General features: G+C 38.9%; 9 protein-coding genes across 14 annotated transcripts in view; 2 read left to right on the plus strand and 7 right to left on the minus strand.

Moving 5' to 3' along the window:
• Positions 1-17,399, minus strand: part of LOC134818056 (cyclin-dependent kinase 14-like) — a 46,978-nt gene extending 29,579 nt beyond the window's left edge. The window contains exons 1-3 of one of the 4 annotated variants that reach the window (XM_063827466.1): positions 16,899-17,399; positions 7,282-7,406; positions 6,859-6,953 (exon numbers count right to left, since the gene is read on the minus strand). In XM_063827466.1, coding sequence (XP_063683536.1) covers positions 6,859-6,953; positions 7,282-7,406; positions 16,899-16,998 — 320 coding nt within the window. In that variant the 5' untranslated portion in view covers positions 16,999-17,399. Of the gene's footprint in view, positions 1-6,858; positions 6,954-7,281; positions 7,407-9,373; positions 9,544-10,735; positions 11,296-14,869; positions 14,958-16,898 lie in introns of those variants that run through there. The other 3 variants (XM_063827468.1, XM_063827465.1, XM_063827467.1) reach the window with 3 other exon arrangements.
• LOC134818057 (uncharacterized) overlaps positions 1-32,070 on the plus strand; it is a 48,037-nt gene extending 15,967 nt beyond the window's left edge. The window contains exons 2-5 of one of the 2 annotated variants that reach the window (XM_063827469.1): positions 26,612-26,752; positions 26,883-27,051; positions 27,813-27,982; positions 31,753-32,070. In XM_063827469.1, coding sequence (XP_063683539.1) covers positions 26,615-26,752; positions 26,883-27,051; positions 27,813-27,982; positions 31,753-31,794 — 519 coding nt within the window. In that variant the 5' untranslated portion in view covers positions 26,612-26,614 and the 3' untranslated portion in view covers positions 31,795-32,070. The remainder of the gene's footprint in view (positions 1-26,611; positions 26,753-26,882; positions 27,052-27,812; positions 27,983-31,752) is intronic. The other variant, XM_063827470.1, reaches the window with a different exon arrangement.
• Positions 32,071-36,530: 4,460 nt separating this feature from the next.
• Positions 36,531-58,329, plus strand: LOC134819032 (proline-rich protein 36-like). 2 transcript variants are annotated; one of them, XM_063828792.1, is made up of 18 exons: positions 36,531-36,614; positions 37,213-39,317; positions 39,472-39,667; positions 40,398-40,436; positions 40,626-40,663; positions 41,984-42,049; positions 44,222-44,408; positions 45,363-45,529; positions 45,651-45,772; positions 46,199-46,392; positions 53,458-53,631; positions 53,759-54,001; positions 54,722-54,826; positions 55,095-55,222; positions 55,402-55,591; positions 56,396-56,917; positions 57,215-57,294; positions 57,505-58,329. In XM_063828792.1, exons 1-18 carry the CDS (start codon positions 36,584-36,586, stop codon positions 57,601-57,603), a joined length of 4,686 nt encoding a protein of 1,561 aa, XP_063684862.1. In that variant the 5' UTR covers positions 36,531-36,583; the 3' UTR covers positions 57,604-58,329. The 2 variants fall into 2 exon arrangements, with proteins under 2 accessions (XP_063684862.1, XP_063684863.1); XM_063828793.1 differs by lacking the exon at positions 40,398-40,436.
• A 231-nt stretch (positions 58,330-58,560) lies between these two features.
• On the minus strand, positions 58,561-68,019 carry LOC134819036 (trimeric intracellular cation channel type A-like). The gene is made up of 8 exons (XM_063828798.1): positions 68,008-68,019; positions 60,957-61,067; positions 60,666-60,822; positions 60,475-60,538; positions 60,252-60,372; positions 59,856-59,952; positions 59,555-59,720; positions 58,561-59,382 (listed from the first exon to the last, which is right to left on the minus strand). The coding sequence occupies exons 2-8, from the start codon at positions 61,057-61,059 to the stop codon at positions 59,335-59,337; spliced, it is 756 nt and encodes a 251-aa protein (XP_063684868.1). The 5' UTR covers positions 61,060-61,067; positions 68,008-68,019; the 3' UTR covers positions 58,561-59,334.
• A 5,368-nt stretch (positions 68,020-73,387) lies between these two features.
• On the minus strand, positions 73,388-78,162 carry LOC134819037 (uncharacterized). The gene is made up of 7 exons (XM_063828799.1): positions 78,049-78,162; positions 77,760-77,869; positions 77,468-77,610; positions 77,177-77,264; positions 76,722-76,907; positions 76,448-76,568; positions 73,388-75,860 (listed from the first exon to the last, which is right to left on the minus strand). The coding sequence occupies exons 3-7, from the start codon at positions 77,516-77,518 to the stop codon at positions 75,737-75,739; spliced, it is 570 nt and encodes a 189-aa protein (XP_063684869.1). The 5' UTR covers positions 77,519-77,610; positions 77,760-77,869; positions 78,049-78,162; the 3' UTR covers positions 73,388-75,736.
• A 5,117-nt stretch (positions 78,163-83,279) lies between these two features.
• Positions 83,280-97,694, minus strand: LOC134819033 (ubiquitin-protein ligase E3B-like). The gene is made up of 15 exons (XM_063828795.1): positions 96,953-97,694; positions 96,682-96,831; positions 94,324-94,510; positions 93,882-94,032; positions 90,388-90,612; positions 88,055-88,541; positions 87,728-87,865; positions 87,315-87,406; positions 86,990-87,155; positions 86,413-86,592; positions 86,047-86,238; positions 85,762-85,935; positions 85,407-85,505; positions 84,933-85,160; positions 83,280-84,161 (listed from the first exon to the last, which is right to left on the minus strand). Exons 1-15 carry the CDS (start codon positions 97,395-97,397, stop codon positions 83,971-83,973), a joined length of 3,105 nt encoding a protein of 1,034 aa, XP_063684865.1. The 5' UTR covers positions 97,398-97,694; the 3' UTR covers positions 83,280-83,970.
• A 128-nt stretch (positions 97,695-97,822) lies between these two features.
• Positions 97,823-103,739, minus strand: LOC134819034 (succinate dehydrogenase [ubiquinone] flavoprotein subunit, mitochondrial-like). The gene is given in 13 exon segments (XM_063828796.1): positions 97,823-98,476; positions 98,619-98,827; positions 98,965-99,089; positions 99,218-99,330; positions 100,321-100,418; positions 100,769-100,927; positions 101,075-101,189; positions 101,329-101,419; positions 101,672-101,869; positions 102,539-102,672; positions 103,027-103,276; positions 103,576-103,674; positions 103,677-103,739. Coding segments are annotated over 13 exon segments (1,848 nt in total). The 5' UTR covers positions 103,738-103,739; the 3' UTR covers positions 97,823-98,280.
• A 632-nt stretch (positions 103,740-104,371) lies between these two features.
• Positions 104,372-109,701, minus strand: LOC134819035 (zinc finger protein-like 1). Its single transcript, XM_063828797.1, has 6 exons — positions 109,540-109,701; positions 109,205-109,405; positions 108,677-108,854; positions 108,296-108,496; positions 106,064-106,199; positions 104,372-105,223 (listed from the first exon to the last, which is right to left on the minus strand). Exons 1-6 carry the CDS (start codon positions 109,639-109,641, stop codon positions 105,028-105,030), a joined length of 1,014 nt encoding a protein of 337 aa, XP_063684867.1. The 5' UTR covers positions 109,642-109,701; the 3' UTR covers positions 104,372-105,027.
• A 2,701-nt stretch (positions 109,702-112,402) lies between these two features.
• On the minus strand, positions 112,403-120,878 carry LOC134818801 (uncharacterized). The gene is made up of 5 exons (XM_063828446.1): positions 120,763-120,878; positions 120,570-120,642; positions 120,225-120,350; positions 113,061-113,168; positions 112,403-112,758 (listed from the first exon to the last, which is right to left on the minus strand). The coding sequence occupies exons 1-5, from the start codon at positions 120,836-120,838 to the stop codon at positions 112,689-112,691; spliced, it is 453 nt and encodes a 150-aa protein (XP_063684516.1). The 5' UTR covers positions 120,839-120,878; the 3' UTR covers positions 112,403-112,688.
• Between the last annotated feature and the right edge of the window lie 9,304 nt (positions 120,879-130,182).

Genomic DNA, 130,182 nt, shown 5'->3' on the forward strand with positions numbered 1-130,182 from the left:
GCTGCCTGTCTTACACTGTGTACCTTGAAGGTGGGTGTTATAAAACCACCACATTCCAGTACATCCCACCCAATAGTATAGATCTGTATTAATGGACGCTTACATTGTCATTAGAATGGCTTATTTTACTATTCCTAATATTGCTTATGTAATTCCAGGGGGCAGGATCATACCAAATATTATTCCGAGAAGCTTTTAATCAACTTTCAGGGTCAATATATCATGGCAACGTGTGACTAATAATAGGTATTGTATTCGTGATATTATGGATAGTAAATATATGTCCTTTGTAAGTTCGCATTTTTATTATTATTGCATAACATAAGTAGGTTAACAAAGGCATGACCTCTATTTCTTTTTATAGCTTTTCTTGCTGTCATATTATTATAACGTTAAAAGTATTACATGACAATTGACAAGTATTGAAACAAAGAATTGGTCGATCACAGACCAGAAGGGATCACGAATTTATTTTGTACAATTATTCTGTAAAAGATTTTTGTTCGAAATCTAGAAGAGGTTGGCAATTGACAAACTTACCTGCCTACCTGCCTGGCTTACTATTTTACTATTTACTATAAAATCTTTTAAAGATTGACGTGGCTGAATGTTGAATGGTCTAGGGAAGAGAAGTGTTTTATGTAATTGATATTCCAGCTATTCCATATACCAGATGTTAAGGTTACTCTACTGCTATTCCAGCTAATACAGCTATTTATATACCAGATGTTAAGGTTACTCTACTGCTATTCCAGCTAATACAGCTATTTATATACCAGATGTTAAGGTTACTCTACTGCTATTCCAGCTAATACAGCTATTTATATACCAGATGTTAAGGTTACTCTACTGCTATTCCAGCTAATACAGCTATTTATATACCAGATGTTAAGGTTACTCTACTGCTATTCCAGCTAATACAGCTATTTATATACCAGATGTTAAGGTTACTCTACTGCTATTCCAGCTAATACAGCTATTCATATACCAGATGTTAAGGTTACTCTACTGCTATTCCAGCTAATACAGCTATTTATATACCAGATGTTAAGGTTACTCTACTGCTATTCCAGCTAATACAGCTATTCATATACCAGATGTTAAGGTTACTCTACTGCTATTCCAGCTAATACAGCTATTTATATACCAGATGTTAAGGTTACTCTACTGCTATTCCAGCTAATACAGCTATTCATATACCAGATGTTAAGGTTACTCTACTGCTATTCCAGCTAATACAGCTATTCATATACCAGATGTTAAGGTTACTCTACTGCTATTCCAGCTAATACAGCTATTCATATACCAGATGTTAAGGTTACTCTACTGCTATTCCAGCTAATACAGCTATTCATATACCAGATGTTAAGGTTACTCTACTGCTATTCCAGCTAATACAGCTATTCATATACCAGATGTTAAGGTTACTCTACTGCTATTCCAGCTAATACAGCTATTCATATACCAGATGTTAAGGTTACTCTACTGCTATTCCAGCTAATACAGCTATTCATATACCAGATGTTAAGGTTACTCTACTGCTATTCCAGCTAATACAGCTATTCATATACCAGATGTTAAGGTTACTCTACTGCTATTCCAGCTAATACAGCTATTCATATACCAGATGTTAAGGTTACTCTACTGCTATTCCAGCTAATACAGCTATTCATATACCAGATGTTAAGGTTACTCTACTGCTATTCCAGCTAATACAGCTATTCATATACCAGATGTTAAGGTTACTCTACTGCTATTCCAGCTAATACAGCTATTCATATACCAGATGTTAAGGTTACTCTACTGCTATTCCAGCTAATACAGCTATTCATATACCAGATGTTAAGGTTACTCTACTGCTATTCCAGCTAATACAGCTATTCATATACCAGATGTTAAGGTTACTCTACTGCTATTCCAGCTATTCATATACCAGATGTTAAGGTTACTCTACTGATATTCCAGCTATTCATATACCAGATGTTAAGGTTACTCTACTGCTATTCCAGCTAATACAGCTATTCATATACCAGATGTTAAGGTTACTCTACTGCTATTCCAGCTAATACAGCTATTCATATACCAGATGTTAAGGTTACTCTACTGCTATTCCAGCTAATACAGCTATTCCATATACCAGATGTTAAGGTTACTCTACTGCTATTCCAGCTAATACAGCTATTCATATACCAGATGTTAAGGTTACTCTACTGCTATTCCAGCTAATACAGCTATTCCATATACCAGATGTTAAGGTTACTCTACTGCTATTCCAGCTAATACAGCTATTCATATACCAGATGTTAAGGTTACTCTACTGCTATTCCAGCTAATACAGCTATTCATATACCAGATGTTAAGGTTACTCTACTGCTATTCCAGCTAATACAGCTATTCCATATACCAGATGTTAAGGTTACTCTACTGCTATTCCAGCTAATACAGCTATTCATATACCAGATGTTAAGGTTACTCTACTGCTATTCCAGCTAATACAGCTATTCATATACCAGATGTTAAGGTTACTCTACTGCTATTCCAGCTAATACAGCTATTCATATACCAGATGTTAAGGTTACTCTACTGCTATTCCAGCTAATACAGCTATTCATATACCAGATGTTAAGGTTACTCTACTGCTATTCCAGCTAATACAGCTATTCATATACCAGATGTTAAGGTTACTCTACTGCTATTCCAGCTAATACAGCTATTCATATACCAGATGTTAAGGTTACTCTACTGCTATTCCAGCTATTCCATATACCAGATGTTAAGGTTACTCTACTGCTATTCCAGCTAATACAGCTATTCATATACCAGATGTTAAGGTTACTCTACTGCTATTCCAGCTAATACAGCTATTCATATACCAGATGTTAAGGTTACTCTACTGCTATTCCAGCTAATACAGCTATTCATATACCAGATGTTAAGGTTACTCTACTGCTATTCCAGCTAATACAGCTATTCATATACCAGATGTTAAGGTTACTCTACTGCTATTCCAGCTATTCCAGCTATTCATATACCAGATGTTAAGGTTACTCTACTGCTATTCCAGCTAATACAGCTATTCATATACCAGATGTTAAGGTTACTCTACTGCTATTCCAGCTAATACAGCTATTCATATACCAGATGTTAAGGTTACTCTACTGCTATTCCAGCTAATACAGCTATTTATATACCAGATGTTAAGGTTATTCTACTGCTATTCCAGCTAATACAGCTATTTATATACCAGATGTTAAGGTTACTCTACTGCTATTCCAGCTATTCCAGCTATTCATATACCAGATGTTAAGGTTACTCTACTGCTATTCCAGCTAATACAGCTATTCATATACCAGATGTTAAGGTTACTCTACTGCTATTCCAGCTAATACAGCTATTCATATACCAGATGTTAAGGTTACTCTACTGCTATTCCAGCTAATACAGCTATTCATATACCAGATGTTAAGGTTACTCTACTGCTATTCCAGCTAATACAGCTATTCATATATACCAGATGTTAAGGTTACTCTACTGCTATTCCAGCTAATACAGCTATTCATATACCAGATGTTAAGGTTACTCTACTGCTATTCCAGCTAATACAGCTATTCATATACCAGATGTTAAGGTTACTCTACTGCTATTCCAGCTATTACAGCTATTCATATACCAGATGTTAAGGTTACTCTACTGCTATTCCAGCTAATACAGCTATTCATATACCAGATGTTAAGGTTACTCTACTGCTATTCCAGCTAATACAGCTATTCCATATACCAGATGTTAAGGTTACTCTACTGCTATTCCAGCTAATACAGCTATTCATATACCAGATGTTAAGGTTACTCTACTGCTATTCCAGCTAATACAGCTATTCATATACCAGATGTTAAGGTTACTCTACTGCTATTCCAGCTAATACAGCTATTCATATACCAGATGTTAAGGTTACTCTACTGCTATTCCAGCTATTCCAGCTATTTATATACCAGATGTTAAGGTTACTCTACTGCTATTCCAGCTAATACAGCTATTCATATACCAGATGTTAAGGTTACTCTACTGCTATTCCAGCTAATACAGCTATTCATATACCAGATGTTAAGGTTACTCTACTGCTATTCCAGCTAATACAGCTATTCATATACCAGATGTTAAGGTTACTCTACTGCTATTCCAGCTATTCCAGCTATTTATATACCAGATGTTAAGGTTACTCTACTGCTATTCCAGCTATTACAGCTATTCATATACCAGATGTTAAGGTTACTCTACTGCTATTCCAGCTAATACAGCTATTCATATACCAGATGTTAAGGTTACTCTACTGCTATTCCAGCTAATACAGCTATTCCATATACCAGATGTTAAGGTTACTCTACTGCTATTCCAGCTAATACAGCTATTCATATACCAGATGTTAAGGTTACTCTACTGCTATTCCAGCTAATACAGCTATTCATATACCAGATGTTAAGGTTACTCTACTGCTATTCCAGCTAATACAGCTATTCATATACCAGATGTTAAGGTTACTCTACTGCTATTCCAGCTAATACAGCTATTCATATACCAGATGTTAAGGTTACTCTACTGCTATTCCAGCTAATACAGCTATTCATATACCAGATGTTAAGGTTACTCTACTGCTATTCCAGCTAATACAGCTATTCATATACCAGATGTTAAGGTTACTCTACTGCTATTCCAGCTAATACAGCTATTCATATACCAGATGTTAAGGTTACTCTACTGCTATTCAGGTTTTGTGAATGGCATTTCATTATGTATTTAAATTGGTTGTAATAGTGATCTGTCATTTAAAATACACTTGAACAAGGCACAAGGTACCATATGATAGTCTAATAGTGCTTCTAGCAAAGCTGTAAGTTGTTTCTGCTGGAACACATCTCAAACATAATCATTGTTTTTAGCCAGGTCGTCTATTTCAGCTCCAGGTTAGGTAGGAAAACCTTGACGTCACGTTGTTTTATTGTTCGGGCTGCAGATTGCAGAACTAGGCTGCAGATTGCAGAACTAGGCTGCAGATTGCAGAACTGGGCTGCAAATTGCAGAACAGCCCAGAACTCAAAACAATCTCCCCAACAATTTACGCAACAATTTATTCAGAGTCTGGATCAGACTTAATAATCGTATAATTACTCTGCAATTTAGTTGTTTAATACATACCCTGCAATTAAAGTAAGAGTGAGACAGAACAGTAGGCAGCAGCATTCTGGTCACGTGACAGAACAGTAGGCAGCAGCATTCTGGTCATGTGACAGAACAGTAGGCAGCAGCATTCTGGTCACGTGACAGCTCATGTTTACAACCCATTCTCCAGGTCAGTACAAACAGTGCCAGCCAGTCTAGACACTAAAAACTCTAATTCACTAATTTCCAAGCTCGGGATTATGCCGTGTGAGTTGCTTACTCTGTGCACGTAGGTTGTTCTGTGCACGTGGTTTGCACGTGGTTGTTTATCCCTAAGTGGTTCCTTACCTCGGATTACCTCCCCAATTTTACGACACCATACACTGATTTATGATATTTATTATGATGGGTACAACTACCTGTTTTAAAAGTGTAGAGGACCAGTTGCCCACTGTAAGTAAGACTCGATTGGCACCACCACACTAATGTAGTGTCTTTAAGCAGGAGTTTTAAATGGTTGAGTCACAGGGCTATTTTTAGCGGTTTGAGCTGTCTAAATATGATTAAATGCTATACAGACTAGAGCTGAGCTGCAACAGATGGTTATTCTAATCAAACGCTGCTCAATAAATGGACCGGAGTCTCTTAATTAGAAAATAGTGTTCAATAGGAACAATGAATAGGAAAAATGAATAGGAACAATGCACTGAATTGGAACACTCATTGACTTTGTCAAAGAATATCTACTAGAAAATGTGGTAGCTACCTGCAAGTGGTCATTAAAAGAGTCCTCCGAAGCTATTCGCATAAATTGCAATACCATAACTTAACAAGGAGAGTGCAGGGCTATGTCACGTCATAGGAGTGCAAGTGGTTTTCCGTTTTGTAAGGTCATGAGTTGATGAGTGAGCGTGCAAAGAATTGTAAGTGCTCGTCCACGTTTATTCATCAATGATTTAGAGGGATTGTGAGGTTTCTGTATATTTCAGATAATAATTGAGTAACTGAAATAAGGATTTGCTGACTATCAAGATACTGTAGAAATTTCAGCCTCTCTGAATTTATAAAATTTCAGTTTGCCAAATCTCCGGGACCAAGGATTATTTCCAATAACCGAAAAAGGTTCCTGACGTTAACACTGTTGGAAACACTGATATTTATTGGCCGAGACTCTGAAAATTATACTACTGAAGTCCTGTCAAAACATTCCGGACATTTCTCGCATACTACACCAGGTCCTGAAATATCTGGTTGAGTAGTTATTCTGGACTATAACAGTAGGGTACGATACGGTTATTACTTATTACGCTTATAATTATATAGGTACGTACAAATATGTAAATGACCATAAAATGGATGTACTAGTTACGGAATAAACGGATGAGTGTATTAGCTATAGATGTGGATTTTGGTGGGAGGCCGAGAAGAGGCGAAAGATATTTTTGACGTGATTCTGGGATTTGATTGTTCAATAGTGGATATTCATTGGCTAATTACTGTAATGTGTCAAAAAATGTGCTACACCTTTCCATCAGAAACCACATTATATATGAAGGCACCGAATGTACGGTGTACCCCATGATCGTAAATTCCACAGTAACTGGACAAATCATCGTGGCTGGGATATGAATATTAAAGGCATATATTTAAATGACATGCATGTATGATTTTATGAAGGTCAGGTCACGTTATGACGTCATGTACCTGGATATTCCCTTGTAAACTGTAGCGTAGGAACCTTCACCCAGAGCTTCTAGTTTTTTGTACGACTCCTTAGCCCCAAATCCTCCTCTGAAATTCTGAAAAATAATCAATGTTCAGACCATACTTAAGATAGACCATTTTATCAATCGAAGAGTCAGTGGAAAACGGTTCATTGACTGAGAGACCACTCTTGCAAGTTCCACAATCCACATGGTTTCGCAAATATTCGAATGAATTCACAGTACCTATCATAATCTGACGACAGAGTAATAAATGGGAGAGGATATACTGGAACTATTTTGGCAAGCATTCTTTATAAATACATATTTGAACGTAGGTACTGTCTGTAGCAAGCTAGTTGTGTTATTTCTATTCATTATTCCTATATATTTCTACATAATATTTCTACATATTTCTACGTACCGTTTGTAGCAGGCTGGTTGTGCTGTGTCTTCGTCCCATGGACCTGGGCGGTGGTGCGGGTTCTTCCGATTCTAACATACAATCTTGTGACTTGGTCCGAGAGTGATGTATCTTCTGGAGCGACTCTGAAGTGATGATGGTGAATATCAGCACATGTCTGTTGAATATCTTGATATCATCACGAGGTGAATATCTTGATATTATCACGAGGTGAATATCTTGATATTATCACGAGGTGAATATCTTGATATCATCACGAGGTGAATATCTTGATATTATCACGAGGTGAATATCTTGATATTATCACAAGACTAGGAGATACCATCGTGTTATTACTTTTGCCAATCACTATGATCATGATATTAGCCAGTATTTTCTTATAATATCTAAGAAATTTGATGGTATTTTACAGACGGAGGACAGTTCCAATTTAATCTGCTCCACCAGATTTGAGAAGCTTCTCATGAGATTATTGTATAGTGTTATAATATAATATGGTAGTGTAATGTTCATGTTCGTAGACTAGGTTGTGCTGCAGAAAAACAAGTTTTGCTGATCTATTCATGATTCAGAATCATTGAATTTAAGGTTATAAGATTGTGTGATAAATTGGTCGGTAGACATTCGCCACATATCTCATATCTATATCTCCTTTGAGTGGTGTAGTGATCATAACAAAGGATAGAGATTATTATACATAACTGTGCAATAACCGTCCGATTACCTCGGTCCTCGATATCAGAGCCAACAAATATACTGGACAACAAACGAGTAAAACATGATTAAAAAACGATCTAATAAATGGACTCGACCTAAACACTAAAAAAGGCTTAAACAGATTATCTACCTTATATCTCCAGACGTGATAAATCGTTTTTTGTACTGTGCTGTCGGCTAGAAGCTGACCTCTAGATCTATAAATCTATTAATAACTCCCCATTTATGAGTACTATATTGAGTTATTCTTAAGAGGGAGATTGGAGTGGTCTGAGTCGTGTCTTGGCTGTTTCTAATTAATTCGACTTGTACCATTTTAATAGCGCTAAAAGCAATTTTTCCAAATATAGTCAACCACACAGCTTGGCAAGTAATTAACGTGGCGTAGCTTTGAAATGTGCTATATATTGCTTTTATATTATTATATATCATCATTGTGGTGGTATCAAACTATTATATTCTAGTTTTGATATGGTGGTGGTATCAAACTATTATATTCTAGTTTTGATATGGTGGTGGTATCAAACTACTTTATATTCTAGTTTTGATATGGTGGTGGTATCAAACTATTATATTCTAGTTTTGATATGGTGGTGGTATCAAACTATTATATTCTAGTTTTGATATGGTGGTGGTATCAAACTATTAAATATTCTAGTATTTATATAATATTAAACTATTGCATTATTGTGCGTTACCCGACAAAATGAAATAATTTCACTTGTACGACTAATAGTCTAGTGTTGTAAAACTGCATTTATTATTTTAAATATTATATGGTCTGGTATCGAACCACTATACTAATCTAGAAAAGTGGCTTAAAAACAAAGCATTTCCGAAGAATTTGAGTTAATTGATCAAACCTGGCAACTGTGTAATGTGTATTGGATAGATCAAAGAACTAAAAAGTGCAACTTCGAGTATTGCGAATCCATATTTTATATTTAACATGAATATTTATTAACCCATACAAAGTCAAGCGCTATGAATTTTACTGAACTTTTTTAGGATGTATTTAATCGCTAGTAGACAACTAACTTGATATGAATCCCCGACTGCTAGGAATGAACTGAATTACTTTACTTAACTAGGGGTGGTATAATGTTTCCTGTTTCTGTTTATGAAGTCAAGCTAGAAATCCAATAAAACACTCAACACTCAACACTCAACAGATAGTTATCGTGCAAAGCAATGGTCACCCATCACTGTAATAAAAAACGAGTTGTGCAGCAACTTAAACCTGGCAATGCTTACTATCATATTTCAGGAGGTATTTCACTTTCAGCAGCGGAGAAATATACATATTATGACCTCCATATTAAATATAGATCGTATTACTCGAAGATTTTTACGAAATTCTGACGAAAATACTTACGTCTTCGATCGCGATCCTTAAAGGTCGGTGAGACAGTGGGAGAAAGCGTGCAACAAGCATAAAATAACATGATCAGTATTATTGAATTATATTAATATACTTAATAATATAACGTTCTATAATCTTACAGCAAACTTTGAGACTAACAAATTGTATGACCAATTGTAATCGTGCTTAGATCAAAGGCTTGAACTAAAACTTGATACAACTTCCTGTGATTGGCTAATCAATTATCTTTTTGTTTGATGAAGTGACTTATAACTGGTTATCTAATTTTAGATTATAAAGAATGCCTTAATTCATTATAGTAAGTAGAGAGTTCAGTAATAGTTAGTGGAAATTTAAGTATAGCATTTTATTAAATGATAATATTTAGGAGCATTAATTGCAATGGATATTAACTTATTTTGATTAAAACTTAATGACAAATTAATCAAATTAATTACATACCTAAACTGATAGCTTATCATTTGGATGGTGCTCTTAATTAAGGTCAATTAAGGTTTGTGAATGCTGGGCTTGTCAGGCCACTTAAAATTTTGGTATGACCTGATAAAAGCTAGGCTATAATACGTAATACTTTTGCCAGCAGTTCTAATGTGATTTCTAAGAAATTGACTTTATGATCGACTAAAAGCTTTCAATTTAATCATTTTGATGGCTCAAATTCAAGATAATTCTCTACGATATATGCATACAATTTGGCTGCATTGTAGACCGTGCACTGTGCAGTAATAAGAATGTAATAACGTTATTGCTTTGGAATGGAACACAAATCCTGTCTTTGATCAACCGTGATGCAAGTGGATACAAACATTTACAAGCTGACTTTTGGGTTTAAATTTTCACTGGGGTAGTACTGCTCGTGTTTCTAGCTGAGAATTCTTACTGTTGTGTACTACTGTTCTAGTCGCATTAGTGTTGCTGTGTATTGTACTGTGTTTAACAAATTCCTTGCCATCTCTCTCTCTCTCTCTCTCTCTCTCTCTCTCTCTCTCTCTCTCTCTCTCTCTCTCTCTCTCTCTCTCTCTCTCTCTCTCTCTCTCTCTCTCTCTCTCTCTCTCTCTCTCTCTCTCTCTCTCTCTCTCTCTCTCTCTCTCTCTCTCTCTCTCTCTCTCTCTCTCTCTCTCTCTCTCTCTCTCTCTCTCTCTCTCTCTCTCTCTTTCTCTCTCTCTTTCTCTCTCTCTCTCTCCCTCTCTCTCTCTCTCTCTCTCTCTCTCTCTCTCTCTCTCTCTCTATCTCTCTATCTCTCTCTCTCTTTTAAAAACCAGCTTAAACACAAAATCTGGCATTAAAGACATGATAACGATAGAAGAAAGATAGAGATAAACACGAATAAAAGAAGGAAGAAAGATAAATTACGTGTTTTACGATCGTCGAACACATAAGGAACGCCATCCCTCCCAAACTTATGATAGTTCACAAGGAGCACGTCATCCTCGTATATCCCCGCGCTGACACTCCGCCCCAGCTGAGTGTGGCCGTTATTCTTTGTGTTTGTCTTGAAATGTGAGAGACTGTTAGCTCGCCCTATTTTCTGGAGGCTGTGAGGGTGACTGAGACATTCAGAGGGCAGGGCAGCAATGTGCTCTCGACTCTCGTCTATCGTGTCTGACCTGGGTTTCCGTTCTGGGTTTCCGTCTCTGTCAGTGAGTTTTTGGGTGGAGGAATCCTTGTTTATGTATTCGTCATATTCCTTCTCCAGGTTAAAACATCTTATCAGAAACATGGTAGCGCCAAATTCTGGTGGAGCGGTTGAAAATGAGAGCTCTGTTCTTCTGTTAAATTGAACTTAAACCACTGTAAAATAAAACTGCTCGAGAATCAGACTGAAGTGGGAGATTCAGACTGAAGTAACAATTTTCTGAGGAAAAACGGGTCAAAGTAAGGATTCAACAAACTAGAGCACTCGACTAACGTGAGTACAACTATGCTCACGTAACTGTGTTGAACGTACAGCACATAGCAACTGACGCACTAGCATATATAGAGCTGTCAGGGCTGAGTGTGTGTATTTTTAGCCAATATATTCCTTGATAAGTTAATTCGGCGCTAGTCACGTGGGCTATCAGTACAATTTAGGTTGGTTCAGCCTGCTCCCCGACAGCTATTGGCATTTATATTGCAGACTACGTGAGCCCAGAATAAACCAGGGTCACGTGGTCACACCACGTGATATAATATCTAATATGTCCCACTTTATTCAGTTGGGGCAGGATTATCCGGATCTTCAGTTGGCGGATGAAGGTCTGCCACTTCCGGGCCGCTTCAGCCCAGTTTCAATTAATCAGGAGCATCCTGTCACATAATTGATCCACAGCTTTGCAGTGATTAATTAACCACTTTACATTGCGTGCCCGGCATGACAACTGTCAGTGGTATGTATCACATACGTAGAACGTTTTGGAGCTTGTTAATGTTGGCATAGGTTGTAGCCCTTGCTTAATATAAAGCAATACTTAATTAACGTGTGAACACTGAAAAGTTGGTCTATATTTAAACTGCGCCAATGAGATAGGTATCACATTATTACATAAACAGCTTATTTTGCCAACAAAACACGCCTATATGGCTGGCCTGATGTATAAAACTGACAGGGAATTCAGGTAACAATCGTGCATCAACAAGCTAGAAAAGTAGTAAAACATCCCTTTTTATAACTTTATCGATCGAGTAATTGGAAAAAGAAGTGTCCAGGGTCGAAATGCCAAATCGCTATCGCTAATGCAGTGCCAACACATCTCAGTGCGGTTAAGATATTGTAATTAAATAAATATAAAATCATCAGAACAGTAGTGACGTTGTTGACAAGAGTGACGGTGTCATATCTCGGACTACTTATCGAAACGAAGAAATGAAGACGGAGCACTAAGAGAACTAAGTCAACTAAGAGAACTAAGTCAACTAAGAGAACTAAGTCAACTAAGTCAACTAAGAGTGAAAACTATGAGAACTAAGTGTCAAATGAAGGTAGCTTCAGGTGGCACTGAGAGACCCCCAACAAACAAATCTATCATTAAAATTAAGCCACTATATTTTATAATCCTGATGGTTGAGCCCATGTGCACGAAGTATCGCCGTATAAGGAGGTTATAGTGAGAAGAAAACCGTGAGAAGACCAGGGAAAAATTCCTTAAATGGTGGTTTTGAAGTTGTTTTTCATTACCGTTGACTGGACAAAGTTTAGTTCATGTGAGAGGAATTATTTTATTAAAGAGGAGAATACTGCTGAGAGTTAGGTAACTATACTACTGACTACTACTACATAACTCCTTAAACTATCAAATTACTTCGTGGACCCGGGAAGGGACGACCACTCCTACTTTCGCCCCAAAGTGCAACTGCTTATCCGTTACTAAAGATCTTAAAGACTTCGGGATGGGCTTAAACGAATCCGAACTGTTTCTGCCCTTAGAGCCAAGCCAAATTGCGCGAACTTTTAATAGGAGTATGAAAAATTACATCAACTGAGCATTTGTGCAGGGAATATAAAGAAATCGGTAAAAAACGAAGAATTTCGCCTCCCTATGCATAATATTATGTACTTTGATAGTTAAAACCTTTAGAAGGGTCTGTGCGATCTCAGGATTATCTAATGACTTTCAGGAAGATGACTTTACAAATAACAACAAATTGTTGCTTTAATTAACTTTGATTAAGCTAAATAAAAGTAAGTGTGCACTTCATACCTCGTAAATTACATGATTTCATCATTTTATGACGTATCAGTTAATGCACGGCTGTCACCGCAGCAGTTTACGCTGTCTCTGCACGAGTAAACTAAGCGAAGTGAACTAGGCACTGTTAAACACCCATTCCCTGGGATTCTTGGCAAATTTGAATACTTTGCCGGAAAATCGAAATCCCAGTTTATCGGTAAAATATGGTTACTCAGCAAAGGGTTAAGAAGGCTCCGTCAGTCATCAGCAAGATAAAGTATCAAGATTCAACACCAGCTTGAAACACAATCAATTTACGGGGTAGAAAAAGCAAAATAAATTTGTGTCACAAAATTATCAATAAATGGACAACACCGGACCTTAGAAACGCACTCAACAACGTTTCGAAGGACCAAACAAATGTGATTGACTACATAAGCAGGTTATAGCATTTAACTGTGTTAAGAACCAAGCTAAGGGAGATAGTTGGCTCTCAGAAACTAAAGTTTTACTCTCATTTTACTGGTAAACGCACCATTCAAATCGGACATATTTATATTATTAGCCCAAATTGGGCTTGTTGAAATTGTTATATTCCTTAATAGCTTAATCGTGTGCACCAATGTTGGAATATTGGATGCTGAAGATAAATTCTTGGTAATGGTATTTTACTTATAGTTTGACATTTACGCTTGTACAGGAGCTGCTTTTGCGCTCATAAAGTTTCTTTTCTTGTCCTTTATTTGTGTCTAACCCTAAAGTGGTGTCAAGAGGTAGAGACTGAAATAATTATTACCTATTTAAATCGCGTTTTTGACACCACTTGGGGATCCAAATTTTGGGCACTAAAATTCTTATTTCATGGCTATTTTTTATTTTTTCATGCTGATTTGAAAAGCATTAAAGCATTTGACCAAGTCAAAAAAGTTTCAGTTGTATATCTTTTACGGTTTTTGCGGAAAGTTGAGTTAAAGTTGATGCCGTGGTGTCAGTAAAATGGCACGGATAAACACATCCATCCATCCATCCATATATTATATCGTCTCGCTTTATATATAGTAAGATATCAATGGATATTTTAGTTTTTTAAAGTTTCCGATATTATATGATAGTTCATTATCTACATATTTCGTACGTTGTCGAGTGTTGACTGATTTGAAACATTTCAATGGATATAATCATTAAAATGCACTTTTATAGCCTTAATATAATGATGATATCAACAATCATCAACACAAACTAAATAATAAATATAAAGAAACCACTGTAGCTTGAGGAATGAAATTACTGCAACTGATTACATAATATCAGCATAATATTGTGTCTCCAACTTTTAGAGAATCCTTAAAACTATTTCACTAAAGCAGCTTGTCTGCACATTGCAGCTCGGCACATTCTATTTCTCCAACTTCCCTCTATTCTGCACATTTATCGTTTACTGCTGTTTAGTGTTCATTAAATGCCTTAAGGCTCCGGTTTACTCGTCAAATAATTTTGCGTGGCTCCAGCACCCAAAATAATGTACGATCTTGTAAAATGTCAAATTATCAAGGTTATTGAGCACTTACTTAGGTACTCTATCATAAGAAGACAATATGACGATCATACAAGGCAACTTGTTCAGGTGTGCTTTAATTGCTGTAAACGAAAACTTTACCGTGGTTCAGCTCAAAAAACCCTATTTTTGCCCTTTTTTGGTCACCCGAATCTTGTGACGTCAATAGACACGATGATTATGCATAATAATAATAAGGGAGGGTCCGAGCATTGTGATTGGTTCACGGCACTTTCAATTAGCTTGTGGTTAGCTACCACTGGTTTCCTGTCTCCTACTTACCGTATGTAGGATGTAGGATGTAAGAGGAGGGTTTCCGAGGACGGCAAGCAGGAAATAATGCTCCTTGTCAGCTGTCAGTTAATTTCACGGATAAGTCGGGATAGTTACAAGTAACTGTCAGTGAAAAGCTCGGGTGATATCCGAGGAATATTATATACGACGACGGTATAGGCGAGAGAGAGAGAGAGAGAGAGAGAGAGAGAGAGAGAGAGAGAGAGAGAGAGAGAGAGAGAGAGAGAGAGAGAAAGAGACAACACAGTATCCCTCCGCAGACAATTTAATTAAAGCTCGCACAAGCAGAGGGTTATAAACAGAGCCAGGAGCTCCCGGTCACCATCAACAATATGTCGTCTGTTCACAATTAGGAATATATATCATATCATAATACACAGGCCATGATATATATAATATATTTGATATTGCAACTACCATCTCCTTCCGTTGTGCTTCCTTGGTAATCAATATATATATATATCAATATAAAGGTGACAGGTGTTCAATCTACGTTATCGTGATTATTACCTTGGTGGTATGACACCCTAACTAAGCCCCCCCCCCCCCCCCCCATCCAGTCCTATAGGTATTGACTTTTTTTTTAACGTTGCAAATCAGTCATGCGATTATAGTTGGTCAGCACTGTAAAAACAGAATATAATACGTAAAATACTGACCTGTTCCCACGTGTCTTGCTTCCCATAACAGGTATTATATAATATAGACCTAGAGCTAGGTCACTTGAAATTAAACAACAATTAACATATCTGCCATTGTTCATTATTAAAGTTTGTTTTGGTCCGGGCCTTGCTAGTTGGCCCTGCCATGGCTCTCTAGCTTGGGCAGGTTTGACTTATATTTATATACCGTCCAGAACAACAATGGCGTGTTAGGCTTACAATTAATTGCATTAGTTATTAATGATTATGAAATGTGAGAGACAACAATGTTACTAATATAGCAAGTGTGTTGTTGGAGATCAGGAGGATTTGCCATCCAAATTTCGAGCGTTTAGCGGCCAGATTTTTGCGGCGGTACTACAAATTAATAAATACAATCAGCTGTAATGATACAGTAAAGACACATACATGATACAGTAGAATTGAGTGAGACCATATCAAATTGCAATAAAAAGCTTTTCAATTATCAAACTTAAAATAAATTTATATCCATTTGACTGCTCAGTGTTAAATGATCGAATACCTATAAAGTATAAATCTTACGGTTTCTGAATGAAAATTAATGATTGCAGTCGACGCAACTCGTGATTGAAATTACGACAAATTCTTATAAAAACGCACCTTTAGGTCGAGTTTTGACTAAGCCACTGGAATTACACGCTGTTACACACAACTTGATATAACATCAGTTGCCCCAAGTGTGCCCCAGGAATTTCAATTTTGTGCCCCAGGTGAGCCCCAAGTGTGCTCCAAGTGTGCCTAGCTAGATTACCAAATTCCCTATTTTTATAACATCGAATACCATTGCATCGAGTTGTACCTGATTGCACTAGTATCTTCCACTTACATATCATGTTATGTGCTGAAAATTACCTGAATTACTATGACACTGTTCTGATACACTGCGGGATCTGTTTAATGCTTTTTTTAATACCCTAGCTGGCTCCCAACACATCACGGTCTGTTCAGGACTTGTTTCTGGGCTGTTAAGGTCTGTTCTCTCTCCAGAATTTAATGAGTTTTTATCATTATATGCGGCGTCGTCTTGTCATTGGTAATATATCAGTATATAAGCATTTAAATAACTTTAAATAACATATCTTTTCATGGTCGTTGTATTGTAAAGTATGTGGTCGCTCTTGATAATGTTAAAATATATTTTAATGAAGTATGTTGTACTCAGATTACAAATTTTTTTATTACCTGGTTTTAGTATTATCTGGAGTTAGAAATCTCGTCGGCTAATAACCTGCAGTTCAGGACTGATGCCATACTATACCTGACATACTTTGAGCGTTGGAGACAAACATCAGCCACTGAGGTTATTAAAAACTACTTTTTCATCAATAACTTACGAAGTTGATCAGCAGTAATCGTTCCAAGGGGGCCATTTCCTCCATTTATGCTCATAGATAACCGTCGCTTTATCTTATTCATGTTTGAAATACCTACCATAAACTGATCAAGGATTGGTTAGATTGATTTCATAGTTGAAAGCTACAAAAGTCCACTGCGCCTGTGGCTGTAGCTCACAAAACAAAATAGAAATTTCATACTACCTAGCACAAAAAAATAACTGGAACAAATAAACAACCCCCCGGATTTTATACCTTTTAAGGCATGCTTGTCAGTAGAATCATGCAGCCAGACACATTATAATTATGTTTGACATGTGGGTTAAGATTAAGACGTTTTGGTCGAGTATCCTGAACATAAAGTTATTTTATTCCTTAGAGCAAATTATGAGGAGAGACAATTTTTTAGAAAGACAAAAATGCAGCTAATATAATCATTGAAAAAGTTTCTCACAATACTATGTGCCACAGTGATCTACTTGAGCTCATCAAGTCCCTTTTTAGCTAGTGGCTGACTGGTTTTAGGAGGCTGGCAATCTTAGTACTGTTCTGCTGCTCCCTGTGCTTCACCTCTGTATTTTAATTACATGGTTTGAATTTAAATTTTCAGCATTGAGAATTGGTCTAAAGTGCCGGCATCAATCAATCTCACAAGCACCCAGATTCTTTGAAAACAGCTGATAAACCCAGGTCAATATCAATGAAACAAGAAATTCAATGAAACAGACCATATGGCATGCAAAGATTAGGCCATAAACACTTTGAAAAGGAGCATAAAAACCCATTTTTAATAGACTAAAAATTCTAACGGTCCAAAACTTGTTCAAGTACCACTGCATTTCAGAATTCTCTAAGATTATCAAGTATCACTGCCCATACTCCCTTTATGAGGCCATCAACATTTCAAACCGTACAACGAGTCTAACAGTTATTCTTCTAAATAAATCAAATACCTTTTTGTTCAATGCAGCCAAGCTTTGGAACACTGTTTATAAAAAAATTCTCACTTCAAGCAATTGCCTAGAAACTTCCATTACCTTAGGGCCAATAAATTTGGTTCACAATAAATTTGGTTACCATAATTTTGGTTACCATAACATTTCGTCTACCCCGTCTGAGCATTACAGATTAAACTGCAATGCATTACTCAGGAATTTCAATAACATCAGATCTAGAGTTTGTGACTCTGTAGCACTAGTATCATCAGTTCTCCTGTTCAGTTTCTTTTTCACCCTATTTCGACTTTACCATTTCTGTCGGTACGACGTAGTTTATGTCGATATGATCCTTCAGCTATTTCAACAGAGCATGCATTGGGATGGATCGGATTAAAAATGTAATGTCCAAGAGGAGCTCTAACCCTTTAAGTGCAATAGAACTTTGGTACGGTTTTGTGCAGTAGGTGATGTCATTATATTAATTATAAAGCCCTATAATCAATGTAAGCTTAATAATATTCAATATTCATGTCATATATGTTCTACTGAAATTATGTCTGCTTTAAAATTAGTCGTCGTAAAAATTAAGCCTTGGTTTACAACAATTTTGGTCAAAAGTTTGACAACAATTTTGGTCAAAAGTTTGACTTAATTTATGGTAGACTAAATTTGTCGTTCTTGAGGTAACTTGATAAAATTGAGAACCAAAGCACTATTAATACAATCACAGGCTGCTGATTCAAAAGATACTTCAAGGACTCCAATCAATTTTAAATTGCAGTAATCTATTCTAATTGCAGTGGCATACACTTACTATTACTTTCATGATTGTACTATAGACTGAAAAGCTCTCTGATCTATTTTGGGCGTTTTTAACCTCTTATCTTGATGTAATGTTTTAATGATTAAATATCTTAATTTATAAATTTCTTATCAGGACGAATTAATAATTAGTATTTGATAATTTATTTATTCGATAGTTTAGTCTGATATTGATATTGTTTATATAATTTATAAAGCGTATATTATTGCCCACGTTAAGGGGCCTGTTAATAATTTATTAAATTATTAGCTATTTTAGATTTAATAATAATGATATTGATATTAATATTGATTATATTGATATTGTTATTATTGAATGAAACCAACTGCAGACATAAATAATACTACTTCTTTTAACAAATGGACTTAGAGTATAAACGACCAAGTTTGCATACATTTTTATCCAACCAATAATTCAGGAGGCAAGGGTGGGTGCTTAACTTTACGGTCTGCACTCTCCGATCTTGTATCACCCAGGATTTTTGTAAAAGGTATATATAATTTCTAGTCACTCTCTTGCTACTCCAAGTCCCCTAAGATATCTGGTCAAAGTTTGTGCTAGTTATATATACTATCAGGAACTCGTATAACCCTAAAATGGTGTCAAGACTCAAGAGACTAAAATAATTATTACCTATTTAATTTGCGTTTTTGACACCACTTGGGAATCCACATTTTTGGCTCAAAAACTCCTATTCCTTGGCCTATTTTTTATTTTTTCATTTGACCCAGTCAAAAAAGTTTCAGTTGCATATCTTTTACGGTTTTTGCGGAAAGTCGCGTTAAAGTTGACTCCGTGGTGTCAGTAAAATGGTACGGATAAACACATCCATATATATCGTCTCGCTTTATATATAGTAAGATAAAATATATTTTTGTCCATTGTTTGTAGGTTTATAACCTACCAGGACGCGCGCCGAGTCGGAACAAATATTTTACATGTATCATCCATTAATTTATGGTTTGCTTTAACTGATACTAAATGAAATTGTTGTTTTCTTGAAATTGTTGTTTTTTTCTTGAACTTAAGAGATTTTTATTTTAATAACACGACTTGTTCAATTCAAGCCCATTCAATACCTGAGGTGCAACTCCAGGCTGTAATATTCACAAACATTGAAGATGCGGCATAATGACAATCTTGGATGAGCGCGAGCGTGCTAAATTACTATACAGTCGAGATTGTTCTAAAAGGGCCCCTGACAGTTAAAACCAACTTCAATCGATGTATTTTCGGACGCTGATTCCGAATCACCCCCATGACATTAAAAATTAAATGCTCCCCTGACGAGATATTGGCGAAAAACTGTCTCGATCATGTGTGATGTGATATGACCGTATAAGGAAGTTAGTCTAATTTCTACTTCAGGGTTAGAGTTTCAGCAAATGGTTTTGTTAAGGATTGGGTTAAGGTTAGGGTTGGGATTGACGGATCTTACTCGTCTAAATTTCTTCGAAGTAGCGCGCGCCGCTTTCTTCTCGAAATGGCCCGAGGCAAGTGCTTCGAATTAGCGCATTCGAAAAATCAAATTAAAGGGTTAGGGTTTTGAATAATCGTTCAGGACCAGCAAGAGAACGGGTTGAAAAAGTCACGTGACTAGAGTCAAGTGTAGAGTAATTAATCATCATCCAGATGAGCGCGGCCCAGGAATGCTAGCATCATTGATAGAATCATTCAAATTTGATAGCATCATTCAAATTTCAATTACGTTTTAAAGCAATTTACCTGAGAGTATGATAATTATAACTTACTGGGCCGCGCTCAGCCTGTCATTCCGCCAAATCTTTATTTATGAACATAATAGCCTGGGTCCCCAGGTAAATTATAACTAGTTTAATCTTGTTTAGCATCCTCGAAAACACAGGGTTATAGTTACAAGGTTTTCGCTTTGATTTTCATCATTAAAAAATCATTATATTTTCGTTTCTCTGGGCTTACCTAGCTAGGGACCCCAGGCTATTATGTTCATAAACATATAAAGATTTGGCGGAATGACAGGAGCTGAGCGCGGCCCAGTAACTCAAGTCTTCACAAGAATGTGAATTACACTGCTCACAGTTTCACCCCAAACTTCTAAAATGAATGGTGTGATTAATGTTTGATGGTGAGGATAAATAAAGTTATTTACAGTGAACAATCATTACAGAAACAATTTTTACCTAAGTGGTGAATTATTGTCTACTCACAATTTCTTTATCGAACATTTCTAATACTATAGTTGCTAAAAGAACGGAAAAAGTGTCAAATCTCTTCTATCGACAAAAACAAGCAGAAATACGCTAGGAGCTCGAGTCAACACCACTGGCAAAGTTGATGTTCCAACTAGCAGCTGAGAAAGGGGCAAGTGCTTGGTTAACAGCACTACCTTTAAAAGAGTATGGATATCTGATGAATAAACAACAGTTCTCAGATGCAATAGCTCTCAGATACAACCTGAACTTAAAGGACTGCCCGAAGACATGTACGTGTGGCCAGAAATACTCAGCAAACCATGCGCTCATCTGCAAACTTGGTGGATATGTGTCACTGCGGCACAACTTGCTGAGAGACACCTTTGCAGAACTAATGAGAACTGTGAAATGCAAGGATGTGCAAACTGAGCCAGTTCTTCTTCCAGTTGATGGTCTAAAGTTACCAAAGGGAACAGTCCTAGGAGACCAAGCCAGGCTGGACATTTCTGCAAGATCGATTTGGAATGCTTCAGAGAGGGCATTTTTTGATGTAAGGGTATTTCATGCCCCAGCCCCCTCCAATGCAAACAAATTGATACCAGCAATGTACCTGTCCCATGAAAATGAGAAAAAGCGATGCTACAATGCAAGGGTTCTTGAAGTGGAGAAAGGAAGCTTCACACCTTTAGTGTTCTCGACTTCTGGTGGAATGGGTGGTGAAGCTAAGAGACTGGTCAAGAAGCTGGCCAGTAAGATGGAGTACCACACTGGCCAGAGGTACTCAGACGCTGTAGGATACATTAGAAAGCGCCTTCGCTTTGAAATCCTTAGAACAACAGTGATTTCTCTCCGTGGAGACAGAGGTGCGAGAAAAAACATTGTTGATATAAACAGTCTAGATCTTAACTTGGAGCCACAAGGCCAAGGGTAATTTTTGATTGTTAAGGGAAATTTTTGAATTCTTAAAGGGTTGATTTTATATAGGGTCATTGCTATATTATGTGTATATTGTTTGAATAATTTTACATTAAAAAAAAAAAAAAGTGTCAAACAGTATATATACAATAAAGTAATTCAAGTGTTGCAATTGGCAGAGCACAATACAGAGGTAACGGAAATTTTCCACTGTTACCAATATTAGAATCATCAAAAACCAATACAATAAAACATCTTGATCAATAAATGCCTAGCAGCACCAGACAGCAGCCGTGTACCTTTTTCGACTCCGTGGAGTCCCTGATGGACTTTTGTTTACTTTTGTAATCGAAAAAATTGTTAAAACCTTCCAGGGTGACAAGGCTAGTGACATATCAATAGCTGTTCTTAAGAAATGTTGCACTACAATCTCTAAACACCTAGCTGGTTTCCTAAACTCATTCATGAAGCTGGGTCTATTTCCAAATATTCTAAAAATAGGTAAGGTCACCCCCGTATTTAAGAAAGGAGACCCACAGCTGTTTGATAACTACAGGCCTATATCCATTCTACCTATCTTTGGTAAGATATTTGAAAAAGTAATTTACTGCCGACTATATAGCTTCTTTACTTCACATATGGTCATATACGATAAACAGTTTGGATTCAGATCCAACCACTCAACGGCACATGCCATCAATTACTCCATTGACCACATTCTTAAAAACCTAGAAAGTAAGAATCATGTAATTGGCATATTCATTGACTTAAGCAAAGCGTTTGACACAATCGACCACAGAAAATTACTTGTCAAACTTGAACACTATGGCATAAGAGGGCCCTGTCTTGACCTAATTGAAAGCTATTTGTGTAACCGACAGCAGTATGTTGATTTCCAAAATACACACTCTGATCACTGCAAAATTGAATATGGGGTACCACAGGGATCAGTTCTAGGCCCTCTCCTCTTCTTACTCTACATTAATGACATTACCAACTCTAGCAAACTTGGACACTTCATACTGTTTGCAGATGACACGAACATATTTGTTGCTGGAAAAACTGAACAAGAAGCCTATTTGAATGCTAATAAAGTACTTGAATCTGTAAATGACTATATGGAATCTAACTTGCTGCACATTAACCAAAGCAAATCGGTCTACATGTTATTCAGACCTGGCCGGTACTCGTCCTGTGCACGTGCTCGTGAATATGGCTCTGAGAACTCACTCACGTTATCAGGCAACACGCTTACACGAGTAGATAAAGTGAGATTCCTTGGTGTTATCATAGACCATGAACTATCCTGGGAACCCCAACTAGATAACATAAAAAGTAAACTAACTACAAGTATAGCTATAATTAAACGTATTATGAAGTTTATTCCAGAAACAGAGTACCATAAGCTGTATGACTCCTTATTCAAGTCTCATATGAGCTACTGTATCAGTAGCTGGGGTGGTGTCACACCTTATAGACTATCTAAACTGTTCTCCATCCAAAAAAGATGTGTACAACTTCTATTTGGAAGCAAACCAAGCTTTGACCGGGCAGAGTATTATGAAACATGTGCACGTGCAAGACCATACAGTGAACACATCGCAAAAAGGAGCTTTGCTTTGGAAAACACTAAGCCAATATTCAATACCGAGAAAATCATGTCAATCCACAACCTGTACACCCAACATATATCCACTGAACTGTTTAAAATCTTGAAACTGCATCAACCTATCTCTCTGACAAGATTATTCCAAACAAGTTCCAGAGCATGTAGCCAAACTATGCGGGTCCCCCGACACAAACTTGAAATTTCTAAACACAATTTTGTCTTCAAAGGTACGACTATATGGAACAGTTTGGTTGATAAAATATTCGACAAATGCACTCCTAATGAAAACAATGTCATGGTCCCTGGCTCTAGTAAATTTTCCGACCTTTCCTCCCCCATCTCAATTATCAAGAGCCGTATCAAAAAGCTCTTACTTGAAACCCAGCAATTGACAACACCTGGGCGTGAAATTGAGTGGCTCCCCCTAAATAGCTGGGGCATTGAACCAGCTTAGTCAATCAGCATCCCATCCCTTGCATACAACTAATTACAAAAGCGCTAATTATACCTGTTTCAAAAGCATCCTGTCTGGAAGTTCCCTGACTGCCGTGTGAATCTTTGGATCTATTTTTGGATCTATTTTTATATTGATATGATTTTTATATACCTATATATTCCTCGCATAATTTCCATGTCCGCCTGAACAAACCTGGCACCATCAAATCTTACTCTAGAAACCCCAGAACTCATCAAGCCTAGTCTGAATTCAAAACTAGTTGACCAGCTACGTACAGTTTCCTGGACAGCTGGAACCTTTTGGGCCATGCACAAGCCAATAGCATGCAGGGACAAAAGGATTTCGCGATTATTTTGGCCAAAAATCGCGGTACCGCGAAATTTAACAGGCTATACATTAAACTATACATAAAATTTGTCGCGGAGAATGGGAAATTTCGCGATTTCGTACATGCCGCGAAATCCTTTTGTCCCTGATAGCATGTATGGTCCTGCAGTGGGGTCTCCTTGTCCTTGGATCTGTGTTTTGATCCGTCTTTTCTTAAAATTTTCCATTTGTGTCACTTAGAATCACCTTTTAAAATGTTAATCGACACCACTGGTCCTAGTTAAATTTAGCCATGGCACGACTACTCGAACGTAACAGTTAAATAGGTGTGACATACTATTATATTCTTATAATTATATCATATGAATTGATTGCACTGCTAATAAATAAAATACTTTGTTTTACTAAAAAAATACTTTGTTTTACTTTGTTAATAATCGGACCAACCTTTCTTTCTCGAAACATGTATCCTATTGTATTTCATTATAGTATTAAGATGTGAAGATATACTAGATATTACAACGAAATAGAGGTATACCAAATTGGCCCTTGATATGAACTATAACCGTGTTGATGGTTTTAAATTTTGTATGTTGTAAGCACTTTAGTTTGTGAAGCGTTTACTCCTCCCCCTCAGCAAGACAGCTAGATTATAGATTAATGATAATAATTGTCAAATGTCGTTATATATTATATAACAGTTATAAATGTTCAATAGTTGTAGAGCGACTTCAAGAGTAGTGGTCCACAGGGGTCCGAAAAAGCCGTACAGGCACTTGGGTCCTTATCCTTGTCACTAATCTCAATTGGATTCGGTTTACACAAAGCATGAACATTTAGACGTACACATTGACACGATATTTATTAGAAAGCAAAAAGTATAAAATAATACGTGCGTGCGCGGCTTGAGCCGCGCCGCGTAAGAACGGATGCGTGCAGGGGCTGGAGTACGCTTGTATGTAAATTAATGAAATGTTGCATTGTAAATATTTAGAATTGACGATATATTTTGATCTAAAAGTAAATTTTACAAAGCTGGCTTTGGATTTAGGTAAGATTATAATTTATTAAAAAAAAACAAAAAACACGGCTAATTTTAAATTTATTTCTATTTGTCGTATAATCATAAACAATTTAATCATGTTTTTAAGAATGCGCGGCTTTGGCGGCCAGTTATTGACTTATACATTAAATTGAATTTTAAATAGAAATGTGAATATATTAAAATTTAAAACTTTCAAAACGGAGGCTTATAAATATTATTATATTATGATTGTAAAATAAAGGATAAAATTTTAAATTTGTTTCACTAAAAATTTGTTTCACTAATATTATATAATATTAAATATCAACAATCAGATATATATACACATCTACTCCATCATAGGGGCAGGGATGAGGTTATAAGAGACTTCTGATAGTGGTGTCTCATATTTGCTGTCCATTTTTTTTTTTTCCTCTGTTCCCTCGAAGAGCTATGAGTGTGGTTCTTAACATTCAGTTGCTAAAAGAATGAGAATTTTATTTTGACATTGCAATGCATTGCAATATCAAAATAAAATTGGAATCCAGATTACAGCATTGCATGGAAGTTGGGGGATCATCTTGGAGCTGGAGAGCGTCCAGAGGCGGTTTACCCGTCTGATTGACGAGGTTGGTACTCTTCCATACAGTCGTCGACTGGAAATCCTCAATTTAACAACGCTGGCAGAGCGGCGAATACGTGGGGACCTCATTGAATCTTTTAAAATGATAAGTGGTTTGGCCAATTACGGAGCTGGTTTGTTCAGTATGAGCAGATCTGGTTTTAATGTGGTATCAAACAGTAGATGCAGTAAAAGTAGCAGTAAAATGAAGAAAGTCCACAGTTCTTTTCTTCCGGAGAGGGTGAGACCTTATTGGAACAAACTCCCCTCGGATGTCAAGAATTGTGGGACTGTGTTAAGTTTTAAAATAAGATTAGAAGCTTTCAAAAAAGAGACTATTTTAAACGGATCCGTAAATGATATTCATTTTTGGTATGTTTCGGACGAAGTATTAGGGAAGATTGAGGGATTAAATTATGCTACTAATAAAGAGAAGCACAATGAATATCTTGTGTGTAATCCTCATGTTGCTAAGAAACGCTTTATTAACTTATATAGTAGTGGAAAGTATGTAAATTAGATTCATTTTATCTTGGTTGTTTAGGCCAATAGATTTAAGATATTTTTAAAACTTTAGTAGATATATTTTTGATGATGTGTGATGATGTTTGTGTCATTATATTTTGATTTGATTTATTTATTTCCAAATATCTAAGTCCTGACTTCTGCATTATTGAATTTACATGGATTCGAATATATTATAATGCTGTTATGATAAATTGAATTATATATTTCTGTTTGGATTCATTAATCAAAGTCTGATTGTTACTGTTTATTTTTTCTCAGTTTGTAACTTTAGTAAACCTAAATTTTCGTTTATATCCATTAGGATGACACTAGAAACTGCTGAAGCTTTGGAAGACTTGACAATGTCTACAGATGGCACTGCATATATTGTAACTACCATCGCACTGCTGGGTGGTGTGCTTGCCTTCTATTACTTCTACATCTACAACAATCCAGAGGAGGTATACACTATACTCAATTCTAATAATTATAAGCTTTTTCGCTTCATTTTACAATTCTTTTAAACCTAAACGTGAATTTCATACAGTCTTATATGTCATTTAACAAATTGTCAAAATCATTGTTCTTAAGCAGGAAGAAGAGCAAGAGCCAGAGGAAGAGAAGTACACTCCACTTGAAGCCCAGGACTTCACTTTAGAAGAACTGCGCCCTTATGATGGTACCGATGGGAAACCGGTGTGTATTTCTGTTAACCATATTGTCTATGATGTGACCAAAGGAAAGAACTTCTATGGGCAAGGTGAGGTGTTGATCAACTATGCTTAATAATCATTTTATAACATTTCAGCATCTTTAATCTATAATTGCAGTGAATTTTTCAATCTGTGTAATTAGAATACGTTTACAAAGACATGCAACATGCACATATTTTTTATCAAAATATTTTAAATTGACTGACTATATTGCATTTTATTTGTGAGTCGAGTTCTGTTAATAGGTTTTCAGTATTTTACAGTCAACAGTTTAAACGTTAATTATTATCAGTTATCTACATTTAACAGTTATTAATTACAGGCACGTAGCCAGGATTTTGGGGGGGGGGGGCCCTCGACAAGCCGATGGGTCCAGGGGCGGAGCCCCTTGACGCAGGCCCCCGGAAAATTTTTGAGAAATAGGGTGTTTTAGACGACATTTGGCATTAAAAAAATTTGTGGGACAGCAATAAACTGGGACTGAAAAGAATCAAGTACTCACGTAAATTTGGTAACTTCACAACAGCAATCTGCATTCTCCAATCAGAATTTACGACTTACTCAGGCCTCATCGTCTTTAGATTTTGACATTTCCTATGGTCTAAGCCCCCCTTCGAGACTAGGGGGCTTATTTTTTTTCTGGGGTTCAATTTTTTCCGGCTACGTACCTGATTAATTATAGGATAACCATTAACCAGATATCAAATTTCAACGTGTGTTGTACAATTTCAAGACAATGCATTTGATACAAACATTTGTATTTTGTTCAAAATTAATCTAAAAATTAAACTACTCATCCCATCACCAGGTGGACCATATGCAATGTTAGCTGGTAAAGACGGCTCCAGAGCACTGGCTAAGATGTCGTTAGATGCGTCTGATGTTAAGGATGAGTGGGATGACCTGGAGGACCTGACTCCATTTCAGAGAGATTCTCTACTTGAGTGGGAGATGAAGTTTCAGACTCGATATACTGAGGTTTGTGTGATTATAATGATTTGCTGTGCAGTGCTTCTGAATAGTTCATTAGTTCCCAAATAATTTACTGTATGTTTTATAACAACGTTTAAATAATGGTACTATTCAAGTTAGGGGAACTTCTTTTATTGAGTGAGGTTTTGCTCACTCACTTCCTTTTACAATCTTGTAACCTAATTTCAACAAACAGCGACCCGTTTTACTTAACACACAATATCTTGTTTCAGCTGGGAAAGCTACTTAAGGCCACAGGGGGGGGTCGAGGCCTCAAAAAATGCAAAAAAACATTATGCTTTGAATCAATATATATTTTTGTGGTGGATACTTTGCCACCACTCATTTGTCTGTAGCTATTTTACTTTTTTTTATAAATGAGGTTAACCAATTCTCATTTAACCTCATTTTTTTGATAAATCGATAATGGAGGGCAGAAATATTGATGCCATTACAACTGAAAACTACGATAAGCTTTGTTTTTATTGTTTTTGTGTTATTTCAGCAGTTAAACTTTGAAAAATATACAAATAAAGGCAAAATTCTTAAAAATCACATAACATAAAAAACAGTTTTTTGCCTCTCCTGAAAACCTCGAATTTTTGACTTCAAAATCTATCTTCTCCTAGAGTTTTTATCCATTTCACCTCAAATTTGGAACTTATGTTCCTGACATAAATTTAAAAGTTTGTTATGTAACGATTGTTGTAATTTTGCTCCTAACTCTTTTTATGAGGTTAACCATTTTAAATTTTGTAACCCGCACTCATGGTTAACCTCATATCTCAGCTTTGGAACAAAATATCATAAATCGTTACATAACAAAAACTCAAAATACCTTGAAGAACATTGTTGCCAAGTTACAAGGTTCTAAGTCATAAACTGAAAAAGAAGATAGATTTTGAACACGATTTCATTTAAAGTTTTCATTTACAATAGAATTACAGGTAAACCTCAAAATTCAACGCGCGATATCTTCAAATAGGAAACTTTGTTTTCGGTAAGGACAAAAGCATTTGAAAATTTAGATCGAGCTCTACAACATATCTCAAAATCTCAAAATCGACCTCGGACCCCCCCCTGTGGCCTTAACACACAATATCTTGTTTCAGCTGGGAAAGCTACTTAACACACAATATCTTGTTTCAGCTGGGAAAGCTACTTAACACACAATATCTTGTTTCAGCTGGGAAAGCTACTTAAGGGGAGATACACCAAAACCGTTTTTGCTCCGAACATCGATTTTATTTTATATTATTTTTAAATAGACAAAAAGAATAAGATTGTACACCTTCAAAAAATTTTAAAAATATTCCCTCATCGAGAAAAAAAATATTTTTCTTTTTCGAAAATTTTTAAAATTTGGAGAAGTCTGTCACTGTAATACCGATAGTTCGGCCATTTAAAAAGTTTTTTGGCTGATTTTTTTACTGAACATTACTTACACTCCGTACTAGAAGCCATTGAAAGGATTATATAATTAAACAATAAATGACCAAGTTACAGACCGAACAAGGTGAAAAAAGAAAAATTGGGATTTTTGCCTACCACCAAAGTTGTACATTTCACCACCCGCCTAGGTCATCAGATATCGCTTTAAAAATTCTTGTGAGTGTAGTTGATGATCATGGCAAGCTTTTTGGAACCGGATTTCTCTCAATTTTGAGTTTTAAGCTATGCAATGTGGCCTCAAACGAATTTGTAAAATTCATCGTATAAAAGAGCAAAAAAGGCAGATTTAAGGCTTAAAATGCCTATAACTCAAAAAGTATCAGTTTTTTTGAAATAATTTTTACAGGATCGTAATCAGCTTGGTAAGACGAATCTTTTAGTACCAAATAGGTGCTTTTAGAAGAAAAATTGTCTTAAATAATTTTCTAGCTCGAACACAAGGGTCCCCCCTTGTATAAATTTTGTACAAATTGTACACATTTTTTTACAAATTTTGTGGCTTTGAATATTATAAATGTCGTACTAAAAGATTCGTCTTACCAAGCTGATTACGATCCTGTAAAAATTATTTCAAAAAAACTGATACTTTTTAAGTTATAGGCATTTTAAGCCTTAAATCTGCCTTTTTTGCCCTTTTTTACGATGAATTTTACTTAGTCGTTTGAGGCCACATTGCATAGCTTAAAACTCAAAATTGAGAGAAATCCGGTTCCAAAAAGCTTGCCATGATCATCAACTACACTCACAAGAATTTTTAAGCGATATCTGATGACCTAGGCGGGTGGTGAAATGTACAACTTTGGTGGTAGGCAAAAATCCCAATTTTTCTTTTTTCACCTTGTTCGGTCTGTAACTTGGTCATTTATTGTTTAATTATATAATCCTTTCAATGGCTTCTAGTACGGAGTGTAAGTAATGTTCAGTAAAAAAATCAGCCAAAAAACTTTTTAAATGGCCGAACTATCGGTATTACAGTGACAGACTTCTCCAAATTTTAAAAATTTTCGAAAAAGAAAAATATTTTTTTTCTCGATGAGGGAATATTTTTAAAATTTTTTGAAGGTGTACAATCTTATTCTTTTTGTCTATTTAAAAATAATATAAAATAAAATCGATGTTCGGAGCAAAAACGGTTTTGGTGTATCTCCCCTTAACACACAATATCTTGTTTCAGCTGGGAAAGCTACTTAACACACAATATCTTGTTTCAGCTGGGAAAGATACTTAACACACAATATCTTGTTTCAGCTTGGAAAGCTACTTAACACACAATATCTTGTTTCAGCTGGGAAAGATACTTAACACACAATATCTCTGTTTCAGCTGGGAAAGATACTTAACACACAATATCTTGTTTCAGCTGGGAAAGCTACTTAACACACAATATCTTGTTTCAGCTGGGAAAAGCTACTTAACACACAATATCTTGTTTCAGCTGGGAAAGCTACTTAACACACAATATCTTGTTTCAGCTGGGAAAGCTACTTAACACACAATATCTTGTTTCAGCTGGGAAAGCTACTTAACACACAATATCTTGTTTCAGCTGGGAAAGCTACTTAACACACAATATCTTGTTTCAGCTGGGAAAGCTACTTAACACACAATATCTCTGTTTCAGCTGGGAAAGTTACTTAACACACAATATCTTGTTTCAGCTGGGAAAGCTACTTAACACACAATATCTTGTTTCAGCTGGGAAAGCTACTTAACACACAATATCTTGTTTCAGCTGGGAAAGCTACTTAACACACAATATCTTGTTTCAGCTGGGAAAGTTACTTAACACACAATATCTTGTTTCAGCTGGGAAAGCTACTTAACACACAATATCTTGTTTCAGCTGGGAAAGCTACTTAACACACGATATCTTGTTTCAGCTGGGAAAGCTACTTAACACACAATATCTTGTTTCAGCTGGGAAAGCTACTTAACACACAATATCTTGTTTCAGCTGGGAAAGCTACTTAACACACGATATCTTGTTTCAGCTGGGAAAGCTACTTAACACACAATATCTTGTTTCAGCTGGGAAAGTTACTTAACACACAATATCTTGTTTCAGCTGGGAAAGCTACTTAACACACAATATCTTGTTTCAGCTGGGAAAGCTACTTAACACACGATATCTTGTTTCAGCTGGGAAAGCTACTTAACACACAATATCTTGTTTCAGCTGGGAAAGTTACTTAACACACAATATCTTGTTTCAGCTGGGAAAGCTACTTAACACACGATATCTTGTTTCAGCTGGGAAAGCTACTTAACACACAATATCTTGTTTCAGCTGGGAAAGCTACTTAACACACAATATCTTGTTTCAGCTGGGAAAGCTACTTAAGACCAGAGAAGGTTCAGAAGAGTAGCCATATCAACTTCACCTGTGTCTCGTGTAATTTGCAGTAAGAGTAATTTATGTGTTATTATGTCCTAATGATCATATTTTTGAAACAATATGCAATAATGACTTATAAAGTTTCGTGGTTCTACAAATATACATAATAAAAGTTAAGATCATTTGAATGTATGCACTCTCGGTGATGATTATTTGTGTGATTTTCATTTAGTTATTAGGTTATGTTTTAATGTTTGATAGTTCAACTTATATCTCAAATAGTGTCTTATAAATAGTTTGATTCTTTAAAAACATATTATTAGGGCGGGGGGGGGGGGGGGGGAGCCTAGGGGCCATATTATTCTATTGAAAGCAATTCTGCATTTTAAAGGTAATTATCAACATAATGTCTGGGAGATCATGATCGATATCTAGCAGGGGTGTAGGTAGCGGGGGGGGGGGGGGCTGATATCTAGCAGGGGTGTAGGTAGCGGGGGGGGGCTGATATCTAGTCCATTATGGTAATTAGCGGGGGGGGGGGGGCTAATTGTTTTGGCAAGTTTTATACCCAGATTGCATTGGCGAATTATACCAGATAGAATAGTCGTGCAAATTACGATAAGTTTTTCTGCGAAACCTTAATAGCATTACTGATGTGATAGTTAACGAAGGTTTGGTTGATTTAGTGATTGGCTAAGATCATGCATTAGGTTTTAAATGTTTTGAAAGAATAATTTTGTATGGATTAATATTCTTGGGTTGATTTACAGTTTTTTCTAAAAGAAGACTACTAGCAATTATAGAATTGCCACGATTGCTGGTCCGAATAACCAGTAGTTATTAAGTTAATTTATTGTTGGGCGTTGATTTTAGCAAACTAAGTGTTCTGCGTTCAGCTAAGTTACGGTGTTTGCTCTTACATTTTGTTGAGCTTACATAACAAATATTTGTTGACTTCACAAAGTTTTGATGTCTGAAGATTACCATCTTATAATGTTCTTTTTAATTTAACATTTTACCACGGCTTTTGTTTTATTTAATCTGTAACAGATCTAAAATTTTAGCTGGACAACTCTGTTCTTCTATTTTTCAAAATCTTTTATTTACTACTTCTAAAGTTACCAGCCTTTTTCGGAATTTCAGAAATGAGAAAGTTCAGGAAATAGGTACCAATGCCCAAGCAGTTTCTTGGATGTAATCTTATAAATTTATAAGATTATAATATATCATGATTTCCACACTGTCTCATGGAAGAGGAGACAATGAACCACTTCATTGGTCAGTGCCCGAAGTGGTCTTTCCAAAGAGGAGGATTAGGGACTACGGGTGGAAGATGAATAATTGATATTCCAACAGCATCTTGTTCCCTGCATTGTGCTGATTCCGGGAAGCATTTTGTTTACGCTCTCATCATTCTGTAGGATGAGATATCGTTCATTTAAAATTGGGTAATTGTAGGCCTGTCAAGGATTTCAGCCTAATTAAGAGCTGATCAATTGCAGCTAGTTGTGCCATATAAGGGATAACTGAGGTCACGTGACATTCAGTCCTATCACGTGACCGCTAATCCTATCACGTGACCTTGATTCGTAAAGCCTCGGGCACGTGATCACATTCGTAACGTGTCGTATGCCGACTAGGAGATTTTGTGACGTCACCAGAGCTGAAGCTACTTGATCAGGCCTTATATGGAATAATATCGTGTATCGGGTGTAATTGGACCCAATTAGAGCAGCTGAGCGCTCAATTATAGCAGCATCTGCATCTGGTACCACCTTCTGAAACCCAGCAGACAGCTGGCCCAGAGAATCGAAATTAGAAGGATTTTTTATTGATGGAAATCGAAGCGGAAACCTTGTAACCCTATGTTTTCGATGACGCCGAACAAGATTAAACAGGTTATAATTGTCCTACTCTCGTGTAAATTGCTCTAAAACGTGATTGAAATTGTAATCATGCTATCAATTGTAATACAGTTTTTACATTAAGCTGAGCGGCGTAACGGCTGGCATTCCTGGGCCTGGGCCGCACTCATCCCAGATTGTCATTCCGCCGCAGCTTCAATTTTTCTGAATATTACAGCCTGGGGTCCCAGGTAACGACTGGAACCACTATATCTGCCTAATCTCAGTTATTGTCAATAACAAAGCCTGTGATCCGCACATCAGTCATCGAATGGGCTTGAATTGAACGACGTGTTATTACTATAAAAAATATCATAGTATCGGGTAAATTTTTTCAAAATGCACTTGAATGTCATCAATTTGATTAAGTTATCATAAGTTGAATAGCTGGCGCATTTACAGTGCTACGTTTTCAATTATTCTACGAACACTTGGAATTAAAATCTATTTATATATATATTGCATTGTTTAATACTTATAATCAAGATTGCTAAGTTCAGTGTGTGGACGAAGTATAGCGATGGAATCACTAACATATTTATGACTGTTTGATATTTCTTTGCTGCAGTCTGCATATCATCCAGAGAAAGCTAATTTTAAAGAAGTAGTCTCGAAATTTTCGGGAATAAACTCAATATTGTGAAACATCATACAAAATATTATATAACGAGTGTTCTCTTTTAATAAATCATTTCATTAGTTTTTTGAACTTCCTCTGTTTTCCTGGATTTTGTTGCCTCTCCTCAGAGACAACAATGTGGTGTCCTGCTTTCATGTCTTTGTTAGCACACTTCAGCTTTGATTCTGTCATCAGTGCCACCGCTCTTTCGACTGCTTGCTGGTGGCAGGGATATTTCGTCACCAAAGGTGATTCTATGAACCTGTCGAATTGATCAGGATCAGAGGGATGCACCCTTACTACCGATGGAATAGTGACTGCAGCCCACTTATAAATATACATACAGTACAACTACAGATTGTTCATGAAACATTGGTCATTGGTTTGGTTTCAAACATCTGTAGATTAATTTATGAAAGATCGATCGGCTATATTTCTCTTATTTTCCCCCAGCAGAAAATATATGTTAGAAACCGGACTGATGTATCGTGAACAGCCTGTGCTGTAGGGTAAATACCTAAAAAACACTAGCACTCACTTGACAATATTGCAAGGCTGAAAGAAGTCCGTTTGCCTGTACATTTCGATGGTACTGTAATGACTTAATATCAAACTTGAAACCTCGGCCAGCATTAAATCGACATGAGTCGCATGGTTTTCCTTGTGGCTCAAAAGAAAACGAAGGATGTCCTTGTTTGACGGAGGACTGTGACATGGAAGGCTGTCACACGTTCCATCAATAAAATCGGACAACTTCATTGCAATATTGAGAAAACTATTTGAGAAATGATCACTATTCATATAGCGGTGTTACATTGATTTTAGTTACGTTGCAATTTTACTCGACTCTTATCAGTTCACTTCTTATCAGCGCGATCGCAGTAAGTTTTACTGTGTGCAACAGTTACATAACTGTAACTGTATAATACACATAACATTAACTCTGTAATGCACTTCAAACTGCAGTATAAAGAGTACGCACTTCGCACAAATGACAAGAAGGTAATCTAGTAATACGATTTTTGGTATTAATATCTTTAATATTAATAACACGGCTTGTTCGATTCAAGCCCGTTCAATGTGGTCAATACCTGATGTGCGGATCACAGGCTTCGTTATTTACAATAGCTGAGATTAGGCAGATATAGCGGTTCCAGTCGTTACCTGGGGACCCCAGGCTGTAATATCCAGATAAATTGAAGCTGCGGCGGAATGACAATCTGGGATGAGTGCGGCCCAGGAATGCCAGCCGTTACGCCGCTCAGCTTAATGTAAAAACTGTATTACAATTGATAGCATCATTACAATTTCAATCACGTTTTAGAGCAATTTACACGAGAGTAGGACAATTATAACCTGTTTAATCTTGTTCGGCGTCATCGAAAACATAGGGTTACAAGGTTTCCGCTTCGATTTCCATCAATAAAAAATCCTTCTAATTTCGATTCTCTGGGCCAGCTGTCTGCTGGGTTTCAGAAGGTGGTACCAGATGCTGCTATAATTGAGCGCTCAGCTGCTCTAATTGGGTCCAATTACACCCGATACACGATATTATTCCATATAAGGCCTGATCAAGTAGCTTCAGCTCTGGTGACGTCACAAAATCTCCTAGTCGGCATACGACACGTTACGAATGTGATCACGTGCCCGAGGCTTTACGAATCAAGGTCACGTGATAGGATTAGCGGTCACGTGATAGGACTGAATGTCACGTGACCTCAGTTATCCCTTATATGGCACAACTAGCTGCAATTGATCAGCTCTTAATTAGGCTGAAATCCTTGACAGGCCTATAATTACCCAATTTTAAATGAACGATATCTCATCCTACAGAATGATGAGAGCGTAAACAAAATGCTTCCCGGAATCAGCACAATGCAGGGAACAAGATGCTGTTGGAATATCAATTATTCATCTTCCACCTGTAGTCCCTAGAGGAGGATACTTTGACTCCTTCTACCTTAGTGTGACAGACATAATGGACAAGTTCTCACTACCAAAGATCATCGGCTTCATACAAGCAACAAAACGATTCACTAAATGTGGAAAAACAAAGTGTAACTTTTTTCTCCACAAAGAAATATTTTACCGGGGTAAGCACAGGGCTCCAATGCTCTATCTTTCAGTGGTCATGCTCTATCTTATAATGATAATGACCACAGCCCCCTTCGAAGAAGAAGAATATATTATCATTATAAGATTTAAGAGAATGCAAGTTGTTCAAATGTTTAACATAATTTTGTGATAATTAGTTGATGGCCCGGACGGAGACACTATGGCTGGCTAGATAACTAATAATGAATGGTCAGGGACCAAATACTCAACCAGGTCAGTTTTATATAATATAATATGCAAAAAATGTTTGTCATCAAGATTCAGACGAATAGATTAACTAGTTTTAATATTTAATCTCATGCTTATACGAATTAATTTAAATTAACCTTTAAGTCTTATACACGAGTCAAGTTATCAAACCAGGTCACAATATTGTAGTATTCGATTTTAATTTATAACTGTAGATTACAGTCTGCCTGTTACCATCTCCTCAGCTCAATCCCTGGAATCTTGAAAAGCTCTTCTAAAAACGTACCTTTTTAAACTGTCCCTAGATGAACTTGAAAAACTTTATCGATAACTATTTTGGACATATTTGGTATTCGACTCTGCATAATATATTTAAGTACCATTTTCTGGCTTTAGTATTGACGATATTTTTCAAGCATAAGTTACCTTCTTAACTCAGTATTCATGATATTTTCTGGGATGACTAGTTCAAACACTGCTGAGTATAAGTTTTATCTTAAAAGCGGTGTTATTAAATTTCAATTTATTATTATTATTACATTTCATGTTTTTTAAGAGTTAATACTGTTATTTACATCGTCTAACTTACAAGTTCAAGTTACAACTAAAATATAAATTTCAGGGTTTCCTGATAGGCCCAGACAACAGAGGCCCAAGTTCAACTTCAATAGCAGAGATGTGAAGAGAGAGATAACCCCAGACTTCATGGCCTCTCAGTTGGCCTCCTTTGGGAGCTCAGCCAAATTAAAGTCGTTGCCAGGCCAACCACCATCAAATCCTTCAAAGCAGCAGCAGCAGCAGATGGGACCTGGCTTTGGTCAGGGTTTTGGTCCTGGATTTCCTCAGATGAATCAAGGTTTTAGGCAGCAGGCAATGCCTCAAAATATGGGATTTCAAGGACAAGCATTCATGCAGCCCCAAATGCAATATAATATGCAAAGTATGCCTGGACAATTTAGCACTGGGCCCAATAACGCATCATTTAGTATGACCGGCCCTCAGCCATCATCTTTTGGCATGACTTCTCAGCCACAACCGACACCTTTTGGTATGACCTCCCAGCCACAGCCGACACCTTTTGGCATGCCTGCACAAGCTCAGCCCACACCTTTTGGCATGCCTGCACAAGCTCAGCCCACACCTTTTGGCATGCCTGCACAAGCTCAGCCCACACCTTTTGGCATGCCTGCCCAACCAAAACAAACTTTCAACTCTCCTTCACCACACCAAGGGTCGGGTGATATGTTTAACTCTTTCAACCAGGCTACAGTTTCTACTAAACCATCTACAGCCAGTGGCTTCGACCCTTTTTCCAATCTCCGCTCCACAAAACAAGAAAGTAGCTCCAGCGACCCCTTCAAATCAACCTCCACATTACCGGCCCAACCAGCCGCTAGCCAAGAATTTGATGCATTTGGTGCTAAGCCCTTCGCTGCAAACATTGGACCATCTACTCAAAGTGCTTCTCTTGTCCCCCAACCAGACACGTATTCTGGTTTTGACAGTTTGTCTGGGCTCTCATCTCATAGCTCTTCATCTATCCTTTCCTCTAAAACCCCCAAGCCTCCAGCTGCATCGGTAGCACCAACCGTCGGAGATTTTTCAGTATTTAGTAGCATGTCTACCAGTCAACCCACTCCCGCTTCATTAGCGTCATCAGGGTTTGACAGTATGTTTGGTTCACAGCAAAAACCGTCAGTTCAAAAACCGTCAGGGATTGAAAGTTCTTTTCCAACTTCAGCTCCTGTATCCTCTGCTGTCAAGTCTCTGTCACAGTTTGAAAGTTCATTCAATCCACCCTTGGCTGCTCCGAAATCAGAAATTGCTTTTGACAGCGTCTTTTCACCGACTCACCGACTGCAATTCCTCCAAAGTCTGACATTTCGTTTGACAAGTGCATTTCCGTCTACCAAACCCGCGTTATCTGCTTCAACATCAGCCTTTGGTGATGCCTTCACTTCTCCAGCTCCCTCAAGTCAGAACTTTGGATTTGAGAGTTCATTTGAACCTGCACCTTTATCTGCAGCGTCAATAAGTTCTGTGTTTGCTCCGATAGCTAGCCCAATTAATGCATTCGACGATAATTTTGCTGCCATTTCGAGCAAGGGAGCAAGTGTTAAACCATCAACTGTTCCTGACAGTTTCGGACAGATGCCGTTTAGTGCGGCAGCACCTAGTATGGACATGTTCAGCACATCTAGCAGTTCTGCAGATATCTTTACTGGTGGAATAAAGTTCCCAGAGCCGTCTCAGCCTTCAACTGTAGCCAAGCCACAGCCACCTCCTTCAGTAGATCTGTTCAGTGCAGCCCTAGCAAAGCAACCCATCCCCACTCAGCCTGGTGGAGTTGATTTGTTCAGCAGTAAGCCTTCTGTCAGTTCTGTTAGTTCTGTTGATAAATACAGTGTGTTCAGTGCTCTGAACACTGGTTTTAATGAACCTTCCTCAGACTTCTCCCCATTTCCACCAGAACCTATCTACTCTCAACCTCAACCTCCAGCAAAACCAGAGGCTCCCCTGCAGACTTTCCAGGGAACCGACATGTTTGACGACGCATTTGATCCGTTTGGCGAGAAGAAACCTCAGCCTGCAGCTGCTGTGTCACAACCGAACTTTGATCAGTTTGATGTGTTTTCTCAACTTTCTACTGCTAAACCTCCGGAGGTGATGGCTCAAGAAAATAGTGGTTCTGGTTCTATTGTGAGGCAGAGACCTTCTTCCAAAACGGTAAGTTGGCAGTGGTATGTACTTCTCAGAAAAAATGCGATATTTTCATCGTTTATGACAATCATTATTTGTTACGATATTTCGTAGACATCAAAAAAACATCAGGTTACTGTACCTTTAAAAGTAATTGTATTTAATAACTGCCCCTTCCCAGCCGGCCATGATGGTAGTTCTCCCTCCTCCCGCTAAAGCAGCGGACAGAAAGAAACCTCCAAAACCTGCCCCACCTTCAAAACCTGCCCCACCCTTCATATCAAAACAGCCTGACTTATTCTCACCATCAACTGCTGGAGCCGCTACTGGCTTTCCTGAATCTGCTGCTGTATTCGATCCATTCTTCAACAGCTCAGGTGAGTAACTACATGTTAGTTGTGTAATACTACAGGGGGGGGGGGGGGGTCAAAAGGCCCGTCAAAAGTCAGTACCCATACGTTGGCATTATTAGCTCAGTCACTGAGTGCCCAATTGAAATAATTCTTTCTGGTATGACTTACTACCACCACTGGTTCGGGTTTTCGCATTTATTTGATAATTTAGATAGATAATAGTCGGATTGAGCAAAATTTTATTGAATTGTGTTTGCCCATTTAAATTACTAATCATTGATTACCCAATCAATTTTGCTAACGAGATAAACAAATTGCTTGATAACTTCGTCATTTTAAATCCGTTTCAAACTATCTTTTAGATTATATTCCGGATTAAATGACCTATTGCAATATGTTACAACGGAGTCTCTAAAATGTTCACAAACACGAGTATAAGCAATTCAAAGTTGATTTGGTGTAGCCCCCCCCAAATAGAAATCCTCGAACAAGTAGGTACAGTATACCATCTGCAAAGCAAAACACGGCGGTGGTATAAGAGGGCCTATAAGACCCAACCTATGGGTAGTGACTTTTGCCCCCCCCCCCCTCGCCCCCCCCCCCCCCCCCCCTGTAGTATGAAACATGTTAGTTACTGCATGTTACATACAGGTTAAAGCACAAGGAGCAATAATTAGGGTTTCAAGATGAATTTAAAGCATTTTCTGAGATTTAAATATATTCTTCAATGATTAAAGCTGTATTCTGTTGTTAGGACGGGTTGAGACTGATGGGGCTGCCTTTGGAAAGCCAGGTCCTTTACATGTTGTAATTTCAAGCATTTATTTTATCTTCAGCATACTCATAGTGGATATTTTGTTCATCAAATTTGTTTATCATCCGATCTGCATTTTATTAATTAAATGAATATTTTCGATTGTAAAGTTTAATCTGTAGTAAATAAGTGTCATGAGATGTTTTCGTGAAAGAAATCAAATTTCAGCTCGACTCGTAGCTTCAGTCAATCAACGAACAAGACAGGTATGTAGATGTTATTAGTAGCAGGTATGTAGAGGTATGTAGATGTTATTAGTAGCAGGTATGTAGAGGTATGTAGATGTTATTAGTAGCAGGTATGTAGAGGTATGTAGATGTTATTAGTAGAGGTATGTAGATGTTATTAGTAGCAGGTATGTAGAGGTATGTAGATGTGTGCAGGATATTTTGTTTTGATGTAAAACAATAATGTGGTAGTGAAAGTTTTGTGCGGATTTAAAAGACTAAACTTTAGGAATTTTAATCACGTTTTTTATTAGTAGAATGTAGTTCGTGACCTATGTTTGCAGGTTATCTTATAGAATAGAGGGGAGAGGGGGGTTAAGTTAAACTGTAGATGCGGATTCTGGTGGAGAGGTGTATTTTTGACACGTGACATAAACCAATCAGCTTCCACTAGCAACCAATCAAACCCCAGAATCACTATCACGTTTCAAAAATATGCCTTACCTCCCCACCAGAATCCACATCTATTGTTCCCAGAAAATTAAATGTACTAGAGGGCCGGCCGTTTATGTCATATTTGGTTTTAGGATCAAGCAGGGCCGAGCCAGGTTATTTGTCAATTCCTCAAAATTAATTGTGATTATTATTTAACAACCAGTTTAATACCCAATACCCTACAATAACAACTATTGTAGTTCTACTAGTGTAACTACAGGATGGCCCAGAAGTAACTGCCCACACGCAATCAGTAATCTCATCAGGGGCTATTCGCTAGCGAGCAACAATGAGCCTCATTAGGCGGTAACGAGCATGTTGGTGAATGACGATCTGATCACTTTGAAGAATACTGATAGTGACGTTCCTTAAAACCGTCCTTAAAACCGTTCCTTAAAACCGAAGAAATTCGCGTTATCGCGCTTCGGTTGCTGTCCTATAAGCAGTGTCCAACCAATCATGGCATTGATTGAGTGACGAAATCACTGATTAAGTGCTGGATCACGTATCTGCAAGATCTTAAAAGGGTCATAACTCGGTTAAATTGTGAACAACCAACTTGAAATTTTGGGAAAGCACTTCAATTATCAAACCAAGTGTGTCTAGAAACTTTGAAGTTCCTAGCCGAAAGCGTTCTCACTTTATGGTGACAATAGTGAAAAAGAGGGAGTGGCGTGCCACACCCACTGCAATTAATTAAATTTGACGAAATTTTCAGGAAATCTAAGTTTGACCCATATCCATTATCTCTGAAATTTCTGTGCAATTCTAAGAAGAATTACGTGAGTTATTAAAGGGTTGCGTGTGGGCAGTTACTTCTGGGCCATCCTGTAGACTTATAACTGTATAATTGATACTCTGCAGGTTTCAGCACAGCCAGCCCCCAGAAGAGCTAAACGGAGAGCACCGCCTCCCCCAACCAAACAATCAGTGGGTCCTTTATTTAGTAATTAGTACTTCTTGTACAGTTTTACCTAATAAATAGGGGGGGGTGTCACGTCCGTCTATGTCCGCTTGTCTCATAGAATCCAAAAAGGACAGGACATAGGCGGACATAGGCGGACATAGACGGACATAGGCGGACATAGGCGGACATAGACGGACATAGGCGGACATAGGCGGACATTAATGGACACCTAAATTGCTAAATAAAATGTTCAATTTTTGCTGTTTAAATAGGGGATCATGTTTTTTGTCCGTTCGGTACCCTATATTTTCAAAACGGACAAAAAATAGAGCGGACAAAAACGGACAAAAATGGAAATAACATTTAGATGCTTCCTCCTCCTACTCTTCCTCCTCCTCCCCCTGGGTCTTCCTGATCTTCCTCAGTCCTCTTCCTCCTCCCCTCCTCAGTCCTCCTCCTACTCCTCCTCCTCGTCCTCAGTCCTCCTCATCAGTCCTCAACAGTCCTCCTCCTCCCCAGTCCTCCTCCTCCTCCTGAGTCCTCCTCCTGGGTCCTCCTCCTCCTCTTCATCCTCCTCCTCTTCCTCCTCAGTCCTCAGTTCTCCTCAGTCCTCCTCCTCATCCTTCTCCTCAGTCCTCCATCCTCCTCCTCAGTCCTCCCCCAGTCCCCCGCCCCCTCCTCCTCTTCAGTCCTCCTCCTCCTCCTTCTCAGTCCTCCTCCTCCTCCTCCTCCTCTTCCATCTCAGTCATCCTCCTCAGCCATCCTCCTCAGTCCTCCTCAGTCCTCCTCCTCCGTCCTCCTCCTCCTCCTGGGTCCTCCTCCTCCTTTTCATCCTCCTCCTCTTCCTCCTCGGTCCTCAGTCCTCCTCCTCCTGGGTCCTCCTCCTCATCCTTCTCATCAGTCCTCCTCCTCCCCAGTCCTCTCCCAGTCCCCCTCCTTCTCCTCCTCCTATTCAGTCCTCCTCCTCCTCCTCCTCAGTTCTCCTCAGTCCTCCTTCTCATTTCTCCTAAGTCCTCCTCCTGAGTCCTCCTCCTCTTCCTTCTGAGTCCTCCTCCTGAGTCCTCCTCCTCCTCCCTCTCAGTCATCCTCCTCAGTCATCCTCCTCAGCCATCCTCCTCAGTACTCCTCAGTCCTCCTCCTTCTCAGTCATCGTCAGTCCTCCTCCTCAGTCCTTCTCCTCCTCCTGGGTCCTCCTCCTCCTCCTCCTCTTGGGTCCTCCTGGGTCTTCCTGATCCTCCCCAGTCCTCTTCCTCCTCCCCTCCTCAGTCCTCCTCCTACTCTTCCTCCTCGTCCTCAGTCCTCCTCATCAATCCTCAACAGTTCTCCTCCTTCCCAGTCCTCCTCCTCCTCCTGGGGCCTTTTCCTGGGTCCTCCTCCTGGGTCCTCCTCCTCCTGGGTCCTCCTCCTCCTGGGTCCTCCTTCTCCTCCTCAGTCCTTCTCCTCCTCCTCCTCAGTCCTCTTCCTCCTCTTCCTCCTCCCTCTCAGTCATCCTCCTCAGCCATCCTCCTCAGCCATTCTCCTCAGTCCTCCTCCTTCTCAGTCCTCCTCCTGAGTCCTCCTCCTGAGTCATCATCCTCAGTTCTCCTCCTCCTCCTCCTAGGTCCTCCTTCTGGGTCCTCCTCCTCCTCCTCCTCCTGGGTCTTCCTGATCCTTCTCCTCCCTCTCAGTCATCCTCCTCAGTCATCCTCCTCAGTCATCCTCCTCAGCCATCCTCCTCAGCCATCCTTCTCAGCCATCCTCCTCAGTACTCTTCAGTACTCTTCAGTACTCTTCAGTACTCTTCAGTCCTCAAAATGTTTGTCCGCTAATGTCCACCAATGTCCGCTAATGTCCACCAATGTCCATCCAAGTCCGCCAATGTCCGTCCGGGTCCGCCAATGTCCGTCCGAGTCCGCCAATGTCCGTCCGAGTCCGCCAATGTCCGTCCGTGTCCGCCAATGTCCCAAAAAACACGTCCGTTGTCTCATAGAATCCAAAAAGGACAGGACATAGGCGGACATAGACGGACATGACACCCCCCCTAAATAATTGATAGATATTCTCAAAAGCTGAAAACGTTTTTGTTGTGGTTTATTCCTATCTTTAAATAATTATTTACAAGAGATTAATTCCTAAATTCCACTGAATTTCGTATGTTGTTTTAGTCAAAGTTCTGTTTAGCTATTTATATTTTCACGGTTTATTTATTTTCCCAGAGCGGTGGACCTACGTTTTATGCTGGAGACAAGAACAAAGCAGTTATTTCGTTGTTGGACTTAGACTTCAATGCCCCTGCAGTCGTAAGTTCAGGGGCACCACCCCCACAGCCACTACTCATACTGCCTACTGCTGATATTATGAGTAAGGGGGCGCCACCCTCTCGTCCTCCTCCTCCTAAATCAGGTTTTTATTTTTTAACACTTCTTTCTTTAGTAGCATCTTTTATTGTTTATACCTGCTCTATGCTCTCAATGTTCTGTGGTTTCTTTAGGTGCAAAAATAACAAGAATTTCGCCGCGGTAACACCACGCACGATTAAATTTCCCTACTGCCTACAATGTAATTGTTCTACTTTAGTGTATCCCAGAGTGGTGTTTGGCGCACGTGATAATCATTAATCGTTTATATTATATTAAGCATGCAGAACTTGAAAAATCCTGCGCGCATCTGAGGTGTCGCCGTCGATCTGTATGTGGTTTGGTTGTAGATCATTTCAGTTTTGCGCGGTTTTGTTTCGTGTTAACGATGCGTATCATGTCACGTCATATTATTGCATCATTTGCCAACTTTATTGACTAATAAAATATTCTGTATCATCTTAGTTATTATTTGTATCTAAGTCTAACATAAACTAATACATTTTGATGCTTATTCGACACATCTACAGCACCATCGACTATCGAGCCTTTGATTTGACATAGGATTCTTTAAAAACATAGTATCGCAATCTTGATCTTAGTTGCTTCTTGGATGTAAATGTAAAGTAACATCTGTTCTCAACTATGCATTCGCTTTTTACCATTCAGTGTCGATCAACTGTTAAATAATCAGCCACGAGTTTATCAGCTGATATCATAATTTCTTTTATACACATAATTATAGGGGAGTGGTCTATATTGCGAAGGGGCAGACTTTTGTCATCACCGTAGGACCGTCGGGCCACCTCATATATCCAAACCCGATTACATATTCCCTACGATCTTTTTGCCTGCGGCAAGAGTAGGGAAAAACTGAAAAAGATTCAAAACGCCTGGCCAGTCTATCTAAATAGTAAATCTACCAGATGGTAAAAGGGCTTCACTTTCCAAAACACAATTGATTACAAATTCTACTTCCTCAATTTTCGCTTATCTACAGGCGATGATGTAGTTGCACTGCAGCCCACTTTTGATGGACTAGCACCACCATTACCACCAAGACCTGGTCCTGGACACATACTTTACCATCACGTACTGAAAGCTGGCCCTTATTGTGTTGCCCTGTTTGAGTTTGAGGCTGAGAGCAGTGACGAACTAAACTTCAAGGTTAGCCGGTTATTACATTTGATCTTACACTCTTACTGTTTGATTTAATCCTGTCTTTTTACTGCGACCTGGATTGATTCCTTTTGTGCACTCCTAAGACAAACAGTCGTGGATTTTTCAGGCAGGCGATGGCATAAAATTGGACAGTGACCTCTCTGATGAATGGTTCGCTGGTAGTATCGGTAACAGACGTGGCATTTTCCCGAAGAATTGTGTCGAAGTGAAAATTCCTCTGCCTGCGCGGTGAGTAGAATTTGATTTGATATCACTGTAAATAAATTTGGTAACATCTGTGGATGTGCAGAGATTACAGTCGGAAAATCACGTCCAATCATTGCTATAAACCGATATTATGTGATTACATTAGCGGCAAACGCGATCGCCTTTTTAATTTGTTCTGATTAAAGCCGCGCTTTCAGACCAATTATAACGCGCACTCATCTAGAAGCCAGTGCGCGCTACTCGTATTTTATCCACCCACACAAATAAAATTTGTTACCCGTCCACTTCCTTATATTATTACGAAATGTGTCATTTGCCCGTAATGATCTAACACAATACGTAAATTAACACGCCCGATGGTTGAAAAAATCCTACACAATGTCTCTTGACACTGTTAACGATAACCAATATATATCGTTGCCGCTGAATCACATGATATATTCTCAGATCAGATACACCTGCCGCCATCCCCTCCCCAGCTAGGACCCTTTCCCCAGCCTCCTCTCCGTCTCCAATACCAGATGCTATAGACACTGCTGCTGATGCAGGTCCTAAAGAAGACTCGGCTCCTAAAAAAGATCTGTTCAACGCTTGGGGTGATTCTCGCACACCATCCCCACCTCCTATACCATCTGAACCTGGTAAATCCCCACCTCATATACCATCTGAACCTGGTAAATCCCCACCTCCTATACATCTAAACCTGGTAAATCCCCACCTCCTATACCATCTGAACCTGGTAAATCCCCACCTCATATACCATCTGAACCTGGTAAATCCCCACCTCCTATACCATCTGAACCTGGTAAATCCCCACCTCATATACCATCTGAACCTGGTAAATCCCCACCTCATATACCATCTGAACCTGGTAAATCCCCACCTCATATACCATCTGAACCTGGTAAATCCCCACCTCATATACCATCTGAACCTGGTAAATCCCCACCTCATATACCATCTGAACCTGGTAAATCCCCACCTCATATACCATCTGAACCTGGTAAATCCCCACCTCATATACCATCTGAACCTGGTAAATTCCCACCTCATATACCATCTGAACCTGGTAAATCCCCACCTCATATCACATCTGAACCTGGTAAATCCCCACCTCCTATACCATCTGAACCTGGTAAATCCCCACCTCCTATACCATCTGAACCTGGTAAATCCCCACCTCATATACCATCTAAACCTGGTAAATCCCCACCTCATACCATCTGAACCTGGTAAATCCCCACCTCCTTTACCATCTGAACCTGGTAAATCCCCACCTCATATACTGAAATGACTTGCTCTTACCTTTGTAATAAGAGTGAGCTAAAGCTCCATGCTAAGATAAGTAACATCGTTAGTAACAATCATAACACTCCTCATATCTCAGATTCCACGTTATCTTCCAATGTATGTTACTAGACGTCTTTCCAAATGATACTTATTTGAATCGTTATCTATCTGCGTATCCTTTACATCCTTCCCAATCAATAAGCTGGATATTGACATTGGGGTAAAAGTCCAACGTGATAAAATATTATTATTCATGTAAATAATGTCCCTCATGATAATAATAGTGTCCGTTCATCACGTTATAACAAGATTCTTATCGTCAATAAAATATTATTAATCATGTAAATAACGTCCCTCATGATTATAATAATGTCTGTTCATCACGTTATAACAAGATTCTCATTGTCAATAATATATTATTAATCATGTAAATAATGTCCCTCATGATAATAATAATGTCCGTTCCTCGCGTTATAACAAAATGACGGTCATGAATTGACTGTCATGTATAATATAATATCGTTATGTATCATATTAATCCAATAGTCATGATAAATAGTATAACATATTTGTATCATTTCTATCATGTCCCAAATGTCCTATTACCCTCTGAAATACCCCAAATTCCATCAATCCTCATCTGCGTCTGGTTGTCCGCTGGCCTCTGCATCTTCGTACCGCTTCTTCTTCCCGTCCGCCTGCAGTAACCTCACTGGATTCCTAGTCCTCCCGGATCTCCGAACGGTTAGCGCCGCATCAGGTGGAGCTACCGGGGACTGTTCCATGACCTCCGGAACACCGTCGTTCACTTGAGGGTGTAGTTCATCTCGCTGGGGTTGTGTCATCGTAGGGCTGTCCGGCTCCGGAGCCACCTCACTGCTCACTACTCTCTTGTGCGTTTTCAAGTAGTTGAACCGTCTATCTTTACGCGTGCCTCTACTGTCCTTATCCACTGGCTCCATCGTGTAAGTATATCCGTCACCCTTGATCACTGTTACCCTGTACGGCTCCGAGTAGCGGGGGGATGTCTTCCCGCCTTTATTGCTCCTTGCTTCGTCCGTGAGCCTATAACGCACCAAGTCGCCTACTTCGTACGGGGTTTTGCAGGGTCCTTCTTTCTCTGCTGATTCCACTCTCTCCTCTTGATATTCGACCAGGTTTGTTCGTGCTTGCTCAGTCAACAGTCTGCATTCTTCGTCCCTCTCCTCCAATACAGTTGTTCCAGGCTTCTTCACCTTATCCCTCTCCTGAGCAATCATGTCGTCTGGTCGGTTAAAATCCCTGCCAAACAAAAGCCTAGCTGGAGTAAAACCTGTTGTAGCGTTGATCGAGTTGTTGTGGCTCCCTTGTACCAGGTATAAGGCCTCCGGCCACTTCTCCCCATCGTTCTCGCAAAGGCATCTGATCTGGTTCATTAACTGGTTCTGCCTCTCTACTTGCCCCTGGCTCTGGGGGTGTCCCGGTGAACCCAACTTGTGTCTGATACCCACTCTTTTACACAGTTCCTCGAACACCTCTGCAATAAAATGTGGACCTCTATCCGATCTCATCTTTTCCGGGATCCCGAAAAGACTTATCCATCTTTCGACCACTGCATCTGCTGCCGTTTTTGCTCTTGCATCAATGGTCGGTACAAAGATTATGAATCGACTAAACACATCTTGCATTTGGAGGACGTACCTGTATGGATGCTCCCTCGCTGTCTGGAATGGACCAAGAAAATCAAGCATCATCTCCTCCAGAGGTTTTCCGGGTATACTCGTCTTGGACACTGGCGCCTTGTTCGGGTTGTTGACGTGTTTGTTCAGACCACACTCTTCACATGCCTGAACGTATTGTTCTATGTCTTGCCTCATGTTCGGCCACCAAAAGTTATCTCGTGCCCTCTTCCAGGTGCGTGTGTTCCCCATATGAGCCGCTGTAGCACTCCTATGAACAAGATTCATAATTTTGTCCCTGTACGTCTTAGGAACTATTATCCTGTTCTTTTCCACTGTTCCGAAGGGGTTGCTTTCCCGCTTCTTTCCCCCGTTGAACCGTAATCTTAATATCCCCTCTGAGTCGACGAAAATCCTGTCCCTATGCTTCCACATCGCTTTGACTTCCTCATCGTTGCTCCCGCTGGGCTTCCTCCACGATTCTGATTCGCTATTCCCGGGGTTCAGATCTGTTCCTTTCAAAACCGCCTTACGCATCGTTTGTACTGCTGCGTCATTGCTCTGCTCGCTCAGGATCTGTTCTCGACTGACAGTTATCGCCTCCTCGCCTCCAGCGGTCATCACGACAAACACTTCGCTACGGTCTTTCACAGCTACATTTCCGTCACATTTGACCCGTGAAAGGTAATCAGCTATTCTCATCTCTGGGCTTTTCCCTTTCTTATGAGTGACTTTCATGTCAAACTGCTGAATCAGGTCTAACCAACGTCCCCTTCTCCCCGTCTCATTCTCCGGTTCAAGTGAACGAAGCCAACTCAGTGCTTGGTGGTCCGTAATAAGGTTGAACTGCTTGCCTAGATACACTCTGAACTTCACTACCGCCTTAACCATCGCCAACAACTCCTTCTCGGTAGCTGAGTATCCCTGTTCTGCTTTGGATAACGCGTGGTGGTAGAATGCCACAGGCTTCAGGGTATCCGGTGCTTCCATGCACCTCTGTGCCAGCATGGCTCCCGCTGCCATTTGACTACAGTCTGTTACTAAGGTGAATGGCTTATCCATGTCGGGCAAACTCAACGACACTGCGTCCGCAATCAATTTCTTTATTGTTGAAAATGATTCATTCATTTCCTCCGTCCACTTTAGCCGGGCATACGGCTGGTCCGTGATCGCATTATACAATGGCCTGGCAATCTGTGACAATCCTGGTAGCCACCTTTGCACGTAGCCAAACGCACCTAAAGCCCTTCTAAGCTCTCGTACATTATGAGGGCGCTCTATGCTCCTCAGTTGCTGCACTCTCTGTTCGTTTATCTTCACCATGCCTTCTTTGATGGTGCATCCCAAGTAACTGACTTCCCTGACTCCAAACTGGCACTTCTTCGATGCCAAGGCCAGGCCTGCATCCTTCACCTTTTCCAGCACCTTCTTGAGCCGTTTCATGAATACCTCCCAAGTTTCCCCCCAGACTAGGATGTCGTCCAAATAGCACAGTGCATCGACGAAGTTTGAACTCCCCAAGATCACTGACATCATCCTTTGGAACGAATATCCCGCACCTTTCAAACCAAACGGGGTTCTTCCTGCAAACTCATAATGCCCCCATGGTACTACAAATGCCGTTGTCTCCGAATCTTCCTTTCGTAGTGGTAACTGGTGGTATCCCGACTTTGCATCAAGGACTGCAAAGTACTTAGCCTTCCCCAGCCTGTCCAAAAGATCGTCAATGAGCGGTATTGGATGTAAAGTCGCTGTATTTGACTTCTCATTGGTTATCCGATAATCAATCGCCATCCTCAGGCTCCCGTCTTTCTTGCGTGCACACACTATGGGTGATGCCCATTGGCTGTTAGATTCCCTGACTACTCCTTGTTTGAGTAGCTCATCGACGTGTTCCCGGACTTCATCGGCTAACTCTTTTGACAACCTCCTCGGCTTGCTCACTACTGGTGAGCTGTCCTCTTTCAGCCTTATGGTGTGTTCCACACCCACTCTAACAATAGGCAGCTCTCCTCCCTTATAGAACACACCTTCATATCTGTTTAGAAGTCCTATTAATTGACCCCTCTTGCTCGGCTCCAGCTCACTGCACACCAACTCGCTCAATTCCGTTGCTTTGCCTTTCTTTGTATCCCTGGTGAACGCTTTACCCGCATTGTGGTTTGATACCCATACGGTCCCGAGTTCAACTGTAGCAATGGGATCCCCTTCTGCCAGGGTCACTTCTTCCTCTCCTAGATTTGCTACCCTGATCTGTACCTTACCGCTCTTTGTTCCCTGAACAATCCCGTAAGGTGTGCTTACTAGCTTATCGTCAAACGTTATTGGTTGAACCATATATTCCTTACCCATCTCCATGTTGGGGATGTAACATGTCACTAACGCCTCACTCCTGGTAGGGATCTTACGTTCGGCATCCACTACCACTTCAACTGAGTTCTCCTCCTCAATGGTCCCTGCGACGCTGCTCCTGCCTGCGGCTGGGTGGCATAGCAACTCTATCTCTTCACTGTTACCATTGATAGTCATCACACTCTTGTTGAAGTCAAATGATATGTTGGCTATCCTAGACCAGAAATCTATCCCCAATATCATCGAGCAGATCATCTTCTCAACCACAATGAATCGCTGGTGGGCAAAAGTCAGTCCACCCACAGAGACAGTTCTTCGTATCTCTCCCGTGACAGGTATTCTTTCGCCGGATACTCCTCTCCCACATAACGCCGATTTCTCCATTGTGGCCTTCTCCTGTTCTGTAAGTAAGTCCTCACATATTAATGACCACTGGGCCCCTGTATCGAACAGTGCAGTTTCCTCAACTCCATTCTCCCACTTAATCCTAATATATGGTGTCGAGTTCAGACCCTCTGAAGCGATCCCCTTCATCTGTTGTAACTGCTTCCGCCGTCCTTTACCACCCTTCTCAGGAGTAATGACCCGAAACTGGGCTCTGGCACATGCCCAAGGTTTCACGTCATGCTCCTCCCCTTCTCTGCTGCTAGGTTGCTCTCCAGTATTCTCCCCGCCCCCATCACTCTGCCCGTCTATAGGGGGCTCTACCGAAAATCCGTACCCCTTCCTCTTCCAGCCTTGTCACCTCTTCTTGCCGGTCTCCACGTAGGGTCCTCCTTCTTTCGCACTGCGCAGTGAAACCATCCCCCTCGGTGTTTCTTTTTACAGTAGAAGCATTCAAGGAATTCTAGTGGTAGCCCGTCTGATGATTCACCACTTCCTCTCGAACTGCTGCTCCTGTTTGACCGGCCTGACTCGCCGGACGATTGCTTCCTCCTGTCTCCAGCATGTGACGATGACTTTTGCTCCCACGCGCTAACCGAATATTCTTGTGCTGCGTTGATGCTGCCGGTCTCCTTACCCATGGCTTTTACTGCGTCGTCCGTCTTCTTTGCTATATCCGCTACCTTCAGGAGGTCCTCCAGGGGTTTCGCCTCTTGCCGTGATTTCATCCAGCCACCCTCTAGCAGCTTCCGCTTGATCCTCTCGTCCCCCAATCCACTAACAAACTTCCATGCTACCCTTCTGTCGAGGTCTAATTGGCTATCTCCGTCGTATGCCTCTTTCACCGTCATTTGCAGTCGGGTCATGTAGTCGCTGATTGTCTCCCTGGGCTCCTGGATACTCTTCTCAAACCCAAGAATGTTCAGTTCGATTGCCTGTACATTCGTGAATTTATCCTTCAACTTACTTACAAGTAATTCGTCGTTACTTGTCCACGGATTCAGCATGGAGCTCGCAAAACTCACGTAATCAAATGCTTCCCCTTGCAGACAAAGCGTCAGCTTCCCAGCCCTGTAGGATGGGGAGTCCCACCCTCTCAGTCGTGCCCGCATGTTCAGCTCTTTGACCACTTTATATCTCTCGATGAACCTTCTCATTGAAACTGCAGAGTAGTCCCCGTCGTGTCCGAAAGATAGGTCTATCCTCTCTTCCTTTCCCATCGCGTCGTACGGCGTCCCCAGTACTTCTTCCTCTACTGGCTCCTGTTTCACCTTGGTGCTTCCTTGGGCCATTTCTCCGCCATAACTGCCCGTCAGCATTGTACAGGCTAGTACTGTTTCTGCGCAACTCTTCTGAAAGTACTCCGCCTCGACATTGTCATTCGCCAAGTCCTCTTGGGCCAATGTCATCCGCTGGAGCAACTCTACTGCTTCCTTGTTCATTTCCTCCCACTTCGCTTTATTCTCCTGGATCCGCTCCTGAACATTGCCAGCATTCTTCTTGATCTCCCGGTTCTCTACTTCCAGGGCTGCGATCTTTTCCGACATTTCCTTGTTGTTCTTCATCAACAAAGCCAAGCTGGCCTGGACCTCTTTCATCTGTTCATCCATAGCGTCGTTCGTATTCACTTCAGTCACCAATGAAATGACTTGCTCTTACCTTTGTAATAAGAGTGAGCTAAAGCTCCATGCTAAGATAAGTAACATCGTTAGTAACAATCATAACAATACCATCTGAACCTGGTAAATCCCCACCTCATATACCATCTGAACCTGGTAAATCCCCACCTATACCATCTGAACCTGGTAAATCCCCACCTCCTATACCATCTGAACCTAGTAAATTCCTCGTTGAACAGTTTTGAGGTGACAGGTTTCTGAATTATCGTTCGGAATTGATCAACTATCCAATTAAATAAGTTAATCAGATTACTGTTACTTTTATTAAATTGTATAAATAATTATTAATCATAATAGTACACCGCTACAAGAGATTGAAACACTATAACTCTATAACCTGCAGAACCGACCAGTACTCCCACCCCAGAACCTTCTCCAGCACCAGTTCCAGCACCAGTTCCAGAGCCTACACCTCCAGAGCTAACTCCTATTGGCACCTGCATTGCTATCTACTCCTTCGAGGCTCAGGAATCTGACGAGCTTTCTATCATCGAGGGGGGCACTGTCGAAGTTGTAGGTAAGTCTCATACTTTAGGTACAATTAACAACTGTGTTACGTATCACATACTAGCAGTGTCATCAAAGATGAAAATCCACAATATTAATCTTGAGCCTATTTGAAGATTATTTAGTTTCATCCCCAGAGTTTGTAGACGATGATTGGATCAAGGGAAGAGTTGGTGACCAAGTTGGTATTTTCCCCCGATCATATGCCTCGTTTGGAGACGAAGAAGTAGAAGAAGAAGCGTTGGAAGAGATATTGGAGGAAGATACACATTCAATGGGCGTTTTCTATGACTTTGAAGCAGGAGCTGACGATGAGTTGAGTTTGACGGCGGGTGATATGGTTAAAGTTATTAGTACTGTTGGAGTGGAGTGGATTAAAGGTAGGTTTTGGTAAAATATCAGCTTTTTTAAACATATCAGCTGTGTTTGGGTTGCTGTTGGTCTGTTTGTTTGTTTGTTTGTTTGTTTGTTTGTTTATAGAACCCGTCCCAATCTCGTATCGGAAACTGACGAAACTCAATTTTTAGTGTGAATACCGGTGGTACCTGCAAGAGTGTTCATTAAGCATTTGGAGTTCTGTAAAACCGCATTTACAATCGTGCTAGAGTATTTTTATTATTTACAATCGATATCAGATCGGTATCCTTGCATGCTTCCAAAATTGTCAATCTCCAACTTTCTGCACAATGTACTGGAATGGTTTAAAAGAGGAAAAGAAAAAAAGTATATACATATAGATAAAAAACAATATTAAAAAATAAAAAAATAAAATTCGGGGAAACATAGTATGTAACGTCGATACCAAACCAATTATTGAGCGATGGTGACTGAGTTGTTGATTCCTGGGTTGCAGAGTCCTCCTGTTTCCTCATTCTTTGAATTAGTTTGTGTTCTTCTTCAGTTCTGTCCATATGTTATGATCAAAGTTTTGGAGTGTCATGTTGTCCTCAAATTATTTGGTCTAGAAATAGCGAACTATTTTTGGCGGACAATTTATCTTCTAATAGATATTCCAAGTTTCACTGTCATAGTCAGTGCTCATAAGTCAGTAGTGGATTACAAAGTGAATATTTAATGTTTGTTAACTGTTTTTTCGCCAGGGAGATTTGGAGGCAAAGAAGGAATATTTCCCGCTTGTTTTGTTCCAGCTATTCCTGACCACTGGAATATTCCCGAAGACTCTGAAACTTTCACTGAAAACTTTGGTGAGCCAAACTACACCTTAAGTTTGTTCTCAGAGTTTAAAAACACGAATGACGAAAATTATATCCATTTTAGATTATTTGCTTGTGTTTCACTGTCATGAAGATGTAACTAGGTGAGACCGACCTAATACTTATAGGTGTGACCAGTGCAGGGGTGGGGGGGGGGGTATACTTACCTGTAGTTTGCAAGTAGAGCCGCGCACTGGTAACGACTATTAGCTCGGTCTCACCTAGTCACATCTTCGTGACAGTAACAATTTCATCTCAGAGACTACCGAGGAGAGTAGTAGCAGTAGCAGTAGCAGTAGCAGTGACGATCACAAGGACACAATGTCAGAGATAAGCGATTCAAGAAGTTACTCTGCAGAACCCAGCTCTGATTTGGGCAGAGTCGAGGTAATACTTATAATTTCTTTTTACAGAGCGTGAGCGGTAACTAAGTAACTTTCAAACATTTTCAGCTTTACCAGCGAACAAAACCAAAACGGAGATTTTACAATAATCGATCATGAAACATTCTGGTTTTTAGATATAATATACTGGTTTTTAGATATAATTGTAGTTACTATTCGCAGATTATAGCTGACTTTAAAGCAGAGAATGATTTCGAAATGAGTGTAAACACGGGAGACATAGTGAAAATAACAGCGCGACTAAACGACCTGTGGTTAGAGGGGGAGTGCCACGGTAATAACGGTATTCTACCAGTTAACTTTGTGAAGTGGCTCGATACTACACCTGAGCCTGATATTATCGGAAATCCAGGTTAGTAACAAATATTCTACTGATATTATGAACAAAGAAAATTTTTTCTATTTTTTCATTTCCATCAGAATTAGAAAGTGTTCATCTTTGGCTGAAAGTTGAATGAGTTAAATGATTACTGGAAGGTTGGATACAATTTAACATTTGTTTTATTGTATTTGTATACCTTACAAGACATATTTATGGCGGCCTAATTTGCGACGACCGAAATTTTGGCGGTCCGAAAATATGGCGAAATTGAACAAAAACCGTCAAATTTCGGACGTCACAGAAAATAAGGGTATTTTTCATCATTTTTTGTGACAGTAAGCAGTAAGGAAATTTCTGAAATTCGGTAAAATCTTGTAGGTTTACAACCTACCAGGACGAGTTGGACTCGTCGACGGTCCAATATATGGAACAGATATTTTACGAGTATCACCCGTTAAGTAAAATCATGTTCAAACTTAGTCTGTATTAAGACTGTAAGACTTTCATGTTAGCACATACATGTATTTTAATGCAAATTTAAACTGTATTGCTTGACATTCAATTCGTCATTGGTGTGGTGATAATTTGTCCCAAGATGCCAGAATTTATTTATTTATTTTGCTTGATATTACTTTTTAGAAACAAAATAAAGCAGTGAAGGCACAGTCATTGAAATAAGCTAAAAGATAATGCGACGGATTCTATTACGACGACCGAAATTTTGGCGGTCCGAAAATATGGCGAAATTTTCGGAAAACCGCCACATTTCGTACGTTATAAATATGTCTTATAAGGTATTTAAAAAATATCTCTCAATTCTATTCCCTCCACCAGCTGCGACTGATAGACTGGTTCTAGAGCGTCAGGACACTATAAAACCCATCGAAGAGCCTAAAGAAACAGAAGTTACTCCAGCACCACTTGGTATAGGGTTCAGCGAGTGCAATCCCTTCGCTCAAGAGTTTGGCATCGGAGCTACACCCCCGACTCAAGAGTTTGGCATCGGGGCTCCACCCCCGACTCAAGAGTTTGGCATCAGGGCTACACCCCCGACTCAAGAGTTTGGCATCAGGGCTACACCCCCGACTCAAGAGTTTGGCATCGGGGCTATACCCCTGACTCAAGAGTTTGGCATCAGGGCTACACCCCCGACTCAAGAGTTTGGCATCGGGGCCACACCCCCGACTCAAGAGAGCTTGACTGGCGATCTACCGCCTCCCCCCACTCAAGAGGATTTGGATCAAACTTTAGTCCATGCTGATAACCCTTTTACTGCGGACCTGTTTGGGGATAATGTTGGGGTTGTAGAGACACCTTCCCCTTCTACTCCTACTACTGAACCGTCCGTTAAATCAGGTAACTTACAGTTTAACATTAATTGAACTATTTTTACAGGGTATTAGAATATTCTTTAGAAAATAGGCTATTTTCGTTGCTGCTATACTTCTGAAATTGGTCAAATTACAATATCTTTTTGATCAATGAATGTTATTGATATAAAAGGAATGATTTCTTCATTTTGAGTAAGCGATCGACAGCAGGCTCTCTGTACTTCTTAAATATAACTTTTAAAAGGAGAAGAGGGGATTTCCAAGGGTCTCAACCGCAAAAAATCGTAATTTTGTCAATTTTAAATCATCTCCCCCACCCCAGGCAATAATAGAAGAGCGTTATACGAATTTACCTCTGTCAACGATGATGAATTAGATTTCGAACTAGGAGACATAATAAAAGTAAGTTCACTGTTTATTTAACCTTCTATTTTAAATTTTAACAGACTATCATTTTGAAGCTTAAGTCCAAATGGTGCAGATTTAATAATTTTGCTGCGACAGTCATACCACAGAAATGTTGCATTTTTGAAATGTAGAAAACTATTTTTGAAATGTAGAAAGCTATTTTACTCGCTAGTGAAACATTTCTAAACTTTTTCCTTTTTTTAGGTTACTGAATTCTTGAATGAAGATTGGCTAAGAGGAACGTGCAAAGGAAAAGAGGGACTGTTCCCAACATCATTTACCGAGGAATTTCCTCAATCTTAATGTTGATTTTATGAAAATTCTCTTGACGAGATAATAATTGTCAGTTGACAATGTAAACTTTCTTTGTGTACATCATTTGATGCAGCAGCAGCTGCAGACACCAATATCCATCCAAGCTTTTAATTTCACAATCATCGCAAATTTATAGTTTAAAATTGTTTGATTGATTCATCCCACTACTTCCCTTCTTTTATCTCAATTTCGTATTTTTACTTTAATTAATGTTTTGAGGCATTCTTATCAAGATTTTTAAATCGTTTTAGCCACATAATGACTCCAATATTACAATGCGATGGAAGTTACAGGGAGGGGGGGGGGCCTGAAGTTATAGTGATGACTAAAGGAGTGGCAACATGTTATGTGCGCGTCTTTCATTTCATGTCTTTTTGAATTGTAATTACTTTTATATACAAAGATAGAACGACTTTTAGCAATAACTCAATGCTCAAACTACGTCGATGCTCGAAAGATCTTTTGAATAATTTAATAACAATGTTTTATTTTTGTTATTTTGAAATTCATTCACGGAACTGGATAATAAGTATGGAGAGTTAACTAACCCTAACCAGTTGGTCCACTCATTTTTATATCAATGTGATTCGAGCACAGCAAATGGCTGTAGACTATAGTTTTAGATAGAGTACTGTGTACCAATCTTGTGACTTGAATTTTAAGATAACAGGACTTTGTATTTCTTTAAATGTTTACGATTGATTGGAATGTGAATTCATGGGTTTCATTTGTTGATTTCAATACACAAATTAAGGCAGCCTACAGATATTATTCCATTAAATTGGTGATTAAATTACTATTTGTAGTGACAACATAGTAGTAGTATTACTAGTTGAGATTCATGCACCTGATGTTATGTATTGAATCCCGACATCGAGATTAAAATTACCCACGCTCGATAAAAATGAGGTTTTTTTGGCCCAAAGTTAAAATTTAGAAACAAAATTGACAGGAAAACAAATTAAGTACATACAGCAGTCTTGAATAAAACAGAATCAATAGAACACGTAGATTTTAAGTGATTTAATTTAATAAAAACTATCATAAATATAATCTAGCTCACTAGCCCAACATCAAGCCCATGAATTTGTCATTGTGCTATCGCCTATCACAACATACATAGGCTGGATAGGATGTTGACTAAAATTGAACATAATTCGTAAAATAATAATTTATATAAATGTTAAACTGTAACTTATAATCTTTATATAACAAGTATGTTATTGAAGCAGTTCAGGTATAATTTATAATTACACGGTATTTATATAATTACATACAAAATAATTCTAGATTTAAATTTAATAATCTTTCAAAAAATAAACTTTTACTTCATATCCATCGAAACATAATTCTTCATCATAAACAAAATTCAAGCACAATTGGTACATAATTTGAGAAATTGCATTAAAGTAATGTTGTTTGTTGCCCAAAAAATAATTGTATCTTAATCCTTCAAGTATAGTATACTGTCCACACTTCACATATTACGTAATCAGCCGAGGGGGGGGGTGGGGGTGGGGTTTCCAAATAATTACGATAGTGTAAAACTGATTGCGGAGGGGGTTAAAAATTGTCCATAAAGTGATTACGTAATATGTGAACGATCCCTAGCAGGAATACCAGCCATACCAAGTTATCATGCTGTATAATGTATAATGTATAATGTATATGATTACGATAATAAATATATATTGTCCTCAATCTTCTTAGGCGAGCGCTTTATTCCACCTTTTGATGCTTCGAGCAAACCACTTTCCAAAACGCACCCTGAAAAAGTTGTATTTGTTTTAAAAGACAGTATACTTTCTGAAAAATATCACTGCTTATTCCTTAAACGTAAAGTTGACAATTGTTCATTGCAGCTTTGACAGAAACAACTCACATAAGTACTAAATAACACGGAATAACAAAACAATTATACGCCATCAGTTCAAAATACCTGAATAGGAATGAAGGGGGAAGTTCGGCCGAGGAGAATATCGTTGAGGAGAAGAGCGACCATGAACAGAGCACCAAAGAACACACCCTCAGCAGCTGTGAGAGGAATCTTTCCCGTGAGGATCAAAGCGTTGAAAACTCCCAGCACGAATGAGGCTTTGGTCACTCTGAAAAAGAAAAGTAATAAAGTACTGTGACAATAATATATATACACCAAACCGTAAATACCTTCCAGTCTTCCCGCGTCAGGCAGGATGATTACTCAACAAGTTTACCCAAATATGACTGAAAATAGGACTTACTCTGTGACTTGTTTCAGTTCGTTTTCCCCATCACTTTCACAAGCAGCTTCTCCTCTTATCTTCCTGTCCAAACTCATCATCAGACGAACAGCACTTCCTGCGAGAAGGGCTAAGTGTAAACAAACTGAGTGTAAAGGCTAAATGAAGAGGAATATTCAATAGAAAAGATCGGAATAAATGCAGGTTTGGTCAGAGTCCAGCTATATAGCTAGACAAGATCAGACAAGATGCGCGAACTTTTATATGAAATATTCGTTCGGCGGTCGCGCCCGACGACGTTTCCGTGAATTTTGTAGGGGATTTTTTATTCTCGACGAATACGCTTCAAACAAACTTCTGGAAAAACTCGATTGATCACATTAATGTTCAATCTAGATTGTAGTCTTGATTAATTACCGTCAACAACTCCACAAAGGATTATGATAGTGGTGTGTTGAGGAAAGTATTGGTTTCCTTCCTGACAAGAATGCATGACGAGCCTCGCGTGCCTAGCTTCACAGATGACGGCTATCGCTAACTGAAACGTAATTAAGATAAGGAAATTACTTAACACCGGGGAAGGTTCTCGACGAAAAGTGTTTTACACACGGATGAATAACCGGAAGTTTGATAAACTAACCTGGATTGGTTTAAGCTGAACAGCTTTGTAGAACAAATCTCCAGGGCAGAAGAACACTCCCCACCTGGGATTTGACTCGATAAAAATACATAGCTTGAAATTGAAATTCAGTTTGATGGATTATAAGTTACGACATAAGGTATTTTTCAAATAACGAAAAAAATGTTATTAAAAAATGTAAAGAATCTGACCAACAAAGAGCAGCAGTCAGAGAGTCCCAGGCGTTGTTAAGACACCCAACAAGAGGCAGACCCAGCAGGAGGTGAACACAGATAACATTAGCTTGTACGTAGAGGATGAGGATCACAAGGGATGCAATAGGGTGGTTTACTGCAAACTTTATGCTCCCTGGGATAGATTTAGTTCAGTCTTTAAATTGTTCAGTAAAAAAAGAGATTTTGTATGATGGTATTGCAAGAATGCAGATAATAAAACTCAGAAGAGAAGATTAAAGGATTGTGATTAAAAAGTGTGCTTCAAACCTTTGTGCTCTCGAAGAAACACAGCCATGAGAATACAATATGGAATATCAAGCCATGGCATGTCAGGCACCCACTCAAACCAATCTACCAATACACCAAACATACCTGCCCTGCCCAGTATATGACGTATTATTATTATGAAGCCAGGTTACAAACCAGGTTACAAGTCATTTTAAATGAAATTATAGTACAGTCAAATACGTCCCAAAGTAAGCCTTTGTCGAACATAATTCGCAACAAAGCGATTTCAACGGGAAATGGTCGGGAAAGGTCGCAGGAATCATTCCATAGAGTTCCCAAATTTCTGACGTCAGAAAAATCCACAATTACCAATTTTTACCACCTTTTTACCACATTGGTTTTTCGCAAATAAGTCAACTTCTGAATATCTTAGAAGATTTTAGTTTAAAGCAGTGTGTTTAGAAAACAAAGAAGAACAACTTTCTCTTAAACAACTTCTTAATAGATAAATTATTTAATTAATCAATTAAATAATTAGTAAATTTTCAGAAATTTCAAAAATACAGGGGGGCTGGGGGGGGGGGCAAAAGTCAGTACCCATACGTTGGCCTTAATAGCTCAGTCACTGAGTGCCCAATTTAAATAATTCTTTCTGGTATGATTTATTACCACCACTGGTTCGAGGAATTTGTCAAATCGAAAAATATTCGTGTTCATTTTTTCCCTACTCTTGCCGAAGGCAAAAAGATCGTAGGGAATAAGTAATCGGGTTTGGTTATATGAGGTGGCCGGATGGACCTGCGGTGACGACAAAAGTCTGCTCCTTCGCAATATAGACCACTCCCCTATAATTAAGTGTATAGGAAGTGTCTGTTATGCTGCGCGCGACGCTAGCCATGTGTTAATTAATTACAGTGAAATTCCTCCTTCGCAAAGTTATTTTCCGTAATTTTCTGGATTCATTTATTGTTGATGCGCGGCGCTGCATTGGTCAGATAAATCGTCAATTTTTACCTTGCACGAATCCCACTCATTTATAAAAAACATAGTATGTAATTATGGCCATGGTGCACTTTTTTCCAGTCACACTTTTCACTCAAATGAATTAATGCCTTGACAGATGTTACTCGTCTAAATTTCTTCGAAGTAGCGCGCCGCTTTCTTCTCGAAAGTACTACATAGTAGGGAAAATTGATCGTGCGTGGTTTAACCGCGGCGAAATTCTTGTTCTAAAAGGGCCCCCGACAGTTGAAACCAGCTTGATTCGATGTATTTTCGGACGCTGATTCAGAATCACTCCCCATGACATAGGGTTAAAATGCTCCCCGGCCTGCCGAGAAATTGGCGAAAAAACTGTTTTGAATTTGATCACGTGATATGACCGTATAAGGAAGTTGGTCGAATTTCTCGTTAGGGTTAGTATAGGGTTTTAGCATATGCTTCAGCTCTGATGATAGCAATAACTCTAATCGTCGGCTTCTTAGTTGCATTGGCTGCAATGGATGTTTGATATAATATTGTCGCCGTTGAAGAAGTTGAGTATGAGTATGAAGGTTTCTCCTGGTTGGTTTTCTGGATGAATGTAATGATTAGTTTTGTTGGTCATAATTTAGTAGATTTACTTGCTGTGATGTTCAATGTGGATATTTCGTGGGATGATCAGGTGGAAACTGAAAATTGTCTTGCAGGGTTGCTGTATCGCGATTGTTCTGATTTGCCTTTGTATCACGTTGTGACCCCCACGGTCGTTTCAGTATAGTCCTGAAGATACAGGAGGAGCCGCGATACAGGGGGAGCCACGCACTCGTGCGCGGCAGGTCATACAACGTATGACAAATTTGCCTCGTGATCCAATTTATTGTCACACGGCAGAGTACACGTGCACGTGACCCTGACAACCCTGTGCACGTGACCCCGACCACCCTGTGCACGTGACTGGTGACCCCGACCACCCTGTGCATGTGACCCCGACCACCCTGTGCACGTGACCCCGACCACCCTGTGCACGTGACTGGTGACCCCAACTACCCTGTGCACGTGACCCCGACCACCCTGTGCTTGTTGATTAGTCACATGTAAAATGTAAATACCACAGTTTCGATCCTCACGACTGTCTTCGTAGTTTGTAACTCAGGAATACCACTACTGCAGATCTTCAATCAGCTTCTTGAAAATACGTTTGCCGAGTCGGTTTTCGTGTTGATGATTTGTACATGACATTGTTTCACGATGTCAATCCTTCCCAGCTCGGCGAAGCCCAGTGGTGCATCTCGCCGATCTACGGAAGGTTGCGAGAAGATGCGCGACCCAGTAGTGCATCACGCTACAATACATGACATTACCTCTACTTTACTCACTTCTAACAGTAACACCGCTCTTTATATTACCTTACTCGGGATTATTACGACGGGTTTATTAACAACCGGTTGCGAAATTGCTCAAAACCCACCACATTTTTGCGGTCGCCATTTTACCGGTGTCCAACCTTTCAATTTTAGATTCAAAAATTTTGTCTCAGATGTAAATTTCCTTATTAGAGATAAGCAAGTTTAGAAATTTTCGCATTGCTAAAACTTGTGAAACAAGTCGAATTATCAATAATTGTTGAAAGTAGACAGAAATAATGACTCGTGGTTAATCAAACTAGATGGAAAATAATTTTTAACATTAGAAGCGTAACAACCAGATCGATATTAAGATAAAGGGAGAGCTGTTTAGTCTTCCAATAAGTTGTAATCATCTTCGTTATCTTCATCTGGATCATCCCTTTCATCATCCCCCCTTTTCTGAGCCTGGAACTCGTTATCATATGCCGCTCTTAGGAGTACCTTCATTTTGTCAGCTAAAGGTGCGACAGCTTTGAACGTTGCCTATAACTTGATTTCCAACCCACCACTTGGAATATTTTTGGTAGTCTAGCACTCTAGCAAATTCGTTGTTTTGAATTAGCATTAAATGTTTACGTGTATCAAATAACCATTATGACCCAATTTGTAGAAAATCTTCGAAAGAATGCATCGTTCACATTGTTTAGAATTATGAATAAATGACTGATGAAACTGATTCATGTTATTGACAGTTTTAATTAATTCAAGTTTTAATTTAACTGTAACTTTTACTTCGACTCCTATTTCATTATGTAGAGATAGTCAATACCTAAGAAATTAAAAATTGGCCTATTTAAATCAAATTTGACAATAAGGATATATGACAAGAATTGGGCAAAAAGGCGAATTTTTTGCAATTTTAGCCAAATGAAGTCGAAAAACCTACAGCAAGTGTCCCAATAGTCTTCTTTAGTGAACATAAGACAACGATTAAAATATGAGCACCCATACCCCTTGGGAACCCTAAAAGCTGAGACGGCGGGTTTATTAACGACTAAACGACCGGTGAAAATGTGGTTCGGGAAAAATATGGCGAAATTACCCTAAACCCACCACTTTATCCCGGTCATAATAATCCCGAGTAAGGTAGCTAGAAGTAGAGAGTTGAAGGGAATCAGAGGGACAGACGGATGGTATAAATAAATCTTAAATGGGATGTTCTGATCTGGTGATGTTGCATGTTGGCATTGTCAATCATTCCCAGAAAAACTTACTGGCTGGCGGTGTTACTAGCTAGGTGATTTAATTTAAACAGACAGCTTGAGCTCGTGCGCAACATTAAGCATGATTTGCACGCGTGGCGCATTCTAATGTTCAAGCAGCTAGCACGTGACACTTTTCTGGAGATTTGAAGATAACTCAAAATCTACGTTGTCTTAAATTTTCCCCCTGGAGGGGGGGGGGGACGTTACTTTTACAAAAAGAACATGTTGCAAAAAACCGGAAGTCGCTATCTCTTTTAATTTTGAAGTTAGGCCCTGGCCAGTAAGGTTTCCTGGGTTTAACTTAAACAGTGACAAATTTTAATTTAATTTAAATTTATCTTAGATCATAGTAACAAACTGAAGTGTAGCACAGTTTACCTGCCATACTATAAGTTATATCTTGATGCAAGCTAGTATTAGTAAGGTATCTTGATACAAGCAAACTACAGTGAAATTCTATTTTGGACTGCCTTATTTAACTTGAACAGTGACAAATTTTAATTTAATTTAAATTTATCACAGATCATAGTAACAGACTGAAGTGTAGCACAGTTTCCCTACCATACTATAAGTTATATCTTGATGCAAGCTAGTTTTAGTAAGGTATCTTGATGCAAGCAAACTATAGTGAAATTCTTTATTTGGGTACTGCCTTATTTAACTTGAACAGTGACAAATTTTAATTTAATTTAAATTTATCACAGATCATAGTAACAGACTGAAGTGTAGCACAGTTTACCTACCATACGAGACTACAGATATATCTTGATACAAGTAAGCAGACAAGGAGGAATGTTGAGCCCAAATGAAATGAGCACAGCCGTCCTTATATAGCTGCTCCACTTCCAGTTCACTAACATTCAGTTCTCTTTAAGTTTAAGTTCTTTGTTTAAGGGGGGTGGGGGGGGGGTGGGTTCACCCTGATTTTTTTGTGAAACTTGGTTTCGAGATAGCAGTTGACCAACAAACTAGGACCGTTGACCAAACTTTTGAGGGGGTCCCGGACCCCAACCGCCAAACGGTGCCCGCGGGGCAGCCACGCCCATATTTGGTCCAAATTAGGCCCAATTAAGCCAAATACCCTGAATATGCCCAAAACCCAGATTTTATGTGCTCTACTTGTAGCTAGTGGTCCCTTGAACTCATATATGAATTTTCATTGAGATTGGACAAAAAATGACTGAGTTATGAGCTAAAAAGTATGTGCCCATATTTGGGCATACGCACTAAATTTGATCGATTTTGGCCCATTAATTGGTCAAATATCAATATTTTTGAATGAAACCAACTTTATATGAAGGGTAAGCCTAAACTACACATTCTCTATGATTAATAATCATTGATTATCAGCTCAATATCTAACTGAATGTGGATTCTGTGTTCAAATAATCGCAAAAAATGAACAATATCTCAGTTCGCGATATTTGCAAAACTGACTTCGCTCAAAACAATAGGCTCAAAACAATAGGGTTTCAATATTTTTTCATGAAATTTTCAGAATTAAGGCCTAACTCAAAATTTTAATACAAAACTTAAGGTCATGAGGCGATTCTACGTTGATTCTGAAAAAATGATTATTAATCATAGAGAATGTGCAGTTTAGGCTTACCCTTCATATAAAGTTGGTTTCATTCAAAAATATTGATATTTGACCAATTTATGGACCAAAATCGATCAAATTTAGTGCGTATGCCCAAATATGGGCACATACTTTTTAGCTCATAACTCAGTCATTTTTTGTCCAATCTCAATGAAAATTCATATATGAGTTCAAGGGACCACTAGGTACAAGTAGAGCACATAAAATCTGGTTTTTGGGCATATTCAGGGTATTTGGCTTAATTGGGCCTAATTTGGACCAAATATGGGCGTGGCTGCCCCGCCGGCACCGTTTGGCGGTTGGGGTCCGGGACCCCCTCAAAAGTTCGGTCAACGGTCCTAGTTTGTTGGTCAACTGCTATCTCGAAACCAAGTTCCCCCCCCCCCCCCCCCCCCCCCTTAAGACTCTGGGACGATATTTCAACAAATGATTATATTTTCATGACTCTCAGTCTCACCCACACTGTATCCATTTAAGGCACCCGCTCCCTTCTTTGATTTACGAGAATTATCGTGAACAAAATTAGAGTCTGGTATTTTTCATAAATACTGAGGTCTTCTTCCAAACAATTTTAGATCTCTATTGGTTTTTTAGACACCTAAATATGTCGATTTCCGGGTTTTTTCCTTCTTTCCTTTTCATCTTTAACAATAGAATAGAATATTTTGATCTACCTTTTGAACGACTTCTGATACGACTGATTTCTCCTTAAAACACGGTGGTATTTGCCTTAATTTTATCACTATCAGTATCAGGGCTTTAACTTTCAGTCCTGTTCCTTTTACCAGGTTTCAGTCTTTTAAAATCTTATTTTCATTTTTATCTGATATCGATTGATATTTGTAAAAAACGTTGAACTATTTAAGTATTGTCATATTCGTATCCTATTGTTTTTATCTAAAAAAACACCAGACCCGCAGCAATGACGAAAGTATTCTGTTTTCTACTAGTGCTAGGACTGATCGCTCTGACTCAGTGTCAGCCGATCAGACGATCAGCTGAACCCCAGCAGAACGGTGATCTTAACCTATTAAACATTGGAAAACGATCAGCTGAACCCCAGCAGAACGGTGATCTTAACCTATTAAACATTGGAAAACGATCAGCTGATCCCCAGAAGAAGGGTAAGCCGAAGGGTCCGAAGGGGGAATGAACGAATAAGTACAACAGACGTTTATACTTTTTAGTAACCGAAGCTTTAAAAACCATATGTTAATGATACTTGTTTTAAAGAAATGTGTTTGTTCGTTGAATGACCATAGGTTTAAAAAGTTGCATTGAATATTGAGTTTTATTTCTATTAGCACTTTACTTTTATATCAAAAATAAAATACACTCCTATCTATGTACCTCGACAAGAGTACAGTCAACAGTGTAGCGGGCGTGCTAAATCACTCTACAGTCGATCTTCGAGATTTTTCTAAAAGGGCCCCCGACAGTTGAAACCAACTTCAATAGCTGTATTTTCGGACGCTGATTCTGAATCACCCCCCATGACATAGGGGTAAAAAACTGTCTCGATCACGTGATATGACCGTATAAGTAAATTTGTCTTATTTCTCGTTGGGGTTAGGTTCTCAGCATATTATGCTTTTGTAAAGCAGGGGAGCATTTTAACCCTATGTCATGGGGGTGATTCTGAATCAGCGTCCGAAAATACATCACGATTCAAGCTGGTTTCAACTGTCGGGGGCCCTTTTAGAACAATCTCGAAGATCGACTGTAGAGTGATTTAGCACGCTCGAGTTCAAAACAAATTCAAAATTGGGATAGTTCTTTCATTCAAATTTCTGATTGTTTCTGAATAGACTCAGTGAAGACAAATTCTAACGGAAATAAATAGCTGAATAACGTATCGAAATTTCTACGTCATACTGTCATACTCACATATTATATTTTCAAATTATTTGTTATATGTTGAAAGTATTAAATATGTTGAAAGTATTAAAATATGTTGAAAGTATTAAAATATGAGCAATGAGTATGACGTAGAAATGTCGATACGTTATTCGTTCAGCTATTTATTTTTTATTAGAATCTGTCTTCACTGAGTCTATTCAGAAACAATCAGAAATTTGAATGAAAGAACTATCAAATCATAAGCGAGCGTGCTAAAGCTAAATCACTCTACAGTCGATCTTCGAGATTTTTTTTCCCTACTCTTATCTCTTGCCGAAGGCAAAAAGATCGTAGGGAATAAGTATAGTAATCGGGTTTGGATATATGAGGTGGCCGGATGGACCTGCGGTGACGACAAAAGTCTGCTCCTTCGCAATATAGACCACTCCCCTATAATTAAGTGTATAGGAAGCGTCTGTTATGCTGCGCGCGACGCTAGCCATGTGTTAATTAATTACAGTGAAATTCCTCCTTCGCAAAGTTATTTTCCGTAATTTTCTGGATAAATCGTCAATTTTTACCTTGCACGAATCCCACTCATTTATAAAAAACATAGTATGTAATTATGGCCATGGTGCACTTTTTTCCAGTCACACTTTTCACTCAAATAAATTAATGCCAGATGTTACTCGTCTAAATTTCTTCGAAGTAGCGCGCGCCGGGCCAAAACATTAACAATGGTCAAATTAATGCCATAATGGTACAAGTACAATTTTCCCTACCATGTACTACATGGTAGGGAAAATTGATCGTGCGTGGTTTAACCGCGGCGAAATTCTTGTTTTCAAATGAAGGTTCATTTTCGCAATTATTTGATAGTTTTGGATAGTCGTAAATAGTGGTTATTCTTTAAAAATGTCGAGAATTGTACAAATCCAAAATATTGAAAGTGAAAATGTTCAAAAATTTTATAAAAATTAGTTGAACATCATACGTTTTTAAGAACACTCTTGCACATTATTTATTTATTTATTTCTATTATGTTGATGTATAGTCAAGACATGAGTGTTAGGGCTCTCATTGACAAATTTATGTTTAATCCTGTTTAATCCTGTTTAATCCTGTTTAATCCTGTTTACGTTTTACGTAATTGTGAACATTTCTCATCAGATTATATTTTTGAACTATTTGAAAATTTACTAATATTTAATTAATTAATTAATTAATTAGATTACGTATTTATTTATTAAAAAGTTGTTAAATAAAACGTTTTTCTTCTTTGTTTTCTTAACACACTGCTACACTGCTTTAAACTAGAATCTTCTAAGGTATTCAGATGTTGACTTATTTGCGAAAAACCAATGTGGTAAAAAGTGGTAACAAATGGTAATTGTGCATTTTTCTGATGTCAGAAATTTTGGGAACTCTCTGGAATGATTCCTGGGACAATAAGATTTGTGAAGATAACGATACCACAAAGTCTATGATGCGATGGTTGCATAAGATCAATAAAAAAGTGCAATCAGAGTAATAACCAAACAGCAAAAAGAAATTCAGCAAGTTAATACGAAATGAAATACCGAAATATGTGATATTCTAAAATAAGAAGTCGCATGTTTACCGAGGTTTTTACCGAATATATTAAAATAAAATTAGATAAGTTTTTAAAAACAGAGTAGTGTCAGGCACATTCCCCCCCCCCCCCCCCTGCCAGAGTAGTGTCTGTACGAAATAATTGGATTCCGCTGAAATCAGCTAAAGTTACGTTTTCAATTAACATTTATCTGTCCTGCATCACATTTGTACACCCAGTAGAACGCTTCATGTATCACATAGAACTTGTGTTATTAATTACACACGTTGTACACTGTACACACTGTTAATTACACACTTTGTACTTAAAGGGATCTCCGTGAGGTGAAATGTTGGAAACTAGGTGGACTAATTAATTAATTAATTGATAAATCTTAGTGTTTATAAATATATACTAGTGTAAACCGGGCCTACGGCCGGGACTTCACTATCGCAGTTGAAATGTAAAAGTATAAACCCGCCTATTATATTTGCAAACACGCATAACATTGTCGTAGGAAAATATGAACTCTCTCTACAGTCCAAACAGACCGCAATGAGTGCCCCCTCCCCTAGTCCCCTAATAAGCTTATAGTATTACATGACAGTGAATATCGAGGCTAACCTAATTATGATTATGTACCAACGCTGCATATGCAGTAATGGGAGAGAGAGCGAGGAGGGAGAAAAAGTGATCCATTTTATGTCACATTTGTGGTACAAAAGTGTGTGATGCTCCTTTATTGCTTTCCAAAGTTTGAGGTTTACCTGTAATTATTAAAATTCTGTGCACATAGAGATTTCGGGCCCAAGGAACACCTGTGCCAAGTCTCAGGTCCTGGGTGTGGCCAGTCTTTTCCAAAAGTTGAAGTTTACATTTTTTTGAGGTTAAGTTTAAGTTATAATTTTAATTACAGGTAAACCTCAAACTTTGGCAAGCAATATCTCAGCTCTTATCTATCACATATGTTAAAACTAGAAAATTATTTTAACCCCCCCCCCCCCCCTCTGTAATTATATGTGTAATTCTATTCAACCTGACGGCTGACAGTCCCCTTTACAATTCTGATAAAACTTGATTATGCCTAATCACCCCTCTCATATGAGAACTTATATCACTGTTAGATATTAGTGGGGAGGTGAAAATGGTTGAACACCACCATACAGCCTAGTGATATGTATACACCACCATACATGTTTAAATACTTTGACATTTCACCACACAGTAGCTGATATATGTAAAACAATAGTGTCAATGATATTAGATGGTACAATACAATCATGTCAAGATACTGCATGCACTGTGAGTTTGTGTGTATTGATAACACAATAGTACACATGTGTACCTTTCAGTTGACTAATTCAATATAATACCACACAATAAGACATGCATAATTCAATACAGTGTCTACAGTGTGTATAGTGTGTACAGTGTGTATAGTGTGTACAGTGTGTATAGTGTGTATAGTGTGTATAGTGTGTACAGTGTGTATAGTGTGTACAGTGTGTATAGTATGTATAGTGTGTACAGTGTGTATAGTGTGTACACTGTACAGTGTGTACAGTGTGTATAGTGTGTACAGTGTGTATATTGTGTACAGTGTACAGTGTGTATAGTGTGTACAGTGTGTATAGTGTGTATAGTGTCTACAGTGTGTACAGTGTGTACAGTGTGTACAGTGTGTACAGTGTGTATAGTGTGTATAGTGTACAGTGTGTATAGTGTGTATAGTATGTACAGTGTGTATAGTGTGTATAGTGTGTATAGTATGTACAGTGTGTATAGTGTGTACAGTGTGTATAGTGTGTATAGTGTCTACAGTGTGTATAGTGTGTATAGTATGTACAGTGTGTACAGTGTGTATAGTGTGTATACTGTATAGTGTGTATAGTGTGTATAGTGTGTATAGTATGTACAGTGTGTATAGTGTGTATAGTGTGTATAGTGTGTATAGTGTGTATAGTGTGTACAGTGTGTACAGTGTGTACAGTGTGTACAGTGTGTATAGTGTGTACAGTGTGTATAGTATGTACAGTGTGTATAGTGTGTATAGTGTGTATACTGTATAGTGTGTATAGTGTGTATAGTGTGTATAGTGTGTATAGTATGCACAGTGTGTATAGTGTGTATACTGTATAGTGTGTATAGTGTGTATAGTGTGTACAGTGTGTACAGTGTGTATATTGTGTATAGTGTGTACAGTGTGTATAGTGTGTACAGTGTGTACAGTGTGTATAGTATGTACAGTGTGTATAGTGTGTACAGTGTGTATAGTGTGTATAGTGTGTATAGTGTGTATACTGTATAGTGTGTACAGTGTGTATAGTGTGTATAGTGTGTACAGTGTGTACAGTGTGTACAGTGTGTATAGTGTGTACAGTGTGTATAGTATGTACAGTGTGTACAGTGTGTACGGAGCTAGGAAAGGTGTATCGACCAGCTAGATGCTGAAGTAAGAAGTAAAATTGACATTAAAGCTCATCAATTATAACTAGTCAAGTTTCAACGAATTAATACGTTGAAGTAAAATAACAGACTAAAAGTTAAAGTTTGGCACTTGACAATACACGTTACTTACCCTAACATATAATACAACTAAACAGCGGAAATGCACTTAAAGCACAGAAAATAGTAAATGTACAGCGAGATCCGCCGATCAGTCTCTTATATACAACTTTACAGAGGTATCATGTCCAGTAGAGCTGTAAATTACCGTGTCGAATTATTGCTAATTGAGTTACTTGGAGCTTGCACTCTAGGCAGTCTGTGTGGCTAGTAATTGGAAACTTTATCTTACGTAATAAATTAGTTACTAGAATTAAGGCTTAGCAAGTGAATCTCGTCTGGTTATTCTAGCGAAGAGAGGAACGCAAAGGAAAAGACAAAATGTAGTGAAGCTTAAAAACCGAGAAACTAAATCTGACATTTTAAAAATACCAAAGTTTTTAAGTTCTCGTTTTAAACCAGAAGAGGGTTTATTGTTTGATGTAAAAACAAGAAGAATAAAAGGATCCCTTACATAGTGACCACTTAACCCACTGCTCGACAGCACTGAACCGTATAGTAGCTTTACACAATAGCTCGTAAAGGTCGATATATAGCAATATATAGCAATTTAAAGGTAGATATACAATTTAAAAGGTAGATATACAGAAATATACTATAGCAATATAAAGATAGTTATAATATAGCAATAACCTTCAAGAAAGAGAATCAGCAGCTCTAATTATACAGTGTAACTGAGCACGGGCCAGGGTTTACAATATTAACTTAATCATAAGCGGGTACATTAAACTGAATATATTTTATGCTAAACTGAAGAATATTATGCTAAAGTTTATAGAATAATGCTTAATATAATTATATGATCTATTGATTTATAATAACGTTTGCAAGGTACCTACAGGTACCCAGACTGTGGCTACAGTCTAACTTGAATAATTGTTTATGAGCCGCATAGAATATGTTTAATGTTAATCATTCAATCTATATATATATTATATATATATATAACACTATAGACAACATTATTCTTTCAATTAAGTCATCATATTATCATATTTTTTGCAATATTCAAGCTGCTAAAAGAAATTATTCACATTCAACATCCCTACATACATTCCTAATAGTCAATCATTTGTTATGATAAACGTAAGTTTTTGGAGTGTGGAAATATTGAAAACTGATATTAAAGTCTCTTTCAGACATGCGGTTGATCTATGACATGTGGTTGATCTATGAGATGTGGTTGATCGCCTCGTAAGAAAAGTTCACGAACATTCCGGACTAACTCAACTTGTAGCGGATAGAAAAATTGCCAGGATTAAATTGGCCTCCGAAATAAGATGTTGCCGCCACCATTCTACCAGGGAATATATTGCAGGCTACAATAAAATCAATTGTGAAATATGAGAGGGAGACGAAATGTATTATTATACTGTAACCCCCCTAGCCTGTCCCACTGTTATTATACTAGATAATCTGCGCCCTTTTCCACTGAGCTGTCTTTTCAACTCTCCAGGGATTTGATAACAATAAAAATATGTCCTTTAACCATAGTGACCGTGTGTGTCCTGAATCTCCCCGCGCCGACTGACATCTACCTTATTTCATTTCCGGATATTGTCCAACTATCAATATCACAGTTGTGAAACTTCTCCTACTTTGCCTTAACGACTGTGTTTTATTTGTATTGTAAAGCTTTATTAACAGAAGTTTGAACACTCTGCACAACAAGTCTACAATTTACAGTTTAGATTTTAACTTATTGCTAGATACGCATACGGCATAAGTGAAAACACCAGTTTTTATTATAGGTTGAAAAGTTGAACAAAACCAAAGACAAAATTACCCTCGACACAAGAAAAAACTCAAAAGTTAACAACAGTGATTGCCGCGAAAAATTAAAAACGATTACAAACCATGATACACTGTTTGATACAATTTGTTATAATATCATGTAGTAATAAGTAATATAAAGTCAAAACTGTCATAACGTCATATAATTACAAATTCTAATAGTACGAATTTCATCCCTTGATAAGGTTAGGATCGTTCACACTTTTACCAAAAACATGTTTTCAATTTCTAACACCATAACATGGACAATCATAGTAATTAACCCAAAAATCAAGCAAAATCTCAAATACCAAATAGTTTGCTTTCTGAACTTAATTTAAATCAAATCACGCCATATTTATTTAATATCAAATAATTCCAGTTTCGTTGAGAAACTTCGGAGAAAAATTGTGGACTGTAAAATATCGCACCAACACTTGGCGACTTGGCATAATAACGCAACAAAATTCAGTTATTTAAACCGCACAATTCGAGTCTTGAAAAACACTGTAAAATGCGCCTGATAACACCACAAAATGAGGTTCATCAAACAACCCTAACATAAGCGGGAGTCCCATCTTCGTTGTGGTAGAAGAAGATGGCGCACACACTAAACAACCCTAACATAAGCTGGAGTCCCATCTTTGTTGTGGTAGATGAAGATGGCGCACACACTAAACAACCCTAACATAAGCTGGAGTCCCATCTTTGTTGTGGTAGATGAAGATGGCGCACACACTAAACAACCCTAACATAAGCGGGAGTCCCATCTTTGTTGTGGTAGATGAAGATGGCGCACACACTAAACAACCCTAACATAAGCTGGAGTCCCATCTTTGTTGTGGTAGATGAAGATGGCGCACACACTAAACAACCCTAACATAAGCTGGAGTCCCATCTTTGTTGTGGTAGATGAAGATGGCGCACACACTAAACAACCCTAACATAAGCTGGAGTCCCATCTTTGTTGTGGTAGATGAAGATGGCGCACACACTAAACAACCCTAACATAAGCTGGAGTCCCATCTTTGTTGTGGTAGATGAAGATGGCGCACACACTAAACAACCCTAACATAAGCTGGAGTCCCATCTTTGTTGTGGTAGATGAAGATGGCGCACACACTAAACAACCCTAACATAAGCTGGAGTCCCATCTTTGTTGTGGTAGATGAAGATGGCACACACTCTAAACAACCCTAACATAAGCTGGAGTCCCATCTTTGTTGTGGTAGATGAAGATGGTGCACACACTAAACAACCCTAACATAAGCTGGAGTCCCATCTTTGTTGTGGTAGATGAAGATGGCGCACACACTAAACAACCCTAACATAAGCTGGAGTCCCATCTTTGTTGTGGTAGATGAAGATGGCGCACACACTAAACAACCCTAACATAAGCGGGAGTCCCATCTTTGTTGTGGTAGATGAAGATGGCGCACACACTAAACAACCCTAACATAAGCTGGAGTCCCATCTTTGTTGTGGTAGATGAAGATGGCGCACACACTAAACAACCCTAACATAAGCTGGAGTCCCATCTTTGTTGTGGTAGATGAAGATGGCGCACACACTAAACAACCCTAACATAAGCTGGAGTCCCATCTTTGTTGTGGTAGATGAAGATGGCGCACACACTAAACAACCCTAACATAAGCTGGAGTCCCATCTTTGTTGTGGTAGATGAAGATTGCAACCCTAACATAAGCTGGAGTCCCATCTTTGTTGTGGTAGATGAAGATGGCGCACACACTAAACAACCCTAACATAAGCTGGAGTCCCATCTTTGTTGTGGTAGATGAAGATGGCGCACACACTAAACAACCCTAACATAAGCGGGAGTCCCATCTTTGTTGTGGTAGATGAAGATGGCGCACACACTAAACAACCCTAACATAAGCGGGAGTCCCATCTTTGTTGTGGTAGATGAAGATGGCGCACACACTGAGAACAAGTAAACTGACAACTGCACATGTCCACGCTACCCTACTCCCTGACGGACCCCTGAAAAGTTATATATAAAGTTATTTATAATTATTAATTATTGAAGTTATTCAGTTCGGCAAAACTCGAATGATATCGTTTATGATAACTGATGAGTCGATTGCGCAATCTAAGTAGGTATTGGAAATGTTATTATGTAATGTAACAATGTAATGTAATGTATATTCATAGTACATAGTCGCTAGAATGATCAATCATATAATTTTTGGTGAGTAGGCACCTTTAATTTTGATATCGATTTTCTCTTCAATAATTGTTGTTTAAGTGACAAAATATACAAGATTTTGGGACCGTTGGCTTGCACAAAATACTGCAGACAACTGTTATTAGTTGTTATATAAATGTATCCAGTTGTTATAGCAAGCACCCTGAGCATCTTGCACTGAAAATGCGAGCAAATCTCACAAAATTCAGAAATAAGACTTTAGTACCCAATAAGTTTAAATATGCCCTTTTTCCCTTTTTTTGGACAGCCCCGACTTTCAACAATCTCAATCTCATGATCATGATCTGATATTAAAAATAGTGAGCATAAACCATTGAAAAAGTAATTAATCATTGCAAGGTATAATGTTGAAAATACGTACGGATCTGCTTTTGGAGCAGGTTGAGGTGGTTCTGTTTTAGGGTCTGTTTTAGGTTTAGGTGGGTCTGTTTTAGGTTTAGGTGGGTCTGTTTTAGACGAATCTTTAGTACACTCATATGCTTCTGATATAATAGTGAACTTTATATTTTGAAATAACTTTTAGCTGGCACAAAATATGAAAAGATCAATCAGCAATTGCATCTGAAGATCACAGCAATCGTATTTTGATAATTTTCTGAACGAACTAAAAAACTCTATTAATGTGTACCACAAACCTTTTAAAGATTTAAAAGGTTTGATTGTTAGATTTGAGGATGCCAGGTTCACAATGTTAGCTGTAATGTCAACTTTGTCGTCAGCGAAGAGGTAAAGGGGGTGGGTATCGGAGCTTTTGCATAAGTAGAAGTCAGTCAGCCGTGTTAGAAACAATTCTTGATTCTCAGTTGTCCGAGCTAACGTAGCTGAAGAAAATGTCAGTTAAAATAGGTAGACTGACGATTGTAACAAACTTATAATGATGTTTGGCAACTGTTACCAATGAAGAGTTGGTGACTAACATCACGGTAAAGTTCACGCTCAAATCAGATGTATCGTAACAATCAAACCAAGCAAACCTTCCTTGCCAGTAAATATTTTCAAATCTTCATTCATAATGTGGATTTGATATGATTACTTCATTTCGGTATAAATTGTTTTTATAAGCTTTCCTTTGATCAAAATATAAACTTACAATCTTCAGTTACAAAGGCATCAGGTAGTAAAGAGTTTGGGTAAGATAGTTGACATTTTTCAGCATACCAATGGTCTTTTTCTTCATTCTGAAAAGTCATTGGTTCAGGTGTAACGAAAATTGTAGACGTAACGAAAATTTCAGATACTAACGCAAATTTCAGATGTATCGAAAATTGCGGCAGAATTGAAGATACTTATCTAATTAATACTTATCTAATTAATACTTTTTAAATTTAAATGCTCCCATTACCTTCCCTTAGAAAAGAGCTGGTAAATATGATGAATTTACCTTGAAGAATACAAAGTCAGCTTGAAATCCACCACCCCATTTCATAGTCATACTGGACTGTTTAGAGCTTACATCTTCACAAGCACCAGTAATAGTAACAGCATCTGCGCCTTTAGGAATAGTAGCAGGTACACATCTGTTAACTGAAATTATCGAAAACAGGTTACACTGGCAGATGGAGAGTTATACAAGTACAGATGCGAGGTAAAACTGCTTGATAGTCAACTGTCATTAATATAATATAATATAATAGTTTCATTGCTACAATATCCTTATTCTTAACAAGTATTACCTTTGCTTCACCGTTTCTCTTTTCGTAGGTTATACTGAAAGTAATATCTCCTTCTATAGAAACACAAACTTCTTCATTCTCTTTGTACTCCCAACAACCACCACACAAAACTATCAAATAGTTTAGTCACTTCAAGTAACAAAAGACTTTTTAGGATGCAAGCTAAAACAAAACGGCGATCATTCTCAAATCTCAACAGAAAAAAAATGTAGGTACTGAAGTTTTTTAGAAAACATAGATCGATGCATCAATATCATATGTTTTTAATTTACTTCAATAAAATACTTACTGATTGCATTGATTATCAACAAATAAAATGCTTCATTGTTAACTCTGTCACTTGTGGACTGCAACCTCGTTTCAGTTATTTCTCCATTTATCTAAATAAGATGGTGGGTTTTTACTATGTACCCAACACCATAGGTGCAGATTTCGTTTTGAGGTGAACTTTTAAGTTCCTGAGAAATTTTCTTAAGTTTGCTTTTTTTCCCTCCTCGGGCACATTCGTAACCTACGGGCCAGGTAAACCTAAACTACATATTGACCGTTATGTACGTCGGTATCTGTTGAGGAGCCAAATCATCTGAAAAGCCCTTAACCTATATTTTGCTCAGGCACGTAGCCAGGATTTTTCTTTGGGGGGGGGGCTGTCGGCAAGCGAAGCTGCAAGCTGTGGCAGGGGTCTGGGGGCGCGGCCCCCAGCGGGGTCCAGGTAAGGGGCGGACCACATTGGCGGGGGCTGGGGGGCGCAGCCCCCCGGAAAAATTTTGCGAAATAGGGTGTTTTAGGCTAAATTGAAAGTTTAATGAATTTACAAAAATGTATGGTTTGGCATAATCATTGCCTACAATCCTGACCTGAGTAATTTACCCCTTTGAGACTTTATTTTGGGTTGAAAATTAAGTTTATCGAGAGGAAGTGAAAAATCTCTGGTTCAAATTTGGATTTGAAGCCATGTTTAATTTTTTCTGTTGAGGTCAATTTTTTGCGCAGAAAGCGTTCGATTTTAGGGGAAAAATGTATGTTTGCTTTTAATTTTTATGGTGCCGACGGCACCTGAAATCGACGAAATCTGCAGGGGTACCCAACACCTAATTGATAATTTAGCAAATACTTAAATGTAACGAAGCACTCCTTCACTGCCCATCAGTTGTGAGCATATACTACGGATATAGTTTGTTGTAAAAGTAAAGTAAAGTAAAGTAAAGTAAAATAAAGTAAAATTTATGACATCACATCATCACACATGTCAACAAAATATCATCGCACTATATGAAAAAATATTATAAATATTTCCCCACCAACATAAATTACTGACAGACTGTCAAAGTTTCCCTGGCTCTCTCCATGGCTCTCTCCTCGGTTCACAGTTGAATCACCCAAATAATCGGAAAACCGTTATTCAGGGTCTGCTTTCTCCAAGATCAGGGTATGTTTTCCATTCTTAATCTACTTAACAACTCAATAGTTTAAGTCACCATATGCATACCTGTTGTAAATTCTTGAGAAATGGAACAACTTTTTAAGTATTTAAAATTGTTGCTTAAATCACATTTTTCTGTTTTCTTGAAAATTTGTTATTTTCTTGAAGTGGCCCTGCCAAAAAATTCTTCTTAGGGTACCCCTTCAGTGCATCTACATTGTAGTGGACTGCAAATGTAGTACTATAATATACTATCACTGCCAAAGATGAGTTTCAAAAAATGCTGGTCCAAAAATAAACCAATGTCAAAATTTGGAGCAAGAATTTCGATCACTCACTAAAATTACTTGTACACAGCTCAATACTAATTAAATTTCTAAGTGTGGAAACACATCGGAATAGTTCAAAATCTGTGAAATCTGTGTCAATAAATAATTTTGTTTCAAAGTTCAAACATAGAACATGTTTCTGGGGCAAAATTTGTATTGATCCCGTTTCTTAGGAAGAGCCAAAATTGTAAAAATAGTTGTGATATTCTGTATTAGTAAATGGTAAAGCGAATAGTTTTCTTTTGAGCAGAGAATAAAGACTGTATGGAATTTGAAGATTAGGTACCCCAAACAGCGCAATAATACAAGTGAGATTGAATTAAGCTATTGTATCATTCATTGTCATCACTCCTGGAGTAATGGATATTATATGTTTATTTCAATAAATATGATAATCAATAAATTAGAATAGAATCTAGTCTTCTTTTCAGCTCACTCTTCTGAAACCTCTTCCTCTACATTCTCAGCTATTGTATAGCATTTTTTGCGCTTTATTCGGAATGGAACTTAAAAGTTTCGTCATAACGCCAGCATTTCTAGATATTTTGGTCTTAAGCTATTTAATGTGCTGGCTCCAACTGAGTAAGAGTTTAGAGTTGAGTCAATTATGACACTTAAAAATGTTCACTTTTCACTAGTCGCTGTCCTTTTATATAATAATAATAATTCTATAATAATAATTATTATATAATAATAATAATACTTTCAACACTACTATAAAACAAATAATTTGAGGAAACGATGTAACAGAGTCGATATATTTTAATGTTGCCATGGGGTGGCAAGTCCCCATACATCGTGGTCCGGTAGTTTCATTGCGTCCTAATATATAATAATACTGATATCTGCCTTATCGGACATAATTGTCACGGACGTCGGACAAATTTTTCACGGACATAATTATTCACGCTCATGACCGCCCAAAAATTTCCAAAAAATTGTGAAAACTTTTGGTGATTTACTTTTTTTGTGAACTCTAGAATTTGACTATATTTTTCCAATTGTCCTAGTATACTAATAAACTAATATAGTAATCGACTACATTGATTGACGGTGTCAACCCATCGAGATCGTTGCTCTACTCTGCGAAGCAGAGCAACGATCGACGAAGCAAGAATACTAGTTCAAGTTGCTAGAATGCTAGTTTGTGCGGCGCGTCGAAGCGGCGCAGTTCTCCAATCGACTACACACATATCTAGGCATATGTAGGGACACACACTTGACCATTGTTAATGATCTGACCCGGCGCGCGCTACTTCGTAGCTCTTGCCATCGGGCCAACATTTCGAGAAGAAAGCGGCGCGCGCTACTTCGAAGAAATTTAGACGAGTAACATCCGTCAAGACACACACACACTAAAATTATTGGAAACGATTACCGTTTCCACCGGTCATATCACGTGATCGAGACAGTTTTTCGCCAATTAAATATCTCGTCAGGCATCAGGGGAGCATTTTAATTCTATGTCATGGGGGTGATTCGGAATCAGCGTTCGAAAAAAACATCGATTGAAGTCGGATTCAACTGTCGGGGGCCCTTTTAGAACAATCTCGAAGACTGTACAGTGATTTAGCACGCTCGAAATTTGTCATACCTTTTTGGAATGATTACTGATTAGTCAGATCAGTATCGCCTATGTGCCATATTTGATGGTGCGCGGCTTTTGGAGCAAAAGTAAGTGTAAATGTTGCGTTCACATAGCCATGTGTATACGCGTACTTCGTGACGCAAGGGAGAGGGCTCTGGTTTGTAGCGCGATGCGTTACTGGCTAGATCGGTGAGATGCGCTACTGTGCCGTGCCGAGCTGCCATGAATTGACATCGTCAATTAAGGCTCTGTTTAGAGCAAAATGTTGCGTAATTTGACGAAATTCGTTGATTTTTGTCGTATTATTCTGTAATATCTTTGGTTCCTTGAATGAGATCAGATCATTCTGAAAATTTGTGAAAACCTTCCAATAGGGCTTTTTTAATTACAACTGTCCAAAACATTTGGTGGGTATCAAAGTTGATATAGTACTAAAAATGGAGCAAAATAAGCTGCTTTTAGAAAGGAAAAATATTGGATCAAGGGAAGATTACTCAATACGCATTTGTTCCAAGAATTTTGTGCTGGCCGAAATTAGCGCTAAAAAACATTTTAACGAACGGATGTTACTCGTTTAAATTTCTTCGAAGTAGCGCGCACCGCTTTCTTCTCGAAATGTTAGGCCCGATGGCAAGTGCTACGATCAAGTAACGCGCGCCGGGCCGCGCCAGACCATTAACAATGGTCAAATTAACGGGTGATACTCGTAAAATTATAAAATATCTGTTCCATATACAATATAGAGTCCAACTCGGCGCGCGACTGGTAGGTTGTAAACCTACAATGGTCAAAAAACATCATACAGTCGGCACGCGCGGCTCACTGTCGATGGCGCATTACCTACTGTAATTTCGCTGCACGCAATCCTCTTTTATAATTACAAATTATGGGGTGGGGTTTCACCTAACCATGTGCTTTCGCGCCACTGCAATCGCAAGGGCTCTTAACGGGTGATACTCGTAAAATATTTGTTCCAACTCGGCGCGCGTCCTGGTAGGTTATAAACCTACGAAAGGGCTCTGGATAGAGCAAGGGTGGGATAGTCTTAAAAAGCTCGAGCTTTTCTGTTTTCAGGGAATACTCCTTCGTGAAGGGAATATGAGATCAGGTTACTGGGCGGCGCTCACAGTAGGTAGTGCGCCATCGACAGTGAGCCGCGCGTGCCGACTGTAGGATGGTTTTTTAGCGCTAATTTCGGCCAGCACAATTTTTTCAAACAAATAGATATTAAGTATCCTTCCCGACCTACGATTGCAACAAAAATTGGTAAGCTTACTCATAGACTTACAAGGAAAGTGTCCGAAAAGTTTAAAGCATATCCAACCATCAGACATTATGTTACAGCTAAAAGCAGCGTATTTTGCCCCATTTTGATCACTATATCAACTCCAATATCCACCAAATTTTTCGGACAGTTGTGAAAGCCCTATTGGAAGGTCGTCGCCAATTTTCAGAATGATCTCATTCAAGGAACTGAAGATATATCCAAATAATACGACAAAAATCAACGAATTTGGTCAAATTTCGCGACTTTTACAGCTAATTTTACTCCAAAAGCCGCGCACCATCAAATATGGCACCTGGGCGAAACTCACTGATCTTTCTAAAAAGGTATGACAAATTTGGTATTGTGAAAATTCTCACTGTCTCTAGAAAACAATGGTAAAAAAATTTTTAAAATCCGAGCAAGTTTATTTTTATGATGCACCCCCTACTCACAGCTCAGCCTGTCATTCCGCCGAATCTCTATTCGGTGTTTATGTACATTATACTTATAGCCTGGGTTCCCCAGGCTATAAGATGTGCTTTTGCGGGAGATATAGCGCGCGCCATTATTGATTATTATTTGAAAAATCCAATTTAAGATTCTACTTAAAGTAAACTTTCGAACAGTCGTTCTCTACCCATGAATACAAATCTGGATAGTAATTCTATTCTTTGCACTTTGCGAATTTCGACTGTGTATAGTATTTAAGTAGGCTAATCCTGACCTTATTGCGAGTAATTTACACGGTTAATAAAGTAAAAATTGCATAGTTGGAAATCAACACACGGTTAGGATTTATAAGTTATTCACATTTCACAATATCTCTTAATCATGAAACCTAAAGTTATACTTATAGTGCATAGTGAGACTTGTATAGTCATCGGCGATAGGGCAATACATTGAAACAAAAACATCTTTTAGTAGATTTTGTAAAAAAACAATCGAGAAAAAGAATGAACAACTAATGGACTCACTGATAATTAGCTACATATATTATACTCAGTAGCTTTGCCACTCATTTATTTGAGAGTGAATCGTGTAGTGGGTCTAAATTGTAAATATCATTAAGTGATGGTTTGAATAGCCCTCTGGCGTTGTTAGGGTTTCGTGTGACCGTTGACAACCCAAACGTCCTTAATCGGTCGACCAAAAGTGGAGACCAAAAAAGATTGCATCTGATGAATGTATTACATTCATTCAACTTAAAGTTGAATGAATATTTCTCTTCCGCAGTAATCTAAACTCATTAATAATTTAAGGAAAATCGTTAATTTGTATTAACTGAATTGAGATCTGGAATCGAATTTCAGTATCTTCTAAGATAAAAGCTCATTTTCCGATATGTAGCTCAATTCAAGCAACCGTTGCTACAAGAAGTTTATCTCAAAATTAGGTACAACTTGTCTAATTCAATCAATACCATTCTAAATTCTAATAAATTTCTGAAACTAAATCATAATTTCAAAATTATCAAAGGTTCTAATTTCATCTAGAAACATGTCACTGTATCTGTGTGCTACAGGTAGAAAAAAAAACAAAAAAAAACAAGAAACATCACATTCAGGTGAGGTTAAACTATGTACAATATTGGACAGAATTCCAGGTCAACTCAACTCGAAGCCTGCCCCGCAGTTAATAGCATATCTGAGTTTCTCCCGAAGCGTGGCCTTACTGCGATACACGGGTAGCTTCAACAAGTTGAAACATGTCGAGGAGGTGGGGAGGCGGCAGTTACCCGAACTGGAACCTTGTTGTAGTCCCAGGAAACTCTTGAATGAGCTCCGTAACGCTTGTCCTGAAGGTTAAGACGTTATAACTAAAGGTGTTTGGTGTACCCTGTTTTCAGGGTAACTAACAGTTGTTGTCGCGGTAAATAACAGTGGTTGTCATGGTAACTAACAGTGGTTGTCATGGTAAATAACAGTGGTTGTCATGGTAACTAACAGTGGTTGTCATGGTAAATAACAGTGGTTGTCGTGGTAAATAACAGTGGTTGTCGTGGTAAATAACAGTGGTTGTCATGGTAACTGACAGTGGTTGTCGTGGTAAATAACAGTGGTTGTCATGGTAACTAACAGTGGTTGTCATGGTAAATAACAGCAGTTGTCGTGGTAACTAACAGTGGTTGTCATGGTAACTAACAGTGGTTGTCATGGTAAATAACAGCAGTTGTCGTGGTAACTAACAGTGGTTGTCATGGTAACTTACAGTGGTTGTCATGGTAACTAACAGTGGTTGTCATGGTAACTAACAGTGGTTGTCATGGTAACTAACAGTGGTTGTCATGGTAACTAACAGTGGTTGTCATGGTAACTAACAGCAGTTGTCATGGTAACTAACAGTGGTTGTCATGGTAACTAACAGTGGTTGTCATGGTAACTAACAGTGGTTGTCATGGTAACTAACAGTGGTTGTCATGGTAACTAACAGTGGTTGTCATGGTAAATAACAGTGGTTGTCATGGTAAATAACAGTGGTTGTCATGGTAACTAACAGTGGTTGTCATGGTAACTAACAGTTGTGGTTGTCATGGTAAATAACAGTTGTGGTTGCCATGGTTACTGACCTGGTGTCATATCTGTAGCTTCCTCGCTCTCGTCCACAGCTCTAATAGAAAAAGGAGGAGACATAGAAGAGAAACCCATGAGAGGAGGTCTACTGCAACTTGTCACAAACTTTAACAGTGCTGATTTCTCTTCTTCTGTGAACTCGTTCAGTGTTATATCCCAGAACCATAGGATCACTCGATGGTTTCCGTGGTAACCGCCCAAATACCGTACATTCTTTTTCAAATCTGAGGATAACAGTAATTATTGTTTTGGTAACAGTGGTATTATATTATATATCTCTCTCGTTAATTTGTACTTCACCATCAGAGTGGAATATAAACTTGACGATATTGATGTTCATGTAAATTGTACATAACAATATGAACTTCTGAAGTGAAAATAATTTTTTCACATTGTCAAATAATTTAAGTATCCCATAGTCTCAAATAATAAATTGGAGATGAAAAAATTCAACAGCAAGAAAGAAAAACCTGTTAAATCGATAGAAGAGCAGTCGCCAGAGATTAGTTTTTGTAACTCGGGTAGTGAAAACATTCTCAACCAATCGTCATTGACAATCCCTCTGAAGCCTGAACAATCAAATATTAGATAAGTTTTATCTAATCCCAAATCTAAAAAGAACAGCCTTCGTACAAATGTTAAGTTTATCAAGAATTTCAATTTATATTTTTAGCGACGAAATAGAAATGCAACCATACAGCAACAAAAAAGCTGACCTCAAAATGTTTGATTTTTAGTACAATTCGTTTGTGATCACGAGCTTTTTTATGACCAGCTTTTTGCGGCTGTACTAAAGTCTAACATCAAATCATATAAATAACTAACCAGCGCAGAAGGCTTTAGTCTGTTTGTGTATCTGTGTATACATCTTATAGTGCGCTATCTGGTGAATATAGCTGATTCTATTGGTGCTGGTAACGGGGGTGAAGCTCCCGCCGGGCATTAGTTCCTCTGTTACTATCTTCCCGAACTCTTGCTCGTCAACCGAGAACGTTAGACCTGATGGAGGGGTTTCTAGTTAAGTCTTGATTCTTTTAGACTTATATTCAATTGCAAATGTTAACTTCAGCCCTTATTTGTGATTCTATCGCGCTATAACAAAAAACTAACCAAGATCCTGAATGTCTCCCTGGTAACTCTTGATAAACATGAGATTCTTATGAAGTTCTGAGTCTAAACTAGGCAGCTCGTCCAGGTAGCTGAACAAAGCGTTCTTGTTGTGGAGCAGTTGTCGGATGAAAAATGGAGCAAAACTAAGGTCAACAACAATACCCTCGTACACTGCTTTAGCTATGATTCTTCCTGGAAAAGGAGGGTTCAGATAGTTAGCTTTGTGCCAGAGAAAATGGTTAAGACTTTGAGTTGGCGTATAATATCTGAATACTTGAGTTTATAACAACACCAAAACCTAAATATAGTCCTATTTTTATCTGGGGATATACATTATACATTATGTGTATACATTATACAACCCACCAACATAATGGAACAAGTCAAGGTGTTCGTAGTGAACTTTGCTGAGGGGTGAGGGGTAAAGCCACTTATTCTCCTCCGTCACACTGAAGAGACCAAATGAGGGGTTCAGGGCGTGACGTATCGTCTCCTCTAGAAACTCTTTCAGAACACCGTCCTGATCTATACCTACTTCGTCTAGTCCTGTAGATAAGTGTGTTACAAGAGTCGGATAGGGGTTATTATGGGGGGAGTCCTGATCTATAACTACTTCGTCTAGTCCTGTAGATAAGTGTGTTACAAGAGTCGGATAGGGGTTATTATGGGGGGAGTCCTGATCTATAACTACTTCGTCTAGTCCTGTAGATAAGTGTGTTAGAAGAGTCGGATAGGGGTTATTATGGGGGGAGGAGGGGGTGGGGTAGAAGGGTGGGGTAGGTGGGTGTGGGGAGGGGGCGGGGGGAGGGGGGGGGTGGGGACATTGACTTGTGCTTACCAACATTATCGGAAATCAGGCAACATAAATGTTGTACATCAGTTCATTAATCTATATCTCGAAACTATAGATGTTTAAACGAGAAAGGAAGGTGACTGTAAATACCTAGCTCATTAACGAACATAATCTTGACATGGTGCGTGAGAACGTCATCAGGTATTGACTTCATGTGTTGAAAACCGTCCTCAAACAGCCGTCTCCGGTGTATTTTAATTAGGATTGTTTTACATTCCATTCCTCGTCGGTCTTCAGAGCGTTTCAGTGCTTTTTCCTGCGGTTCATTGAGCTTTAACAGCGAAATAAATGTTATTTAAGCAAAATCTGAGTTAATACTTGTATTAAACTCAGTGCTAATACTTAAATTCCTAGATTGTCGCATATTATTTCAGTTTAACACAAATTTCGAAACAGAAAAGACTTGTAATGTCACCTGTTTGATAAGCCCCTGTAAGTACTCTAGTTTTTTCTTGTTCGGTAAAACCCAAGGTATAAAGTCTGTAATCTTGTGAGCGCGACCTTTTCCTGAAAATAAAATTCAGTAAACAAACTCAATAGTACAGTACTTGGAGATCTATTTATACAGCATCTATTTCTTACAGCAAGTATGCGAAAATAAATCAGTCTAGGTGTTTAGTTTAAGCAACACCAGGCGAAGCACTTAGTCAACTATTTTTTGTTGTTGATATAGAGCAGCTTGCCACTTAGGTCCATGATAATTATAAAACATAACGCCGGACTTCTAGGCAGTGTGCTTGGTTGTGGGACACACTCAACTAGGAAAGGTTGAGAAACCTGAAAACTCCCTGAAGAACTTGATTAACTATACTCATTAATGAGAATAACCTGCTTTGAGTTCAGCAATGATGGCAGCAGGAGATGCGTCCTTGGGGGTCCAGAATTTGGTGGCGGTGTAGCGCTTACGCTCATCTCGTTCGTGTAGGAGTATCAACAAACCATGGCAGGTGGATACGCGCTCTAAAACTGCGGGACAACAGTTGATCAGTGTGTTCGTACACAACATACTCACTTATGAATTATGATCATTGAACATGAGTGTGAATAATTATGAGGTCGCTTGATTCAACGATGATCGAAAGAAATTATAATCTGTAGATTTTCAAGATTCTATCAATCGAGACATATGTTACGATTTTACTCAAAAGAACATACCAGTAGCATTCTTGAGTTCATCATAGTGGTTCCAGATGATGTTAAACAACATACTGTTCACGAAATCCCCAATAGTACCGAGCTGCTTGAGAGAGAACGGTTGCTCCTGTTCGTAGATCTCGCTATCTGATAAGACCACAAAATATTGCCCGAAACAGGAACAAAACAGCAGCAACAGCGGCACAAAGGGGTCGGTGGTTTGTTCGGTGGCCATGTTCCTGGCTAGCGTCCTGCTAGACTGGGAGTGTTCCGTGTAGACCAGCTTCCAGAGGGAGGAGAGGAAGTCAGGGAAACAGCAGAGTGACATTAGGATGTCTGTTTTGTAGAGATGGAATGTTTTGATGACGACGTTGTAGAGGGAGCAGACCGCGCTAACGTGGAGGAGTAGCCGGGATTCGCACTTGCCGGAGAAGAGCTGCTTCCAGGAGACCGCCCTGGTGGTGCCGAGCAACTTACTGCTCGTAGAGAACTCTGCTTCTAGCAAATCCTGCAAGTTATTTAGATTAGAGCACCTTACTGCTCGTAGAGAACTCTGCTTCTAGCAAATCCTGCAAGTTATTTAGATTAGAGCAACTTACTGCTCGTAGAGAACTCTGCTTCTAGCAAATCCTGCAAGTTATTTAGATTAGAGCAACTTACTGCTCGTAGAGAACTCTGCTTCTAGCAAATCCTGCAAGTTATTTAGATTAGAGCAACTTACTGCTCGTAGAGAACTCTGCTTCTAGCAAATCCTGCAAGTTATTTAGATTAGAGCAACTTACTGCTCGTAGAGAACTCTGCTTCTAGCAAATCCTGCAAGTTATTTAGATTAGAGCAACTTACTGCTCGTAGAGAACTCTGCTTCTAGCAAATCCTGCAAGTTATTTAGATTAGAGCAACTTACTGCTCGTAGAGAACTCTGCTTCTAGCAAATCCTGCAAGTTATTTAGATTAGAGCAACTTACTGCTCGTAGAGAACTCTGCTTCTAGCAAATCCTGCAAGTTATTTAGATTAGAGCAACTTACTGCTCGTAGAGAACTCTGCTTCTAGCAAATCCTGCAAGTTATTTAGATTAGAGCAACTTACTGCTCGTAGAGAACTCTGCTTCTAGCAATTCCTGTCTAGTTATTTAGATTAGAGGCAACTTACTGCTCGTAGAGAACATTGCTTTCTAGCAAATCCTGCAAGTTATCTAGATTAGAGCAACTTACTGCTCGTAGAGAACGCTGCTTCTAGCAAAATCCCTGCAAGGTATTTAGATTAGAGCAACTTACTGCTCGTAGAGAACTCTGCTTCTAGCAAATCCCTGCAAGTTTTTTAGATAGAGCAACTTACTGCTCGTAGTAGAAACTCTGCTTCTAGCTAATCCAGCAAGTTATTTAGAATTTAGACAAGCTTACTTGCTCGTAGAGGAACTCTCTGCTTCTAGCAAATCCGGCAAGTTATGTAGATTAGAGCAACTTACTGCTCGGAAGAGATCTCTGGCTTCTAGCAAAACTCTGGGGACTGGTTCTAGCAAATCCTGCAAGTATTTAGATTAGGAGCACCTACTGCCTCGTAGAGAACTCTGCTTCTAGCAAATCCTGCAAGTTATTTAGATTAGAGCCAACTTTCCTGCTCGTAGAGAACTCTGCATCCTAGCAAATCCTGCAAGTTATTTAGATTAGAGCAACTTACTGCTCGTAGAGAACTCTGCTTCTAGCAAATCCTGCAAGTTATTTAGATTAGAGCAACTTACTGCTCGTAGAGAACTCTGCTTCTAGCAAATCCTGCAAGTTATTTAGATTAGAGCAACTTACTGCTCGTAGTAGAGAACTCTGCTTCTAGCAATCCTGCAAGTTATTTAGATTAGAGCAACTTACTGCTCGTAGAGAACTCTGCTTCTAGCAAATCCTGCAAGTTATTTAGATTAGAGCAACTTACTGCTCGTAGAGAACTCTGCTTCTAGCAAATCCTGCAAGTTATTTAGATTAGAGCAACTTACTGCTCGTAGAGAACTCTGCTTCTAGCAAATCCTGCAAGTTATTTAGATTAGAGCAACTTACTGCTCGTAGAGAACTCTGCTTCTAGCAAATCCTGCAAGTTATTTAGATTAGAGCAACTTACTGCTCGTAGAGAACTCTGCTTCTAGCAAATCCTGCAAGTTATTTAGATTAGAGCAACTTACTGCTCGTAGAGAACTCTGCTTCTAGCAAATCCTGCAAGTTATTTAGATTCTTTTACCTTCTTGATTATAGTGCAAAGTGCTAAATCCTATTAACAGATTTTTAACCATGATGATGCATACGCGGTTAGAGAAATATTAAAATGACAGTTTCCAATCTAGCACTCCTCATAAAGATGATATATATACCTGGAAAAAGAACTTCTTGAAGAGCTGTGAGTGAAGCAGTCTGATTTGAATGGTAAGGAGCTGGAGTGAGTTGGTTAGTTGAGGTGACACGGCTGTGTCACACATTCCTAACAAAGGGTGCCAGTGCGCAGCTTTAGGGGACACCATCTTTCCAGCGTCCCGTAACAGCGTGAACAAAGTCCTTATTATTGTGGGATACTTTATCACCATTCCTCCTTTGAGTGCCTATTGGGAGTAGTATATAACTGTTGGGTTGTACCTTTCAAATTCACGCATTCCATTACGTTGTCAGAGCGCCTGATTAAATTTGAAATAGTATCTTATATTCGATAGAATGTCATTGGTGCCAATCATACTTATGATTAGCACCAATGACCAATCTTTTAAGAGAAAAAGACCTCAGTAAACTGTATCCTATACAAAAACACTGAAACACAATTATTAGCAGAAATAAACTTGACACATTATTCCTATATGGATTTCAGGTGGGTCAAATAATGGTGGATTTGATTTTCAGTCCTATCACTTTAAATTCAACAGAATATTTTGAAAAAATTAATAAAAATAATAAATGATAAACAATATTTCTCTCTATTTATGGGATAAATTTAAACTTCACAATTACAAAGATCGTGATACATACAAATTAGTTTTAGTTCACATAATTTTAATATCTGAAAACTACCGTGAGCACTTATACTCCAGTAGCAGGGAGGGGTTGAGTGAGCACTAAGATCTACATATACACGTGGTTCAATAAATTAGCTCTCAGTTCAACTAGTGCTCTCACTAACAGTACGAGAGAAACGTTGTGTCTCAGTACGTGCTCTCACCAACAGGGGGGGGGGGGGTCATGAGTATTTTTGAGTATTTTTGAATCTGAGAATTTGACCATTTTCGCCGGGAATACTCAAAAATGCCTCAAAAATTATTTTTGAATCTGAGAAATTCAGCATGGATTTCTCATTTTCTCAAAATCGTCCACTCAAAAATCATTTTTGAATCTGAGAAATCAGTAAAAATTGTCCATTCAAAAATAGTGATATACCAAATCATTCTTCATATCAGTGCAATGTGGTCCAAAATACTCAAAATCAATTTTTGAGAATGAGTTTTCGCCTCTCCTGGAAAATGTTCTCAAAAATAATTTTTTCCATTCACACCCTTTTGTAAAAAGACAATAGTGAAAGGTTACGAATGGTCGTTTTTGCAGAAAAAGAGGGATTTTGGAGAACGAGGTACCTAGGTGGGTTTAAATATGTCGTCAGTCCTTACTTCCTTGCTTACTTCCGTCCGTTACCATGACAACAAAATGCGCGCAGTGCGCAAGGGTTGCTTGCGGAGATGTGATGTATAGCCTGCAGTCAGTGTATGCGCAGCCGAATCATCTCCCGGCGCGGCCCGGGAGATGATTCGGCTGCATTACAATTTCTGCGTATAAACTTGTCTCCACAAGAAGGATATTGGTCAACATCACCCTTACCTGATAAAGGAGATGCACTGAGTTGAGGATATTGGTAAACATGACCCTTACCTGATAAAGGAGATGCACTGAGTTGAGGATATTGGTAAACATGACCCTTACCTGATAAAGGAGATGCACTGAGTTGAGGAGGATATTGGTAAACATGACCCTTACCTGATAAAGGAGATGCACTGAGTTGAGGATATTGGTAAACATGACCCTTACCTGATAAAGGAGATGCACTGAGTTGAGGATATTGGTAAACATGACCCTTACCTGATAAAGGAGATGCACTGAGTTGAGGATATTGGTAAACATGACCCTTACCTGATAAAGGAGATGCACGGAGTTGAGGAGGATATTGGTAAACATGACCCTTACCTGATAAAGGAGATGCACTGAGTTGAGGAGGATATTGGTAAACATGACCCTTACCTGATAAAGGAGATGCACTGAGTTGAGGAGGATATTGGTAAACATGACCCTTACCTGATAAAGGAGATGCACTGAGTTGAGGATATTGGTAAACATGACCCTTACCTGATAAAGGAGATGCACTGAGTTGAGGAGGATATTGGTAAACATGACCCTTACCTGATAAAGGAGATGCACTGAGTTGAGGAGGATATTGGTAAACATGACCCTTACCTGATAAAGGAGATGCACTGAGTTGAGGAGGATATTGGTAAACATGACCTTTACCTGATAAAGGAGATGCACTGAGTTGAGGAGGATATTGGTAAACATGACCCTTACCTGATAAAGGAGATGCACTGAGTTGAAGATATTGGTAAACATGACCCTTACCTGATAAAGGAGATGCACTGAGTTGAGGATATTGGTAAACATGACCCTTACCTGATAAAGGAGATGCACTGAGTTGAGGAGGAGAATTGGTAAACATGACCCTTACCTGATAAAGGAGATGCACGGAGTTGAGGAGGATATTGGTAAACATGACCCTTACCTGATAAAGGAGATGCACTGAGTTGAGGAGGATATTGGTAAACATGACCCTTACCTGATAAAGGAGATGCACTGAGTTGAGGAGGATATTGGTAAACATGACCCTTACCTGATAAAGGAGATGCACTGAGTTGAGGATATTGGTAAACATGACCCTTACCTGATAAAGGAGATGCACTGAGTTGAGGAGGATATTGGTAAACATGACCCTTACCTGATAAAGGAGATGCACTGAGTTGAGGATATTGGTAAACATGACCCTTACCTGATAAAGGAGATGCACTGAGTTGAGGAGGATATTGGTAAACATGACCCTTACCTGATAAAGGAGATGCACTGAGTTGAGGAGGATATTGGTAAACATGACCCTTACCTGATAAAGGAGATGCACTGAGTTGAGGATATTGGTAAACATGACCCTTACCTGATAAAGGAGATGCACTGAGTTGAGGAGGATATTGGTAAACATGACCCTTACCTGATAAAGGAGATGCACTGAGTTGAGGATATTGGTAAACATGACCTTTACCTGATAAAGGAGATGCACTGAGTTGAGGAGGATATTGGTAAACATGACCTTTACCTGATAAAGGAGATGCACTGAGTTGAGGACGATATTGGTAAACATGACCCTTACCTGATAAAGGAGATGCACTGAGTTGAGGAGGATATTGGTAAACATGACCCTTACCTGATAAAGGAGATGCACTGAGTTGAGGAGGATATTGGTAAACATGACCCTTACCTGATAAAGGAGATGCACTGAGTTGAGGACGATATTGGTAAACATGACCCTTACCTGATAAAGGAGATGCACTGAGTTGAGGATATTGGTAAACATGACCCTTACCTGATAAAGGAGATGCACTGAGTTGAGGAGGATATTGGTAAACATGACCCTTACCTGATAAAGGAGATGCACTGAGTTGAGGAGGATATTGGTAAACATGACCCTTACCTGATAAAGGAGATGCACTGAGTTGAGGACGATATTGGTAAACATGACCCTTACCTGATAAAGGAGATGCACTGAGTTGAGGATATTGGTAAACATGACCCTTACCTGATAAAGGAGATGCACTGAGTTGAGGAGGAGAAATAGAATCTGCTCTTTAGAGCAGGTGTCTATGATCTTATCAGTGTTGGCTGTTAAACTCATCAGTGCAGTGAGAGTGTACTCGGTTAGTTGGGTCATGTGACCTGGCTTTAACCGGCTGAAATATTGTTCATTTGTTCATGTTATGTTGTTAGAGGGGTTAAATCTATACTCTGTTAAGGTCCAATAGTTCGAAGGGGGAGGGAAACAACTAAATACCCTAAAATAATCAAGGTTCTGTTGTAAATTGTATGCTAAATTAGGGGATAAGTTATTAAGTTAATTAATAAAGTTATTTTGTTATTATTTATTAAGTTATTTAGTTAACTTAATAAGTTATTTAGATAATGTCATCTGTCAGTTATTTGACAGAGATCCAGCAGGAAACAAATAACTGTCGCTCACAAACCTTATCAAAGACGGGGTGGAGAAAACACTGAGCCACATTGCCAGCCAAATGGACTCGTCGAAGTTAGACTTCTGGAAAACAAGCATGACGAGGTCTGACAACAGGCACATCAGGGAGGTGGGGAGCACAGGCTCTGAGCGGGACACGTTCTTCAGTAGGAGGTGTTGTAGCGCGTTCAGGATACCACCTAGCAAGCAGTATATCACACTTTAATACTAACAATTATTTACTACATTGTATTTGTACGTGTATTGGGGTAGTTCAATTTTGCCCGTATCCATATAATTTTCTCAATCTAATTTGTAGAATGGATAGCACGGTCCTGTGTCTTCCTCATATCTTATACTTTACTGTCCCGGTCGATTAGAGAATGATAAGTCATTTCTGTGGAGGGGGGGGGGGGGGGTTAGGGTTAGGGTTTAATATACTTTAATATATCCCTATATTTTTGGAGGCCTAAATCAAAAATTGTTGCCCACAATAAGCTTGAAATGCAATTTTTAATCGATTCCGAAAATTTCATGCAAAAATATTGAAAACTGATAGAGTTATTTTGACTAGTATCCCGAACCGAGATATTATATGTGCAATTTTGACATCGAGGTCATTTTACTTAACTTATCCACTATTCAACAGAATATATCTTTTACATAAAGTTAGTCTCATTCAAAAATATTGAAACTTGATCGAATTTTGGGCAAAAGCTTTCAAATTTGGTGCGTATGCCCAAATATGGGCATATGGGTTGAAGCTCATAACTCAGCTATTTTTTTTACCAAACTGGATGTAAATTTGTACTAGTCCAAAAACAGGGTTATATTGCATATCTAAACGAAGAATATAGCTCGACTAATTTTGGGTATATTAAAGTATATTAAAGTATAGGTTTTTCCCGATTTAGGGCCGGGGATATACTTTAATATACTTTAATACACTTCAATATGGTCAGCCCCCCCGCCCCCATTTCTATTTGAGATAATGGCTGATTTAATCGCCCATCACAAGATTATGAGTACAAATTACATAACATCTGTAACATCTGTAATAATATAATGTAAGCTAAGTACTTCAGCATCAAATTTAGGTGTACCAACAAAAAAACATTTCATTCGAATCATTTTCAATTTTGTTAACAATATTTCTATTATTTATATATTATATTATATTATTTATATATTTACATATAATATAATTATATTATATATTATATATAAATTACATATATATTGTTAGTCAGCCACAACTGTCAGTAAAACAACGCATTGACTTCAAATGTCTGTATAATATACCTTTACAGTCATCCTCAAATTATTTGTTATAATATAGTGCTTTCAGCAATACTCATAGTAGTGTTGAAAGTATTAAAAAATATATATATTATATATTAATCTTAGTTAAACTTAAATCAGCACTTTTTATTGTCTCCTATGACATTAATCCGGACTAAATAAATATTGCACATTTCTCCTTTAGTAATAGCCCGAAGAAGAAGATGCCAGACACTGAGACAGCAGGAGTAGAGCAGGGTGTCACCAGACTCCCCCGCCCCTGGTACTGTCCGAAACACCACCCTCTCCTCTACCTCCTCCTCCTCCTTGACTTCTTCCAACTACTCGTGTGGGCGGGATGTATTTGTTCTGCTTACTGGTCCCAGGGACCCTTCCCTTCCTTCCAGACAAACCCAGCTGAGTATTGGGAATCCTCTGTCTTCTTCGGGCCTTGGTTCACATGCAGGACTCGGTATTATTACGATGTGTACGCGGTTTGGAGAGAACCAGTGATCCCCTTCCCAGACAGGGTCACTACAGTAGGCAGCTGTTGGAGCTCACTGAGATACCGGGAAGCAGGAGGCCTGAACAAGGTGATGATAGAGAGTATGGCAGTGAGTGGGGGAGGGGTGCTGATCAGTGCGAGCGTGTGCTGCGTGCTGTGGGTGTTGTGGGTAGGGTGCAATGTAGCACCGGGGATGATCAGACGGGTGCTGTTGCCGGTTGTAAAGACAGTTCAGGTAGTGTGTGGTGGTGTGGTCATGTTGTGTATGGTAATGTTGACTCCTAAAGCTACTAGGTTGTGGGGCTATTACATTGCTGCGGGGTTGTGGGGTGTTGCGTTATTGACGGTAATGGGTCAGTTTGTCTTGGCTGGTTGTGCTAAAAGACTTAAACTTGTCAGAGTTTATAAGTAATGTTTAAGTAATGTTTCTAGGTGCACTTTGGGATTTTGGTGTCATCCGAGGAAAAATTACTGAAGTGCTCTTTTTCACAACAAGTTGCAACATCAGACAAAGATAAAAGGATAACGAAGTTCGTTGTCTACAAAATCAATATAAAAACCACTTACGACCTATTATCTGCTAACCTGATATAAGATTAGAATAGAAATTAGTAGAGAACTTCTCGAGGAGCTGTCCGTACAGTTGATTTGATTTTACTGCTGAGTACAACTTCCAAGAAAAAGGATCACACATGGCAATGTAAAATCTGAGGTACACTGAGAGTCGTTCACGACCTGAGATGTGCATTATATTAGAATTTCATTTTGACGGTTGAAATCATTAATCCTCAAGCCTTGCAATACATTTATTTCATACGATTAAATTAATTGTTAAGGAATAAGCTCATAACTTCACCTGATGTAGAAGTGATATCCACATGGTTATCGAGGTCTATAAGAGTTCCCTCCAACAACCGCCCAACTTGGGACAACCACGCTTTGCAGCTCTTAGAAACGGCTAAAGACACATACCACCGCTCTTTCCTTCCCGACTCCAGACTGTCTAACGCTCTTCGGCACATGTCACACAGCACGTGACCATCTTCATGGCTACGTGACGTGTACTGGACTTTCTGGAACGCTGCCAACATTTCAGCTGCGGTGCAAGTGGCACTGAGGTTTTTCAGCTCGGCTAGGTAACGGTTTCTGAGGTCACGATTTGAGAGGAAGCGTCGGAAGTGTTTCTGGATTATGATGACGGAGATTGTTTGCTGTTTTTCCTGTTCTCGCCGCTCTCGATCTGCTCGCGATTTGTTTAAAAGTGCTGATTTTGTGTCTGCGCTGACTTTCGTTGTGAACATGATCAAAACTCTGAATTCGACCCCAGAAAAGATTTGATAATATGTGCCTCAAATAATTTTGTTGTGATGCGAGTTTCTCAAGTGCTCCAGCTACTGTCAAGAGCTCCAACAAAGGCCTTGTAGTGAACTGGAGACGTTCACCGAAAATCTACATCGTATTCTTAACAGCAGTCTTTTCTGTCAAATGAGATGTCTAAAGTTTTGATATTTTTACGAGGACGGATTCTTTGTTATCACTGCTTTTGTTCTATTTTCGTTGAGATTAAAACTCAGAGTTCCCAAACATTTTACCTAGATAAGATTAAAGTTAGCTTTTGGAAATTTCATAGGAATGAAATGATAAACTTTTACATTATTCGACATTCATCTTCATTCTTCATTCTCAATTCGATATTATACCAAATTTATATGCAAAGGATAGCGAATTTTTATTTTAGAGGTCAATTGAATTCGAAAATAAATACATCAACACTATACAAAACGTTAAGAGGGTTCACAAAATTGCGGGTCACGCAGCCACTGAGGCTCTCCTCACTGAATTTTGATAATCCCAAAAATGTTAACAACTTTTCTACTGTCCTTTAAGTTTGTGTAATTGACCAGGAATTCATGCATCATCCAAATTGGACATTTTACGCGATCCGAATCCAAATAACGGATCGTTCATGGAGGGTCACTCCAAAGTCGAAATGCGTTGCTTTATCTAGTCTGCAAAAGTCTAAAAATGGATCAATATAATATTATAATAATAATATTATGTTCGATGAAATATACAAATAACTTAGGGTGTAAACTGTAACTCTAGTGCCGCAACACTCAACAGTGCAGTGGTAACTATGGTAACAACAGTCTGTAACTACTGAGTAACAATCTCCTCTCCCTTCTAGTAAGCACGAATAACAGGCGGCACCGTCTTGCACTCCTCTTCGTCGAGTGTTACGTCGATTACGGGTCGATATTCAAGAGTGCACTCTCCAGTTTTGGCATTTTGGAAGGAGAGGGTGTGTTTCCTCCAGTGTTCAGACATAGGCTTCTCTACCTGGCCTTCCAGGGGAATCTTGTAATCGAATTCATCAACCCTAGTAGATAAAACATTTCAATGAGCGACATTCAATTATATTTAGTATGAGATTAAATTAAATCAATATAATTATCATAGATTTTGATAGAACCTCATTATTAATACATATCTTCCCGAAATATCAAATACTCCAGTGTTACCTGTCTGGGTAGTCCTCTCGCGCGTGAGCACCTCGACTTTCCTTGCGGGCACAGGCACTCTCGATGGTCTGCACAGCGTTGAGTGCAATGTTCTGTAGTTCCATGGTCTCAATCAGATCTGTGTTCCAGATCATTCCTTTGTCTGAAAGTTTGAGGTGCTCCATCTTCTTGTAGACATCGTGCACCTTCTCTACCCCCTCTTCTAATACCTGTATTTCAATAGTGAATCATCTGAAACAATGACTTCGACATAGATAACGTAGATCTGAAATTAAATACATCAAATTATAAAAGACAAATTTAAATAAACACATTTGTATTGCTCAAAATTAAGTTTAAGATTTACCTCTCCTGTTCGGAACACTGCAGCATAGTTCTGCATGGTCTTCTGGAACTCAAGTCGGACTTTAGCAGAAGGTTCGGTTCCTTCCATGTGTCTGAGCTCGTCAATATTGGCAATGGAGGCCTCGCCTGGGGAACAAAATTCAAAATAATTGACAAAAATCAGGTTTCATACCATCTCCTCGCTGACCCCACTTCTTAAACAAATCAGAAATAATCTACGTGTTTGTTAAAACTAAAGAAGATAGCTCACTGACCAGCACTGTCCTTGAGTTCAGCTTGAGCAGCTCCCGGCGTGTAATCTTCCTTTATTGTGTGAGCACAAGCACGTCCAAATGCTACCAGATCCAACAAAGAGTTTGCTCCTAACCTGAGCAATTGTTTTAAAAGGAGTGCATGACGTTATTACTATCATTTTACAATTTTTCCCTGATTCATGACTCAAAATGCCGAAGGCACAAAAGAGTCAAGGACAAGGGTAGGCGATCGAGTTTTTTTGTTGATATGGAAGCTTTGCGACCGTGCGTGCATGCGAGCGTACGTGCCCGCGCGCCAATATGTCGCCCACGTTCTTAACTAGCCTGCGCAAAGTTATTTTGCGAGATATTCTGAATTAAATAATTGTTGTCGCGCGGCACTGAACTGACCAAATAAACGTTCAATTTCACCATGATATGTACGTATCCCACTAGGAATTTATTGATAGCATATTGTTATTATTGTTAGTATTACTATTTTGCACAGATCCGTGTCAGGTTGCATAAACAATAAAGTCAAACAATAAACATACGGTTACACGATTTTCAAATTCAACATGGAATTAACTAGGTGGTGCTCGGCCTGTCACTCCGCTATATCTGCATGCTTATAAACAGCAAAGACTGGGGACACAGGTTATATTGACTAGCAGGAACCCGTCTAATCCTAAAATGGTGTCAAGACTCAAGAGACTAAAACAATTATTACTTATTTAATTCGCATTTTTGACACCACTTGGGGTACCAAATTTTGGGCTCTAAAACTCCTATTTCTTGGCCAATTTTTTATTTTTTCATGCTGATTTGGAGGCCATTAAAGCATTTGACCCAGTCAAAAAAGTTTCAGTTGTATTTCTTTTACGGTTTTTGCAGAAATTCGCGTTAAAGTTGATGCCGTGGTGTCAGTAAAATGGCACAGATAAATATATATATATCGTCTCGCTTTATATATAGTAAGATTATAATAAAATAAGCCGTCACGGATCGGGAAATTGAGCGGCCATCCACAAAAGAAAATCGGCCGCATTTCTTGTTCTAAAATCATATCAGTTCAAAAAATGAAAATATTGTCGAAAAAATGAAAGTCGAACATAAAGTCTTACCTGTTGGCACCGTGTACGGAAGCGCACGCAACTTCACCGGCGGCCAGTAATCCGGGGATGACCTTATCACAGCCGCTCTCTTCATCGTACGTGATCACCTGCAATATCTTAGTTTAACAGATATTCGTGAACATATATTATGCATCACATGTATAACAGTGGACTGTAGTATTCCTTCAGGCGGCTATCGGCGGCCGAAAATAACTTCCAATTGTTACGTGAACACGCGTACAGTACAGCTATAACTATAACGCGCAAGAGTGTCACGTGACCAACAAAAGGCTAACAACTAAAACTGAAATTAGAAAATTTTAATTCGGCGATCGCGCGCGCGCACATAATTTTATTTGACGCAATTGGCAAGGAGCCGGTTTTATACGTGACTTCACAATGTACACTACCAAGTACACACGTACATTAACGTTAAATGTACACAAACAAGGCTTACCTCTCCTCTCCAGTTAGTGGGTGTACCGCCCATATTGTAGTGCACGGTCGGCAGGACAGGTATGGGTTCCTTGTTCACATCCACTCCAGCGAAGATCATGGCCGTTTCAGAGATACCGGGCAGTCGTAGTGCTAGCTGTTCTTGTGGCAGATGGTTCAGCTGGGAGTTTTAATGTTAGTTGTGGAAATATTAAATGATTATTATCACACAAGTGTTATGATAAAAATATTTATCATAAGATCTTAACTTTCAAAAGTTATCCCTAAGCAGGTTTTGTTTTCAGGGCCTCAGGAGCTGGTTAAGTACCTGGAGATGACAGTGATCACCATCAGGTCCACAACCTCGTCCCTCTCTTATCTCAATTGTCATTGCTCTGGATACAACATCACGTGATGCAAGATCCTTGGCATTGGGAGCGTATCTGAACACATCGACATTAATAGTAAGATGGTGGAAACATCAAGTAATTGTAAAAAGCCGACCACAATTTCTAAACGTTTTAATCAGAATTACGATTCTTCAGAAGCCCCCCCCCCCCCCCCGGCCCCCTTCAGAATTACCTCTCCATGAACCTCTCTCCGTTCTTGTTAGTAAGGAAACCTCCCTCTCCTCTACATCCCTCTGTAATCAAACATCCTGCTCCGTACACACCTGACAGATTATCATTCTCTCAGTTTACCGATCAAAAGAAAAAATTCCAGAACTGACACATTTTACGGTTAATTCATAATTTACAGTTATTATATCCACATTCTGCAATTCAAATGCAGTGCAAAAACTTTAGCACGAATTTGAGTGAACTGTTATAAATAGTTCTGCTTCAAACTGAAGTGTAACCCTACACGGCCAGATCCAGCAGAGCAATAAGTAACTGCAATATAAAGCTGTAGATATATGATATACCTGTGGGATGGAACTGAACAAACTCCATATCTTGATTAGGGAGTCCTGCGCGCGTAACCATCGCAGTACCGTCACCAGTACAGGTGTGCGCGCTGGTGCAGGAGAAGTATGCGCGACCGTAACCACCGGACGCCAGGATCGTGTTCTGTGATCTGAATCGGTGAATGCTGCCGTCTTCCATGCACATAGCTGTAACTCCTGTGGCAATAGTGGGATCATGAAGCAGTGTTCTTTAGCAGGTGCAATACTGCATAACATGCACTTGCTAAATGATAACTCAGGAAGTCAACATCTCATCGTGATATGATTATATAACTGTGTTTTAATTGTCACGTGTCTAATTATTTTAAACCTGGTTCAACCAGCTGGGTCATATCATCACACAACTAAATGTATAAGATAATAAATGAGCAAATAAACGGTTACAATGGCACAAGAAACATTGCAATTAAATAGTTTCACGATTCTGATAACACTGCTTATTTCCCAGCAGATATGATATATACTGGCCACTGGGTAGTTCCCCCCCCCCCCCCCCCTATTGGGTAGTTCCCCCCTCTATTGGGTGGTGCAACCCCCCCCCCCCCTATTGGGTAGTTCCCCCCCCCCCCCCCTATTGGGTAGTTCCTTCCCCCCTATTGGGTAGTTCCTTCCCCCTATTGGGATTTGGGTAGTACCCCCCTCTATTGGGTAGTGCAACCCCCCCCCCCTATTGGGTAGTCCCCCCCCCCCCCCCCCCCTATTGAGTAGTTCCTTCCCCCCTATTGGGTAGTCCCCCCCTCTATTGGGTGGTGCAACCCCCACCCCTATTGGGTAGTCCCCCCCGCCCCGCCCCTTCTCTCCTATACAAATAATAATTCCACGCACCTACACACTCTCCGTCCTCCATAATAAGATCCAGAGCGAAGTACTCGATAAAGTAGCTGCAGTTGTAGGCGAGGGACCGTCCGTAAAGTGTGTGAAGTAGGGAGTGTCCCGTTCTGTCAGCCACACAACAACATCTACACGTGATATAGGAGTCACGTGATATAGGAGTCACGTGATATAGGAGTCACGTGATATAGGAGTCACGTGATATAGGAGTCACGTGATATTGGAGTCACGTGATATAGGTGTCACGTGATATAGGAGTCACGTGATATGGTATTTATTGATTAACTATTGATTAAATGTTGTTGATATGTTAGTTGATTGATAAAATAATACATTCTTAGATAAAATAACTTTAATTAAACGGTATATATCATTATAAAAACAAATATTAAAATATGATAAGTTAATTAAATAACAAGTGACACACAGTACAATGTACAATGTAATGTGTACAATGTACAGACACAGTACAATGTACATACCTGTGAGCCTGTCCACCCTTGCCGTAGTTATAACTCTGTCCACCGAACGCGCGCTGATAAATCAAACCCTCGTCTGTCCTACTAAAGGGCATTCCGTAGTTCTCCAACTCAATAACAGCTTTGGGTGCCTCACGGCACATGTAGTGGATAGCATCCTGGTCACCCAGCCAGTCACTTCCCTTGACAGTGTCGTAATGGTGCCACTTCCAGTCATCTGGTTCCATGTTTCCCAGTGCTGCGTTGATGCCTCCTGTAATTATCAGAGATATTAAGTAATTTGTAAGTTAATCTTTAAGTTAATTTATAAGTTACTCTATTAACTAATTTATAAGTTACTCTTTCAACTGAGCAAATGATGCAAATTTTGTTTAGTTAAACATTTCTGATTTATTTTGAAATATGCACAAACGAAATTTAGGTATAATTGCGTTTTTAAAACCGTTTAGATATACATATAATAGGATATATGTATATACTATACATAATACATTATAATATATACATATACATTAGTTTAAAGATATACATATAGGAAGGAAGTTTGCAAACCTTGAGCGGCAACGGTGTGAGATCTAGTGGGGAAGAGTTTGCTGATAACAGCAGTCTTGAAGCCCGCCTCAGCACACCCAAACGCAGCTCGGAGACCAGCCCTCCAGCTCCTACAACTACTGTGTCATACGTGTGATCAACTACCGTGTAGTTGCCGTGCATCTGGTCTGAAATTGTATGGTGCGTTTAAATATATACCGTGTAGTTGCCATGCATATCATCTGATGGTGCGTTTAAATATATATCTGGATATTTTATAATGTCGCAATTTCTTTCGAATTTAGTTTAATACAGAAAATACATAAAGATTTTCAAGAAAACCCGCGATAGAAATGTCTCCAATTCAACTTTCATATGCCGTATATCTACTACCTACATACGTAAGAAAATTCTTGTTGAAAAGTCTCCAAACAAAAGAAAAGAGGAAATATAAGTTCTAACCTGGTCTAGTCTGACTGGAAGCGGACCCAACAGGGCATATGTGAAGTGACCTGGTAGTGAGGAGCTTAGCTGTGCTCAGAGCCTTGTTTCGGGCAGCAGATATCATGTTTACACCTATAGATGGGAACATCAAGATTTGTGGAAATTAGTATCTGATTAAATTTCGGTTTAAATGGTAAAATAACGGATAAATGATGAAGTTTAATCTTTTGATAGCAAAAAGCGCTTGCGAGGTCAGTCTTGAAGAGTTAATCACTTTCGGTCGGTGATCTGTGTATTTTTAGTAAGAAACAACCATGATATACCTACATACTTCAAGTGACCGTAGTTAAGATAAAAATGACACGAAAGGAAATTTAAATAAGTTTCGTTCTGAATTAAATACATGCCACCACAGAAGTTTAGAAACTAAAATAATAAGGATTTACAATTCGTTTAACAGCTCAACTGGAAACAATAAAATGTAAGTCAATGCTAATATCTGAAAGCTAATGCACATTTTTTCTTAATTACTGTAAATTGTTAAATCGTTTAGATTAAAATAACTTATTATTTTACAACATTGTAAGCTACCAATTTACAAGCAATAAAACTTTCAAAATTCAAAAAAGTTTTTGTCATGACTAAGCTAAATTTGAAAATCTAGCAATGTGAACCCATGTTAAAATTAACATTATACCTTTACAATTTGCGAATCTACTGAATCTTTGATGGCAAAAATAAAAAATTATCCTGTCTAACAGACGTCTGCCAAAAATCATAAATTAAGATCAACAAAATATTTTTTAAATTGTAGGTTTATACATGCTGCATGCAACATTCTCAAGCAATAAAATCAAAAGCAAAAAAAAACAAAAGAGAAAAAAATCAATATATCCTAGCTTAAAACTTACTTAAAATTTCTCACCCCATTCCATAAATTTCATCAATCATGCACTCATTACTCAACCTATATTATCAAGGGATCCATTTTTACCACAATCGACAAAAATGTTAAACTCCAAACATTCTCTATTTAGGATTTATCTGGACCTTGTTATCGTGTCCCAGATGTACGAACGGATCATTAGTAGCATGGTCATTAGTTACACGTGTCAACATCAGAATGCACGTTAGAAGGACAATTACACCGATAATAAATAAGATAATCCAGCGCCGCAAGTTTGCAGATAAGGGATCATCTCTATCTTTGCTTATTGAGTGCAATCTGAAATGAGTCATAACGTTAAAGCTGTAGAATATTTCCCTTGTAGATGTTTTCTATCTTTACAATAATCTGGGTCATATTGACAACTTCAAATCACAGAGGGATTTTATTTTACAAATAGTGATTATGTTTTCTATCGTTTCTACACTCTACAGTGGTCACGTGATTTAAACAAGAGGATGGCGTGTTTAAGGGGGCCGGGGTCTTTAACTGAACCCCCGGCCCCATTTACCTAAACCCCCCGGCCCCATTAACCTAAACCCCCGGCCCCATTAACCTGAACCCCCCGGCCCCATTAACCTGAACCCCTCGGCCCCATTAACCTAAACCCCCCGGCCCCATTAACCTGAACCCCCCGGCCCCATTAACCTTAACCCCCCTTTTTAAGAAAGGGGAAAAGGTCGATTGCTGCCAACTATCGACCGGTATCTCTAACATCCATCCTCATAAAGATGTTCGAGACCAGCACGGCTTTCAAGCTGTCTTACTCAACTTCTTCACCACGTCCAAGACATCATGGATCTTCATACCGTCCCCGACACCCCTCCTACCCCTGGATATACAGGGGCTAATGGCAATTCAATCTTGGAATGGGCTGTGAGCAAGACATGATAACGGAGACACCAGTGGTGGAGACACAATATGTCTTGGCCTGGGCGTGCTAGCCCGAAACGAACCCAAGGTAGGTAGGCCCCATTTACCTGAACCCCACCCCGGCCCCATTAACCTGAACCCCCTGGCCCCATTAACCTGAACCCCCGGCCCCCTTTACCTGAACCACCCAGCCGCCTTTACCTGAACCCCCGGCCCCTTTACCTGACCCCCCCTCGGCCCCTTTACCTGAACCAACGAGTTAGCCACTCTCTCAAACTCCTCCGCCTGTATTTGTCTTCATCGCAATCAAACGCAGACACGCTAGGTCTCGTGGGCTCTGCGTCGCGCGTGTCTACCACCATGTTCTTACGATCGTAGGACCCTGAATAAAATTGTAGTCATACCAGTGAATAATACCAGCGTCCTTATTTCAATATACAAAAATAAGTTTTACACTTCCCATTCTAGAGGGTTTATAATTACGTTGAGATCGTGAAACGTAATCCAGTGAATTATATACTACCAACAGGTATCTTGCTATCCTAAACACTGACCAGAAACAGGAGTAACAACCCCAACAGGTATCTTGCTATCCTAAACACTGACCAGAAACAGGAGTAACAACCCCAACAGGTATCTTGCTATCCTAAACACTGACCAGAAACAGGAGTAACAACCCCAACAGGTATCTTGCTATCCTAAACACTGACCAGAAACAGGAGTAACAACCCCAACAGGTATCTTGCTATCCTAAACACTGACCAGAAACAGGAGTAACAACCCCAACAGGTATCTTGCTATCCTAAACACTGACCAAAAAAAGGAGTAACAACCCCAACAGGTATCTTGCTATCCTAAACACTGACCAGAAACAGGAGTAACAACCCCAACAGGTATCTTGCTATCCTAAACACTGACCAGAAACAGGAGTAACAACCCCAACAGGTATCTTGCTATCCTAAACACTGACCAGAAACAGGAGTAACAACCCCAACAGGTATCTTGCTATCCTAAACACTGACCAGAAACAGGAGTAACAACCCCAACAGGTATCTTGCTATCCTAAACACTGACCAGAAACAGGAGTAACAACCCCAACAGGTATCTTGCTATCCTAAACACTGACCAGAAACAGGAGTAACAACCCCAACAGGTATCTTGCTATCCTAAACACTGACCAGAAACAGGAGTAACAACCCCAACAGGTATCTTGCTATCCTAAACACTGACCAGAAACAGGAGTAACAACCCCAACAGGTATCTTGCTATCCCAAACACTGACCAGAAACAGGAGTAACAACCCCAACAGGTATCTTGCTATCCTAAACACTGACCAGAAACAGGAGTAACAACCCCAACAGGTATCTTGCTATCCTAAACACTGACCAGAAACAGGAGTAACAACCCCAACAGGTATCTTGCTATCCTAAACACTGACCAAAAAAAGGAGTAACAACCCCAACAGGTATCTTGCTATCCTAAACACTGACCAGAAACAGGAGTAACAACCCCAACAGGTATCTTGCTATCCTAAACACTGACCAGAAACAGGAGTAACAACCCCAACAGGTATCTTGCTATCCTAAACACTGACCAAAAAAAGGAGTAACAACCCCAACAGGTATCTTGCTATCCCAAACACTGACCAGAAACAGGAGTAACAACCCCAACAGGTATCTTGCTATCCTAAACACTGACCAGAAACAGGAGTAACAACCCCAACAGGTATCTTGCTATCCCAAACACTGACCAAAAAAAGGAGTAACAACCCCAACAGGTATCTTGCTATCCTAAACACTGACCAGAAACAGGAGTAACAACCCCAACAGGTATCTTGCTATCCTAAACACTGACCAGAAACAGGAGTAACAACCCCAACAGGTATCTTGCTATCCTAAACACTGACCAAAAAAAGGAGTAACAACCCCAACAGGTATCTTGCTATCCTAAACACTGACCAGAAACAGGAGTAACAACCCCAACAGGTATCTTGCTATCCTAAACACTGACCAGAAACAGGAGTAACAACCCCAACAGGTATCTTGCTATCCTAAACACTGACCAGAAACAGGAGTAACAACCCCAACAGGTATCTTGCTATCCTAAACACTGACCAGAAACAGGGGTAACAACCCCAACAGGTATCTTGCTATCCTAAACACTGACCAGAAACAGGGGTAACAACCCCAACAGGTATCTTGCTATCCTAAACACTGACCAGAAACAGGAGTAACAACCCCAACAGGTATCTTGCTATCCTAAACACTGACCAGAAACAGGAGTAACAACCCCAACAGGTATCTTGCTATCCTAAACACTGACCAGAAACAGGAGTAACAACCCCAACAGGTATCTTGCTATCCTAAACACTGACCAGAAACAGGGGTAACAACCCCAACAGGTATCTTGCTATCCTAAACACTGACCAGAAACAGGAGTAACAACCCCAACAGGTATCTTGCTATCCTAAACACTGACCAGAAACAGGAGTAACAACCCCAACAGGTATCTTGCTATCCTGGCGGGTAACTTTAGTTTGTTCTACAAGGACTGGTTCCACCACGGAGCTAACGGTAGGAGCTGGTTGAGGAGCTGGTTGTGGTACTGGCACTACCGCTGCTGCTGCTGCTGGGGTGGCGGTGGGAGGCTTTGATGTGTGCTCAGGGAAGACTGGAGGTGCTGAGAGGAGAAACGTTTAAGTCAAACTTTAAATAATAGCGGTTAAATCTATTTATCAAGCCTGGCGGGAGCTGATTTACTTAAAACTTAGCAATTTTTAACCAACGATAGCATGGAAATAGGAACTAAGTGAAGCTTGTTTGGCAGTACTAGTATAAATTGGTCACGTGATAAAATAACCAGTTCTGTGGGGAGCAGGAGTGCTAGCGAGCTGAGGAGGGCCTGGAGGACCATTATCCGGGATCCTCTCTCGTACTGGCAAACCTAGCCCTGGTCTGGCCCAAGTTTCTGTCGCAAGGGACTTCCGCAGCGCTTCAGCAATTGGGGATTTGTTACTGGCATCAGGAAATATCCCCTCCTGGAAAGTAGGAGTAGTAGTAGCGGTATTAAATTGAAAGTAAATTTAAAATAGTACTTAAAATGAATTAACACTTTATATAAAAAGGTTGCTCATATTATGTACATTGAAAGCACAGGACCAAACTTGTCAAGTTTAAGGATGCCTAAACTAAATTCTAAAAACCTTTTCAATAGAAACTGATAGTAAGGTTTCAAGGTGTTAGTAAAGTGTTAGTAAAGTGTTAGTAAAGTGTTAGTAAAGTGTTAGTAAAGTGATAGTAAAGTGTTAGTAAAGTGTTAGTAAAGTGTTAGTAAAGTGTTAGTAAAGTGTTAGTAAAGTGTTAGTAAAGTGTTAAACTGATAACCTACCTGGCAAGTAAGACAAGTGTAGCTAGCAGGGGCGGTGGTGGGAGGTAGGGACTGAGCGTGGTTAGTGAGACAGTGTTTGTGGTACACATGGAGACAGGAGAGACGGACTGTAGGGTGCTCGTTAAGTAGCGTGTTACAGAGTCTACACTGGGGCACGTACTCGGAGTCTTGCAGCCACTTTAGGTATGTTTGGACTATACACTGGAGGGTTTTTGGTTGTGGTTATTTGGTGGTTATTTTACAACTGTAGATTGTTCATAAGATAATATGTCAAGAATATTAAAGAAGAATATATTAGATTTCTGACGATTAAATTTAAAACTATCAACTCTTACCTGAGCATGATTAGAGAGGAGGCAACTGTCACAAACATTAACCCTGTGTTCAAAACAGAAAAGATTGGTTACTTTCTTTAAGGGGCATTTACATAGTCCCATTCCTAAAAAGAATAAAGCAAATTACATTTTATATACATAATACAATTGTGCACTTATTAAGATAATACATACCACATAATCATTAATCACGATAGCCTGACATAATCAAGGAATTTTAGGTGGAAGCTCAATTGGACGTGGCATGAAATTTAGATTCGATTTTCATACTTCAATACTGTACGAGACACTATGTTCTCACAAAGCAGTAGTTTATCACGCCATATAGTGTCCATGACATTTACACGCAATGTTAAATTCTCTGCACACTATAAAATTGTGAAAAGTTGATAATCGGCCAGTAACGCACTACGTTCATTATAAAGAATAACGTAGAAAATACGATTCAACTATTCAGACCAGGAATCTAGAACAATTTCTGCCTGCTTTTACATCCCGTAGTACAATCAATTTAAAGTCCGATTCAAAGCATATTACGAGGAGGTAACAAAGCATATTACGAGGAGGTAACAAAGCATATTACGAGGAGGTAACAAAGCATATTACGAGGAGGTAACAAAGCATATTACGAGGAGGTGACAAAGCATATTACGAGGAGGTAACAAAGCATATTACGAGGAGGTAACAAAGCATATTACGAGGAGGTAACAAAGCATATTACGAGGAGGTAACAAAGCATATTACGAGGAGGTAACAAAGCATATTACGAGGAGGTAACAAAGCATATTACGAGGAGGTAACAAAGCATATTACGAGGAGGTAACAAAGCATATTACGAGGAGGTAACAAAGCATATTACGAGGAGGTAACAAAGCATATTACGAGGAGGTGACAAAGCATATTACGAGGAGGTAACAAAGCATATTACGAGGAGGTAACAAAGCATATTACGAGGAGGTAACAAAGCATATTACGAGGAGGTAACAAAGCATATTACGAGGAGGTAACAAAGCATATTACGAGGAGGTAACAAAGCATATTACGAGGAGGTAACAAAGCATATTACTAGGAGGTAACAAAGCATATTACTAGGAGGTAACAAAGCATATTACGAGGAGGTAACAAAGCATATTACGAGGAGGTAACAAAGCATATTACTAGGAGGTAACAAAGCATATTACGAGGAGGTAACAAAGCATATTACGAGGAGGTAACAAAGCATATTACGAGGAGGTAACAAAGCATATTACTAGGAGGTAACAAAGCATATTACGAGGAGGTAACAAAGCATATTACGAGGAGGTAACAAAGCATATTACGAGGAGGTAACAAAGCATATTACGAGGAGGTAACAAAGCATATTACTAGGAGGTAACAAAGCATATTACGAGGAGGTAACAAATCATATTACGAGGAGGTAACAAAGCATATTACGAGGAGGTAACAAAGCATATTACTAGGAGGTAACAAAGCATATTACGAGGAGGTAACAAAGCATATTACGAGGAGGTAACAAAGCATATTACGAGGAGGTAACAAATCATATTACGAGGAGGTAACAAAGCATATTACGAGGAGGTAACAGAGCATATTACGAGGAGGTAACAGAGCATATTACGAGGAGGTAACAAAGTACGGTATGGCCCCCCCCCCCCACCATATTACGGTAACGTGCTGCCAATGATCATATAAGGAATAATTATTGGTGCATTATCTCACATCTCTTATAAAATAAGACTGCAAATTGCAGAATAAGCAGATTCGTTCTTTAAAGGTCAAACCCCAGAAATGTGAATTCACCATGACAAAGAAACTGGGGATTAAAGTTATTAGTTAACACAATTTTTTAATTTTAATTTGAAACTAAGACAATAATATATCAGGGTACACATAATCTAGAAAAGAAGATCACAAATCAATAAATAATATCAAATGACTATAAATATTTGTGCAGCAACGTGATACGTTTATCATTGGTATATGAACATCAAATGTGATCAAGTGAACAAAATGGATAATTATAGATAATTATAGATAAGATCTCAATCGAACAAAATTAAATTCCACACTCAATCACACGATCAAACCCAGATCACTAGCACAACCAAATAAATACAAATTTAAAATGTTTCAGTTAAGATTCTAGATTCATAATATTTATTCTATATTTTTTTATCTTGTAGAGTTATATTATTCCTGATCCAACGTCATTCAATTTTACATATTTAATTTAAACAAAATGTTGATTACAATTTTTAAAAATCAAATAATTTTTAAGATTTACCCATTAGATACATCTAAATTACATATTATAATACATCCATCTAAGGAAACTAGGAAGCACTTGGATATAACTATGTGCTATGCTCTACCTTACAAGACTTTTTTGTGGCGGACCAATTTGCGACGACCGAAATTTTGGCGGTCCGAAAATATGGCGAAATTGAACAAAAACCGTCACATTTCGGACGTCACAGAAAATAAGGGTATTTTTCATCATTTTTTGTGACAGTAAGCAGTAAGGAAATTTCTGATATTCGGTAAAATCATGTTCAAACTTAGTCTGTATTAAGACTGTAAGACTTTCATGTTAGCACATACATGTATTTTAATGCAAATTTAAATTGTATTGCTTGACATTCAATTCGTCATTGATGTGGTGATAATTTGTCCCAAGATGCCAGAATTTATTAATTTATTTTACTTGATATTACTTTTTAGAAACAAAATAAAGCAGTGAGGGCACAGTCATTGAAATAAGCTAAAAGATAATGCGACGGATTCTATTACGACGACCGAAATTTTGACGGTCCGAAAATATGGCGAAATTTTCGGAAAACCGCCACATTTCGTACGTTATAAATATGTCTTGTAAGGTAATTTTACATATTTACAGCACGCAATAGCTATTGCTGATTGGGTAAAGATATTGAAAGACAACATAGAGGAATTGCTCGCGACCAGCACGATTTTTATAAAAATAGTTCATTATTCTTTATATTAATCAGTGAGAAGAGACTTTTTAGATCGATATCGAAATTCATCCAGTCATCTTTATGATCATTCAAGTTCAACCAGGAGCTCAAACTGTCAATTATGCCAAAGTTTAAGTTTAGTAATTATTTAATTATAGCTTCGTACCAGGACCCTCAAGCAGCTATGTCGTCAATCTGTCTTGTATAGGGAAGATTGCCAGAACCCTGTGGAGGTGCCGATCCCCTGAAGTAGGATAGTTTAAATGTGGTGTTAATATAACCGCGATAAATATAATGCACTTTGTAGTATTATTTAATTATATGACATTTAAACCGTGAATTGTAAACATTTAAAAAAATTAAAAAGATGAAATGATGGTTATGGCGGTATTGTTGGGAAACATTATAAGAGATCAGAAGAGATCAAATGAAATGATTAACAAAACTGGATCTAACTCAACAGCATATATATATATAACTCTAAAACTCTGGTCACAAGAGCAACTGCCTAAACTCAACAGCAACAATTTAGAAACATTGTCTTACTTAGGACCGATAGTAAGAACCATGTAGCACATTCCAGCGAGTACAAAGCCAAGAGATCCGACATAGCTTGTGGTTGAACCACATATGACTGGGCCAGGAATACACATTCTGAAATTGAGAGTGTTACAGGTATTAAAATTATTAGATGTGTGACTACTTGAAAAAATTGATTCTGCTTATTTGGTTCACAGGTTTTTCCTAGACTTTTTGTTCGAACTTTAGCTTTCTGTACAAGATTTTTTGTTATCTTAGAATTAATTCCGCATTTATATTATTCCCACTCTCGACTCCTTGCTAGCAGTCCGGTTAATTTAGTACCTCTAGGTAACTTCTCATTTAATCATGAGGACTTATTAAAGAACATCTCACCCTCTACTTGAAAAAATTGATTCTGCTTATTTGGTTCACAGGTTTTTCCTAGACTTTTTGTTCGAACTTTAGCTTTCTGTACAAGATTTTTTGTTATCTTAGAATTAATTCCGCATTTATATTATTCCCACTCTCGACTCCTTGCTAGCAGTCCGGTTAATTTAGTACCTCTAGGTAACTTCTCATTTAATCATGAGGACTTATTAAAGAACATCTCACCCTCTAAGAAAACTCCGTTTGAAGATATTTTGTATTATTATCTATGTCATAAATTTTGCTTGTGTTTGAATTCTGTCACTTTTTAACTGTTTCTAGTATTTGTTATTTTCGGACGATTTCTGCACTTTTTCACTGGGTCATCTTCATATTTTCTGGGATGGAGACGACGCATATCAGCATTTAAGGAAGAGTTACTTCATTAGACTCTTCTGGTCAAGGTTTGTAATCACCTTCTTCACTCACTATTTGGATGTGACTTTATCACTCCCACTCTCGTTACTTCTCCTCATACCTTTTACGCTTGTTCATTTTTATTTTGAACTGCACATTTACGTGTAACTGTTAAGCATTGCCTGCCACACTACCCGTTCATAGCGTTTATCTTTATAATTAATTTCTACTTGGGAATTTATATCACAGATTTTCTACCACTTGATTCATTTTAACATTTACTTACTCACCAAGGAGAACTTATTACATTCATGGCAGTTATTCATCAACTGTATCACCTGATTAAACACGTGGGGCCACCTCCTGCCTTCCCTTATTATACCAACACGAGTCGCGATCTGGCCTCTTCGCCTAAACCGGTAGATCATCATTTGTCATGGCTTCTACCCTTCTCTTAACTCTTTGACTATGAGTCTTCTTGTTAGACATTACCTTTTCATAATTATACCTCCTTGATTCATCTTTGCTAAAAACAAGTTGAAATTTTTTTATTTTTATTAACTTATTGCTTATTCCCCTCCTCTATACTTTACAGATTACTATACTTTTTACTTTTACCCGTCCTCTATTTGTTAACATTTCAGCGATTTAACATGAATAAGAATCAAACCTCTGCAATCAATGTAAACAGGCAACTTATACAATTCCTCCAACTAAATTGTCACAAATCTCTGGTTCCCACATCCTTCCTTGGACCCGAACTTCTTGCCTCAGCTCCATTCATTGCCATAATTAGCGAACCTCCGCTCAAACGCAAAGACTCCAAATTAGATGGTTTCCACCACCAACACTCGGCGTTCTACTCGACTAAAACAGGAGCTCCACGAGCAGCCATTATAACATCTACCAACTTCGCCCCTATATCTTCAACACTTCATAGATTCTCCAACAGAGACATGATCACAGTGCGGTTCGACAACCTAGTAGTTTCATCCATATATTGGCATCCTGACAACAAAACTCTCCCGGAGGAACTCCCATCGCTGATAGATTGGTGTCGGGACAACTCCATGAAACTGGTCATAGGCGGAGACTTCAACGCCCACCACGAACTATGGAAAAGCAACAAAACCTCACCGAAAGGTCGCATTATAAGTGACCTAATTAACAATAAGAATCTGATACTTCTCAACATTGGATCGGAGCCCACTTGGTGCAGCCGTGGCCTTAACAGCATCATTGACCTGACTCTTTCTTCTTCAAACATTTCGGCTGATATTGCAGAATGGAAAGTATCTGATAAGAACATGTACTCCGACCATAAGCTGATTACTTTCACACTCAATCAATCGAAACAAGGTAAAAGATTCAGACCAACGACAAAGAAAACTTGCATAGATTATGATAAGCTCCGAATAGAACTGACCCCCCAACTTCAAAATGTGGACTGGAATCATCATGCAGACAACCTGGACGAACTCAATTACAAGGCTTCATCCCTCCATCAGTCCATCTCCGAAAGCATCGAAAAATCCACCTCAAAAATATACTATAAAGCAAAAATATCAGAAGCAGAATGGTGGAATGAAGAGATTCAAGAAAACAGAGACAAACTGTTAGAGGCCAACTCAAATTTTGAAGACGACAAAGACTCAATCGAATTGTACGAACATCTAAAAGATGCCCAATCTACTTACAGTAAATCAATTCGTAGGGGTAAATTCCAATCGTACCAAAACTTCTGTTCTTCACGGAACAGGGCTGAATCGTCCAAACTCATCAAGCAGCTACAAAATCCGCTACACAGCGTTCGGTTCAGTTGTCCGAGTATCACTAACGAAAATAACGAGCACTTCTCGAGTGACAGTGATGCTCTAAAGTTTATGGTCGATACACTCGCACCCGGCACATCCTTCAAGGATTCTGAAGACATCCCTAGGAGCGATTATGTAGGATTACCAATCGACTTCGAAGAATATATCGCTCTTGTTAGGGAGGTGGAACAAATATGTTCCAATTCTCGTATCAAAGAACTAATGAAGAACACAAACACGAAGTCAGCCCCAGGACCAGATGACATATCCTACAAAATTCTTGAGCACTGTTGGGATATGCTAGAAGTGCCTGTAAAATATATCTTCATGGACTGCTTTCTTCTGGGGGCCATCCCAGATATCTGGCTATCATCCTCGGGAATTTTCATTCCTAAACCTGGTATAAAAGAACATGTAAGTCCCAAATCTTATCGCACTATCAACCTTTCTCCTTGTATACTAAAATGCCTGGAAAGATTAATCATATGGCATCTTGAAATTGATCTGGACCTGGAATCCTACCTTCACCATAGTCAATATGGGTTTAGGAGAGGGAAATCATGTGACCACGCGATTAGCAGTCTGGTACATAAGATCGAACAGTCCTTAGTAGACAGGGGGATTACTGTGGGTATCTTCATAGACATATCTGGAGCATTCGACAACGTTTCAACAGAGTACATCCTCAAAGTGCTACGGAACTCTCCGGTATCAAAATCAGTTTACAACCTAATAAAGTACCTCCTTTCCAACCGGAGAGTGACGTATACACTTGGCAAAGCGATCATTATAAGACTGCTACTTAAAGGTTTTGCTCAAGGAGGACGTCTAGGCCCAACTCTTTGGAACTTAGTAGTCGACCTCCTACTGAAGAGGATTAGTATTGAGGAATTTATTCAGGCATTCGCTGACGACATTGCATCCCTTATATCCGGCACAGAGATAACTGACATCAGACAAAGGGCGCAATCAGTTGTACGGACAATTGAAACTTGGTGTACGGAAGCGGGTCTCCAAATAAATACACAAAAGTCAAAGGTCGTAATATTCACGCACCGACATAATGTATCTTTGGACCAACCAATACTGTACCAGGGGACCCCCCTTCCAGTTACAACTACGGTTAAATACCTAGGAGTGCACCTAGACTCCAAACTGTCGTGGATTACCCACTTGGAAAAAAAGATAACTGCGGCCAACATCCAACAAGCAGCGATCAAGAAAACTACGGCAAGGAATTGGGGCCTTAACCCAACAACCCTCAGATGGATATATAAATGCGTGACAAGGCCAACGATCACTTATGGAAGTCTCTTCTGGGCCAATTCTGCCATGCAGAACAAGAGCATGAATAACAAGTTAACTAAAGTCTTCAACACGGCAGCCAGATCTATAACAGGAACATCTAAGTGTTCGCCACTCACTAGCACAACTTCTATAGCAAATATTGAACCGGTTAACCTTAGCGTAAAAAGAACGGCTTTCTTGACTTTAAACCGGATACAGTCATCAAGCCCTTATATATAGAAGCTTTACCACCCAAAGGCAAATTCACTCCCCACTCTAAGTTTGGAAAGGACCTTCAGCAGAATATCTTTGACCAAAACCTACCATTTGAATCGGTGGACAGAACCATTAAACCATTCTATAATATAGACAGGCAATTCACCGTCGATACCTCACCCAATATCGACATGTCGGATTTCTACGACCTACCCTTCTGCTCCCTAGTTTTTACGGACGGATCAAAAACTTCAGAGGGTAAAACTGGATCCGGCTGGGCCATCTTCCACTGTCAAAATCCGGCAGAGCCCAACTGTGGAAAGATCCGGATATCAGACCATTCAACTGTATTCCAAGCCGAAATGTTTGCAATCTGTGCAGCTACACTTAACCTGCTTGATAACCCGGACTTTATCAATCGGAACATTCATTTCTTCAGCGACAGCATGAGCTCTCTCCATGCGCTGTCAAACCATTATCCCACTTCAACTATGACAATAGACACCATAAAAGCCTTGAACTCCCTAGGTTTGAAATCAAAGATAACGCTTCACTGGGTAAGAGGCCACACAGGGGTAACGGGAAACGAACTCGCGGACAGCCTGGCAAAAGAAGCCACCAGTCTTGATAGTGTAGGACAGGTTACCCCCGTTCCGTACTCCAGCTTCAAAGCCAAACTCAAAAGTTGGTCTTTCGCCCAAAGCAAATCATCTTTAGAAGCATCACCCTCCACTAATAAGCTTCATAAGCTAGTTGTCTCCCTCCATAAGAAAGAATCATTATCCACCATCACAGAAATGACAACAGCGGACCTTCATAAACTTACCAACATACTTTCTAACAGAGCACCTCTATACTCATTTTTGTTTAAAATAAAAAAGAAACCTACAGATATCTGTCCTCGATGCCATCTAGAACCAGAAGACAATGTCCATTTTCTTTGTAATTGCCCATTTTTATTCACCTTACGAAGCGCTACCTTTGGTTTTCCAGTTCTTAAAATTAATGACCTTGTCAAAATAAAATCCTTTAAATTATTATCATTCATTAAAAAAAGCGAAATTTTCCTTAGACAATACGTACAATGATTTACATTACTATACAATTATTTCTATTGCTAATTCTTGAGGGTCCGATTAACTATTTTTCATACCGTAACTACATTATACTGTAGCCTTCCGTTTTTTACAATTTAGGATTTTTTTCACTTCACTCAGGATACATTACTTATAAACCCCTCCGGGATAGAATAAGATTATGATAATCCCGGCTCCCGCTAAATAGATTCTGATAATCCCGCCTCCCGCTGTTAGTTTTTTCCCGCTGAATAAATAACCCCGGCACAACTTCTATAATCCCGCCCCGCTAATTTGGCTCAACAAGATTTGTTTTGTTTTGATATTCCATGAGAATTTCAACTGCGCACTGTCACGTGTTTTGATGACGTGTATCACGTGACTAACTACTACGACGCGCATTGGTAAAAAATGTCACGTGACCTATGGCTTAACGTAAGAACTATAAATACACTTGATCTACGTATCGGTCTAATTGCAGGCGCTGGCAAAACTCCAGCACACTGCTTACATTACTTAAACTCTTACATTAATAGGACCAGTTCCAGAACTTGTCTCGACGGTTACATTTGATTTTGTCCGGTTAATTTTGTCGTGTTTGATATAAGCCATGTATTATAGTCGTCTACTTTGATGAACTTCATGACACGATATCATTATTAGCTCCACCTTTTATCGCTTGCCAGGCTTAACTCGACGCCCCTTTATATCGATATTCATATTCATTCAACGTACTTCTGACTGAGGAATAATGTTTAGATATAACGCCAATTTCAAATGTCATAGTACCTTAGTTGTATTTATTTCAATTTGGTAGTCCCCAATTCCATTTCATATTTTCCATACTGATCTCATATGGCTAGAATTAAGAGTAAAATGTCAAATTTGTTGGTCCTAGCACTAACCCGGAGGGGTTTATAACACATAACACCGGCACGCTTAAGTTATATTAAAATAACCCCTCGTGCTAAAGCACGTCGGGGTTATTTTCATAATAATCCCTCGTGCTTCGCACTCGAAATTATTATAAATTTTTCCCGCGCGTCGCGGGAAAAATTGAAATATAATCCCTGCGCATGCCGGGGTTATGTGTGTTATATTCACTTATGATACATTGCAATTAATATTCCATCATACACTTCTTTTACTCAATGTACTTCTTCTTCATTAAAAAAAAAATCAAATAAAAAATCAAAATAAAAATAAATATCTTCAAGCTACGCTACTCTACACACGATAAAACACGTTAGCCCATAAATAACACGCTTTAGAAATTATCATCACAGGACAACATGACACCTAAAACTTTGAACATAACACGAGGAAACATGGACAAAACTGAACAAGAACCACATTCGAAGACTGAAACATCTGAATGACTCTGCAACCCAGGAATCCACTACTCAGTTATCATCGCTAAATGATCGGTTTGGTATCGACGTTACATACTTTATTATTTTTTTTTTTAAAAAGAAAAAGAGGCTGATTTTAGTTTGTTTTTTTTTTTTTTTTTTTTTTTTTTTTTTTTCTTCCTTCAAAACATTCCAGTACATTGTGCAGAAAGTTGGAGATGAAGCCGTAGTACGTACATGTAGCATTCTACTGGATCGAACTTGCAGAGTGTGGTTTCCTTCAAACTGGGCCGCGCGTTTATATAAACATACACGGCGCAGATCGACTGGAGGAGATTGCACTATGTAGGCTCCGGTGTAATGTGATATGTATGTACTACGGCTTTACAAATTTTGGAAGCATGTAAGGATATATATCTGATACCTATCGTATATACTAAAAATACTCTAGCACAATTGTAACTGCAGTTTCACAGAACTCTAAATGCTTAATGAACACTCTTGCAGGTACCACCCGTATTCACACTCAGACCTGAGTTTAGTCATTTCCCGATACGAGATTGGGGACGGGTTCTATAAACAAACACTTGAAAAAATTACGTACAAGTATGAAGTATATTTAGAACTCAATTATTTTCCTATTTAATTGCTGTAACTTACGCAAAGTAGAAGAACATTTTCATCCAAGGCTTTATCTTGTCAGATTTTTCATTAAGCCATTTTCCTATGTCTAAAAACAAGAAGCACATGGTGGCTTCAAGCATGAGCACACAAATTCCAGCAGCTCTGAAAATAGAATTATAATACAAGAAAGTTTCAAAATTGCATTTCATAATCATATTCAAATATATTTTGACAACTAACTATGATTCAATTTGATTATTCAATTTTGCAACACCATACAACTACAAGATGGACATTCAATACTTCAAATTTATAAAAATCGTGCTTCTTATTGTGGGACTACCTTTCTTGAGTCAAGATCTACACTAAAATAATACTTACATCTGGAATATTCCCATGGCAACACATTTTGCAGAAAAGGAGATAAGGACAAATATACCAGTTATACAGGCAACTGAAAGAAATTAATTTTAGATTTGATTACTAATGAGTTTTGAGAACAACAAACTTTCCTTTTTCAATGAAGTTTACTTACTACCAGATCGTTCAGGAATAGCACAAATAATAGACTTACGGAGAGCGCCAAGAGTAGAGACACCTTTGGCTAAATTTCTGATCCAAAAAGTGCCCCCTTCAGCCTCCTCAGCCATGTGATATCAGTGACCTCTATATCAGTGTACAAATATGTACCTAAATGTGGTAATCAGTTAATTTTGGCATCAATATTAAATTAGTTAAATCACACATTAGTAAAAATTTTTAAAAAATTATTCAAACAATATTATATATACACATACTGTAACAATAACCCTATATAAAAATTCAATAAAAAATCTTAGAAAATTTCATAAAAACCCTTTGTTGTAGTAGTAAAAGTAGCCAATTCAATTTGTTGGCTTTAAATTAATATCTAAATCTGATATCTTAACTATACTACCACTTTTTATCCCTCTTTCTAATTCTCCTCTAAGAGCAATAATTGTCGTTCTTAGTCAAATCTTATTTTTTTCCTGATACAAGTCATCGCTTCACTGTATCTTTGGCCTGATTTTCTAGACATTCTATCAGCTAACTTTTTGAAGAACGTATTTGCTTCTCTTCCCATTCCACCTGTTGTTGATAGGACTATCACACATTAGTAGATCAGTCACAACAATATTTTCTGTTCCTTAGCACAAAACATCATTACTCAGTAAGGCAAAGGTTGCAACTCAAGGATGGAACACACAAGTTGCTAGCACATTGTAGAGGATAAATTCGACCAGGTATAAATTCGTAAGGGGGAAATTAAACACCCTTTACTTAAATGGGGTAACAATACTGATAAGGCCAGGCTTGATATATCAGCAAGAGGAGTGTGGAGCACGTTTGAGAGTACTTTCTTTGACGTGCGTATCTTCAACCCTAAACCGCTTTCATAGATTATGCCACAACTTTACACCCTGCACAAGAACGAGAAGAAAAACCAGTACTGAGTGCAGTGGCGTAACGTAGGGCCCCGCTGACTAAACCAAAGTACTAGCAAAACGGGGGGGGGGGGGGTGGGGGGCGCCAAAATGCATTGTTACGCCACTGATTGAGTGCTACCAGAATTGAACTGAGTGCTACAACCGAGTGCTACGATTGGAGAAAAGATCATTCGTCCCCCTTGTATTTACCACTACAGGAGGAATAGCACATGAAGCCAAGCGTTTTATTAAGAGACTTGCCGAACTGATGGCCGTCAAGACGAAGGAGAACTACAAGAGAACTACGGATGTGTAACATCAGGACACACCTGAGTATGGATATTGATTGAAATAAATTTTCGTGCACATACAGAATTCAAATGGTTAATAATTTAATATATATGTAGACCAAGGTCTGTGCACGGGATGCTTCCTGGAAGAATCCAGTTCTTTTAGCGGGGCACCCTACCTAAAGCCAAATTGAGATATAATAATCATATTCCTAAGAAATAATCAGAAATCGAATACCAATCAAATAATATGATATATAGGAGTAGTAACCATATTTACTATGCAAAATGCCCCAACCACATAGTGTAAATTTATATAGAATTCAAATTCCATATCATCATTAAACCTCAATAGTCAATATAATAGCCCAAGCAAAATTGAATAACTTCTTATATACCTTACTGTCATACTACAAATTAATTAAACATATGAAATCTGTTAATCAGAGAATAAATTTCTAAACCTAATGCAAGTGTGCCTAATGAGGAGTGTGCTAGTAACAGTAATAGGTGTGCGTGGGAAGGCGAACAAGGCATGGACCGTCCCTATTTTATTGTAAATTTTCTCACTGATGACCTCGGACATACACAACTTATTAGCTCCCCTACTCACAAGTCAGGCAACACCTTAGATCTTGTGTTCACTAACATTCAAAACCTTATTAAGAATGTTAAAGTTTTAGATCAAAACGAAATGTGTCCGACCACTTTTGTATCACATTTGACATTGATATTAAGACCAAGTATATTAAGCAGCCTAAAAGAAAGATCTTTAATTATAGTAAAGGTAATTTTAGGGGCCTGAATTCTGAGTTATTTAGCATCGATTGGGATAGTATATTTGAGTGTAATGATCCTTATCTTGCCTGGAGTCGATTCAGAGGAGTTCTCGGTGCAGCCTGTGACCGATGGATCCCTAAAAAGACCATTAAGTCTCAGTTCCAGCCCCCATGGTATGACTCCGAATGTGATCGTCTCCTACGAAATAAGGAGAAATGGAGAATAAGGCATAAGGGGAGCAACTCTGAGTCTCATAAACAAAAGTTTCGTACATTTCGCACAAAATTTAAAAATTTGATGGACGAAAGAATGAGACTCAGTGTTGAGGATGACTCCGATAATGCTCTTATCTCCAAGAAATTCTGGACCTACGTTAAATCTAAATCAAAGTCAACCAGGATCCCTGAAACTGTCAAATATCATAATCGCTTTCGAAACAATCCATCTGATCAAGCTGCCCTTTTTAACGAATATTTTTATGAGCAGTTTTCTCAAGAGAGCGATTATGGCATTGACATAGATTTTCGTGATGATTGTTTTTCAAGTCTTGTGTTTAGTACAGAAGATGTTCTGTTGATTCTTAAAAAGTTAAATCCTAACAAGGCCCCTGGCCCTGATGGGATTCATGGGAGAGTCCTCAAAAACTGTGCCCAAAGCCTTGCATACCCACTTAGTGTTTTATTTAACCTGTCTTTCTCGAGCGGATGCATACCCCCTGATTGGAAGCTGGCACTTGTAGTACCAGTACACAAAAAGGGCGATAAGTCTTCGGTTGAGAACTACAGGCCTATCTCGTTAACATCTCTTGTAATGAAAGTCTTTGAAAGGTGCATAAAGACTGCATTCTAGCTGCATGTTCTGATCTGTTGGATGACCGACAACACGGTTTTGTTGATGAACGTTCATGCACAACCCAAATGATACCTTTCACGGACAATCTTGCACTTGCATTGAATAACAGGTCCAGGACTGATATAATATATTTTGATTTTGCGAAAGCCTTTGATAGCGTTTCGCATGACCTCATTTTAAGTAAATTAAAGAATATTTTTAATGTCGATGGACTAATGCTTAAATTTATTAAGTCCTACCTTGAGGGGCGACAACAACAAGTAGTGATAGGAGGCCAAACGTCTTCTTCTCTACCAGTTCGGTCTGGTGTCTCTCAAGGTTCTATACTTGGCCCTTTATTGTTTGTAATATTTATAAATGACATGTTCTCCTGTGTCTCTGAAGGCACCAATATCGCCCTTTATGCAGATGACACTAAAATTTGGAGGGAGATCCTTGGTTACCCTGACCATCACATAATCCAAAATGACATCAACAGATTATATGATTGGTCAGTGAGAAATCGAATGAAGTTCCACCCACAAAAGTGCAAAGCCCTCTCTGTGTCCCTGCAAAGAAACGTGCTGGATAACTTGCCATTCAATACCTTCTTTTATAAACTTTCTGGAAGTGATATTGACTTTGTGCCCTCTCAGTCAGATTTAGGAGTTGCAATAAACTCCAGGTTTAATTGGGGTGCACAATGTAAAGCGCTTGTTTCCAAAGCTACCTCTAGACTTGGACTACTTAAGAGAACATGTCATTTCACTACTGATAAAAGGCAGAAAAGATCGTTCTATTTAGCGTTAATTAGGTCTATATTTGAACATTGTTCTGTCATATATGGTCCCCTCAATCTGCAACTCATCTTCAACAGCTTGTTGCTATCCAAAAGAGGGCTATTAAATGGATCAATGGTGAACCTTACTCCAGTTATAATGACGATAAACTTGCTACAGAGCAAAAGAAACTAAATATTCTCCCTGTTAAACAGAAGTTTATTTATAACGATCTTATGACCTTCTATAAAATAGTGAATAGCATAATTCCAGTTTCGCTCCCTACATATATAGTCCTATGCCGTCCAGAGGGCACCCGATACACTAGGCACAATGCTCAAATAATTGATATGTCGGATACCTCAACTTACATGAGTACCACTGTGCCCTGCTCGGATGCCTTCCGAAATAGCTTTTTTCATAGATCTATGCTGAAATGGAATAGTCTACCAGTATGTATCCGGCAGTCAGAGCGGATTTCTACTTTTAAGGCCAAACTGATCAAGTACCTCTGGGCTGCCGATACTGTCTGGCCAGATTAGCTCATCAGTCTTATGAGTCTCAGAAATTTGTTTTTGTTGGTTACAATTCTGTCCGTCCAATTTCCTATCTGCTTGTCCTTTTCTTTTTTTCTTTATCAGTTGTGACGGAATTGTAATGAACAAAATCCTTATAATTATTTATGATATGTTTGATTTCTTGTTAATGTTTGTCATTCAAATTTGGTAGACGGCCCCAACGTTAATGTGGCTCTTGCTATGTGTTGGTTCAGCCGAATTAATTATTATATAATCAAGTTTATTTTTCTCGTTAGTTGTCATCCGGCCAAACATTAAGCAACTTATATTGCAGTACCATTTATCATTTAGTATATCAAAATATGTCATTGTAATTTTGCATGGCTGAAATGTAACGCTTGATTTATATATATAATGATTAATTGAATTTTCAAATAATAAAATATCATATATGCAGTGTCTGCTTCAACATGATCCCGGAAGAGAATTAGAAGAGCTACTAAAAAAATGAGATTTATTGCTCATGATTAAGCAAACTTAAAGTTTAGGTTTAGGTTTCAATCAAGTGACCAAGTTGGCCTCCTAGCAATTAAATGGCCACTGACAAGCTATTTTGACTGTTTTCCTCCTAAACAATAAATAAAAGAACCCATTAAATTTTTTTGCTGATGTAAAAACAAGCTATTCAAACAATATACACATAATATAGCAATGACCCTATATAAAAATTCTGTAAAAATGGTACAAATTTAAAAACTGAGGTAAAAATAAAACCCTTTGTAATAATATATATATATAAAATCCACTAAATCACATCACAACAAAAAGCAGTTTAGACCCCCATCCAACAAGCACTCCATGACCTTTTAGGGTTTAAGAGTGTTGATCAGGTTAAGGTCCAAATCACTTATTGCCGTGGGTGGAAGGGTTCTGGTACCTCTGTACCCCCTGATAGAGATTATACAGGTTCTGAGTAGATCAAAATGTTGTTTTAGGAACTGTGAAGCCTCGGTTGCCATTCCTCCTGTAGTACTGAACACCAGTGGCGTGAAGGTAGCCTTTTCAACATTTAGGACTCTGTCATTGTACTCACGTTTTTTGCTTTTCTCGTGAGATTGGTACATCTGTGAGATGCTCTTGTCACTGTTGGACTGGGCTTGAGGGTGAAGTACCCTTACATCTGTGAATGCCCTGTCCAGCGGCGACCAAAACGATCTCGCACTGATGTCCAGTCTTGCACCATCGATCCTGTCTATTTGTTCCATTAGATAGTTCAAGTGTGGGTGGAACGGAGAGAAGCTGGGGTTCTGTTTCAACGTCTTTGCAAACAGTGGTTAGGAGTTCAGCTATTGTATCTCTTAGTGAATTGTGTCTAAGTGAAACTTAGCCTCCGATTTTGCAGGTTAGGGTATGGTTGATATGATTTTGATTTCCACATACACATAGGGGACTTCTGTTAGCTGTAGACAGTGTAAGATTATATCTGAGTGAGAGGGCATCAAAGAATTCTTGTTTGTCAAGGACGTACCCACATGCTTTTAGAGGGAGTGTGGATAACCAAATGGATGCTCCTTTTTCACTAAGGAGTTCTAATTGCCTTTGTGTTGATGGGGATACCTCATTCATAATAGTTTCACGTTGGTGTTTGTAAAGCTCTTCCTTACGCTTCTTTACTTCACTTATGATTTCATGCTGCAGTTCTTCGTTTAGATGGAAAGTAGTAAGCTGTTGAAAAACTGCTTCTGTGAGCTGTTTTGTAGCATTTGCTGAGTTAGTGTACTCCATCTCTGCTGTTGATGTGCAGTCTGGAATGCTCAGCCCGCCCATTCTTGCAGGAAGTGAAGCTATTTTTCTGATTTGCTCGGGCACAAAACTTTTGCCCATAATGGCTGGTATAAAGTCTTCCTTGACACAATATTCCAAGAGTTTCAGATGGTCGGAAATCCCTGGGGTTGTACGGCAAACAAAATTCCATCTTTTGGAGGTTCCGTAGATGAAAGCGGAGTAGGCTAGCTGGGGTTCGTTTGTAGCTATTTCGACCAGTCCAAGAATGTCTGCTTTAAAGAACCCATTAGAAACCCAAGCAGAACACCAAATATCTAAAGGAAAGGCTTAAGTTGTGGGCAGACGGTGAAATTGATGCAATTATGAAACAATGCCATCAAATTCAGGCTCATCAGGACAAAAAGCAAAAAGACAGGGTCATGAATCATAAGAAAGCTTTCTGCAGATTGATGCTACAAGGGCGAGTCCAGAAAGCCCTTAAGTACATCAATGATGAAGAAAAACTTAGCAGTGGTGTACATAATCTTACACAAGCAGTAATTGATGAGCTTAAGAAAAAGCACCCAGAAGCTAGCCCTGAACATCCGGAGGTCATGCTAGAGGTCAAATCAGAGCTTCCTGATCAAGTAATTTATGAAAGTATTGATGCTGACCTGATTCAGAAAGTGGCAAAAGATCTAGATGGGGCAGGAGGTCCAACAAAGATAAGTGCCCATATTTTCAAGCATATGATATGCTCAAGATTCCACAGCACTGAATCAGATAAGCTTGCCCAGACAGTAGCTGATCTGACTAAAAAGCTCTGCACAGAACAAACTCCATCTAGCTACCTAAAAGAGTTTGTTGCAGGAAGACTTATACCCCTTGACAAAGAGCCTGGCTCTATAGTTCCTGCCATAAGACCTATAGGAATTGGAGAAGTCCTTCGAAGAATCGTTGCCAAAGCAGTCACAAGAATACTCAAGTTGGACATCCAAATGGCTGCTGGGAGTCTTCAAACATGTTCAGGGACAGAGTCGGGCATAGAAGCTGCTATTCACGGAATGAAAGCAGTTTTTGAGGACGAAGACTGCGAAGCAGTGTTGTTGATCGATGCCAAGAATGCTTTTAACTCCCTCAATAGAAAGGTAGCACTAAACAACATAAGAGAACTGTGTCCATCTCTTCATTGCTTCCTCCAAAACTGTTATCAAGATTCAACAGATCTATACATAGTGGATGAAAAGGGACAGCTTGAAATCATCAAGGGAGAAGATGGTTCAACCCAAGGCGACCCAGCAGCCATGGCTAAATATGCAATATCAATAAGACCATTAATGGATGACATCACCAGAAACCAAGACCATGTGTTACCCTTAGCAAAACAAGCCTGGTTTGCAGATGATGGAACAGCAGGGGGAAAACTTCTTCAGCTTAAGAAGCTCTGGGATACCTTACAACAGTTAGGACCAAAGTATGGCTATTTCCCAAATGCTACAAAGACTGTGTTAATAGTCAAGGACCTAGTAAATCTTCCTGCAGCTAATGCTATCTTCAAAGACTCAGGGGTTCACATAAAGAGGGACGGAGACAGACACCTTGGGGCTGTTATTGGATCAGAAAACTACAGAGACCTTTATGTGAAAAATAAAGTTTCATCCTGGATTGAAGATGTTAAACAACTGGCTGAGATTGCCAAAGAAGAACCTCAAATAGCATATTCTGCTTACACTAAAGGGTTGAGTCATAGATGGTCTTTTGTTCAAAGAACAATTGGAGGGATATCAGAGCTGTTTAGACCCCTTGAAGAAGCAATTAGAACAATACTTCTTCCTTCTATATTCAATCGCCCAGTAACAGACCTAGAGAGAGACATGGTCGCACTACCTCTTAGACACGGTGGCTTAGGAATTCAAAATCCTGTTCTTACATGAGACAGAGAATATGAGGCGTCACAGAAAATCACAAAACCTCTGGCTAATCTTATCTATAACCAAGATCATGATCTAGGCAAACTTGACCTCACAGCTATTGCAAACACCAAAGCAGCACTGAAAGCTGAAAAAGAAAAAGATTTTGCAGCAGAGAGACTCAGAATAGAAAACGCAATAAGTTCTCCAGCAAAGAAAAGATCGTTTTCACTGGCTACACAAAAAGGCAGTTCATCCTGGCTGTCAGCCCTCCCAATGCAGTCTTATGGTTACTGCTTGAACAAGAAGGACTTTAGAGATGGTATATGTTTGCGATATGGCTGGCCTATACAAGATATTGCTAAACACTGTGCGTGTGGAGAAAGAAACTCCGTCGATCATGCCCTTTCTTGTAAAAAAGGAGGGTATGTTTCCTTTAGACATACAGTGCTTGTAGAAACCGAAGCAGATCTACTACGTGAGGCTAAATGTAGAAACGTTTATACTGAGCCAGCTCTCTTACCAACGTCTCCAGAACTTCATCCCAAAGGAACTACTACTGACAGCGGAGCAAGGCTAGATATTGTTGCAACTGGATTATATGGCAGGAATGCCAGGACTTTCATGGATGTAAGAATAACACACCCAAATGCACCATCAAACCTTAATGTTCCCCTGGACAAGTTGTACAAGAGAAATGAGGAAGAAAAAAAAACTAAGTATAACTCACGAGTCATCAACACTGAAAGAGCGTCTTTCATTCCTCTAGTGTTTTCTACAGCAGGGACTACAGCACCAGAATGTGACAGATTTCACAAACGTCTTGCTAGATTGATATCAAAGAAGAGAAAGGAGAGCTACACAGATGTTATCAACTACATCAGGACCAAGATATGCTTTGCTATGCTTAAAAGCATAGTGGTATCAGTTCATGGTGTGAGGAGTCAAGAAGAAAAGAAAGTAACAAAAACGGTTGCTGACACAGCATTTGGACTTATACCTAGTATGACCTCTTATGAGTGCCGTTAAATTATTAACAGGAAAATTGTTTTAACTTTGGTTGATCGAATGTTTTATATCAGATGTTGATTTTTTAAATATAGGTGTATATTTTTGCTATTATTTCTATGAAAGGGGAGGTACGGATAAAGTACCAAACCTTATTGTGTATATTTGGTTGCAACTCCGGTAAATGATGAAACATGTCTCTTATGAGAGTGATACCGTGAGTTGCTTCCTTTTTTTAAAAAAAAAAAAAAAAAAAGAAAAAAGAACCCATTAAATGTATCACATTTCAAATCAGATAAGATCAGCGCACAACTAATTACGTTTTAATGAGTATGCAGAAAAGTATGCAAACAATTTACAAATAATTTAAGCAAATAATGATTGTCCAGCCATAAAGTTAGAAACCCTTATCGATATTTATATTCGATTGATAATGTCAATCTTTCGCATCTCGGCGTAGCCTTGGCCTTATTTGACGATGTCAATCCTTCGCAGCTCGGCGAGACCCAGTGGTGCATTTGGCCGATCTAACAAAAGTAGTTGCGAGAAGCATTATTATTGGATTCGCGGCGCGGTCCAGTAATGCATCACGCTACAAATCGTAGCCCAATAGTACCTTGCGCTGATCTAACAAATAATTGATCATGATAAAAATGATTGAATTGC

Source organism: Bolinopsis microptera, chromosome 7, assembly GCF_026151205.1.
Source record: "Bolinopsis microptera isolate Bmic1 chromosome 7, MBARI_Bmic_1.0, whole genome shotgun sequence".
Taxonomy (NCBI): Eukaryota; Metazoa; Ctenophora; class Tentaculata; order Lobata; family Bolinopsidae; genus Bolinopsis; species Bolinopsis microptera.

Bases quoted from the DNA above. Each gene is read 5' to 3' on its own strand.
- LOC134819032 (XM_063828792.1), top strand. From the start codon at position 36,584: ATGAATGGTCAGGGACCAAATACTCAACCAG. The intron at 42,050-44,221 runs GTGGGTCCTTTA...TTATTTTCCCAG, and splicing joins CTCCCCCAACCAAACAATCA to AGCGGTGGACCTACGTTTTA. The intron at 44,409-45,362 runs GTTTTTATTTTT...GCTTATCTACAG, and splicing joins TCCTCCTCCTCCTAAATCAG to GCGATGATGTAGTTGCACTG.
- LOC134819035 (XM_063828797.1), bottom strand. From the start codon at position 109,641: ATGGGACTATGTAAATGCCCCTTAAAGAAAGTAACCAATCTTTTCTGT. The intron at 109,406-109,539 runs GTAAGAGTTGAT...AAAACCCTCCAG, and splicing joins TCCTCTCTAATCATGCTCAG to TGTATAGTCCAAACATACCT. The intron at 105,224-106,063 runs GTAAAGGGGCCG...GACTCATTTCAG, and splicing joins TGGCTAACTCGTTGGTTCAG to ATTGCACTCAATAAGCAAAG.
- LOC134819036 (XM_063828798.1), bottom strand. From the start codon at position 61,059: ATGTTTGGTGTATTGGTAGATTGGTTTGAGTGGGTGCCTGACATGCCA. The intron at 60,823-60,956 runs GTTTGAAGCACA...AATCTATCCCAG, and splicing joins GTTTCTTCGAGAGCACAAAG to GGAGCATAAAGTTTGCAGTA. The intron at 59,721-59,855 runs GTAAGTCCTATT...TTTCTTTTTCAG, and splicing joins GAACTGAAACAAGTCACAGA to AGTGACCAAAGCCTCATTCG.
- LOC134819033 (XM_063828795.1), bottom strand. From the start codon at position 97,397: ATGTTCACAACGAAAGTCAGCGCAGACACAAAATCAGCACTTTTAAAC. The intron at 86,239-86,412 runs GTGGGTTGTATA...CTCCTTTTCCAG, and splicing joins TGACTTGTTCCATTATGTTG to GAAGAATCATAGCTAAAGCA. The intron at 84,162-84,932 runs GTCAGTAACCAT...CTTAACCTTCAG, and splicing joins AGCTACAGATATGACACCAG to GACAAGCGTTACGGAGCTCA.
- LOC134818801 (XM_063828446.1), bottom strand. From the start codon at position 120,838: ATGGCTGAGGAGGCTGAAGGGGGCACTTTTTGGATCAGAAATTTAGCC. The intron at 120,643-120,762 runs GTAAGTCTATTA...AATTTCTTTCAG, and splicing joins CTCTACTCTTGGCGCTCTCC to TTGCCTGTATAACTGGTATA. The intron at 113,169-120,224 runs GTAAGTTACAGC...TCTCAATTTCAG, and splicing joins AAAATGTTCTTCTACTTTGC to AATGTGTATTCCTGGCCCAG.
- LOC134819037 (XM_063828799.1), bottom strand. From the start codon at position 77,518: ATGACTATGAAATGGGGTGGTGGATTTCAAGCTGACTTTGTATTCTTC. The intron at 77,265-77,467 runs GTAAATTCATCA...ATGACTTTTCAG, and splicing joins CTGACTTTGTATTCTTCAAG to AATGAAGAAAAAGACCATTG. The intron at 75,861-76,447 runs GTACGTATTTTC...ATAACTTTTCAG, and splicing joins CCTGCTCCAAAAGCAGATCC to GGGTCCGTCAGGGAGTAGGG.